Source organism: Solea solea, chromosome 5 (assembly GCF_958295425.1).
Source record: "Solea solea chromosome 5, fSolSol10.1, whole genome shotgun sequence".
Lineage (NCBI taxonomy): Eukaryota > Metazoa > Chordata > Actinopteri > Pleuronectiformes > Soleidae > Solea > Solea solea.
Genome location: NC_081138.1, coordinates 9,922,468 through 10,066,646, shown reverse-complemented (window position 1 = coordinate 10,066,646; position 144,179 = coordinate 9,922,468). Strand labels below are relative to the sequence as shown.

Here is a 144,179-nt window from a genome sequence, read left to right as displayed (position 1 = left end):
TTTTGAACATGAGCAAAAAAGCAGAGTAGATGAAGTACAGGAGCTATTAAAGTTCAGGAGTTTAACTGAATTAAAATGATATAATTCAAATTTAAAAGATTGCAAGAACCGAAGACCACTGATTAATTCTGATTTCATGAATGAATAATTTATTATGATATTTTATTATTTTGTGTATAACACAAAATCAACATGATATATTTTTCAAAGTATTTATTTACAAACACACTTTACATTATACACACAATAACACTATACACTTCTACAAGAACCGAAGATCACTAATAAATTATGATTTCATGAATAAAACTGTCAGGTGACACGTGAAAAATGAATGAACGTCACAAATCAGACATCATTCATTTCCTTCTTCGTTTCTCTCAGTCCACACAGCCCCGTAGCTGATCTACAGCTGTCACGTGACAAATGAACGAGGACCTGAGGAGGACGGACGCACAGTTGAGTCAGTCCTGAACTAATCATTTCTGTTTCCTTTCCTGCTGTGCTTATGCAGCTGCCATGTGGCGAAGGAAGGTACTGCATGAACATGAACGAACGAACCAGTCAGTTGAGTGAATCCTGAACTAATCATTTCTATTTCCTGTTCTGCTGACTGAACTTATGCAGCTTTCTGCCATGTGGCGAAGGAAGGTACTGCATGAAAATGAACGAATCACTCACTGAGATGACTCATTACTCCCGAGTCATATAAAAGATTAGTTCATTTTGAATGAATCGTTCACGAACGACACATCACTAGTACTGTAGTGCTGCGAAAGACCGTGTGAACAGAAGTGTGTAAGGATGTAGTACAATGCCTGTGTATTTGCAGGTAAACTAGTATATGGATAATACGTGGATTGTCGGAGGGTCGGGCCATTTTCCCACTGTATTTTTTAGCTTGAATGAAGTTGATCTCCATTGATGTCAAATACACCGGGGACATGTCCTCAGCACTATTTATAATAAACAATTGTGTCCCCACCACTTTTAAAAAGTTACCCCTGGCTTCGCCCTGTCCAGGCATAGTTCACATCTTTTGGGTCATATCGCATCTGCTCACACTCCATCTCACCTGCTGGACAAGACGTCTTCGTGAGAAGGGTGCCGGAATCCCACTTCGGCCGGCATGTGCCGGCCCTCACTTTCATTGCGCCACAGGGTTTTGTGTGTGCCCTCTGACTCACACGCGCATTAGACTCCTTGGTCCGTGTTTCAAGACTTTTCAAACTACACTCAAGCTTATGGTTATTGTCCCTGACACTTTTAAAAACAAACTGACAACCTTGTTGATATCCATGTAAAATTAGTTGCGAGATTACTTTTCATGTGAAGGTATCATCTCAGCTAAAAATATTTTCTCTATCGTCAACCTTGAAATATGATAACTTTAAAACATCCCTTTCCTTCTGTTTCTCAGAGGATTGGGAAAAGGACAGGTGTGTGCGTGACAGGACGAGGGAGCGGGGGAATTAGGGAGGGGCTTGTGAGACTCTCTCTGTATTAAATTGTTATTCTTCCACCCATAACTTTGGCATGTAACTCCTCCCACAGTTTTGAGATAACCCCCACACTTCCTATATCAAAACGTGCAGTTTGATCGGGAATGGGTGGCTATTACTTTCCTAAGCGTTTTGAGTAATAATGGCGACAAAAATCTGCAAATAATTTCCACATACACATGAATGGGAGGTGGATTTCACCAAAATACCACTTTTTCTAAATACTTCTAACTTTTAAAGGTTCAATCCACCCAAATGATACTCCTTTACCAGCACAAGTCCTGCACCCGACGACATCGGCAGCAAGAACAGCAGGCACACTCAAAATGTCGCCACGGAATTTTCTAGTTTAATTTTGAGCTTTTCATTTTAGGCTTCAGTCAGTCCCTGACAGTATGCATATCACAGCTCGACTACAAGCATGGCATATCATATAAAAACGGTAAGCTAACTTGTCTGTGTTAGGTTGCTCCATCCGTTTTGAGTATATGAACACATCAGAATTGGCATATTCAATGTTTTAGTCTTATAATAATTCATTTTATAACTGCAGGCGCACCCACCCGCAAAGACAGCAGCATCCCCCAGTCTATTTGTGTCTCAGCCATGAAGCTGAGCTCCTATGTTCAGTCTCGCTCTGTGTGAGGACATGCACAGAGCCAAATAATCTAAATATTTCTCAACAGTTCTTGTGCTGATATCAGTAGTTGACAGTATATTTTCGTAAATCATTTGCTATGATAATGTGCAGATGCACGTAATGCAAAACGATATAGAATGATATAATCATGATTAAGATAGTGGAACGTATAATAGTGAACTTCATATTCCAATTAAAACAATAGTTTGGGAAAACTGGAGTAGTGCTGAGAGCTGTACACTACTACAGTGATTAGATAAGTGGCAAAGAACTGTCATAAACTTGTAATATAGAAGACTGTATATTATTATATCATTAACAACTACTGTCAATGAGCTCACACAACACTTCTATGTGTGTGTGTCTGACACTCCGCCGACAGTAAATACAGTTAGATGGATCTCACTCCTTTTTTGATCATGTCAGTGAGGCTAATGCTACCATAATAAGTAGCTTGTTTCCAGAGCCAACTAACATAAGCAATGTTATGCACAAATGTATTTTTATTTGCCTATTCTGTAAAAAACAACTAAAATTTAACGGTTAATTTAGATTGGCCAATTTACCTAAGCCCCATATTGCATGTTTTTGGACTGTGGGAGGAAGCCAGAGAACCTAACCACTTCTTCATAAATATAATGTGAAATATTAAACTCCAGTTTATATTTAAATAAATAATTTGATCAAACCATTGCATATACAGTAATTAATATAAATTATAATGTTTGCTACATTGATGGGAAAAAATCCCCAATAACTTCAGCAGTGTACTGACACTGATGATTATTTAGAAATGGGTTTCAGTGCCACTGATGAATGCACAATATTCACTATGTTTCTCACAGCTGCACATTAGCCCTCTGAGGGCTAACGCCCAGCCAATTAGGTTTGTAATCTGACTCATATTTGTGTTCCCTGCCCTGGGAATGACACAGCTCTCAATTTGTTTATCAATTTGGTGGTTTTTGAGGTTGAAATGATGCTTTCATATTGTCACTGAGCCGAGGAAAATAGCTGGCCAATAATTGTCCCTCTCCTCTTAGTTATTTGCACTGATGACTCAAGAGAATAGCTGAACAGCAGAGGACTGATTTTTCTTTTGCTTCAATCACTGCACAGCAAAGTAGCTTTTTAGAAATAATTTAGAGTTCTGCCTAATAAAGAAGGCTTAGAAGTAAAACCTGAAATGATTACTTGTACACTTTGGGAAATAAGAAAGCCTCACTTGGTGAAGTGGTTAGAACTCTTGCCTTTGCAGCAAGTAGCCCCGGTTGGAACAAGGGCCTTTCTGCATGGACTTTGCATGTTCTCCCTGTGCGTGTGTGTGTGTGTGTGTGTGTGTGTTTTCTCCATCCAGATTCTCTGGCTTCTTCCTGCAGTCCAAAAACATGCAATATGGGGATTAGGTAAATTGGTCGCTCTAAATTGAGAGTGGATGGTTGTTTGTCTCTATATGTGGCCCTGTGATGGACTGGCGATCTGTCCAGGGTGTACCCCACCTATCACCCTGTCAGCTGAGATTTGCACAGCACCCCCGCGACCCTCCAGTGGAGGATAAAGCGGTAGATGATGGAAGAAAACCTCACTGGGAATTTTGATCATCTTCCTTTTTTTCTTTTTTTACACAGATCGGTCAAGTATGTTTTAAACACACAATATTTAATTTTCTGAGTCTGTCAATCAAAAACTGTAACAAAATACAGAGCTTGGTGACATAGTGTAAGAGCAGAGAGACTAGCTTTCACCACCAGTGCAGTTAGTGTCTCATATTTTCAACAGAGAGTGGAATTTAAGATAGAAGTCTCCAAATCAAACAGACCAACTTTAAGAAGAAAAATAAAATTAGTAAACAAACAGAATGAAACAGTTTCTTCATGAACTGGAGTTGAATTGTGAGATTTCATTGATATCTACAAGCTAGCGGCAATATTTTCCTTTTCATGTATTCCATCGTATTGCCACTACCTGTGGCAAAAAAGCCACAAACACAATGGCAGTGATCAACTTCTAACAGATGAAAATACACCAAATTAATTCACATCTCCACCCATGGCTGATAAAGTATCAGAAGTATCATCATGTATAAAATAATAAGTCCAAGAATGATATACAGAGGATTATCATGGATAAAGAATGTAATTAGGATTGTTGCCCTGCACACAGCAAGTTCAGATACTGTAAATATGGCAACAGATTATGTTTATAATGACTTTCTTTGACAGGATAATTTACTGTACATGGAGAGAAGATTGAGATTTTGGTTTGAGGATGAAGCTGCCTGCATTCATAAGAAATTAATTTTAGATGGCAACATGTTCTCACTTTCCTAAGGCAGCAGAATGCCTCCCATTATTATGCTAAATTGAATCTTGTACACAATATGACATTAATGAAATTGCTTTTCCATCTTACAACAGGGCAGCTTGTATAATTAAAACAATATACAAGTTTATCAGGTGGTCTCTCTTGCATGAACATGTGCATCATTACCAAACAGGGGATTCAGAGTCTCCATCCTGACGTACTCCTCCATGCTTTATACTGCTTCCATTAAGTTAGGACTGCATAGTCACTGGGGGGCTAATACTCAACAATGAACACAGCATTGGCCCTGGAAGGGAGTACAACAACCCACGATATACGACTCTATATGGATTTATACTTAATATAATAAACCTACATTCTACTGAAGAAGCCATTTGACATGTCCTGTTCACATCACACATAATAAGTTGGACTATAAAGATGTCTCATTAACTATTTTAATCTCCATTACTGACATCAATAGTATCTACTGATATCTTCCCAATACAATGCTTTTACAAAATTGCACCATTTTTTTGCTTTTTTAGGTTCTTTTATCCTAAAATGCACTGCAGCATAGCAGACATGCAGTCATACATATGTGCTTATTGAAGCATTTATGGGATAGTTAGGGATTTTTGATTGTATCGGAATCTGATCCAGTAAATAAACATAAATTTCATCCCCTCACAGCACAACTCAAGAACAAGTTTAGTTAATATTGTCAAAAAACATACATACATTCCTTCCTGTAGTACAGTGTTATTTTCTTTTAAATTGCACCATTTTACCACTGGGCCAAACTATCAAATATCATGAAATGGAAGAGTTACAGGTAAAGTAACAAGTGCAAGTGCTGCAAATAGTAAAAACAACCTAACCTAAAAACATCTTGATTCATTATGGAGAAAGTTAAATACAATAAATTAATTAGAGTTTCCTATTCCCAATAAATGCAGTGCATATGCATTTTAGTAGATTGCTAAAAATACATGTGCAGATTTGCCAGGTAATTGACTACTGATGGCAAAGGCTCAATCTCCTCTGGATTTGAGCCTTGACTTTGGAACAGCTTGTAAGGAGTCGGCCAACATCTCTGAGTTTTGTGGAGGGTTTTAAATAATGGTTCAAGACTCAGTTGTTGACTTCAAGACTAAATCATTGACCACAGACCAAATTTTTGTTGGTCAAAAGCACAGCCCTAAAATAACAATGTGCCACACTTCACTTTGTAACCAACATGACCATGGAAGCTCATATGATATTGATAAATGGAAATTAGACAAACGAATGACTGATTCACAGACCTGTCGGATCGTGGGACCCAAGGTCATCTTCTCCAGCTGCACAGACAGGAGGACGCAAACACCAACTATATACTACACAGATTTCCTTTTATGCCTCAGAGTCAACTGTGACTGGCTTCTGAGTAGTTGTCCATTTTGACTCTCTCTTTGCAAAGAGTAAACCAAGCTTCAACAATGCAACTTTGATCCAACTGTATTTCTTCATCAGACAACTTACAACAGATTTTGCCACAACAGGCGTCAGACTGAAACTATTCTATACTTGCCCCAGGTGTACAGGTGTGTTCAAGGAGGACACCGTTTTCACATCAAATACACACTCAGGGACTGTTGGAGTTATTTAAAATATACTCAGCTTCAGTGTTCAAAATGGAAGTGACAACATCTTTCATAAACTTAGTTTTCACACATGACTCTTTTAGGAACGCCAAACATTATTGGGATCTACATAACATAACAATAGGTATGACTAGCAACCATGTCAAGGCAGATGTCACTCCTTCAGCAGCTTATTATGAAAAAGTATTTTAGGAGAGTCACAAGAGGTAGCCACATGTCATCTTAGTTACTTTGATAATTTAAACTCAGTTATGGGAATAATTTTGCACAAACTGAGGCGCTCTGAATACTCAGCTTACATTTTCTTTGTGTCTCATGTGCTTTCACCAGGCTTCATAGTAAAAGGAAAATCTGCTGCAGTGACACAGCATCCACAGACGCCCATTCATCTGGCCTTTTGTTTGTCCTGGTGAAAGTCCCCGTTATTGGTTCACAGCCCCAGTCACTTGTTACTGTAGCGTTTGCTGTGTGAAACTGTGAAGCGTGACAGCCCATCTGGACTGGGCACAAATCAAAGAACCCATAATGCAAAAGACAGATGTTGTCCTGTCTGCCCACATGTTTTTCTATGCTGATGCTGACAAATATTTGATTCCATTCACACATTTAGTCTGTGGTGGCACGAAATAATGTTTCTAGACAAGGTTACAAATTACAATGTAATTAGCACATTTCACACAGTACACTCAGCACCCATAATGTTGATTTCTACAATTTTTCCTTCTAGGATACAACAATGAAGTTGCCAGCTGGCTGGCAGCAGCACGCCTGTCTGTTGACTTACCTTAGCACAAAGACTGGAAGCAAGTGGAAACATCTAGCTCTGTCCAGACTTAACAAAATCCACCAACCAGCACCTCTTTATCGAACATGCTGTAACACATTTGTTTTTATCCATAATACCAAATGCTACAATTTAGTTTTATGCAGATCTATGTACCAAATGGGTCAGGGCCTGTAACTTCCTGGAGTCACAGCTGTACCACTTAAAAAGAAAATTTACATTAATTATGAAAATTATTTTCCAAACTGTAGCATGTCATTTAATTCTCATTGTAAAAGTGCATATTGCACCGAGTACAGCACAATTTGTGATGCATGCCAGCGCATAATCAGTACAGAGCAAAAACATGGAATCTGTAAAGTAGAAACAATAAAAAAGATCAACCAAATAGAGAGCTGTGGTCTCAAGTCTCCCTTCCAAAAGAACCAGACTCCTGTAGTTGTTGGAAATTAACCCACGTTTTTAGGATTGTTAAGTAGTTTTAAGTGATCTACAGTTCGGCACTGTTCGGCTTGATTTCTGTCCACACGCCACAGCAGCAGTGGTCTGTGATGCCGCTCGTGATGGCCAGCGCTGTCCCTAAAATACACCAGACTCCTCTGTTAAATATAGAGATTTCCCTGGTTTCCTGGAACCTCATCTGAGCAGGTACTAAAAGTAGTACCTGGTACCAGGTACTATGCTAGTGGAAATGCTACTTAACCCTTGTATAATGTTAAGGTTCAATTTGACCCATTTCGATTTTTGTGTTGACCAAAGTATGGGTTATCCTTTCTTTTTCTTCATGAAATTTTGTGACTTTTCCTCATCTAGGATCATGAACAGGTGTGTAAAATCTGGACACTTTGATGTGTAGTGGAATGTATGTGCAGAGTACATACATACAAAGATGATGTTGCGGGTCATTTTGACCCAGACACTTTTATGTGGGTAAGTAGCTGTACAGATCCAAAATAAACATGCCTCTTTGATGTACTTTATTTTGACTGCCAGAGACCCAGGTGTGTGTGGAGGAGGGACTTTCTCTCTTCTTGCCCTTGTCACTTTGCTCATGCCATCTCTTTGACAAACACACCAAAAATTAGCTCCAGAAGGTTTACAGCTAAAGAAGCTTTATCAACGATTTTTGAACTAGGATAGTGATGCAGAGGAAGAGATTTCAGAGACCGAGATCAATGTAATTGATGATCCAGATTGTCAATTTTCCGACGATGAGGAGGATTCAGAGCCGAGCCTGCCGTTGTGTCTCAATTGGATGAAAGCCAAGGAATGCAGCAATCATCATCCACAGAGGGAACATGGGCATCTAAAGATGGTAATATAAAATGGTCAACATCACAACACCAAAGCCGAGGTAGACTGTCATCTTCCAATGTCATCAAAATGACTCCCAGTCCTACACACGAGTTGATGATATTCAATCAGCATTTCAGCTCTTCATATCCCCCCCAATAGAGAAAATGATACTGGAAATGACCAACTTGGAGGGGAGGCGTGTATTTCAAGAGAAATGGAGGAGTTGACAATCTGGACAAAGTCACAGCAACATACAGCTGCCAGCGCAAGACTGCCCGTTGACCCTTGGTGATTTTCTACAACATTGTTGATGTGTCTGCTTACAATGCCTATGTCCTGTGGACTGAAATCAACCAGCAATGGAATGCCGGCAAATTGTACCGACATTGGATTTTCCTGGAAGAACTCGGCAAAGCACTTGTCACTCCCAAGACCCAGAGGCGAGCCAGGCCAGCTCGATCCCCAGCAGCTGCAGCTGTCATTGAAAAGGTCAAGGTCAGGTGATCCAACCAATCTGCAATGGATCCAGTGGACAAGGGTGTAAAGAAACGGAAAAGATGCCAGGTCTGCCCCTCCCGAGATGACAGTAAAACAAGTTCAAGTGTGAAATGCAAGAATTACATCTGCAGAAAGCACACAGTTACATTCTGTCCATTATGTGGAGCGCATTGAAAATGTTGAACATTGAAAATGTGAGAAAAAGGGGCAAGTTAAATAAAAATAAATGCAGAGGGAAAAACTTGAACAAAATAGTTCTTAAATATAGTGTTGAAATTAAAAATGTATTGTTATGTCTCTTTTAGAAATGTTTTTATAATCTAAAATAAAGTTGATATTGGTTTAACCTGTTTTTTGTCTGTTTTGAGTGGATTTACACAGTACGGGTCAAAATGACCCGCAACATAACCAATGTAATCTGGTCAGCCAAGTGTTGTAAAGCCTCAGTAACACAGGCCTGAGGTGGGATGTAAACACCAGCCAGAATAAACAAGAAGAACTCCTGTGGTAAATAAAACGACTCGCAGTTTATGAAAAAAGGGCTGCATGATTTGTTCAACACTGTGACATCTGTACACCAAACTTTGTTAATGTAAAAGCCGATTCCACCTCCCCTCCTCTTCCCTGAGAGCTCCGTTACGCGGTCCGCTCTGAGATGTTGAAAGTCCGGCAGATGTAATCCTGTGTCTGGGATGTATTCACTGAGCCAGGTTTCAGTAAAACACAGGGCAGCAGAGCTGTGAAAGTCTAAGTTTCTACTGGTAAGAAGCAGCAATTCATCCATTTTATTGTTTAGGGAGCGGATATTCACCAGATGTATTGACGAGAATGCTGTTCGAAAACCCCGCTGTCTGAGCTTTAAGAGTGCGCCGGCTCATTTGCCCCGTCTGCATCTCCTGAACATCCTATATAAGAGAGCTGCTGCTCCTCCAACTGTTCTGTAAATACATCAGAATCGTTGGGAAACAGCGAAAAGGTGTGACTGGTTGAATGTTCAGTATTGGATGATGTAAGGACAACTTAAAACGTGACAAATAAACAAAAAAAACAGTAAAACAGTACTGCGGAGCGAAGCACAGAGGCGGCCATCTGTGGCGCCATCTTGATCATCAATGAGTATTGATGATGATGAAGTATGTTCTTCTGACTACAGATTTACCAGTGTTTCTTTCCTATAATTCCACTTAAATACCATATGGAACGAAGGAATATGTCAACTTGTAGTGGCATTGTCTCAGACAAAATTGTGATCTTTTATTTCTACACTAGCTGACCTGTACAACTTCTACTCCAAGCGTCATTGATGAAGGCCACCATGTGACCCTGGGTTTAAAGGTCTGTTGTATTCCAACTACATCTCCAATAAACATCCAGGTTTTGGAGCCACAACTATAATACCACCTGATCCACCTCTGATCTTGTTATGTCTTAATTAAGTACTGCACCTTTAAGGCTAATGAGTGTTAAGCCCTCCCCAGCTCCGTTCTGTCTCGGTTGTTGATGCACTGTTTTTACATGTACAGAAACCAGTAAAAAGTTTTTGAGTTACTGAACCAGCCCCCGTCTTGTTTGGTGTACGGAATTTCATAATTACATTAATTTCAGGAAAAACATAATAGATCTGATTAATGCCCCTCGCTCCCCCACTCTCATGAGGACCAGGTCATCGATTTTTCCTGGTCTCTTGTTGCTGCTGAGCACTGCGTCATAACACATGAGAACAAATTCAAAAGGAAAGGTGCGCACATACTCTTGTAAAGCCACAGGCCTGAGGGAAAAATGGATGTTGGATGTTATCTCCCTCAGTCATGGAGCTCTCTGAGACAGAGTCAGGTTTTTATTCTACTGTAACCATAAAGGGTGGCGCTATAGCTCCAATCAAGTCTCCAATCTTGCCTTAAGACTAGTAACTAACTTAAGACATTTCGTCAGGAAAACTATTTCATATGTGTTTCGTGTTCTCAAGAACGACCTGGTTTTATTAATTAACACCAATAGGATGCAATCTGGCATACAGAACAACATTCACCCAGTGACCTGTATAAGCGAGTGTTCCTCAGAAGTGGCTCAATAAACATAGCAACAACACAGTGACTGTGCTACAATATGTATTTATTTTCCTAACAATAAACTGCAGTAAAATAAGTACAATAATACAAACAGAAATCAACTTTGCTTCCAAGTGATTTTCTACCATGAAGTTAATGATGTATGGCACCAAGTGAAGTAATGATCTCATCTGGGCTAATTAGTCTCCTTGTGCTTGCCTAACAGTTAGTCAGTGAATCCTCCCATTGATTGCTGCAGAGACAACCACAGATGTTCACATGCAGGGTGTGCATTGTACTGTACAGTCAGTCAACACTGGAATTTGTATTCTGGTCTCATCTTTAGATTATTAAATTGAACATAAACACATTTACTCAGACTTGAAGATTTAATGAGATTTTTGACACCATCATCTGACTTGTTTAGGGTGTAATCACAAAGGCTTTTCCTCTGTTCCCCCATATCAGATGAAGAAAACTTTCCTTTCTAAACTCTAATACCAAAACGAGTGAATTAGAATCTGGATAACAGAAATGGCATGTTTGGAGGAAGATATGGGCAAATCAGTCAATAACAATAATCGCTTTGAATATGTATCTTTGTCTGCACATCAAGAAACTACAATTAAGTTTCTTTGACTTTCAAAAATTTACATAATTATCTGACATTTACACATGATGGTTATTGACTGATGACATCAAACAGCTTTTTGTAACACTCAAAGTACATGTCTTTTGCCAAAAACATAATCGCACACTGGCCTCCCACCAGCAAACACAACCGGTAGTCCTTAGACATAACTATTAAATAAATTAAGTTTGATTTCTCACCACTGATAAAGTCTGATTCATGACCTGGAGGAATTAAGTTCCTCAATCCTTTATTTCTTTTGCAGGCCAAAAGTAGTCAAGGCAATATCATGGTTGTGTCATATCCCATCAACAATTCAGACCACTGTGTATTAATTATCTGTTTTTACTTTGAAATACAACCACTCAAATTGTCAGTACCAGAGAAGGAACATCCTTGGATTGTCAAGGCAATTTATTTTCAAAGACTCATGAAAGAGTAACATTGTTATTTCCCCTTCACAGTTGTGGGTAAAAGCTTGTGCTTTTACCCACAAGCCATCACTGCACTGAACACAAACAAACACTGACACACACACACACACTGACTGACACGCACACACACCACCCAAGGACATTGTGCATATACTGTAACAACACTGTACATACTACCTATTTATCTATTTTATATCCTTTGCACTGAACATTGTTCCTGTACTTTTTTACGTACTTGACACTTGGTTGCTGCTATAATTTCGTTGTACATGTGCAATGACAATTAAAGGTTTCTGATTTCTGATTCTGATTTTATGGAACGCCTGTTATACAACTATGAATCAGGATTTCTTTGGAACGAGTGCATACATAGAAAAAAAACCTGTGATTTGAGTGGCATAGAGTTATGTCATGGTCAAATGACTTATTGAGACATTTAAAAAAGCACAGATATAATCAAAAGGTATGGTTAGTGAAGGGAGTGTGCTGAAAGACACTGTTCAGGTAGCACATTTTATTTCTGGCAACTTGTACAATGACAACATTGCTTTATGATTAAGTTGTGAGAGATAGTGAGATAAAATGTTCCTTGCTGTCAGAAGCCACAGGAAAAGCTTACTTTTCATCAAAGTGACACTGTAAATATGGCATTCTAATGGAGTCTTTTATATGTAATGATAGCCCAGTTTTAACTGCCTATTCTCAACCCGTGCAAAATACACTGCACGCGTATCATTTTATAAAGAAAGTACACCATACTAATAATCTGGAGCAAATAGATTCAGTTCAATTCTGCTTATCATTTTATAAAGAAAGTACACCATACTAATAATCTGGAGCAAATACAGTAGATTCAGTTCAATTCAATTAAAATTTATTTGTATAGCGCCAAATCATAGCATACAGTACATTATCTCAAGGCACTGTAGAGCAGAGAAACCCAACAATTCACACAATGAGCAAGCACAAGGCATCAGTGGAGAGAAAAAACTCAGAGTGTGCAGTCATCTGCCTCGACCGGTTGGGGTGAAAGGAAAAATGGGAGACAGAGGAGAGGAGGGGGACAGAAAGGGGGGGAGAGAAAGGACAAGAGGGAGATGAGGTAGATAGAGAAGAAAGAGACCAGGTGCAGATACACAACAATTGTAAGTTTATACAGGACAGTTCTGAATCAGTGATTACATGTTGATAGGACTACAATGTCATTTATATAAGCAGCAGTGGAGAGTGTTAATAAAAAAATACACTGATATCAACTTTAATTATAGCATAATAATAATGGTGATAATATGTATGATAATAATAATAATACTAGTAGCCTCGAAACTGGATCTGGATCCTGCAACCTGCAAGATGAGGAAACAGAGAGAGAGAGAGAGAGAGGAAAGGAAGGAAAGACACAAACCAGGTAGAGAGAGAACAAGGTTAGCGACATATATTAAAGTCACTGAAGGGTTCTAACAGACTTGTTGGAACACCCTGATAATAAGGAGTTACAGTAATCTAATCTAGATGTAACAAAAGCATGAACTAGTTTTTCAGCGTCCTGTAAAGACAGAATGTTTCTAATTTTCATAATGTTTCGCAGGTGGAAGAAGGCTGTTCTGGAAATGAGTTTTATGTGTGAATCAAATGAGATGTCCTGGTCAGAATAACTCCAAGGTTCCTCACAGTGGATCCAGGACTTGAGTTGAACAACCTGATTTATTTCATCCGGCCTCATTGATAAATATAGCTGTGTGTCATCTGCATAACAATGAAAGTGTATGTTGTGCTTTCTGTTGTTTGTAATGAGGCATTATCATTAATATTAACAAACTGAAATCTATCAGATAAGTATGATTTAAACCAGCAGTGGGCAGTACCTGTGATCGCAAGAGTCTGCTCCAGTCTCTGCAATAGAATATCATGATCAATGACTATTTAGTTAAACTTTACTTAACTACTTAGTGCTGCATTTGACACCATTGATCACTTAGTTCAATTTACTTAGTAAATAGACTAGACCATTATCTGAGGCCAGGGGGAAGGTTGTTACTTTAAATACTGTGTAGATGTTTCTAAGTATAACAAATAACAAATATTTGTGAGGCCATGGATATCATACAATGTTCCTTGTTATTTTACATTGGTGGTATCAAGCCTGTAGTTAATCACATAATCAATCAATGTCACCTTTGAATTGTATTTTGCAGCTGGTGGTCAGTTATAAAAGCACAATTGAGTGCAGAGCCTGGAAACTCGTCCTGATATTGAGATCCCACAAAACCTGACGGAAAGAGTTTACAGAAATGCATTGAAATTGTTTTCAGGTTCTTTCATACCAGCTGGGCAAAAGTATGCATGGACTATCATTTAAACTGTATATGACTGTAAAGAAAACAAGAAGTGGTAACACAAAAAACAAAAAAAGATCAGTGCATCCCTCATGGAGACGCCATGAAATCATGAAATCCTTGTGGTGAAAATCCTCTAAGCATGTCTCCTTGGCCTGCGTCTGCATCTTACTTAGATAACTGCTCTCTATGATCTAAAAAACAGCCCGTCTTCATCACATGGACTCCACAAATCGTTTTCTTTTGTGTTCTCCATTTACATAATTTGGCAACTGTACTGTTATGGCCTAAGTGCTTGTCTGGTGCATCTATGTGGGTGTGTCTGTGTAGGTGTATCTTTTCTGTCTCCAGATTGACTCTCCACCCCCTGCATACAGGAGTCTTGGGTTAGTGATCAGTGGAGGTGACAGCTGATACTCCTTCCTGTGGAAAGGAGGGTGTTTTAGCAGGGCATTTACCTTGCTGTGTGGTGTTCTAGTTTGTATGTTTTCTCCTTCCAGTTGTTGTGGGTAGTAACCTGGTTCCTTTGTTCCTTTTGTTTGGAGAACAGCGCTTTAAGTTTTTTTAACATCAACATTAACAGTATTTACTTTCAAATAAAGTAACAACTTTTGTTTTGAATTCTTAACTGCCTCTGTTGCCCTTCTTCTTCCCTCCGGTGTCATTTATTTTTATTTTTTAAAGCCAGGGACATAACATATACATTCATGTAGCAAATCTACGACATACCAAAGGTGTTCTATAGGATTCAAAGCGAGGCTGACATTCTCTCATATTCATGAATCCAGTTGTAGATTTGTGCGTTTGTGCACATTTAAATCAAGATGGAGCAAATGCACAGAGAGTGTAGCCAGAAAGTCTAATTAGATATTGAGTGCACTATAATGTTTGGGTTGTTCTCCCTGATGGCAAACCACCAAACCAGTCAGAGTTTTTTGTAAGCAGGATTAAGCTCTGTGCCAGAGCCAGAGGTGTGCCAAAAAGAAATACTATAACATGCAATTCAAGGATTAAGCCTCTATAGAAAAATAACCCTAAATGGGCATGCATGCAACACAAACTAAAAAAAAACAATCTTTATAAGTCAACTTTAAATGATAGAAATAAATGTTCCTAGAAATGACGACAGACTCTTTGTTGCTTTGGACAAAATCAGTTACACTTTCATACAAATGTGTAGTTAGCACATTCGGCTGTATTGTTCAAAGTTGTGTTTTTTCCAGACATGATACCACCATGACTGATGTTAAAGAAGATTATCCGTATCTCAGAGACTGGGATGACAATTTCTTTGTGTTGCATTATACCTCAAACATTCACCATCTACCCTTTACAGTTTATCTTGTCAGAAAGCCCCTCAGGTACATACTGCATCTGTACTTAAAAATAATTAGCATTTACTTCTATGACATCTAAGATGCAGAGACTAATTGAAACCCAAGTAAACTTGGTAACTAACTTGCCATTCACATTACTGTCAAACACTATAGCATTGCCACTCAATTTCAAAAGTCAGAGGGTCAACGCTGGCGCAACTTGCTGCCACTGCTCTCTGTGACTTGCTGCCGCTGCTCTCCGGCTTTTTTAATTGACTTTTAACTGTCTATTGCCCTGCTGATATATTGATGCTGATATCACGTTATATCACTATCAGTTAAACTATCAAATAAGCTCTGTTTGTGGTGCTATCTGCTTACCTGTTTGATGCCATGACTCTCACCGATTTCTCCGTCCATACCCTGCTACACCTGCCTCTCCTGCCTCTCTGCCTGGCGCTGCTGTGTGAGCCAGAATGTGGATCAACAAGTCGGCTATACTCATGTGGACTGCCGTGCTTTTCCTGACAAGTTCCTTGTTGGCCCTGCTCCAATATTCAGCTGCTGGGCTTCTCAAACTTCGCTTCAATCCGAATGCCCCAGCAGTTCTACAATCGATGCTGCACCCTGGCCCGGAAAATGCTCGCTTCTCACCAGTGACCGCAAGTATGACTTTTTTAGTCTTACAGAGACTTGGCAACAATCAAATGACTTTTCACAGTTGAACAAAGCAACTCCCCCCAGGTTTGTTTACAGCTGTCAACCTTGTCCTACCTGGAAAGTCTCGCCTGTCTCTGTGCCACTGTACCAGTCATTTGAGTAACTTGTCATTTATTGAATGGTCCATCCCCTATCACTGTAGCCACTGTTTATCGTCCACCTAAGCCCAATTCAGAATTCATTAATGAAATTGCTGCTTTCCTCACACTTATTTCATCCCTTTCCCCTAATCTTATTCTCCTTGGTGACTTTAACATCCATATTCATAATGGCAATAACTACCTTACAAAAGACTTTATATCATGCCTTGATAGTTTGGACCAGCAGCAGTTTATTAATTTTCCTACCCATTAAAAAGGCCATACCCTAGATCTACTTTGCTGCTCTGGTGTCACTCCCACTTCCCATCTCCGATGATCAAACGCAACTGCCCTGTACAAATTGAAACACCTCTACAGAAAAACTGGTCTCACCATCAACAAATAAATGTTTAATACCCATTTCCTTTTCTATAAAGATTCTCTTTCCACTGCAAAATCCAGCTATTATACAGCTTTAATCAGGTCAGACACTGGCAACTCTCAAGCACTCCTCTCACTGGTTTATAAAACACTACACCCACCCACCTGACTCTCTCCCACCTCACTTTTACTCCTTTTTACACATTTTTTAATACTAAAATTGACCATATCCATCAGCAGTTACCCCGAGATCTCAACCCTCAAACCCTTCCGTGACTTTCAAATCTCTTCCTCTCATCCTTTCTCTGACTTAACCCTCCCCTCTGCTCCTGAAATAATCAACCTTGTCCGCAAATCCAAATCATCAACTTGTCAACTTGATCTCTCCCCACTATACTGGTTAAAGCTTGCATTCACTCCCTGACTCCTCCTATAACTGCAATTATCCATTCCACTCTCATCTCTGGTACTGTTCTGTCACCCCTAAAATCAGCTGCAATAACCCCCATTCTCAAGAAACCTGGTGCTGACCCCAGCAACTTCAACAATCTCCGCCCAATCTCCAACCTCCCCTTCCTTTAAAAAATTCTTGAAAAAACAGTTGCCTCCCAGATTCATGACCACCTCTCCCACAATAGTCTCTATGAACAATTGCAATCAGGTTTCTGTCCCCTTCATAGCACAGAAACAGCTCTTGTTAAAATAACCAATGACCTCCTCATGGCTGTGGACTCTGGACTTCTAACAATCCTCATCCTCCTAGACCTGAGTGTGGCTTTTGACACCATTTCCCACACCATCCTCATCAACCGACTAGCCTCCCTTGGATTATCTGATACATCCCTGGACTGGTTTAAATCATATCTTGCTGGCCATACTCAAAACATTCAGATCCCACTCTTCCCACCTCTCCTCTGGTGTTCCCCAAGGTTCTGTCCTTGGACCCCTTCTGTACATTATTTACCTTCTCCCTCTTGGCTGTATTTTTCGTAAATATAACATTCAGTTCCACTGCTATGCAGATGACACCCAACTCTACCTATCTACCAAACCCACTACATCCCTCTCTACCACCTCCCTATGCGACTGTCTTCAGGTAACTTTCTCAAGCTCAACAGTGACTAAGCTGAACTCCTTATAGGCACGAAATCCATTCTCTCTAAAATAAATGACTTTCCCATCTCCATCAACAATTCATCTGTGTCCCCCTCTCCCCAGGTTAAGAGTCTGGGTGTCATCCTAGATAGCACTGTATCATTCCAGTCTCACATAAATAACGTCACTCGGTCAGCATATTTCCATTCACGTAACATCTCTCGTTTGCGCCCATCTCTCTCCCCCAATAGTGCGGAAATTCTGGTTCCATCCCGTCTGGACTATTGCAACTCTCTCTCCTTTGGTTTACCTTACAAATCCATCCATAAACGGCAACTGTTCCAAAACTGTGCTGCCCATATCATTACCAGAACCCCCTCCGTCAGTCACGTAACACTTGTCCTGCAGCAACTCCACTGGCTCCAAATACCCCATAATCTACAAGATCCTCCTCCTTACATTTAAGGCCATCAACAATCTTGCCCCTCAGTATCTCACCAAGCTCCTCCATATCAAGACATCTAACCATTCTCTCTGGTCCTTTTCCTCCATCCAGCTCATCCTCCAACCTGCTCGTCTGGTAACCATGGGGTCAAGAGCTTTCAGTCACTCAGCCCCCCACCTCTGGAACTCCCTGCCTCACTACATCCAACACCTGAAATCTCACCTGAAAACCAATCTTTCAGACAGGCCTACTCCCTTTAATTTCAGTTGCTTCGACTGGAATGACCCCACACTTTCACTTGTTTTTATTATTAGTAGTATTTTTATGTAGTCTTATTAGTATTATTATGTTGTTTTTTTGCCTGCTTTTATGACTGCTTGTTTGATGGACTGAATATACTGCAATAAAAAAAATATATAATTGTTGTAGGTGCAATATATTAGGAGAGAGTGTGGATCTCCGAGTAAAGTTCAGAAAAACATCTTGAAGACATCTCTAAACTCCATAACATGGACTCCTACTGTTCCTGTTACTAAAATGTGACTGTATTTGAGATTTAATATCCTCTTGTGAGCAGGTGCAGTCTGTTCAAGGGCTATGTTACAGAGGCAGACTCTGTTATAGTGGAATCAATAGGAAATACATATTTTTAGACATCTCAGGTGCTCTTATCTTTTCAGGTCTCTTTGAGCAGCTCAAAGGTGCAACAAACCATAGCTGATGGAAGTCAGCCATGAAAGTATTTTCTAAGGTTGACTCAGGTCCCTGCTCTTGTTATCACAGGATTTCCGATCCAACAGTAATTAAATGCAACTTTAATACTCATTTTAGTCTTTACAGCTCATAGTCTGCACAATTTTCCATTTGTATAGCTATCACATTGCATGGTCTTGTCAATAATGAACAAATAACTGAATTATCATCTGGTGAATTTCATCAGACTGTGAAATCTGTGACACATTAGTTGAAAAAGGAAGTTTAAGATTGGGTGCACAGGCATGAAAGATTATGAGCAATGGAATGTGATAAACTAAATCACAAACAGTAAACCAGAGTAAATCCATCAAAATCAGTGACTAAAATTAACAAAATTACAAGAGTATCCCACAGCAGTGTCTCAAGAGGATATTTTCTAATTAATATTTAAATCTAATTTCAGCCATGTTATTTAAATTTCTTTGATTGGATTTTAATCATTACCTTTTTCTTGTTTTGTTCTTTTAATAATATTTCAATCCAAAGCAATCTTTAGGGAATATAATTCAAGAACGCTATGTTACTTTTAATACGTTTTATGTAGTTTCAATTCTGGTCAAATGTTGCTAGCCTCTCTGTTGATGTTAGCTTGTGTTGAGTTTACTATAATAGGATTTGGATGAATTTCTAAAATGTTGAATACGGACACTAAACATGAAGATATATTAAAGTAAACAAAGAAACCGAGGAGGAGATACCAGCCCAGACAATAGCAGTGCCTTTTCTAGACACTGCCTCAACAATTTGTCGCAGCTCATGTGGAAACTGAATTTTTTAATGAATGTTTTCATAAATTCCTAAATGTTTTTATAAAACCATTAAGTGACATTAATATTGTGCAAAACCTTGAGTTGTGAAGCTAATTATCTATTTACTGAGTGAGTCAAGGTTTAAATTTACTCTGATGTGAGACTATTCACATGTGACACATATTCAAGATGTCCTTGTAACAGTCTCACAGCAGACAGACATAAATAGGTCTTTAGTTCCTTTCAGACTGAGTAGAAACTTTATTGGCTTATTCATTTTGTCTCAAACTAAGTGAAGGTAAATCTCGTAAATTTACGAGAATAAAGTCATAGTGTACTGCCGACGTCAGAGACGCCATGCTCGCAGAACTCCTTCTGTATCCAAAATCTTAATTATCAGTCGGATTGTTTCTTGAGAAACCACAAAACCCCTCTGAGTGGCCCGCTGATGCATCCACCGATAACCCTGCAGTCGACCAGTTGCAGCTATTATCCTATCCTATCCTAATGGCTATTATCCTATACTATCCACTAAAGCAGTGATTTCCTGAAAGTCTGCCTGGTTCTTTCTGTGGAAAAGATGCATTTTCTTGCATATTATTTTTAAAGTCCTGATACATATGACAATGTGTCTCATTTTAACAGCTCCTCTTCTAAAACAACAGGTTAGAATATTACGACTTTATTCCCGTAAATTTACGAGAATAAAGTCGTAAATTAAGACTTTATTCTCGAAGTCTGTGAATTTCGTTTTCTCAATGTGGCACTAATACTCTGTCGTACATACTCAGTCAGATTATTCTGCTTTTTGTTCCTGTTTTACTAATCCTGTAACCACTTTCCCTCAATCTACCACCGAGACCAAGAAGGGACTAAGACTACAGTATATTGAGACCGAGACAAGACCAAGATGGGTGAGTTGGCTGACATCTTCTCACGGCCTCTTCTCCTGTCACTCACATGCACTTTTGTGGGGGGCGTGTGAAAGGGGGGCGGGAGGGGTGACAGCCGTTAACGGTGACAAAAATTTCAAATGAGTCGTTATTGGTTGTATCTAAAGCAATACGATTTTCGCAAAATCACGTTAATCCAAAAATGCACAGGCAATGTACTGATATCCCCACAGTTGTGGTCTTGACCGGTCTTAAAATAAAATCCGAGACCAAGACAAGACCGAGTAAAATTGCAGTCGATTCCGAGACGAGACCAAGACTTTCAAAAAGACTTTTGAAAGTCTCGGTCTCGAGTACTACAACTACTTTTGGCACCATTTTGTAATGAACATTTTGTAATGGAATCAATTCAATGCTATGCTCAGACTGTAAAACATTCCAAAGCAACAAACAAATCTCAAACTCGGCAGGCAGAAAAAGGCAAGCCAAAAAACAGGCAATGGTCAAAACCACTCACGAGGAAAACACTGGATGTTTCAGCACCAAACAAAGACGTTTTGGTAAAGAAAGAGGAAGCACCACAGACTAGAAGACAACAAGGCACAGGTGAAACACATTAGAGAGGAGGAGATAATCACAGAATCAGGAAACTTGTTTAAAGTTAAAAGAAACAAGACGAGGGTTACCAAAATAAAACAGGAAGCACCAAGAAAGCACTAACATCTATCAGCCATGTGGGCTACCTGAGAGGATGTGACTGTGTTTGTGTTATTCGCATAGCTCTCGAACCGATGGTCCGATTGATTTCAAACTTGACATGTGTCTTGCTACGGGCACGAGTAATTGCAGTTTGACATTGTTTGAATAAGTAATGCAAAATATATCAGTAAAAGAAGCACACATTGGTTTTCACCGCTCTCGCTGCTCTACTGCAGCCACTCCCCCTCTCACTGTGAGTGAGACAAGGCTAAGGCAGATGACGAACGCAGGCCCCCAACCACAGACTGTTCACCCCACTCCCCTCCGGGAGGCATTACGGGTCTCTCCGCACCCATACTAGCAGCTTCAGAGGAAGCTTCTTTCCTGCAGCTGTCACATTACTGAACCCTAGCTCTGCATCCAGGCGACAACAAACCAAATGTACATGCAACCATGTAGTTCAATTTTCCATATTTATTGTATTCCATTATGTCAGTATCAGTATTTGCTTTCTACCATACACAAATAAAAATGTCACTAAACTTTTGCTGTGTTATTAAAAAAAATGAGCACTCAAACACACCAAACCAACAGTTACTAAAAACCCACAGAAAAACAGATTTTGCATGGGCACTGCACTAGTTAAGTATGAGTTCTGGGATATCGATGGGTAAGGACAGTACATTTAGGTTGCATTGTTTTCTCAGGGGTCAGTGAAGAAAAAAAACTAAGAAAAACAAAGGGTGTGTTGCACATTATTCACCATGCATACTAGAACAAATTGAAAATGAATGCTACTGTTGTTTTGCTGATCTGGTTTGTTCTCAGGGGTCTCATGACTGAAAATTCCACCTGCAAAAAACAAGTGTTTTCAGGAGGCGTGTCTGATGTCAACAACACTGTACCTGACAACATGTTAAGTGTGACTTGGCACATGCGTTTTGTTATGTTTTGTTGAAATAGTGAGCGTTGTGGTCAGGCAGAATATATGGTATAATAAAATATAATTGCAAATATATTGTATATTTTTAATTGTATCGTTTTTTTCAATTGTCTGGTATCACAGTATGTTGTGTTTTCATTCCTTGCATTTAGGTCCACACCACTAAGCAGCTATATAAAATGTTTTGATGTCTGTCACTGAATCTGACAGTGATGCACATTAAACTGTTTCCACAGTGTCTCTTGTGAATGCTGCCCCCGAGTCAAAGAGAAACAATTAACTGATCTTATTTTTGAGTATTTAGACAGGGCAGCAATTGTGACTCATTGTGATTTAATTACTGAACTCACGGTAAAGAGCAGAGTCAAATAAAAACATGGTATTCCATTATCCACAACAGGGGGGTGGATAAGTGGCTTTATTATCACACATTCCTTTTTGTTGTTGTCAAATGGTGTTTTAATAGTTAGCCTAAATTAAATACTTAATGTTGGTGAAATATTTTAGCAGAAATCACAATGACAATGAATACAAAAGCTAGTCCTTTGTGATGCCATCACTCATATTTGTTGTCATAACATATATACAATGAATAACGTTTTTTTTAAAACCTGTTTTAAGGTTTTCGTTATATCAAAGTATTGATTTATTTGGAATGTAAAGTTAATCTTAATTCCTGCCTTATTTAATCAGCTGATGACAGTTGATGAGATTAAACATGAAAGATTTTCTTGTTAACTGAAACCAAGGCAAAAACTGCAAACCTCTTGTCTTCAAGCTGCAGGCTATGTAACGTCTAACAGATGGTGAAGTAAACAAACCAGCTTGAGCAGAGAGCAGACGAAATTGCCACTATCAGAGTGATAAATGTCTAAATGTCACTACCTGCAAAAAGGAGACAAGAATTTCTTACGTGAAACACATACAATTTTATTTTTCTTTCTTGCAGAGATTTTGATATAGCAGAAGGACAGCGCTGACAGTACAGATGCAGCAATTATCCTCACACCTTTAGGTCAAAGTGTTTTCAAGAATGATATTTTCAAACAATAATAATATAATAACAATTAGACAGCTCTTCTCCTCTTTGAATCCCTTCTTGGAAGAGCCAAATTACTATCTGACCATTTTCTCCAATGTGAGAACTGTTAATTATAGAAATCAGATTTTATTTTTACAGATGTGTTTATTCCTTTCGGGCCAAAAGAAAATGAATCTTCCACTCTGTGTTAGCAGATTAAGGCCTTTAGGGTGTGAATGAGGAAGGTTTATCAATCTCCCAGAAGGGACCACTCCTCAGAGTATGAAAATCTAATCAATAGAAACGCCTAAATTATGAACAGATATAAATTAAATTAATAAAATGTCAATGCAGCAAAATTAAAAAAGAAAAGAAAAGAAAAAACTAGAAATAAATGCACAGTGACTGTAAAAGACCAACATTTACCTCTTTAATTGGTAGGGTTTCTTTGCCCATGCTCCACTCACCCGTTAGTGCACTAAGGGGTGTCTTTGCACCTGCAGGGTCACAGCTGGGGGTTTCTGAAAAAAGTGACTGTGAGGGAGGAGAAAACTAAATATAATGAGACAAACATTAAAGATTTCCTACTTAATCTTGGTTAAAGTCCAGCATGAAAGATGCATTTGATGGATGTTTCATGCTGTTTATGGGCTTTAAATATGAAAAAGAGAGGGCAGTCACACTGTGATAGCGATAGAGATTCAATGGCAATTCCTTTTCAGTATGAGTTTTAACTGACTGAGGCCTTGTTTAGACTGCAGCCCAAATCAGATTTTTAATCATATTCACATTGTATTTATAGCTTGATTGTGTTGGCAGTCTGGACAGCTAAAAAACACATGAGATCCAAACACATATGGAGGTAGTTTCAAATGCGATTCTGATCAGATATTTACAGATCCATTTCAATCTGAACATGAACATGTCCCTCAAAGAGGATTTCAAAATGTCTTCTGTGTCACTTGCAGCACAACTCCAATGACAACAACAGCAGTCATGTAGACCCTGAGAGACGGAAGTTCATTGAAGGCAACCGATAACGTAATAGCGGCCAATAATGTAATAACGGCCAATAATGTAATAAATTTAATTTAATAAAACCAATAACGTAATAAATTGCCAATAATGTAATAAAGTTGTTGAGCCAATAACGTAATAACTTTTTTGGCTGGTTATTACGTTATTGGCCTTGCATTAAAAAATCCTTTGATAATGTAATAACTGAGCCAATAATGTAATAACTGACTTTATTTTATTTTCAATTTCTGGGGAGTAAGTGTCACACTCTTGCAACAGATGCTTAAATACCCGACGTTATAGATACCCCTCCACAGGAGGCCTAAAGGAGCAATTAAGTCAATTTGGATTTATATGTCACTCTTAGGGTTCCGTTACAGTGCTCCGTGTATCCAACTCCGTGACCATACAGACGCTTTGACGGGGTAGTGCACTGCAGTTTTCAGTATGGTATTGCAATTCACCACTAGAGTGCTAGGGGCTGCGGGAATGAGTCGTTAATTGATCGATGACAGCACCGCAGTCTCTATTGGTCTCAGTTGCCTCGATGGATGATAACATTTTTTGGAGGCACACGTCGAGCTACAGAGAGTTGTGTAATGTTTGTCTGATGCATATGGTCTAGATATGCTGCTCCTAAATTGATTTAATGCACTCATTCACCCACATATGCACAACCATCAGGTTCTTGAATTAAAGAAATCTGTAAATTCCCAAGATATTTTTAACTTTGTGTAACTCCAGAGGTTTTTGCAGTGTCTTATGTGCTGATGTGTACGTTTTTGTGTAGTTTGCTCATAAAAAAAATAAGTATAGTGGATGGCATAGTCACATAAACACATGTCATTATCACTAGTCATACTGGGCACCTATCTCTTTCTTAGGGTCAGTCTTTTTAACAGTTGTCTGCTCATTTGGGTCTTTAGCCATTACAATTCTTACAGATATTGTTGTATAAATAGACAGTTGCTCATAATGGTGTATGTATGTAACATGAAATCATGTCTCAGTGACGATCTTGTATTGTCAAATGCATTGAACACATTTTTTCATGGAAAAACATTTTTAATTTTTAATTAAACCTTTTTTGAATCTCAAAATGCCTCAAAGGGGTTTTACCGAGGTCTACAGAACTCTAAGTGATTTATTCTGAACAAACTGCAAACACTGAAACTGTCATTGTCATTACAAAAAATGAACCAGCACTCATTTACAAATGTAAAAAAGGAGAAAAAAGCTTGAGGAGAGTAAATTTGAATAGTGCAAAGTTATCAAAATGGAACTTAGGCTGGAGGTCTCAAATGAAAAGTAGCTCTCACTCATTTACTAATGTAAATAAAACAAAACATTCAAATAAAATGTACTACTTACTACGTCGTGTGCCACCAAAAAATTTTATCATCCATCGAGGCAACTGAGACTAATGGAGACCGCAGTGCTGTCATTGGTCAACGCACTACCCCATCAAAGCGTCTGTGTGGTCACTGAGTTGGATACACGGAGTACTATAACAGATTTATATATATATATATATATATATACACTGTATATAAATATATATATATATATATATATATATATTAATATGGATTTATATGTCACTCTTAGGGTTCTAAGAGTGACATATAAATAATTTATTCATTTATTTATTTTTATTTAATTATATGTTTATTTCGGTCATGACAGTTAGATCACTCATCACACATCATCGTAGTGTAGTTCACACAATACACATAACCGAAAGGGAAAGCGGGAGAAGCAAAAGCTTATCTAGTCCCGCCCCCATTATCCACAGAATACATATTTTCATCATACAATACATAATTATTCTTTTCTTATGACATTTTGACAAAAACATGTTTCAGCATCAGGTAGCACTCAGAGATGTAGTCTAGCTCTAGACAGTCAATCAGACTCCATGTGTGTCTGTACATGTGTCCATAATATTCCGTTGTGAGTGACAGTCTCAACTTGTTGTCTGGCATGTTCAACTTCCCAAAAGTCACAAAATGATCCAATCAATAGAGGTCAATTCATCAGGTTAACTATAAATTGGATGGTGTGAGAGCCCGTTTCTTATTTTTTTATTTTTTTTTTCCCTTTAGTCATCCATCTCATCTGTAGAATTCGCCTCGCTTTGCTTCTCCATTCTTTTCACATGCTCGAGGGTTGTGGAGACGTCGGAGCGCAGCACAACCATGGCCCTTTGTGTTATTGCGCTTTCCACCTTCACATTGATCAGCTCATTGCCGATCTTTGTCAGTTTACGATATTGCATGAACATACCACATCCCAGGGAGATCATTCCAATTGTCATGAATGTGAATATGTACACATCCTCGACATCCTCTACATCCAGTGCGGCAAGGCACACGACTTTCCACTTATCCCATCCATCCCGAATGTAGCCAGCCATGAAGGTCCCATCTGGGCAACGAGGTTCACCAGAACCTGCACTTCTTGTTGAGAACACTTTGTCGATCGCATTCAGTGACCAGCTTAGCAGTTCCATCTTGGATCAATTGATTCTCCGTCAAGCATCTGTTGCAAGATGCAATATTAAGGCTAAGTGTGACCCTTACTCTCCAGAAATTGAAAATAAAATAAATCGATACCTCAGTTATTACATTATTGGCTCAGTTATTACATTATCAAAGGATTTTTTTAATGCAAGGCCAATAACGTAATAACCAGCCAATAACGTAATGAGTTATTACGTTATTGGCAAAAAGTTATTACGTTATTGGCTCAACAGCTTTATTACATTATTGGCAATTTATTACGTTATTGGTTTTATTACATTTAAATTATTACTTTATCGGTTGATACAGCACGTTTTATGATCAACATAGTAGAAGACTATAGTTTTTAAAAAAAATGGGATAAAAGCACCCCTCCGGAAGCTAAGGTGTTCTGGACATAATTCAACAAAGAGATTGAAAAACTTTTAGCATAGCTACAACAACATTTGCACAGTACTGTACATTAAAAACTAATAGATAGATGGACATGAAATTTTTTACAGGTATTTAAGAGGAAATACATTTAATGACTTTAGTAATCTGCTGATATTTCATCTGCTTTCATTGTCACAGTCAGACACCTGAGAAGCTAGTGACACTGCAGTGAACCATGGCTCGTTCTTCATGTTTGTTGCAGTTAGCAAATGTTAGCATGCTTATCATAGTCCCAGCTAAATGTTAGCATGTTAGCATTTAGGATATATCTGTACCCAAGAACAGTACACCTTCAGAGACATGTGTCCTCTTACAGAAACTGATTATTTATGTCCTTGTGTATACTTTCCATGTTTTAGTCCACAATTGAAGGTCATTTCCACAACCTAATGTGCCTTTTGCACATAAAAAATTCTGAAAGGTCATAGTAGGAAAATCACTAGTGTAAAGATTTTCTTCCAAAACTCCCAATGTTTGTGTCAATCAGAGTAAGCAGCATTAAAAACTATACATATGGAGAATCAATTTTTTAAATTGTTTTACGAATAGTTTCCTGTCATTTCCATACCAATTCAATAAACCTGGATGCCACTGAGGCAGGACCGTTTTGGTGTAAAAAAATACTCTACTTTAGTCAGTGTGTTGCATGCAAATTAATTTCAATTGCTAATTAGTTTGACGTGAAATATGCAAGCTTGTCTGTCAGTGTGAATACTGTTCTGCAGTATGTAGTACAAACATATGACACACCAGCAGGAGCATTTAATTGTCTTTCTCATTCTAATCTCTTCCTGTTTGATCATGATCACCCAGTAAACAACAAACAGGATGTAATGTTTTAACACAGCCAAGATGCCTTTTGTTATTTAGCGTCTGAATCAAAAAATTGATTGACAGGTTGGGTCGCAGAGGGGCAATTATTGTCTTAACCTAATTTCCTTGTTATTGTTTGTAGTAGCTCTGCGATCACAAAAGGTTGCTTGTCTGAAAGAAGCCAGTGACAACCAAGAAAACAATAACATTTATTTATTGATTCATAGGTTATACATTTCATGATATAATAGCGCTGTATTATTATTGGCAAAGATACTATAATCCAATTGCATTTCTATACATAAATACAAAATCTGAGGTAGAGCCTCACAGATTGATGACATTGAAAATAAATAGATGCATTTCACATATGATATATATCTTCTTTTCTTTTTTTACAGCACAGGTATTTTTAAAACATATTTGTTATATACAATATCTACTCTCTATTTTCAAATCAAAGGGTGACATGAGCTGTTAGAGGCACATATCTATATCCATAGGCAGCAGTACCTCACATTGAACACAGAAATATGACATTACTCAAGTAATTAGAAATTTAACCTATGCAGGCATAGGTCACACAATAAAGTGCCCAAAAGACACAACTGACATAACAATAGGAATACTGGTACCATATGAGACAGACAATAAGCTATTGTGTAGTTTTATTTTTGAAGTACATACATTATTCTACCATTAGAGGACATCTATAAGGCCAATGGTTACCTGAAGATGTTTTGTAACATATTGGCAAACATCAAGGAACACTACATGGAAATGAATGGCAGTATCTCAACCTCCTATACGAAGATCACACATTCCTTTTTTTCTATTTTCACTAAGACCATAATTCAAATCATCTTTCTTTGGTTACCTATACTGTCCAAAGTTGACTTGCAGGCAAAGCAAATTGACAGTTTCTTTGTTTTTCTTCTCCCTCTTTTGAAAGAAGGGCAACAGCAACTCTCAGTTTCTTATTATTATGTAGAACAAAAATCTCCCTAAAGCAAACATGCATGGAATTATACTATTGAGAGAGAAAGGACAAGGTACTATACATGGACATTGAGTAACAGCAACACAAACTGCACATGCAAGCTTGTCAGTGTTATATTTTAGAAGCAATGTGGTTTTAACTGAACCCTAATTAATTTTTCCTCAAAACAAAAGCAGAGAAGCCTTGTAAAAATAGTAACAAAGGGATAGAAAACACAAAATCATTGCTTTTTAGTTGAAGCCCTAAAGTTTACCATGAAATTTAATCTCAGGGCATAAAAGGATTTATCATTCAAGTCTTACTGCAAAGAGTTCCACAACATCCAACACATGATTTAAAATGCCAACCTGCCCATTTGACCAATGCTGCTCTCACATGAGCAGTGTTAAAAGTTTGTTTTACCCAGTTCATATTCACAAATGATGTTCTAAGGTCCTCATGTCCATCAGAAAAGATAAAGAGGAGCATCAGACAGAGGCATCCTGGGGAAAAGAAAAGTCCTGTAAATCTCATCTGCTTCTTTCAGCAATCTACTCTGAAACTGGCCATGCAAACATCTGATTGACGGTTATATGGAGTTCAGTTAAACTAATACAGAGACAACGCACACACAAGCACACACAAACATACATTAGTATCATATTTGAACAAATAGAGCTAAACACACTAAGACTAAACAAAAGCAACACTGTGGAGCAAGCAAGCTTTTCAATAACAGGGCATTTGTGCTCATCAATTGATTATCTTTTTTTTCTGAACCATACAACCTCTAAAAAGCACACCTCTGCTATGTTTCATGTCGAGAATATGAAGGAACATGGCTTCGAGAAATAGTTCATTTTATTTTATTGCATCCATACCTGCAGCCTCCATAAAAAAGCTTAAGCCCCTCAACAATTAAATGCCTGTGGTGTTAAAAGCACAATAAAGCCAAACAAGACTTTCATCAACATGAAAATGAACAGATTGCCAAAAATTGTAAAGGTCTAATTGCCTCTGAGTGGAAACATGGTGTTACTCTGAAGATGATTGGTTGACAGCCCACCAAGTAAAGGCTGGTGGTGGCTGCCTGTTATGTCACATTTAAAAAGGCTGCAAACTAGCCAGTCGGCACACCTGCAGAGCTGCAGTGAACTGTTCCTTCAGGCTACTATGGTGTTACATCTGGAGATTACTTTTATGCCCCCAAGACTCTGCGAGTAGCTAAGTGTGCTGATGTTGACTTAACAGCACAACTTAAAGGGAAATATGTTCTATTGACCCCCGGCACCTCCAACTCAGCACAAGCCAGTGCATTGTTAGTGTGCAGATAAATAGAAGCGTTGCCTCAGGAGCCACATCTAGTTTAAACCTTTGCCAAATCAATGCGGATGGTGATCCACTGTGACAGTCCCCAAGGAGCAGTCAAAAGAAGGGCAACATTACAGTTATTCGACTGATTCTGAAAGATCAAATTGTGAGTGAGGCGACCAGAAAGTTCAGAAAGTTGTTTTGAATATGTAAATCAAGCTGATTCATCTATTGATGTCAAGAAATCCCATTTAAATATCCAGATGATTACAAGGTATTACTTTTTTTTTTCTTAAATAACCATTTCATAAGCATGGTGAAAATTATTCTTGATTTATCACTGCACACAGTTGTCAGAATAGGTTAAGTCACTCACACATCCAAGCAACAGCAAGCAAAAAGTCAAGAGATGTTGCAGTGAGGTGATCAGAAAATAGAGTGGTTTTTAATTCTGATCTTTTGCAACAAACTTCAAAGCTGTGTCCTGTATATTTTAGCATTAAGATGGCTCTTCTCTCTGTTTCCTATGCACTGAATACTTTTATTCCAGCAACTACTGCGGTAGTTGGAATCAAATATACCTGAGACCCTGTTTTTATGAGGACACACTGAGAAGCAAGAGGCATATATGTCATAAATGGCAAAGAGGTCTCCGGAGCTCTACCACAAACAACAAGAGACAAAGTACACTTCCAGGAAAGGAGCCAGACAGTTTCTACTCTAATCTTCAACTACTCACACGTACCAGCTGCTCCTAACATTATGAGAACACAACACAACACACATGTGTACTAACTGTAGATCTTTTCTGAGTGGTTCACACTTTAGTACAAGATATTACACTGCTAGCAAGACATACATGGGGTTTATAGCACACACACATACACTCTCATTATCTATCCTGCTAACTATGTCCTCTGCTGGAAGCAATAGGCTATATATTATTTATTCATCTTACATAATATATGTATACTGTATACTGTATATAACTTAAAGAGATTAAATGGCTACACTGTCATCTACTAAAGGAAAGATAGGCTACTCTACATTTCCTACATTAGAAATGTGCTTCATTTATATTCAAGGATAATAAAATGAGAATACACCCAGAGAAAAAAGCAAGGTTTCTCAGGTTTAAGGGGAAAAATAGACACAAGCTATTATATGTATTGAAATTAGTAATACGGATGTTTTTGCAACTTGACTGTGACATAGGAAGCACAAATTGCAGATACTTGTAATATTTTGTCAAACCAAGAGTGACTGAGTTGTAGCTATAATGTGAATGTTTGTACTGCATGTGCTACTGCAAGTTAGGAACAGAATGTGATACAGTGCGCAGTGGGTTTTTTTCTCTTCTTTTTTCATGGCAGTTGATTTTTTTTTTTTTTTTGTCAATGGATCTGTACACAGATGGAACAAAATTCAAATCTTTGCCAAGCTTGTTCAACTATTTCGCTCTCCCTCAATTTTCTTAGTTTTCTTGTCAGCTCTCAGCAACACCATTAATTATCTCTACACACAAATATGATGGTGCGCGCACACACTCACGCACGCACACGCGCTCACACACACACACACACACACAAACAAACAAACATACATAAACTCCATCAGGAGCGGCTATGTTGAGTCTAATATTGCAAGTGCAGTCTGAGCTGTGTCATTTTATGACACCATTTTTCTCTTGGAATAAAGATCCCTGGGAAGGGCTCTAGAGTAATCAGTGGTCATGTGTGGGAGGAAATGATAGCCCATTAAGTACGAAGCAGCAGCGGAGGAGTAAACTCCACCTTGGCAGCCACTCTCCACTCCCGGAGAGAAGAGAGGGAGTGGAGAGGAGGGTGAGAAGAGGGGATAAATCTCCACAACCACAATACAGGGAGGAAGACAAGAAGCAAAAAAGGGGTGAAGAGGGGAGAAAGAGAGAGAAAGAGGGAGGAGAAGAAGAGCAGTTGGCTCCCTCACGGCATCCCTTGCAGGAGTTGAAAGTCGTGGGTGTTACAGTGGTGGGGCAGCTGCTACTGGTAAGAGCTGAGCTGGAAGTCCTTTGGAGGCAGTTTGAGGCCCAGGGAGCTGGTTCCCAGAGGGTCAGTCATGTTCTTGTAGCGTTCTCCACGGTGCTTCATCAGGAAAGGACCCCAGTCCGGCTGAGGGGAGCAGACAAGCTTCAGACGCTGCAAAAAGAGAGGTGACACACAGCAAGGTTTACACAGTGGATTGTGAGTGGATACATCAGGTGAAAACTGTGAGGGATAGGGCACAGGTATAAAGTCACTTTACAGCCAGAGTATGTATGTTTAGATTTGGTAGTGGTGACTGTTATTCTACCACAGTATATTTTTTCCAAAATGCCACCAGGAATAATTAAAGCCACACATTTGAGAATAACCTTCCTCTGGTATATTAGATGGTTTGTTGTCTCACGTTTGAAAGCAAAACTCTTTGTGTGAGCCCATTGTGTGATCATTTAAATCTAACATTAAACAGTAAATTTGAGCCTTTTCACTTTTTTCATCTTGCTAGTGTGCCTGTGTAAATATATGTTTAACGGTCAATTTAAAAAGTGTCTGCTCCATTTCTTTCTGTAATGAAATGTAATGAAATGCATCAAGGTGGATATGATGTAAAATAAGTTTGCAGTGTTACATTTTCCATATATTTCCCATATGTAAAAGTAAACACCATGATAATTGTGCATTTATTGCATCACAAATGAGAATATAACGTTGGAAAATAGTCTGTGACTGAAGCTGTTGTGGGAACAGAGACATTAGGACACAAAGCCACAATCCTCATCATCCATTAATCTGTGCAGGCTATTTAAAAAGGACCCGTCGCACTTGCAAAAAAATGTCCAAATACGAATACTCACCCAGCAGTCTGCCTCTCCCTGCTAATGAGTGAAGGATGATACTATTGATTTCTCAGAAACTGTGTGTGCTGAGGACTGAGTGTGTGTACATGGGAGACAAAAACAAAACATACATGAAAACGTCCCTTCATGGCTTCGTCTCAATTATTACCTCAGACATGGAGCCAGGGGCGAGATACATTTTAACAGCGAACATGATGGGGATCCAGATGACAGAGCAGATCACCATGAGCCAGCCCATAACCATGGACCAGGTCGGGTAGGTGTAGTCCTCATATGTCATCCCCTTCCACTGGTACAGACTCAGTCCCAGGATGCCCTGCGTATGTCAAAGAAATGTTCTTTAAATGAAATGCATACTGCTGGAGTGTCCTTGAGCAAGTCATTCCAGTGATGGTCTCATGCTGCTCAGTGGCCATGAGGCTGTGGTTTTACAAGTCTGCACTCCTGGGATTAAGACTGACAATAGTTGTGTTTGCAGATTTTCACAAGATATTTTAGGGAATATAAGTGGTTTCAAGTGGTTCACTTGAAATAATGACTTCTAATGTGCAAAACAATCCGTATTGCTAGAGAACAAAATAGATCAGGGATCTCTGAAATATTCAAACAATAACATTTTTGTAAGTTACGTGACAGGAAATAATTGTCATGCTGCAGAAAATAACCTCAACAAGCAACAATTCTAAAAAATCTACTTTCATGGATAATTCTTTAAATTTTATGAGAAGACGAAAAGGAACTGATCCTCGGGTGACGCCGGCAGATAAGACTTCTCTCCGGGTCATCCAGGGGTCACAGGTGATTTTGCTGGTATCAAATGTTTGACCTACGCATGCACAAGAGGGAAAATCCAGTGCTTAAAGCTGAAAGATGAAATAGAACTGCATACATGTTTCCCATAGTTTCTGAAAACTTGCATGTAACTCTTGACCACTCAAGTCACTTGAGTGCAATGCAAGTTACCATTTGCTTTTGCCATTCATATACTCACACATGCTGCTGGCACAGCCACCAGGAACAAGTGTCTTGCCCAAGAACACACTGGCTCACAAACTAGAGAAGCCAGGTTTCAAACTGCCACCCTTCTAGGTAGAAACCATTCATTTTACATTCTAAGCCACAGTCGCCCCAATATGACCTTCAGGAAAGTCTCTCTAGAGTCCATCCAAAACTAGAGAAATGCAAAATATGTAATTTATTACTAAATGATCAGTATGACTACAAAAGCAAAATCTTTTATTTTTCTATGGCCAGAATGTCCATCATCAGTGCACTGTAGCCAAACTCGATTTCCTGAATGAAGACTGTAGAGCACATTTATTCCCATTTAGCAGCACAGATGCCAGGACATGTAGATGAAGCTGGTAGATGGATTATAATAAGACCTTTCTTCTGAATTAAAAACTATTTCAAAGCTTCCTCTTACTCTAAATAAAAAAAGAAAAAGAAAATATAGAAGGCGAGGATAGACAGAAAACTATTAGCTTGGCGTTGTGCCTCAATGAGCTCTGAATGAGGAAATCTGATGTCCCTCGAGAGCAGCAGGATTTTCCATTTGTCATCGTCACCTCTGCTCTGGAGCCACAGTGGTTTTCCATTACAAACACTAACATTAATGCTAACATCCAGTCCCCGGCAGTGACATGCTGATAAACACTGTGCTTTAGGTTTTACAGCTTGTGTTGCAAAGCAAGTCACAAACAAGTGTGAGTGTGTGTGTGTGTGTGTGTGTGTGCGTGACGCAACAGTATATGGCACAAACAACTTGAGACTTGGTGACATATGACAAGGATTGGAAGGAAGAAATAATTTTCTCTTTCAGCGTAAAAGGAGCAATTTCTCCCCTGTTCCTTTCAATGGTAAATCAATGAACTTGAAAGGCGACAGTGAAAATGGAAACATTTTAGACTGTGCCTGTGTGTGTGTGTGTGTGTGTGTGTGTGTGTGTGTGTGTGTGTGTGTGTGCATGTAAGAGAGTGAGAGGAGCAAAAACAAACACACCGTCAGAATAGTTGGAGTCACAAAGGCCCAGCAGATTCTCCAGAATCGGTTTGGCTGGAAACCAATCATCATTTCAATGTCCTCACAAAATCTCTGTAGACCTAAAAAGAAAACCAAAAAAGAGGAGAAATAAAATAAAGGGTGAGGAATGGCAGAAAGCTAGAAAGAAAGACACATAGTGTGTGTGACCTGGGTTTAACAAGGTCCCTTTAAAAAAGGCATGGGGATATTCAATTCAGCCATATGAGAATGTGTGTGAGAAATAGGCCTACAGGAGTGAGACAGTGAGGGAATATCACTTTCTGTTGTCTCTCAGAAAAGGCGAGGGAGCAGATGGCTTCATTCCTCTGCCTTTATTGATGGATAACAGTGAATGACATGAGGAGGCAAAGTCACAAAATCATTTCAATATGTCACCTGTACTGATGCTCTGACAAACTGAAGCAGAGCCACTGACCGTTCCCCTCAGTAACAGCCTCTTAACACTCAACACCTGAGCTCTGAGGCTGCGTCTGTGTGTGACACTTACACGGTACAACAGAGACACCTAGTGGTCACGGCTGGATCAGCATTTTCTTCACAGCACAGAAAAGAATCTGAGGACTTCTGGATGACAAAGTGAGGTCATTGTGGTGGTCATTTTGTGCTTAACATGTCACATGTTCCTTTAATGTGCCAATGATCATTTATAATTTGTATGTTAGCGTTTTGGCCAAAAACAGTATTTAAATCCACTAGGCGCACTAAACCCAAAACATTAAAGGGCACTCAACTGCTTGTACATGTTGAAAGCATGTCTGTTGCTAATTTCTTCTTTGTTTTGTTGTACCACACTTTTACCACTGGGTGTCAGTATGAAATCACATTTAAGCAGGAAGTAATGTTGTCATGTCAGGTGTTTACTGTTGTACATGGTGAACGTCTGTGTTTGGTGCATCCTGTCCTGTTTATATAACCTACTGCATCATCAATCCTGTAATAAAAGCAAATCAAACTGGGGTAAGCGGTGTGGATTTTGTTTGACATTGGCATGTTGTCTACATTATACATACGTATCAAAAAGTTCACTGACATCCAACAAAGTATCGAGCAATGGGAAGCTGCTATAGGCTGCATAACATATTTCCTAAATTACAGCTTTTTTGACTTGGAAAAATGATTAATTATGCAACTCTATTTTAAATGTGAAATATGAAATCCCTCTTTGATGAAGACCAACATACTGCACTGCTTGTCTGATTGTGTGCTGTAGGAATACATTAATAGGCCTGTATGCACTATTCAATGTTTTTTTAAATTCTTGGAATATATACATATATATATATATATATATATATACATATACATATATATATACATATATATGTATGGTTACAGGGAAAAAAATGTCAGTGGTGCTGGGTGTGATCACAGGTGGAAAGCTCTTAAATTTAAACCAAAGGAACTTGTTTTAAGTTGCTCAGTTACATTTTTATTTTAATGACCTCATGACCTTCCCTTGTCACCTTGAGTTCTCCTGCGTGAACAAAATGATCTGTGTGTTTTTCCTTTTTCATATTATGGGATGTAGTTACATTACAATGTGACTTTCAGCCTCTAGAAGCTCACTACAAGAGCTGCACTCACCATAAAGGTAGGAAATCCCCACCAGCTCGAATATAGCAATGATGACCAAGGAGTAGGAGGCTGCGAATGTGTCCACCAACTGCAGCATGTACATCCCACTCTGTCACGGACACACACACACAACAAAACAAAAACAATTACACAAATGCTTCATTGCCTTATCTTACATTGGTACTCCTCTCCTCACTCACTTTTTTCAGCATGGTTGTTACTTGTACACTTGTGCTTCGTACCAGATCATAAGAAATTACATATAAATCCCTCTTTAGGTGGAATTTTGCTGTCTGGAGGCTTAGCTTCTCTTACCCCACTCAGCAAGTCTGTCGACTCAAGGCCACGACTACAGATATCTGTCAGCTTATTCATAGAACTATTTGCAGAGCATGGAGAAAATGCTCAAGTGTCCTCTGCAGTGTGACATCTCTGTGTGTCACACTGCAGAGGACAGTATAGATGGATGTGATGTCTGTCCTACCTCTGTAATCATGGGAAATCCCAGGATGAAGAAGCAGGCACAGCAGATGAGGGTGAAGACTGGTTTATGTTTCCTCAAGTACTTGGGGTACTCATCTGACACAGAGGTTACGATGGTCTCAATGGTGGCAAACTGAGAAAAGAAACACATGTGAAGAAATGAGGAATTTCAAAAAAGCCAAGGGAAGGAAGATAAAATGTACGATTTAAAAAGTTAAGTCAAGACAACACTACATATTTGCTTTTGCCTGTAAAAGATCATTTAAGGTTATAATACAGTTCAGTGATTGCTTATCTCCTCTACAGAAATACATACAATTGTCCGGGCCAGTTAGCAGCTGCATTACAACTGCAAAACCTCCAGTCAGCAAGTTTAGCTCATTTGAATCAGAGCAGCTGCTGCTGTCAGCACTTCTGCCTCCATCTATGTTCAATCCATCCAATGAATTTTCAAAAACTAATACAGAAAGTAACTCTAAGGTTGCACAAGATTAACATTTGAAACTAATTAGTCTGAAGAGTTTAGGTTAATTTGGAGATGAACAAATGTAACAACGTGGTAAAAAATGTCTTTGAAGCCAGAGGGACAGCAGTGGATGAACACACAGACAAGTTGATGCTGAGGCTGGTGTAGTGCGTATATATATGTGCATGCAACTGAAATCCCCTGGCAACAAGCTATCTGCCACCTCTCTGCTTCTCTCCTTCTTCCTGCTCTCCCAAAACTAATTTCCTGTCAACGTCCCAAGCCTATTACCACCAAGCTGATTTCCATGACAAAGCCACCAACCTAACTCCTCGGAGCGGAAGCTGCCAAAATGAAGTAACATTGTCATTTACTGCTACTGTTGACTTGTGTCTTAATGTGCCCCTGTGCCATCTGCTCGGCTCTGAAGAAGTGCTTCACATGGAATGGCTCTTGACTTTAAAAACATCTGAGATACAAAAGTGTGTTTTCTGGAGTCACATCAGGACTTAGTCTGTTAAAGTAACTGTTACAATTAGAGTTTTATCACTTTGAGTTGTAGTGGTGGATGAATTCTCATTAAAAAAAAACTCAGTTTAAAGCTGGTGTCTTTGGTTGCTTCAGGACTGAAAATAAAACTAACCTGCTCCAATGTTATTATGGTAAATATAAGATTTCATATATACACATCCAGCACACATGGTAATATTATGCCATTATTATTATTATTACTGTTAGTAGTAGTAGTAGTATTGCATAATTATATTTGGAATTATGTCTGTAGCAACATTATACTTGTTTGTACAATGTATACCTGCATCAAAGACATCTCTTCTCTTCTTTATTTTGTAATTGCCGGGTCCATAAAATGTCAGAAAACCATCTTCAAATACTTCTTTGTTATTATCTCACTCATTCACTCATTGTCTAACCAATGACCTCTCTGCTGTGCAACAATGCTAGCCACTGCTCCAAAGTTTATTATCTCATCTTATTTGAATACTCAGTTTTCACTTTCACCATTCAAGTCCCTGCACAGCTCGAGTGCCTCAATAGTTGGTCACTGCAGCTGGTGATAGGTATTAGTTATTATGTTATTAGGTCAGTGATTGCAGTGTTTATACATGACTGAACGGTGCCACCAAACTGATTTTATTTAGACATATTTAAATCTGCTCCATTTATTTGGAGCAAACTTAAGTCAAAGTTCAAAAGCATCTTAATTTTTTTCAATACACTATCTCGAGATTGACCCTTAAAGTTAAAAAAAAATAATAATAATAATAAAAAGATCCTTAGCGATACATAGATCTTTGTGAAATAATATGGTACTGACACTACATCAAATGTGAAAGGTGTTAAAGACAGTTATCACCAACTCTGGTACTTGTCATAGCCTCTGTTAGTGCTCTTGTTTTGGTTGTAGGGCACATTTAAGATTAGTTCATGACTTCTAACTTCTACCAGCTGTTAATTTCACTGAGATACCCGCCCTGCACCAAAACAACAGACAAACACTGACTGAAGACATGGAGCAGAATATATAGCAGCTTAACACAGATCTTTTTATCAGGTGTTCGTTCAAGACTCAAGATCTGATAGAGATATATAGCTAATATCAGAGTGAAGCTGTAATCAGCTGAAACTTCATTAGATATCACTGGTTAGGGTTTCATGCTCACTTTGCTTTATTTGTACCTGTGAGGTAGATTTGTTTAGCAGTACATTAAAAGGTTATGTGTGTCTGGTAAACACATATTGGAAAACTTCCTCGACAATCTACTCCAAGGTCTTGCAGCCTTAACTTTGTAATGAACAGTAACTGAGACAGATTGGATAACAATCCTTCCTTGGGTGTATTTACACCTGTATTTACAAGTGGTCGGGCGCTATCGATTGTAATCCGATCACAAGCCGATCACAGAAAACACATTTTAGTGCCAGGTGTAAAGGAGGCTCTTGCAGATGTTGGATGAATGAGAAGTGAAATGTCTTCAACTTAACTTAAGAGAGAGCTTTGTTTTTTTTATTTCCCAAATGTATATTTTCATCTCTATACATCTGATGGGCATTTCGGCCCGTTAGGACAAAAACCTGCAGAACACCAGTAGCTTCATCAAAGGTTCATAAAAAAACCTTCCAATAACTCAAGTAGGATTTATTACATGTCAGGAGTGTAGATACTGGCAGAGGTGGAAAGAGTTCTGAAATATTCTACTCAAATACCACCATTTTGAGAACATTTTAAAATAAAAGTAAAAGTAAAAGTACTGGTCTAAAAATGTCAGTCAGTCATCATCTACCGCTTTATCCTCCACCAGAGGGACGCGGGGGGTGCTGTGCCAATCTCAGCTGACATAGGGCGATAGGCGGGGTACACCCTGGACCGTTCGCCAGTCCATCGCAGGGCCACACACACATAGAGACAAACAACCATTCACTCCTATGGTGTCCAATTTACCTATCCCCAAATTGCGTGTCTTTGGACTGTGGGAGGAAGCCGGAGAACCCGGAGAGAACCCACGCACACATGGGGAGAACATGCAAACTCCATGCAGAAAGGCCCTTGTTCCAACCTGGGATGGAACCTGGGTCTTCTCTTTGCAAGGCAAGAGTGCTAACCACTACACCACCGTGTTGCCCGGTCTAAACATGTACTCAAGTTAAAATAAAAAAACCTTTGATGAAAATTGACATCATACATGCATGCATACCTATACATGCATGATAATGACTCAGAATTTTAACAGATAATGTATGTCTGACATACATATTTCTTGTTTTTGTTTTTTTTGTGGATTATGGCACAATTAATGTTGACACTATTCTATATGAAGCTTTAATCCTGTACTTAGGTGTGTTTTTTTAAGATTCCATGACAAAGCAAATCGAAGCTGACTCTTGGATGGATTACTAGCTAGCAAGGCACACAGGTAGACCCTGAGGTCCTGCTAATTTCAGATCTATTTAGAAATATTTCATACAGACTTAATTCCTGAACGTCTGAAGGTTTTACACAATGTAATATGATGAAATAATGTTCTTTACCTTATTTTATTACCTTATTGTGAGGAAATATAAATACACAAAAAGGTAGAAATACAACATATATGCGTTGAAGAAGCATACATTACCATAGTGTCCAGGCCAAGAGTGAGGAGCATGAGGAAAAAGATAATCGCCCAAAATGGAGACAGGGGAAGTCTGGTCAGAGCCTCTGGATAAACCACAAAAGCTATGCCAGGACCTGAAACACACGTGGGCAAAACACATACACACAGAAAGACATTTATGGATTAGTTAAAGTGCACACAAACACACACACACACACACACACACACACACACAATCTCCACAACATATGAAAAGACTGAAATTGTTCAGGTATGTTTCAGTAAGAAGTGCCGCCCAGCTGCTGCTGCTGATGATGATGATGATGTTGGTTTTGTATCTCACCTTCATCTGCAACCTTCTCTATTGGCACCTTCAACTCATGTGCCATAAACCCAATGACTGAGAAGATGACAAACCCAGCAAATATACTGGTGGCACTGTTTGTGCATGTGACAATGATAGTGTCCCTGCAGGGAAAACAGGGAGAGACAAAAGAGAAAAGAGAGAAAGAGGCTAAATAACAAATATATGCTTTAGTTGCTGGTGCAAAAGGGTTGTACTTATTTACTATTAAAAAGTATAAAATTCTATTTGACTTGACATGGGACATCATTGTTATGAACATACACAGATAACAGGACCAAAAGTGCCCTCTAGTGTTGAGACGAAAAAATGCAGAGGGCTCTAAAAGACTTCTGCATTTGCAGAAAATGTACACAAGGAGGTGCACTACTACTACTACTACCACACACACACACACACACACACACACACAGATTCATGCAGGACTCGTTATTGACTTTATTCATTTGGACAACCAAACCAAACCTTAAACACAACCATTTAATGCCTAACCCCAACAAACTAACACATTTAACTAACCCCCACAAACTTAAGCAGTTCCTCTGAAATGAGATTCAGACTCACTTGGACCAGGTTTTGGTCAGTGTTTATGCTAGAAAAAGGTCCTAAAAAGGTAAGAAATACACAAATATTTCAATAGATTTGATAGTTTAGAATTTGACAGTGTTGATATAAGGAAGCTGATAGAGCCCAGACTGAGCCCAGTATCTGCCCCGCATACACTTTCACTGATATCAGTGAGAAAAAATAAGGAAACACTGAATTTCTGACTGCAGAGAGACTCATTTATTAATGATGGAAACAAATGGCACATGTCTGTATTGACAGTTTGAATTTGTCTGCCAAAAAAGCATAGTTTACCTTTTGAGTGTTTACCTGTAGCAGTTATTGTGGAACTTATTATAAGACGAGAGAGTGATGAGGCCTCCCCAAGCAGCTGAGAGGGAGAAAAAGATCTGAGTGGCTGCATCTTTCCACACCTGACAGAGGGAGAGGAGGGGGAAGAGCTGCAGTTCAAGAGCAGGGAAGAGCAAACGCTTTCTGCTGCTGTGACATGAGCAAACATCATTTACCTTGGCATCGCTGAGTTTCTCCCATTTTGGTGTGATAAAATAGAGGATGCCATCTGCGGCACCAGGGAGAGTCACTCCTCTGATTAGAAGGATGACCAGCACCACGTAGGGAAATGTGGCCGTGAAATAAACAACCTGAGCACAGAGGTGACAAGATATGGCAAATTTAGAAGGACAGGAAGAAATAAAAATAAAGCTTATGAATTAAATTAAATTAAATTAAATTAAATTAAATTAAATTAAATTAAATTAAATTAAATTAAATTAAACAACAAAGATCGTCACATTTTTATGTACATGACTTGTTACATAGATGTCCTTTTTAACCAAACCATTTAAATTGTATTCCTTTTTTATTTTACCTTAATTAAATTACACGATTTCTGCGCACAAAAGCACCCTAAATGTGACAATATGTATTTTCTTTCATTTGTACAAGCTGTTTGTTGTTCCACATTATGCAATATATCTTACTACATTTTAGGCTCAGGTGTGTCACATGTGAAGTCCAGCAGGGGGCAGCATGATACAAGAATATTATGTGAAATGTCTCTTCAGTTCAGTTCCACCAGAAACAATCTGTGTGCACAGTATTTCATTCAGAGTAAAATCCTTGATGTGACAGATGAACATAGCTGCAGCTAAACTCTCTTACTGAAGCAAAGGCAGCAAACACCTTGTTTTTTGTTGTTGTTGTTGTTTTTATCTCTGTCCTTATTCCTTGCAATAGGAAAAAATGTTTTATTATTATTATTTAAATGTATTTAGTTAAGTTGCCTGTAAACTTTAAGTGTAAGAATGTGCTTTGATTGCCCTTTAATTCACACCACAGTGCACAGTCATAAATTATAACAATTATCTTGTATAAGAGAATGTATAACTTAAAACCAAATCTGTTTGTTTCTTGTTGAGGAGCAGACCTTCTTACACACACACACACACACACAGAGAGAGAGAGAGAGAGAGAGAAAGAGAGAGAGAGAGAGAGAGAGAGAGAGAGAGAGATTACCAGAGATCTAAGTATGAGTTTGTGGTGTTTGTGTGTTTCGTTACCTTCCCTGACGACTTGATTCCTTTGGCTAAAGAAGCGTAGACGATGAGCCAGGCCAGTAAGAGGCAGCCTGCCAGAGGCCAGCGAAGGTCTCCTGGATACTCAATCCCTTTAGAGATGTGTAACACATTGTACCTGCAGGTGAGATAAAATGGGAATCTGTATGATGAAATTGTTTTTTAATTCTTTGTATTTCTGAATCAGACGTGTCTCATTTGCAACCATTGTTTCTTGGTTTTCTTTATGTTTTTATACTGAATCATGCAAGTCAGAATTTCTTTCTCGAACAAGTGACAACATTTTTCAACATCAACCAATAAAATCATTGTTGTAGTTGGGAATGCTGAGTCAGCGATTCCCAACAATTGTTTTACTGTTTTCTTTATCATCATCATTATCATTATTATCATTATTATTATTATTATTATTATTATTATTGTTGGCTATTTCAAACTGTTTTTGACAGAAATATAATATAAAAAGTATTGATTATCATATGCAGATGAAATAAACAGGTTCACTTTCCAATGATAATGTATCTAGAATGTAACAGTTTGTGTTTTTCAATGGAAATAAAAAAATACACTTGTTTCAAGAACAGTTTTGGGAAGAATTGTAAAATATAATGTTGGTTATTTGTTGTTGTTTTTTTTAGTAGATCACCAGACAATTGTAATATAATATGGGTCTATGAAACCCTTTCAAAGAAATTGTCATTATAAGAAAGCCTGTTTTTAGCATCTGTAAATCGTTTGCCACGTCCTAATTTTCATGACAAAAAAACTCAGAAATCAAATACCAATTAAATCACACAAATCACATTTTCTATTTGTGTATTTCCTGATGTTCATGTTGACTTATTTTATTGTTGATATTTCTTATTGTTTGCTGTAACATTTGGCATTTCACCCTGTTGTAGGACAACTAAAGAATGATCTCAAATGTAAACTCTACTTAACAATACTGTTTTTCTTATCAACCAGCTGAAAGGTTCACTCACTTAAAGTACTCCTCGCTGGGGCTGACGTAGGTCTTGTTGCTGTCCAGTGTCATGTTTAACAGTTTTGTGAGATTTCCCACAGTGTTTGCGGACAGACAAAAAGAGGAGTTCTTGATGGAGGTGATGTTTCTGTCCCGCAGGATGCACGAGTCTGTTCCAATCAGAAACCAGCACACGTCAACTGAGGGAGACTGACAGAGGCAGTGCAGCTGTGGGCCACAGTTTACTGTCGGCTCAGCTTTTCACAATGAAAGTAAAGTGGGAGTGAACAGATGGATCTGATTTAGAGAAATGAGGATTGATGGCCGGCTGCTGCAACTGTAATGTGTGCAGAGCCTCAGTACCCTGCAGCTGCATTACACACAGGTTTGTTTTTATTATTCTTTTATATTCACAGCCAGACATAAAAAAAACATTTGAGGAAAAACCTGGAAATTGAGAAAAACCTGTTTTGCTTTTTACTGCACGTGTCATGCAGAAAACTCAGAAAAAAAGACACTTTGTTTTTTTAGTATCGCTTAGATTTGTTAACCTGTTTGTTTTACTGTGTTAAGATGCAGCAACTTTTCAACCCATGAATATTTAAGACAAAATACTTAAATCAGTCAATATGTTTTGTATTTCATGTGAATGCAAAAATAACCCTGTCACTCAGAGAGAGAGAAAGAAACAAACACAAAGTGACAAAACATGGCCTTTGACAGAAAAAGCATTGAAATAAATAGACGTGTGCCATGTCCACCTCTCTATAAGTGTACACATAATAATATTTTAAAATGTGCATGATTCGTAGGTTACTTTTTCCTATAATCAAAGCTTCTGTTTCATTATACTCTCTATTCATAAAAACGAAAGAGAGAGAGTGGGAGAGAGACAACAGTGTTGAACGGGCCTGCAGTTCGCGTGGCTGCCAGCAAGGGTCAGTCTCGGGCTCACTGCAGCACTGCAGCAGCTTAGTACAGTAAATTTGTCAAGCAAGCACTTTTTGTGCTGAAGTCACAAAATCGCTAAAGGCAAATTTAACAATAAATGAACAGAAATTTCGATATTTAATCGACGCAGGTCGGTAATAAAACGCCGTCCTCCTGCACGAGTATTTACTAAGTGTCAAAAACGGGAGTTAATCCACAATTGTATGAACATCAAACTGCTTCAGCTGTATACTGCTGCTTTATGTGTTTTTTGAAAAAGTGTAATTATCATTAGATAAAAGATTGATCTAAATGTGTCATGTGTGTTTTAAAATGTGAGGCCCTTGTTCATCACACATGACTGGCCTCCGTCTCTAACACGGAGGAAATGGATAAATGAAGAGTTGTGAAAGTGAAGGTGCTGAGAGTGAAAACACCGCAGAGATCACAGGTCAGGATTCATTATACTGCAGGACACCTCCGCTGAGGCACTCATGACGCATTGCGCATTGTGAAGAGAGAGGTGCTTTTGGTGCATGTGTGTGTCACTGTGTGTGTGTGTGTGTGTGCAGGTGTGTGTGTGTGTGTGTGTGTCTTACCTAACAGCAGCATGTCTTTGTCCTTACATTCCACCGTGTTCCACTCATTCCTACAGTTAGCCCATGGCAGTGAGCCCTTCAACGAAGCGAACAGGTAGTACAGTGTCCAGCACATTATAATATTATAGTATATGGCTATCAAGACAGATATTATCAACATGGCAATCCCGCAACCTAAAATAAATAAATGAGACGAAATATATACATTACTCTTAAGAAAAAATTGACAACTCGTCAAGATAAGAAATAGGAAAAAATAATAATAATAAAAATGTTTCCTTCAGCCGGTTAGTTGTGGCAGTTTACCTTGTAGAGCCGGGATGCATTTCCACACTGACACGGGGCCCTGGCTGGCAAACTGGCCCAGGGAAACCTCCAGTAAAAAGATTGGGATCCCGGCGATTCCCAGCATTGTCAGGTAGGGAATCAAAAAAGCTCCTGTAAGGATATGAAACACCGGGCTACAGTGTGCAGTATTAACCAGAAAAGCCTGAAAACTAACATGAACACTGCATTACACAACAATTCTGTTCACGTCATTACGCCTCGTCCACGTGTGGATCATTGTGCTGATTAATGACTAATAATCAATTATCTGCAAGTGGCATCACTGAGTACCAATAATGATAATCATAAACATAATACAAACTTTCAGTTTATTTCCCACTCGTTTCTTCGTATTGGTAAAACTAATCTCTCTTTAAAAAAAACAAAAAAAAACATATTTATTAAAGTAAAATAAAGTAAAAGCCAACAGGATAAGAAGAAAACATGAGAAATAATTCAAATCCAGGCGTAAAAAGGGCCACTTTTTTTTGGTTTGTTTCTCAGTCAGAACTCTTACCTCCACCATTTTGGAAGGCAAGATAAGGGAACCTCCACACGTTCCCCAGTCCCACCGCATAGCCAACCATGGATAGAATAAAGTCAAGTTTATTTGTCCAGTTTCCTCTGGCCTTATTCTCATCCCCACCATCATCATCATCCACGTCAGCCTGAGATGAAAAAGATAATAATTTAATTCTCAAAAATGAAAATAGAAAAGCCACAGTCTGGTCATAATTAAATGCAAAGGTTCATTTATTGGAAAAACAACAGGCTGATAAAAGTTGATAGTGATTAAGTCAACAGGATGCAGCAGGAAGAAAAACATGTCTCATAAGCAAACGTTATCATTTTTAATTGCAGTCACGCAGCAGCATGCAGCACGACCGGATTTATGCTTCATATTCATTTTGCTTGATGTTACATAAAAGTTGTCTGACTCTTCATTACAGTTCAGCAGCTCTTCATTTAAAAGTCTGCACCATTTAAAGGCCCATTATCACCACACCGTTTCATTACAGATATTAAATATAAAAATTAAAAAAATATATGAATAGCTACTGTCACAGATGTGTAATTACATTTAACAGCATGTGTGTGTGTCGCAGTCTCGCGTAACACCTGGGATTCTGGCCCATACCAAGTGCATCTGCTGGAAATGGGTAACACCGAAAGTCCCGCGAGAGTATGGTTCAATCCTCTATCAATGAGCGTGTCGTAACTGCGAGCTCATCAAAAACGTAATAAAAACATTTAAGAAAAACAAGCAAACTAAACTGATTCAGCCTACATCTAAAAATGAGAGACACTTTTCATTCAGGACAGCCTGATCATTCCGGACTCTAGAAAAAAGGCAGTTTTGCTTCCTCACACATGTCGCTGACATAAGCAGATTTAAAGTTTTGATGGCAGACTGCATGATAGTGGTGCAGAGGTTTCAGGACAAAGAGGCTTCGCAGCGCAGGGACAGTCCAAGCCAGAAGTCTGTTCTAACAAACGAAGATCAGACGGTTTTTACGCATGTGCGTTAACAACTGATTCCTGCAGAGAACACGGACAAAGAGCCGCTGACATGTGTCCGTGTAGTCAGCAAAGATTCGCTGTATCCTTTCAGACAGTGAGTCGTTTTCATGTTTTTAATTTTGCCTTCATTAACCACATCACACACGTTTACTGTGCCACTGTTAATACAGCGCAACATCATCTACGTGACTAGTTAATGTAGATAAATCCATTTTCATTACTTTGACAAAATCCGATAATAACAATAATAATAAGAAATACTGCAAAAAGCATTACAGACTTGCTTTAACGTCCCCAGACATAAAGAGTCGGTTTGCGTAAACTGATTCTCTCAGAATCCAGGGATTCCGCTCAGGGGTCTTCACATTTTAAGCACAGAGGAGCAGCGTGAGGAAAACCTCATCTAACCCACTACACGTTGTAGCTCACTCAGAGTGAATGGAGCTGCCACTCTCAGTGTGGAGGCAGCAGCAGGTAAATCCACTCAGCGACACTAAACATCCACACCCGCGCTTCACTCAGCTGACTTACCCCCGCGACGATGCCGGGCTGAACAGACGTGTTACCATCTGTCCCCAGAATGATTGTGGTCTGGCTCATCGCCGTCCAGTTGCCCGCGGTGTTGTTCTGCTCTGCGGTGGCCCGCAGCGGGTCACCGTACAGCGCGGACCCGCCGCCGCGAGCCGAACCGGCGGAATCCTTCCTTAAGGCCGAGTTGACGGCCACGGATCCGGGGACAGCTGGCGGCGGAGTGCTTTTAAACGTCCCGTACGCTTTATTGCTGTCCACATCTCCCGGTTTGTTTTCCGTGGAACAAAAAGTTTTGCTCTCGTTGCAGGGAGGAGGCGGCTGCGGTGCCGGGTGATGGTGCGTGGCGGGCGGCGCGCACGCAGCAGCAGCAGCAGCAGCAGCGGAGTTGTTGTCCGGTTTGTTTGTTGTAATTCCCGCAGCTGCGTCAGGCTGCTGCGCCGGGATGAAGCTGACAGGCGCGTTGGCCGGTTGTTTGGTCATATCTCTGTGATCAGAGAAATCCTGGAACATGGGAGTGAGAGATCAATGGAAGAGGAGGCAGAGGAGGAATAGAAGGTGTGAAGAGGAGGAGGCTGCAGCTGATTATCCTCACCAACACTGAAAATTATCTTTCTGTAACGTTTTTCTGCAGCATCTTCAGGCTCTGGCTGCTCTATAGTTTCAGCTCAGTCTACCGGGTGTAGTGGTGTGTGTGTGTGTGTGTGTGTGTGTTTGAGGGAGGGGGTTGTTTTGCTTCTCCAGTTCTCGTTTTCTGCAAGATTCTTTAATTTTACGCCCCATTTCCCCTCATGTCATTCAGCCACACACATCCACTGATTTTTATGGGCAATAGACAAGCTGCTGCGGGTCTCTCGGTGGCTCTGCTCTCCCCGGCAGGCATGAACGAGATCACCGGCGTTTCAGCAGTGAGCGGACCCGCGGCTGCGTGATTACACGTGTGTCTGTAAAAATGTGGCTTTGAATGGGGGCGGGTAAAGAAACCAGACTAGAACTCGATTCTTAAAAAAATATTTGAGCAGGAAAAACACTCTTGGTTGATTAATACTTAATTCTGTTGCTAGTGAGAAAATAACCAGGCTAGTGTAAACAGCCTCATTGCACCTACTCTGATTGTTCTGTTTACATAAAAAAACACGAATCAATTAAATTCAACTAAGTAAAACCAACCTTTATTTTTCCTACATTTGAATTCTTCAAATGCCAGAGTATATTGTTTTATAGAAGGATTAAAATAAACATCTGTGTGTGGACAATAGTATATCAAGAAAGTTCAAGTATGGAGGAACATTTGCATTTAAGTTCCATGCACAGCGCAACTATACTGAACATGAGCATGAACTGAAAACACAAAACTAAAAAAAAAAGTCTCAAGACAATAAGCTGACAGAAAACAAGCTTTGAATAGATGATTCTGCAGGTGGAAAAGCAAAGAAAGAGTTTGCAGACACTCACCATGTTTCCAAAGCTCTGCAGGCAGACTTGAAACAGCTGTAAAAAAGACGAAGAGTGGACTGGAGGCGGACTGAACGTTGTATCCGCGCAAAGCACTAAGTGCAAAGCTTTTCTATAGGTCCGTGCATGGGAAAGAGTTTGCGTCAGTGCAGAGGAAGGTGCCCTTCGCGTGACATTTTCTTGATAATAGGAGTTTGATAAATCATTGGCCTTGGATTCGGATTTTTAAAGGGACAACCCGAGCCAACAAAACGACGGGGTGCGTGCGTGCATGAACTGCGTGCGTCCGTTCTGGTTCCGCACGGTGCATGCGTGAGCGCTGGACTGACTCTTTCAAGCTGATTAATACACTTGTCTCGAGGGACACACACACACACACACACACACAGGGACGCATCCCACAACATACAGCTCCTATGGGATGAAGATTTCCACGTTAGAGCTATTATTGGTGCGAAACCTAACAAGCAACATCAAGAGTCCATTCAGGTGTGAATAATATTTGCACTGTGCTGAGTGGTGCCTCTGTGGTACAGTCACAGTACAGTTACAGTAAACGCTCCTGGGCACGAGACTGGTTAAGATTTTTACAGAAAAATGAAACAAAATGAAACTAAAGCGTTTATTCGGATTGTTGTAGGTCACAAACTATGCTGATATAGTTACAGATTATTTATATAAATGTTATTACAGATGGGACATGTCCACCCTGACTACGCCCATGCAGACTTTTGATTCAGGAAGTTGTAGACTATAAGTAAAAGTGACGGTCAAAGATTTTGTGCTAAAAATGGCCTTAACTATAAATAGTTTTTCCACTTGACGGGTTTTACGCACGGCGCACTCCAGGATCCATAGGTTACGTTTCTTTGTGCGTCATCGATAGCAGCAATGATGAAGTTAGAAAAAAAGTAGGCGAGGTCTGTGTATAGCTACTCGTTTGTTCAAGTCTTACGCAAGAAGGAGGTATAGTTTTTTTTTTTTTATTAAATCACGTGTGTCAGGAGGAATAGGAGCCAATAACCACTGGAGCCTGGACTGAAAGCTGTGACAGCGGAGGGTGAAAAAAGATGGCATATACTGTAGATTGTGAAACACTGCATTGCGCAAATACCAATCCAAGTCCCAATTTAATCCGATAATTCAAACACAATTCCTGAGGATGTAAATCGTAAAAAACAGGGCAGAAAACAAGTGTCTCAGAATATGAAATGAACATTTGTTTTTATCATTAAAGGCCTTCGGAGACCGTCACGCAGCGAGATGAGCGGGGGCGACACACAAGCGTGGATTAAACGAGACACAGACTCAAGGAAATTTAGTATAAAATGATACATGTGACACAACAGCAGAATATTCTAATCTTGCAGTCCAATATAAATGCTGAACAAAAACAATGAGCTTCAACTGTGTTATTTTCCTCAAACATGATCAGCTGCAGAAGTTTATTTCTTTTAGCTCGCTCTTTTCTTTGGACATTGGCTTTTTAAATGATGTTGGCCACAACTATTCAGTCATTTGATACAAGGCAGGATAATAGCCTACGAAGAAATATGCAGCATTATAATTTAAATATATTTTTAAGCTCATTCTTTAGACATTTTATAAATTAAATATATTACAAATTTAAACACACTAATCTGTACGTTCTTATTACAAGCATGTGCAGCTTTGACACACAGCGACAGGAGTCCCACTCCCGTGAAAACATGGACGTGTCCACTTTAACACGTGCGTGTGGACGTGCGCTCCAGATAAGAGTGTGCGGGGAGGGCGTCTCCCGCTCCGCGCCGCCTTCACTTTAATTACATTGTCAACAGAGAATAATTGTAATTGATTTCTGCTCCTCTGTCAGACTCCGCTGATCAGACACACGGACACTAGTGCGCGCACACGCACACGCACACAGACACACTCTGGATCATAGCAACACTTGTCATTTAGTCTCATCAAGATTTCTTTCTGAAAAAAAAAATGTTTCAAACAAAGTAGGACTAGGACGCGGTTTGCGCAGGTTTACGCAGCAAATCAAAGGCCACGTGTGTGTGAGGAATGTGTAGGCAGTCAACCATTTCCACGAAGATGGTGGTCATTTTGTTTTCCTCGAGCTGCCTCACAAAGCTCTGTGTCTTGGTGGAAATAAGTTGACTGTCAGTTCAAGGCTTGTATCGGCCCCAGACAAATCTCCCTATCAAAAGAGCTGTGCTCCACCAACCGTCTAACGGTGGTGGAGGAGGAGAAGGAGAAGGGTGAGTCTCCGGGTGTCTCCTCGTGCTCGTTAATTACGCGAGCGTGTGTAATTAATTGATCACTCCCACTGTCGCCTGAGTGATAAGAAGCTGCATCCATCTGAGCCGCCTGGAAAGCAGTGATTCAGCAGAGGTCAACCAGAGGCCCAAGGCTCCCATCATCATCATCATCATCAGACCTATTTACACGCCCAAAAGGACACCTGTAATACCTCCGCGTTTCTGCACACGTTGCTCATCTAAAAGCACGTGTCTGAAGTATTTCAACTTTTCACAAGTTAAATAAAAAAACAGTTTTCCTAAAGCACTATCAAGAGTTTTTAGAAGTCAAGAGATATGTATTACCAAAGTATCCTAAACAGGGACATCTCAAACATTACAAAACCAACTGCTAATTATTCATATATTATTTTCTTAATTTCAAGTCAAACAAAATGACATCATCGTCCTTTAATTGTTTGAAACCTGGTCCAATCGAAGCAAATGGAACTGAAAACATTGGACTGTGGTTAAAGAGTTGAGAAGACACAGTCCAGTGAATTGTTTCCTTTCAGACTGAACACACACAAACACACACACTTTGCACTTCATTCAGTGGGGACCAGCCAAAATGTCCTCCTTACATGATTTGTGGTCCTCACAAAGTGACAAATACAAGAACACACAGACAGTTTCCTTTCCTATCACACATATCACATATGACAGACTGCACCTCCTTTTCTTCCTCCTCACATCTACCTCACAGTCCAGGATTCATCATCTCAGAGAATGAAGGAAAAAAAACATTTCATTGTTGGCAGAATTGCTCATTGAAGTATGTAAAGAGGCATCAGCCTTTTTAAGACTTAAATTCATTCCATTTTGTCCCACTAAACTCATGGAAGATGGACGATGCCCCAAACTCAAATTAGGACAATTAGGAGGAGAATGTGGATGGAAATTAAGGAAAATACTTGGATCTTGTGTCTTTTTAATTTAATTGGACATTTCAATGGGAACACACTGTAATAGCACATGATGAGATGCAGCTTTGCAGGACTGAAAACTGGGCTAAACTGGATTTCAATTTGTTGTCACCTACAAATCACTAAAATAAGAGCCCACGGCAGTTTGATCATGTGATGTTAAAGTAAATGCACAGAAAAGGAGGAAACCCCATTCTTTCTATTTTTTATTACAAGACACATACAGAAATGATAACATTTGATATCACACAACTTGAGAATTCATGAATGTTCAATTAAAATGTACTACATTTGCTGAATGTTGTTTGATGTGATGAGGATGTCACTGCAGGCTGTACGTTTGCTTCCTGTCTCGGAGTTCAAAGGTGACCAGCAGTGAGCGAGGATCTTTCTTGTTCTTACGCACGGTGATCTTTCCATGGAGCTCCTCCCCTAATAAAAAAAACAAGGAGAGAAACACAAATATCAATGTCACTGCATGTTTGTTTGTTTTACACGGGAAACAGCCAGTCACCTTTCTGGGCAGTTCCTCTTCCTGGCTTTCAAGGTGTGAACCAAAAGCAGAGCTGAGCATTTCCCAGTTAAAGCTCAGCCAAACAAATGTACATTCAAGATGGATTTGAGTCAATATTTTGGACAATGACAATACAATAATTACAATATTGTACAATCTGATTAACTTAATAAAAGTTAAGTTATTTATAAAACAATAAAATACAAGAATGTAGAGTGCAGACTGCAAATAAGACCACGGTGATGAACATGGCTCGAATCAACGATTGTCTTTGATGAAAGAACATGTCAAACACAATAGTGTAATGACAAACTATGGAACATGTAAAGTTATACATGTTCCATAATCTGCCTCACACATCTTCATCTATGTGGTTTCTTTTTTAGGTTCCCTCAGGAGAAAATAAAACTCTTCTTTATGTGATTTAGCCCCAACAGACAGCCACACTACATCATTAACATAATTCCTATGCCTCCATATCAGACTTCAAAAACATCAAAAAGGCAGAAAACAATTTCACTGAGTCAGACATTGATTAGTGTGTTCATAAAAAATGGGAAATGAATAACTGCACATAAAACGAAATCTTTCTGACGCCCTGCAGCAGTACAGTGCTGCTGAGCTCAGGCCTCTGCAGCATGATCGCAGATGCACTGGCGCTTATAGAAATGATGATGTGTGGAAAAGGAATGTGGTTTAATGCATGTTAAGAAGCAAGACTGTAGTGCGTGTGTGCATGTGCGTGAACACACCCGCTGAAATCTCCAGATGGCAGCAGCGAGGAGGCGCGTTTACAGTACGATGCACTAGCGATTGGGAGGTCGGGCAAAGATACTGATGATTATGATGCATAATCACTCTGATTATCTTTATGTTTGACTGCTGGAGGTAAATGAATGTTTATCCAAATGGCAAACAAGTCCCCCCTCCTCTCTGTGTGCCACACACTCGTCATTGCTGGAGGTGAGAGGAGGACAAGGAGGGAAAATGCTGACTGGCGCTTTTCTTTGGCTAAACATCCACCATTACTACTGCTGTCACATTTCACTTGCTACCATGGCAACGGCTGGTGCCGTACTCTGGGTCTGTCACTCCACTGCAGGCAGGACAGACACGGCCACTGCCTTTATGCTGTGTGTGCACAGAGTGAGCAGAATATACAAGAGAAAAAAAGCACATCAAAAAAACATTTCAAACAGTGTTTAAATCCTCGAAATATATACAATGTCATCAAGCTTAACGGCATTTAAAGCCAACAACTAATCATGACGACACTAAGACAGGCAGGTTGCTCCAAGGGCTTCACTCAATCTACTTCAGTTCTTATTCTGAGGCCCTATCCATATGGAAACATAATGGAAGGGAAACAATCTTTTTGCATATGTACTAACATATGCAAGTGGGAGAGAGAGAGAGAGAGAGAGAGAGAGAGAGAGATTGTGAACACACCGTGCAGAGTCACAGTCAAGAATGAGTTAAGGATGCACAGTGAAATTGTGTGGAACAATTTGTGTTGTTCATTCAAGTAAAAATAGTGATCTAGTAATATGCAAAACAATCTTCAAACACAAGGATGACGACCTAGAAAGGGACTACGTCATCATGGTTTCCCTGAAGTAGCACATTCATTGTCTACGTGAAAACACAAGGGCGGCATTTTAAGATTTTCCCACTCTGGGACCCGTTTTCAAAAAAATACCATTTCAGTTTGTGTGGATAGAATACGATAATAAAAAAACCTATGCAGATTCTTACCATCCACATCTGATGGAGCTTCAGAGGATACGATAACAATAACAGGATAAACTGGCCAAATAGTGTGTGTGCAAGAGGAATCAAAGGTGCAAACTCTGCCAAAGGGAATAATGGAACAAAAGAAAAGAAAGAAGTAAATACGTATGTAAATAACAGATTTCGGGTTTTGAGTTAGAGTTTTAGTATCTAAATCTAGTGTAGACTACTGAACAAAAATCACCCGAACTTTTAGTTTGGCCACCACCTGAAACCTAGAACAGGTGTTGGTTGAATTAAATATTAGAACATTAGAACATTGATGAAATATGAGTTTGCTGTCAGACACTAACAGACAACTACTACCAGCGAAAAGCCACAGAGATAACACAAACCAGACATGTTTTAGTGTTTTTCCTGTTACAGCTCAGGTGCCTCGTGTCTGTGGTGTTGACCATTGGCTCAGCTGCTGTTCCCTACAGCAGAGCGTATTCACACACTTAATCTGATTGTCTTTAAGTTCCTGATAACAAGCTACAATTTTTTCCTGCCCTGCAACGTTTCTATCTGTTGGCTACAGTTTACTTGATGCCCCTGGAGGTCACATTACTTCACAGTGTATAATCTCAGCACTGATTAGTGTCTTTTAACCTGAGGTTTAATATATTTTAGTGACCGTGAAGTAGTTCTCTGGCTCTACAGACTCAGGACCTGTCCACACGGAAACAAGTGTAGGTGAATCTGCTAAGTCTCACCTTCAGGCCTCTCCACCGACTCTATTCTATGAGGTTTGACTCTATTCCATTTAAAATTACATCACAACATCATTTCTTTTCAGTGACGGGCATGACAATTATATTCTCATCCTGCATAACATGTGGATATCAAGTGTTTCTTTCAATGTCCATAAAGATACAGACCAAAAAATGACATCTACTCAATGGTCTCTACTTTGCTTTCACTTACTTTGTAGGAAATGACACAAGGGGCCACACTTTTTATATTAGCTGTAATCTGGTAACAGCAGCAGAGCCTGGTGCTCATGAGAGGCAGCAGATCGCTGTAGTCAAACTCATGTTGGCAAAGTCCAAAAAAAAGGTCAAAGGAATAATTGCTTAACCTTTTGTAACATTTTCTCAAAATATAACTGACAGAGAGAGAGAGAGAGGTCTCGGACAAAAGGAGAAAATAACCTTGCAGCAAACTAATCCCTAATGTTTCAGATCAAAGTATCGTAACCTACAAACAACCAGAGGCAGAGTATCCGTTCAGTCGTGATGCAACTATAGATGCTCTGATGTAATCAGTCAAGACCAGACTCCCCATGGAAAAGGGCCTCTGTGCCTTCAGTAAACTGGCCACAGATTCGGGAAGAAAGAGCTAACCATGTGTGTAAATGAGCCGAGGAATGGAGCAAGGCTTTCACTACAGTGTCGTACATCAACATGCCAGTGTCATTAAGCACAACCAAGCCCACAGAAACAGCCTATCTCAGCCCACCACAGCCTTGCTCCATGAAATTAGGGTGGAAATACTCGGCTCGCGTTAGTGATTCATTTAAACTGCTGTTATTTACATTTTAACCATTTGGCTCACAATCGCAGCGGTTCCAAAAAGCACGAGCGGACAAAGCTGCAGTACTTTGGTACTCGAGCTCATCTTTACAGTTTTAACAGATTTACAGAAAATATCCACTTTGGAAGGACTGGCTTAAACTAACTCCAAATCATTTTTAAAATAGTGGCACATTTTTATTTTTATGAATAAATAAGTACAGAGACATCCTCAAAGACAAAAAACAAAGAGGGACTCCATAGTCCCCCTATAACAGCTGACTTCCACATTTGACCCCTTCCTGATGCTGCACTGATTCTAATAGCCAAATTTCAGACCCATGACTTTGACATCCTTCTTATTGTCCCAATCTTCCCTTATTTAATGTGTTTTTGCTCCACAGGACCTGAGAGCACAACTAAGAAATAGAGGTGATGGGTTGGATATTGCAAGCACCAGTCCGCCAGCACAAATCTAAGCCACTGTTTGAGTTACAGCCCCGGGTAACTCAAAGCTGCTGCTGCTGGACAGTTCAAGGACCTTCAGAGTTCAGATGGGGGGTGGGGGCAGTGAGAGGAGGTGGTGTTTCAACTGAGCCTGGACAGACGACAGCAGGAGAAAGATTTAGAACAAGTACAGCGTCTGAGCAGAAGAGATGGGTCATGGAAGTGGGCTGGAACAAAGACCTTCTGAATATCTAATGAAAGTCCAAACAAGAATGAACACCCATGTTTTGGCTGCTTTAAGAGACGTTCTGCACAGGTAACTCAGGCATCGCCTCGCTCTGAGGACCACTGGACAAAAAGTGTGACCTCCTTTTTTCCAATAAACATTAAGTAGGTAATATTGTGGGAAAAAAGGACCCTCCTCTTCAATACATGAGCTTCACAAACAAAGCAGAGCATGACAAATGATTCGCTATTTAATTTATTATGCTGCCATGCAGGAGGATGTTTTGTTCCAGCTTGCTGCATACGTTTTCTCTCTTTTCCCCAGGCACCTCCCCCCAGAAGTGAAGCCACAGAGTTAATTACTGCTGCACACATACAAACACATCAAATAGGATTAGGTATTTGTCACAGTAAATCACCTCAGATAGAGTCAGTATTAAAACAAACCACTGGTACTTCTACAACGTTAACACCCAGAAAGAGAGGCTGTATGTGAGAGTTTTGTTTTCTGCAAGGTGACTTTAATTTTATCTTAAAACAAGAGGGGGACTATAGAACTTAAGTATGTGAGAACACTTGTGAATTTGAGTGTGTGAAGGAGTGGTGTGTGTTGTAAAGTGCATCACAGGAGCATAGCAGGCAGCCGGTGAATGTTGTTAAAAAGTCAATTTTTGGTTTACAGCCACTGGAAGAGGCTGGGGACCATCAGGGTGGCAGAGTACAGTGAGCACATTAATAACCTGCAGCTCTCTGTCTCTCTCTCACTTACTCTTTCTCTTTTTATCTTTTCTTCTTACTTTTTGAACTTTCTGTTCAAACTGTTCAGTTCACATGTTCAACAAGACACAGCTACAATAGCAGACATTTATGCATATCATTATGTTATCAGTTTAAGTAGGGATGGACAATATTATTGGCCAATATTGGCTTTAAAATTCATTATTGGATATAGGCAAACACCAATATCAGACTGCCACCTCACTGACTTATATGCTAGTACCCTCACCAACCTATTTTTTTTTTACGTTTGTTCATTTGTACAATGAAGAAAAAATACATCTGCTGCAACATGAACATGTAAAATACGATTGTTAATTTCTCAACAGAAGAGATTAAATGACCTCTGTAGGTGGGCACAGGGAAAAACCTATAAATCATTATTGCCATTGGCCCAAGCACTCCCACTATATCGGCATGTACAGGCCTTGCGTACTTGAATAGTCTATGGTTGCACCTCTGAAACAGAGCTAAAATGCTCATTTATGTGCAGATTGTTTACATCGGAAAATGCAGTAAAAAAATTCAAATGTAGATTCAGATTAAAATGTTCCGTAGCTCATAGCACATGTGAACATGTATGTGTGCGTCACTGTGCCAGTTATGCCTAGAGGCCATAACTGGGGGCTTTGTACTGCTTTGCTGAGAAACAAGAAAAGACAGATAGGATAATGGGGTGTTAAGATCCAAACTTCTTAAAAAAGATAATCCCAGTGATCCAGTCTTGGTTAGGGTTAGAATCAAAAATCAGCCCTACAGGATTCATCTTCACAGGAGCATACATGTGATCAGTAAATTCCAAAGGAATCTGGATATTAGATTTATAAACACATTCTTGTCTTTACATGGAAACTTTGGCTTGATGTTGACACAGATGAGAAGTTCAGCAGGTGGTGACGATCAAAGATGCCATTTCAACATCGGAGGCGAGGAATCATAAGTATAGTTTTTTTTTTTTTTTTTAAATCTGATACAAAGGCACATACATGTTACATACATGTATTTATACAAAGCTTCCCTCAAAAAAGGAAAAACACAGCTTGAAAATGTATTACTGTGGTATGTGTGTGAATAAATTTAACATTTCACCCGAATTTAAAGGAATAACACAATTCTTTTTAATATGTCAATATCCCTCCTTTGTTGTCATGGTGGTGATTACAGTGAAAACACACTAATAGAATATCAGCCACAGGTATTTGACTGGGCTTCAGTGCTTTGTGATATGATAATGCAAAGGGATACAATTCCTTATTTTCATCACACTCCTGAGCTCCATCCTGCACCTGCATTCATCATGTTTCTCTGCTCTTTCATTGTGGTGTTTAATTTAATTTGCCACTTGTCACACAAACATGCATGCAAGGTGTCCTGCACCAGATCGTCAAAAGGAATCTTTCTTTGTTTCGCCTCTGCGGTTTCCTATACCTGTGTGTGCTGTTAGTATAATGTCGCCCTGAGCTCTCCGTTTCTGCTGTGTTTATCCGACTCAGCGGAGCACAAATCCTGAGATAGGATTTGGGCAGCGTCAGAGGTTTTGACATTCTTATCATCTTGACTGTTGCCAGGGCAGCGAGAGCATGGCTAGGGGTTTGCCAGACATCAAGCTCCTCCACTCCTCTGCAGGTCATTTATTACAGTAGCCTCCATCTGATATGCAGTAAGCAAGAGGACAGCCAGCACCAAGGCTCATCCATCCCCACATCAGCAGGCATATCCATGATTTCCTTTATGATAATTCAAACAACTGGTTGTGTTTGAGGCAGTAATAGGATCATTCACACAACATACAGTCTATACTAACTGATCACATAAGATGCAAGTACTGGTTGTTGTGTTTTATTTCATTTGGGTTGCTGTAAGAACATGGTGGTGCAACTATTGACCATGATTGAAAATGAACACACTATCCAAAGCTTCAAAAATATAATGATTTTTATTAAAGTATCTACACATTTCTACTAACATACTTATGGAGAGTATATCACACACAATTTTGTGCTTGCACCCCTAACATTTTTCCGTCAGGAGCACCAGTTCTAGTAACAAAAATGTTTTTGTCTTGAGCTATGTAAAATCTTTTAATTTTTGATTAGTTTTTTTGTAGTGTCACTGCTGTTTGGTCTCATTACTAGGGTTACAAAGATATTCATGCTCAAGTTACCTCACACAAGTAATGTTTGCAGGAGTTTCAACATGTAGAAAGTTATTTCTGAGAACATATATACAGCTGTGCCTGTGCTAGTTAAAAACACTTGTATCTGCTGATACAGTGATTCTATAAATAATTCATTGGTCATTTACAAAACACTCTTCTTGTTAATGTGTCATGATTCAGAGGCCTGTGACTCACTATCAGATGAAGTTTTACATGCTGTCTCTGATGGCTGAATGTGATTTGTTTTGATCCTTTGCTGTCTCTGTAGGTGACAGATAACGGGTGTCAGCAAGCCTGACTACATCTCCACCACAGACAGATTACCTGCCACAGCTCACTATAAAGCACCGCTGCCGCCCGCAGGAGGAAAATAAAACCATGTGCAAATGTGAAGCTGAATGAAATACAAAAACTGAACTTATGTACACATGTAAATGGCAGTTGACTTGAGAATGATCAAAAGAAAGCCAGATGTTGTCCTAAATATCCAATCTACAGTGCTCTGCAGAGTGTTCTGTGTGATCACTGACCTGCTTGGACAGAAATGGGCTTCTCCAGCAGGAAAACTGTCTGTTTCCAATGTGTCTTTGTGACTTGGGGACCTGTGGAGAACATCACCTGGTGCGATAATAATATAAAAAGGAAGAAAAACAAGAGTAAGATGGTCAGCAAAAACAACTTCTGGGTGATTAGGGGCATACAGCTTGTTTATAATCAGTTTAAACTATTAAAAACCATGTTGTCCATACAAAACAGTAAAGGTAAGGGTACAGTCCACTGTTACAAAATGATGTGTTATATATACATATACAGTATATCCCACTTATCTTCAGTGTATTTATGTTACATTGTTACAGCCGTAGCTCCCAGCAGAGCTGGTAATTTTCTGGACCATTCATAGCATGCACTGTGAATCTCAGGTACAATAGGAAGTGCAATCAAAAGGTGTCTGTGTTGCTCATAGAGCCTGGCATCGGCTTTTCCAACTGGCTGGCTCTGCTGGCTAAGTGCTTATATCAGCAGTTGACTAGGACGCCTGTCGATTGCCAGAGAACGCCTCAGGGAGGAGGAACATGGTAAAATGTGAACATAATTGAGTTTCCGTTAAATGGTTTGGCTGTTGCTGCCACTGCTTACCTTGTTGCTGCAGCCTTTGTCAAAGAAAATGTCAAAGTAGCCGACAACTGCCTGAAATGAAATATGAGAGGTGTGTTAGAATGTGACAGTACAATAAACCCCTGGATTTGTTTGACTACACTGCAACTCTGACATGCAGAGTTGAGAGAGAAGCGGGAGGCGGAACAAGTCGCAGGGTTTTAATGAGCAAAATAAACTCAATGAGCTGCTGTGATCAGGAATACAGTAGAAAACATTATTCTGCTGTTTCGCTGAGATGTTACCTTTTTACTAGCCATGCTCAGAATGCTCATTGGGTTTCATATAAGCCCTGAGCTCCACTTCATTCAAACCAACTCCCTCTCAAAACCAACTTGGTGTCTCATTTAGGCTGAGTCAACAACACGTCACATGTGCTCGCTCCCACCTCATCTGGGAAACTTGTCACCGGACAAAAGAAATAAATTATGAGGCAGCCGCCTACAACATGGAGGCAATTTAGCTGACAATCATAAAAGAAATACAGCCTGCACATGAAATTAGCAAAGGTGGCTTTTGGTGACTGTGTTGTATGTTGCTGACTGTGTTGTGTGTTGGTGACTGTGTTGTGTGTTGTGTGTTGCTGACGGTGTATTGTGTTGGTGACGGTGTAGTGTGTAGTGTGTTGGTGACTGTGTAGTGTGTTGGTGACTGTGTAGTGTGTTGGTGACTGTGTTGTGTGTTGGTGACTGTGTTGTGTGTTAGTGACTGTGTTGTCTAGAGAGACTAGACCTATTTCTAATTTCAAACCTACATCTACTGAAATGGTTTTCAATTGAAAATGGATTTTGAATTGAATCGTGAGATTATGAAAGATTCACACCTCTGATGTATGCAAAAAATAAATAGTAGTCCTCTGGTTTCCACTGCAAAGTCAATTGGGAAATACTAATATACTGAATGAGCTCTGGAGGGTGTCTCCAGTGGTTGCAAAAAAAACAACTCAGATAGGAAAATTAGCCTACTCACTCAATTAATAACAAACATTTTCCGGAGATCTGCCTTATTTGTTAGTTTCAAGTCCTCTTCAAGAGAACATGGTGTCAATTTTGTTACAACCAAAACCAAAAATGAAAAAAAGAAAGCATTTTTTAAGTGTCAGCAATGAGATAGAACAACTTCCTTCCCTTCAGAGTAAAAGCCTCCATGTAAAATGTTGTCCTCCTGTCTGCTGGTAAGGAAAGCCATGGACACGAGTGAAAACCAATTCACATATCTAAAACAAACAGAAAGTCAAGGAAAGTCTGAGAGCCTGTAGGTGACCGTTGTCAGATATGTGAGGTAACCCACAACCCCCCCCCAGGGCTTGCTTTCCTCCAATCCAATGCCCACCCCCACTAGAGGAAAAGAGGCACTCTATCAATCTCAGGAGCGCACTTGTAGTGGCAATGATGCAGAACTAATAGCTTTTAATCCTGACACAGCTGACAACTTGGAGGCCAGCTCTCCAAGACAAAGAAGAGTACAATCAATGGAAGACGGGGAAAGAGGAAAATAGAGGAATAGATGAGAGGAGGGGAAGAAAAAAAAGAGGTAAGAACATGAAAACACACAGAAAAGGTTGAAAGACATGGAAGGTTAGTGGGTCAAACCGGGGAGGAAGCGATACATTTTTTTCTTTCTTATTTGTATGTGCAGAGCTCTGTACTATTTATTTACATCTTGAGAGAGACTTTTTTCTTCTAAAGATAATGAGCACTGCACACACTTACACACGTGCAGGCTTGGTAATCATTACAGCGTCAGAAGTTGTGTTCAACACACTCCCTTAACAGGGGCTTCAATCAGACTTCATTGACTCAGACAGGCAGGGGCGGAATCGCTCACTCACAGCTAAACCACAAGAAAAGAACCCAAAGAGGATAAAAGAGCATGTCACCCCAATGCAATTATGGCTTTTAATGAACGTTACAGAGACACTCAGTGCCGAGGTAATTAGGAAATTAGTTGTAATTACTCGTCAGGAAGAGAGGATTCACCTCTCGCAGCTATAGAGGCAGAGATCATCCTCGTAGAGTGCCACTGAAGACAACAAGCAAGATTGATTGTCACTTTGAGTTCTGCATTTGCCACTTTCACACTATAGTGAGATGGAACAATTAAAATTCAGGCCACTGGAAAAAAAAATAAATAAAAAACAAAAAACTGTCCCATTAAAATCACACTTGAAAAAAAAGAAAGAAAAAGTAATGAAACTTATACATAAAACACAAAAGATGTGAAAGTTTTTAGCAATAAAGAACTTGATGATGAATAAAAAATGGTAGAGCATGATCCGTACTGCAACTCCACAAGGAGACTAAAACTATTTTTTATTAGGATGATTATTTCGAAAATTTTACCCAATTAAAGGGTATGTTGTCGATTTACACATATAGCAGACATATATAATATAGCTTTGGTAAAGTTATGGTCTCAATGCATCGTGGCCCTCAACAATATGCATATCTTTAGCTGCTATATGTTCTACTTCCTTTCCCACTTTTTACTTGCTAACTTGGTCTGTGGTTTACTGTTAAGCAGGTGTACACTCCAACCTCTGATTACAAAGGCCTATGAGAAAAATGTTCTTATTTTAATGGTAATATGAGAAATAGTGAGTGATGCAATCTTGAGTGTAATATCAGCCCCACTTATAAAATAAGGATAAACCTTAAAATTTTAAATCTTAATAATAAATCTTAAAAAAGAGAGATTAGTGCCTCTGTATCCCATCAGCTGGAGGACAAAGTGAAAGACTAGGAAAATAAATGGAAACTTAAATAACAGACACATATATACACACACCAAAAAAGGACATAAGAATGAGAGCTTTTAATTTTCATCAGCGTTTAGCCTTGGGCCTCAACTCTGTCTGCGATAAGTGATGACAGTGGGCTTCTTGACGGCCCATGGAGGAGGCTCCGCAACACTGCAGCTCTCTGGCCCCCATTCTCCAGGAAGAGCAGTGGGAAAATTAATAATTATCATCATGGATAACACCAACAGGGAGCAATTCATCATCGCTTCCCTTTCGCCTGGCTGTGTGTCAGCAAGCCGCGTGTCCGGGCCAGATACTATTATACGACTGGGGGGGTGGGGGGAATGGGAGGGGCAGTGAGGGGGAGAAAGGGTGTGGGTGGGAGGGAAGAGTGTCTAATGCACTTTTGATGGGGTTTATCCAGGCGTAGACACTTCAAGCACGACCACATCACTGGCGGGTTGGTGTGAATGCCCCTCTTCTTCCACCTCCTGCGTCCCTCCTCCCTGCCTATTCACCCGACCGCTACTTCTCTGATGAGGTGGAGCATGCATCAGCCTCAGCTGCAACACACCTCCCATCAGTGTTCCTCATTCATTCATAACATAAGCCTCTCAGACAAACAACTGTACTGAAACAGTCGGAGACGGTCCAGAGGTCCAGAACCAAGCTGTGCAAAAGTAACTGTTATTAGCAGCATCACCGATCTTTGTTCAGGAAATTGAATGGAATCGAATAGAAAAAATGGACTTTAAGGGATATTTCAGGTGTGGTTGTATGAGGTATTGACACACCGTCAGCATCAAATTTGCTAGCATGCTGCAACGCACACCACCGTCACTGAGACCCAGCTTGGGCCATGAACCCTCGCCCTCACTGTAAACATGGCTGCCAGCAAAAAGATTAAACTGAAGTTTGTAAACTGCTCAATCTCCTGCACTAAAACCATCTAATACTAACAAGCTGAAGGGATAGAGGCAGACACAGTTCATTCAATAAATTGATTTCCAACCTGTAACTGTATAATGGGACGAGGGCAGTGGTCCAATTAAACAACTTCGTCAAGCACAATCGGAGCTCAGCTTAAATGTGCATGGACATGTACTGAGTGGGAATGTGTATCCATTTCTCAGGCTAATGTTCAGCAACAGCTGCAGACTGAGCAAAGACAGTGCTGACATGGCTATTAGAAAAGGGCCTTGATTCATGGAGGCTGCCATCTTCTGCCACAATGTTTCTACAGCAACTTAAACCAGCCAGAATGTGTTTTTTAGGTTTTCAAACAGAAGCTTTCTATGAAAATGAAAAACAGCTCAACCCACATAAACTAGATGCATAAACCAAAAGGAAGAGCGAGTGGGAGGGAAATGGTGGAGAAGGAAAATTTAAAATGGAGAGAACTTTATGGTATGTGAAGGTTACCATTTTTCTTCGATTTTTGTCGGAAGGGGAGGTGAGAGGTGCTAACAAATCCATGACAGTTGAACAGACTACAGCAAATATAAGTATGCATATGTACTGTCTAAAATCTGTGAACACATTTGATGTGTAAAATCAGTGCACTTCCCCTATCACTTCTTTGTTAACAGTAAACTGGAAATAGCCTGACAAACAAAAATCACAGCTGTACTGATACACTGTAGAAAGTGGAATTGTCCCTCAACAACTGGCTTCTTAACATGCTCAAAATCATCCTTGAAGTTGACGAGTGTCTACCCTGACAGTTCAGAAGGCCACTCTCACCTCCAGCCCCCAGTATAATTTAAATTTGATGGAAAGTAGGGTAGAGATGGATTGCAGAGACATTTTCCTCTGCAGCGCTACAGTAGCAATGTCAGCAGCAGTGAGACAGAGCTGTTAAAATTAATTACAGACAGAAACTTATTCTCTCCTGTCATCAGCATACATCATTTCCAACCTTAAGAAGTGGCTGAGGCATATTTGTAACCTCTTTTACAGTTCAGGTAAATGGGTCATAGAACTGTGAGGAATAAAAAGGCAAGGATGTGGATGCCATGATAGAGGTTCTGATCCAAGTTTGAAAGAAATTTTCAACATATGCTGATCTGTGTCTTCACACAATCTGTGGCATGATCTTTGCTTTGTCAACTCTGAGACCACAAGAGTGCCCTCACTAATCATGTATAGTAATTTTAATTTACCACAGGTGGACTCCAGTCAAGGTACAGAACGATCTCAAAGATGATGAAGAGAACTGGGAGAGACAAAGTGTCTGAATACATATTTCAAAGTGATGTGAGTCTTCATGCACTTTGTCATTCTGAATGTACAGTATATATCCTACAGTATTCTGCATGTGACTTCACAGTTTGCAGAGGCAGACATGACATATACAAGGCACAGCGCATGCGAAATGTAAAAGGGAGGCAAAGGGGAGGAGGGATAAAATAAAGCAAGAGGATTTGTCTTGTGCGTGAACGGCACAGACGCAGGGGTTGTGCTGTTCATTTAATGCAAGGTTAGGCAAGCTGAGCTGATGAATGGACTGTCGACAAGAGAACAAAAGCAGGCGCTCTATCACTGGACTAGAGAAGCAGCAGCTCTTTGCCACCAATCCCCAAGCACTGGTCCAGTAGCAGTTTACCCTTCACACATGTTAATCTTAACTACTACTGAGGAGCTGCCTGCAGCCAATGCTGACTTCAGATTAGTATCTTAATAGTAACTTCAACCTACTCCTGCATGTAAACAACCCATCTCAAAATCCCAAAAGAAACAGGGAGGATGTGTACAAATTATACTTTACACACAAAAAAGCAGACCTGAAGATTTAAAGATAAATCCAGCATGAGATACAGACATACACATATGTGCTTTTGCATAAATATGAAGTCGATCAAAGGCGTAAAACAGCAAGAAAGTAGTTATATTCATACAAAGCAAAACACACACACACACACACAAACACAAACACACAACTGGACTCACACCCTTGGAATAGAAAACTGGGAGCTGGTTGCTTTCAATTACAGAGCAGAGAAGACAGGAAAAATGAGAGGATGTTTACAAATCCCATTAAATGAATCCACCGGCCTTACCCAGGGAGCACAGGCCAGATAATAACCACCTATTGATTATCCATTAAACCAATACACCAGACAGTGCAGTAACACTGCAGCAACGCACAGAGCCACCACAAAGGCCCCTTTTACAGATCACATCACTTCTCGAAGAGCAGTGAGTTAGTGCTTACAGTTGTATGGCTGTTCTAGCATTGGCAGCTCGCTGCTGGTAGAGAGAAATGCAGCAGACTTGCTAGAGAGGGGAAGGGTTGGAGCGATTTTGACTGTGGCTCTCAGCACCTCACCAAATAAACTCATAAACCATGCATCATGCTTTAGGGCCTTTAGTTGAGCCTTAGTGAGGACACACACTTCAGTTCTGTGCTGAGAAATACTGTGTTGACCTACACACCAGCAGTCAAAGGTACAAACCAGATTTCAGATGAGTCATGATAGGTCTTAGCACAGCACAGCACAGCACTTATTTTTAACAGTACGTTTAACTGATTGAGATTTCTCTAGTCTTATTCTGGACAAGGAGACAATGATATGGAAAATGTTTCTGAAAGTCATAAACATACAGTGTAGTGAAATACTTTTAAGGGTACAGTGGGTAGAAATTTGTGACATCTAATGGGCGAGACTGCAATTTGTACCAAATGGAGGACTTGTCTTTTCACCCCTCCCCTTCCAAAGTGCATCAGTGAACAACAGTTGCCTTTGCATACCAGAAAGAACATTAATCTACAACATCTTCATTTATGTAATAAGCTTTTGCTTTGAAATGCAAAACACATGCTCTGGCCAGTTTGTGTGTTCATGCTGCTGCACGTACACAAACAAAGCTTCTTCTAACCAAAATAAATTATACACATATATTAATCTATTTATGGATAGTATATTCAATTTTGGCAAACAAACACTCCTGAATGTTTTAATATTTTGATGTGCACATTAATTGTTAACTATTGGAGAGCACATGTTTCTTAAAGGGTGGTGCTGTTATGTTGTTATGGCTATTAATTTAGTGCTTACACTGCTTTAGTGTGAAAGGTTAGTTGTTACAGGTTAGGCACGTGTGTTTTAGTGTGTGAGAGAACGACAGGGCAAACAGGCAGTGAACATTCACCATGTTTGACATGTAATTCAAAGTCACATTATCCCCAATGCTCTGGTTCGATTTGAGACTATTAATAAATACCTAAGAGACATTTTCTCAAATACAGAAACATAATCCGTCAACATGACCTGACTGATGTCTTTGCTGTTTGTTCTTTCTTGTTTTCTTGGCACTATGTCTGATGACTGATGATAACAGTGGATGTTTAGACTTTAGTATTAGATCAGTTTTGCTTTGGCCTTAAATACACTTACACTAAATATTGATACTTGAAATTTTGCAACATACATAATAACATAATAATCCAAAATTGTATTCATGCAGTAAAGAGTTAGTGTCACAAAGGTATGAAATACTCAAAAGGTACAAATACTTTTAAAATAATTGTATTTTTAATGTCATTAATGCTTAAACTTAATCAAAATGTTTGGTTTTCTTGTGTGTGTGTGTGTGTGTTTTACTTACAGTGCAATCTGTAGTGTTTGTTATCCTCAAGCAGAAATCAGATGCAAACTCCAGCTCAGAAAGGGAAACTCTGTTACAGTCAATTGTCTGTTGAGATACAAACACACACAAATCATAGGATCTACAACTTAAATGAACTCTGATTAAACACAAAATGACAAGCAATAAACTGTGGCGTGTTATCATTACTGACCAATGTATACAACATCCGCTTAGAATATACAAATCCTCAATAGAAAAAGAAAATTGTGTTGTAAAATATATGCAATAAGGATGAACTTTGCTAAATTATGTTGCTTTTGAAAAGTAAGCTTCCCAGTTTGCTATAAAAAGTAAAACATAAATCACATCTCCTTTGTGATTATAATAATAATAATAATTCATTTTACTTATAAAGCACTTTGAGATTAAATTTTTTTTAAAATCTCAAATTGCTAAAGAAGCAGAATGAGGACACTAATGCATTTCACTTTAAATAATTGACAATTCTTTGAACTATTACAGAACTGAATTATTATGATTTGTTGAACTGTGAATTCCTTTTCATATAAATGCATGTATTATGAACACAGACCCTTTCATAGACCCTACGGCAGTGCCAAACAAAACTTATGTGATAGCCACTGGCTCAGTAAGAAACAAAATAACCAAAGAAATTACCAAAATGAATTCTAGTAAAACCTACAAAATACTTATGTCGTGGCCAAGTGTTACTAAGGCGTGGGAAAGAGATACTTATGTTGTGGCCAAGTGTTACTAAGGCATGGGAAAGAGATACTTATGTCGTGGCCAAGTGTTACTAAGGCGTGGGAAAGAGATACTTATGTCGTGGCCAAGTGTTACTAAGGCGTGGGAACGAGATACTTATGTCGAGGCCACGTGTTACTAAGGTGTGGTAACAACTTAGTTATCTTGTTGCCAAGTGTTACTAAGGCATGGGAACGAGATACTTATGTCGTGGCCATGCGTTACTAAGGTGTGGGAATGAGTTACTTATGTCGTGGCCAAGTGTTATTAAGGTTCGGGAACGTGATCCTTATGACGTGACCAAGTGTTACTAAGGTGTGGAAATTAGTTACTTATGTTGTGGCCAAGTGTTATTAAGGTTTGGGAACTTGATACTTATGTCGTGGCCAAGTGTTACTAAGACGTGGGAAAGAGTTACTTATTTTGTTGCCAAGTGTTACTAAGGTGTGGGAACGAGATACTAATGTCGTGGCCACGCGTTACTAAGGCGTGGGAACAAGTTACTTATTTTGTTGGCAAGTGTTACTAAGGCATGGGAACGAGATAGTTATGTCATGACCACGCGTTACTAAGGTGTGGGAACGAGTTATTTGAGGTTGAAACTCGGATTGAAATTTCAGATGTGGCTGGATGGTTGTCTGTTTTCGAGTGATGTTGAACGAAGTTTAAGAAGAATAAAGGTAATTGTACATTTTTATTCAAGTATGAAGCGAGTATGAAGTGCTTAAGCTGCAGCTTTTTCCATTCAAAACACATTAAAAAGCTGAGCATATCTTATAGTAATCATTGTGGGTGTGGGACACAAATCTGGTATTATACTATATATATATATATATATATATATATTTGAGCTTGCGATGGAATCATTTGAGTCTGTTGACAAAGATGACCTGATGGATGTGCTGGATGCACATAACTGCCACTCCCTTGCCTCTGAAGACACAATCACTGGACTAGTGTCACAGATAGGACACAAAACCCTAATCCAGATTCCACTGTATGTTACTGAATGCTGGAGGGCCATTTTGAAAACTTTGACAAATTTGTATCCACAGAGGCTTGTTGAGATAATGGAGGAACGTGTACCAACACCAATCATATTAAGGGTCTTCTGAAATTCCCAGAAGAGATGACTGCACTTCAGAACACTGTGGCAAGACATTTGAAGAGGTACATAAGGGAATTAGACAACACCATGTTAAAATCTTTCCTCCGCTTCTGCAGAGGGGCAGATGTCTGTTTGGACCCCCATCACAGTTCAGTTCATAGAGACCTTAGGCACATACATGTGGATAGTACTTGATGTTACCTAATTACCAAAACTCCCAAGATCTACGTAATGATTATGATTGTGTGCTAAGAAGCTCCAATTGGGTTATGGAATATCTAAATCATTGAAGCAAACTTGGGCAGATTCTGTTGTACACACAGAATTGTTATTGTTGATTGTTGGCTATGATTTTGCCTGATATCCAGTATCAGAAATTGTGTTATTGTTATTGTGTTATCTGCCACTTTTGAGGGAACCACAACAGTTGCCTCCTTTGTTTGTAATATTACTGTTTTGAGTTCACGTTCTGACTCTAAAAGTTAATTTAGAGAGTACAATTTAGTTCTGGGTTAGGGCTTAACCTGACATCAAGTCTTATTTCAGAAAATACAGAACTTTATTAACTAGACTTACATTTTCAGTGTTACCTCATATTCTGACAAAGCGGTTTATGCGGTTTTATAGCAGCTGCTCCTCCATAAATGATTTAGGAAATATGTTTATCCCGTTCCCATGCCTTAGTAACGTGTGGCTATGACATAAGTAACTTGTTGCCGATTCAACCTACTGAATCAGCCTTAAAGCTGTTGGCAGGGTTCCTGTCAAATTCACAATGACCGATGGTACCAAACACACCAAGCTTAATATTATGCAGCTGAGTTCTGTGATAAGAAGCTGAAATCTCATCCAGAAGGAAAACTTGTTTAGGAGCCTTGATGATGCTACTGGAGCTGAAACAATTATTCGCTTAATCGATTATTAAAAAATTACTAAATGAATCGTCAACTATTTTGATAATCAATTAATCGGTTTGAAGCTTTGAAGATTTCTGATTGTTTCAGCCTCTTAAATGTGAATATCTTGTGGTTTCTTTGCTCCATACAACAAATAAATCATTAAAAACTGAATGAGTTTTGGTTTGTGAACAAAACAAGACATTCAAGAACATCGTCATTTCCAGGTTTGACAAACACTGATCATAATTATTTAACGTTTTCTGACATTTTATGGACCAAACAAATCGTGAAATTAATCAACAGATTAATCGATTGTGAAAATAATCATTAGTTGCAGCTCTAGATGTTACAGAGCTGCCTGAAATGGTAAAAAAAAGTGCCTCAGACAACTGTCGCAGAATCCCTGAAAAGATGTCTCAGAATTCGAGATCAAATTCAAAAATTGTGACAGTAACTGCAAAAAGTTTCCATACCCCCTAAAAGCAAAATTAATTTTCTAAAGTGTATAATTATAACTCTTAACAAGGCAGGTTTAAAGCTGCCTTAATCGGTTGCATTGCTCATGTTCAACATCTGTTCAAGCCTATCTGTTTTCACTAAGAATAAAAGCTCATCTGTTATGCAGGAAAGTATAATTCCATGAAGGGGTTCTCAATTTTACGGAATAGCAGCTAGCCTTAATGGAATGTTATTGGATCGTATCAGCGGGAGGCAATAGATTAGAGTCCATGTAATTCGGGCAGAGGGGCTGTCTATTTGTCACTGGAGGGGAGAAACTATCGATTAGAAGATTCAAATTCCATTATGTCAAATTCTCCCCTCATTCATCACATCCACAGATGGGTGGAGGACATGCTACTTAGCAAACACATGATAGAATGGGAAACAAGAGAGGAGAGTGTTCTTATACACAAAGATTCACAGCAGGTATGTTTTTAGATGTGAGACTGTGTATGTGTGTGGGTATCTTTGTGAGCACCAAAAAAACTTGTATACCTGAGAAGTGAGAATATTTTAGGAAAGTCAGGACATTTTGGTTGGTCCTTACACCTCTAAAAAAGACTTGTTCAGGGCTAAGACCTGGTGTTAGGGTTAGAATTAGGTTTAGGTTAGGGTTAGACACTTAGTTGTGATGGTTAAGGTCAGGGTAAGGGGCTAGGGAATGCATTATATCAATGAATGTCATACAAATGTGTGTGTGTGTGTGTGTTTGCTTTATCTTTGGGCAATGTGTGACTGCTCTATCCGCAGGAGGCTGGGAGTAATGAAGTTTCCTTAAGAGGAACTTAAACAAGGATTAGATAGATCAATCACCCAGTGCGTGCATGCATGCGTGCATTCACACACAGACACAAACCCTCAGGCCTATCTCTCTCTCGACAACTCATTCTCTTCCTTTCTGTGCATTAGCAGTAAACTAAATTTTTTGAGGTGGGCAAAAAGGATTTGGCATAGTGGTTTTCCAATCTGCTGGATATATATATATAAATTGATAAAGACATCTATATCATATGTCAAACATACACATAAAATATTATCAGTTCTCAACAAAACCAGGCAAAATTCACTCAACCTGAGCCTTTTTTTCTGTTTGAAGAAAACACATTTGAAAAAACAGTTTTACCTCAAATTATAATAACGTACAAAGTAATGTCAAATAACAGAGTCATGTCTCCATTTTGCATTTTTCAGAAACACCAAACAATATATTGGCCAATGCAATGTTAAATTACAACATGACTTTAAAGTAATAACACTTGAGGTTGATTGTTAAATTAACATATATGCACGTTTACCTGAATGACTGCTGGTTCAGAGATGAGGGTTTCTGCTTTCACCACTTCTACCACAGCCTCGGGCACCACAGCCTTTTTCATACATGCCATGTTGAAGCCATATACATCATCCCAGAATGCAATGTGGTCTTGGTGCTTCTGTGCATCACCCACTGCTGCCAGACTTATATTACACACGTCTGGATAAACTGTGGAGAAACCAGGGGAGCAGGGAGTCAAAATTTAAACTTCCACACATCAAGTAAAACCAAAAATTTGCTTATAATGCACTGATCCTACATGTTGCTCAAAGTTGAATGTAAGCAGAATTAAAACAACCAAACATGTGTTTCTTTTGATACATTTACATCATTGTACCACAAAATGCAAGAGTCAGTGTGATAAACTATGTAAAGCTGCCACCTTTGTGTGATACTGCAAAGGAATTCATTTTTGCAAAAACTAAGTAGCATTAATCAAAGAAACATGCTTAATGTTCACTCATTTTAAAGGGTTATAACCATTCAACAAATTTAATCAAAAGGCATTGTGGGTGTGGAGCTTCACATCAATTTCCAGATGCTGCTGTAATGACTGTATCCATCACATGCACAAAACGATAGCCTTATGATCACGTTGTCCTACTTTGATACTTCACAATTTGAACATCATATGGCAACAACTGTGAATACCTGGACACGTCACCACTGATTCCCGGGGTGGCTGCTTGTCTTATCGTAACTATCGGTTCATAAAGTTACTGATAAATGTGATGAATACATAGATTAGAGTGAAAGAATCTTGAGTTATAAAACTACTTTTAACACGTTGTTATTGTTCCTAATAATATGATCATGAGTCTGCAGGTTTTCTGGCCTGACTTTATTTTAATATTTTATGATTATTATGTTAACCATAAATTGTAATTATAACGATAAATTAGCTTTATTTGTAAACTACCTATACAAAAACAGTTATTGATTATTAGCATAAAGTATATCAGTGAATGGATAATCAAGCAAAAAGCATCCAAGAAAACAACATAATTCCTGTATAAAATAATAGACACTGTCAATTGAATGAACCATTAAATTGATCATTTTAACCTGTAATGATATCATTATGCTTTTCAGTTTACTGTATTCACTAACGTTGGTTGGTTTTGACATTAATTTACAAATGCATGGTTTAAAGCCCGAAGAAAATGTGCAATCGGTCATTATGAAATCCGCTTGCGCACGTCAATAGCGTACTCCCATCATGCCTTTCGCTGTTCATGGAAGCGCTGAGCAAATCAAGAGTGCGGCCGGCTCATTCACATAGCCGAGAGGCATTATGGGAGTAACACTACTGCGCATGCTCTATGGGCTGCACAACCCGGAAATAAACCAAGAAGTCAGAAATGGCATATGTGCTGGGTGAGCAACTCCATAGGAATGAATGGGCCAAAGGGGCGGTGCTTCATCCAGTTCTTATCATACATCTGTGGTGTGTGCATATCTGTGTCCGTGTGGCTGCATGAGTGACAGTTTAAGAGGAGCCAAATGTATCAAAGAACTATTTACTTTTAACCATATTAAATATTAATCATTAGAAAAAATAAATATTGTGGTGATCAGAGTAAATATTAGGGATGTCCCAATACAACTATTTATTATTAACCAATGGGTCACATACATTTTACCTTCATCATAACAATTTTATATCATAAGATTTTTTGCCATGTTAATTTCATACAGTCTATGGTTAATTTCATCAGGAGGAAAGTACCAAGTGCTAATGGGGGTGTTTTCAGAGCACCCGTGTTTCACAGGTAACAGCGTGTCTTCAGAGAACACCCCCCTTGTTTTCACTATTTTGGATTAGCCCAACCCACACAGGGTGAGTGAGTCGTCCCGCATGTAAACCCGGAGCCCGGCCCTGCAGACATACTTAGCTCCGTGTGTGGAGCTTCAGGACACATTTAAAACACAGAAAGCTCTTGGCATGGCTGCTTTTTGGGGTATTATTAACAAACGGGGGCTGTTGAAAGTCGACAGGTGGCACTGGTTTATGAATAATATAATGTTTTAGCAGCTTGCCTCAGGATGAGTTAGCGTGGTGCAAACGGCTAACTCGCACTCACTGTATGGCTTTGTGACCTCTGGTTTCAGAGGTTAAAGAAAAATATTGAACCTCTGAAATAGCAGTAGCACATACACTCTGTTGTTGTGATCATGAGGGCTCTATATGCATCCAACATGCAGCGCCAACGTGATCCCAGTGGGCTCTGCTGGGTAGAAGTGCTGGAGTGTGCTTGTATTGGAGAGCTTATATCGGAGATTTTAGAGGCAGTACGATGTAATCCGATACTCGTTTTTGGCTGATATTGGATCGACATCCGATATCAATATCGGATCGGAACATCCCTAGTAAATATTGTAGTGGTGGCTATATATCACAGTTATGGGTGCTCAGAAGTGTAAAAATATAATGAAACTTTAGGTCAGAGCAATGAGCTAAGGAGGTTTCTAAGACCTTGTTTAGACTGCAGCCAAACAGCCTCTCAATAGCATATTGAGAACTAGCTTGATTTTTTGGCAGTCTCGACAGCTAAGCTGATTTAAACCACATACTAAGGTGGTTTTGAATGTGATTCTGATCGGATTTTTACAGATTTGGGCCACACAGTGGGTGTAGTGGTTAGCACTGTTGCCTTTGCAGCAAGAAGACCCAGGTTTGAGCCCCAGTTGGAACAAGGGCCTTTCCGCAATGGAGTTTGCATGTTCCTCCTTGTGTGTGCGTGGGTTTTCTCTGGGTTCTCCGGTTTCCTCCCACAGTCTAAAAACATGCAATATGGAGATTAGGTAAATAAGGTAAGATAAGGTCACTCTAAATTGACTGTGTGAGCGAATGGTTGAATGGCTGTTTGTCTCTATATGTGGCCCTGCTATGGACTGGCAAACTGTCCAGGGTGTACCCCGCCTATCGCCCTATGTCAGCTGAGATTGGCAGAGCACCCCCCGCAACCCTCCTGTGTAGGATAAAGTTGTAGAAAACGGATGTTTCAATCTGAATTTCTTGGTCACTCAGATAGAATTTCATAGTGTCTCTTGCAGTGTGACTCGAACAATGACGTAGATCTGGAGACTGAAGATAATAAAATAGATACTTTACTTTGTTAAATGATGGGGAAGTCTGTGACAGTGGCCAGAACAGTTTAAGTCAGTTTTACAGGATTTCACAACTGACAGCATCATCTCTACCACCTTAGACAAACTGCAAGACATCTCCCAGGCTATATTCTGGTCTTAAGTTTTTTTTACTCAACCTGAGCCTTGTCTTTTTTAAAGACAGATCAGATGATGTAACCAGTACCTGTGTTCAAGAGATTTAAGACAAAACAGGGGAAGCTCATATTCATATTCATATTACATAACTCTGTCTAGTGAATAAACATTATCCATGTCTTAAAATTAGCATTAAACATGAGCCTTAATGTCTTGTCATTGTGTTTTCATTTCTTTGTATGGTTAATATGCTTAGTGATTAAGCGAGAGCCAAGACACTTGCAGCCATTGTTATCCCTGTTGTGAAGACACATTAGCCAGCACAGAGGCCTAAGGGCAAAACTACATTTTAGAGACATTCATATTCTATAAAAATGTATGTTTTAAAATCTCAACAGATATTCATCAGTCAAGACAGAGGTGTCAGAAAAACCTGCAGTTTACTGTCAAACCTTCCTAAAGTGACATCCTGAAAAATTCCACTACAAAAGTCATGGAACGTTGTTGGCCAGAGCACTTGAGTTGCCCATTCACATGGCTAAATATAAAATAGTTTTGTTTTTTTTAAATATATAAACTGTGCAGCAGCCACTCACAACACAAATAGTACAAAAGAAACACCTTGTGCTTAGATGCAGCAACAGCAGATGGATATAGCAATCTAACATTTAACATTTGTGAGCATCAACAACAAATAACCGAAGAATGTTATTTTCTTCTGTCTGCTTTTATGAGCAACACAATATAAGAAATATTTACAGAACAATTAGGGTAAACAAATAAGTCATAACAGACCATGTTAAGTTAGACATGGTATTTGTGGTAGGAAACCTTGAGGTTATTTACATAACCCCGGTTCTTTGAGTAATATGAGTGAGATGTCTCACTATGGGAAGCAAGGCCTGCTGCGACCTCAGAAGCACTTATCTCATAACGCATATACATATATATGTATATATGTATATATATATATATATATATATTTATATATAAGAACAACACAAAACATGCAAAGCCCCCCCAAATTCTGATCCGTTACAGACTTTGATAATGTGACTTGCTAATTGCCCCAGTGTGAGAGACTTCAATATGTTCAAAATGATAAATGGGAAATGGACAACATTTAACAGCTCACATTATGTTACTGTGATGATGTGATGATAAAAAATGTGCCTTTATGTTAGAGGATGAGTTCCCCAACAGGACGGATTCAACGGTGATGACTTTAGCACACGGCTTAACGACAATGTCAACCGCAAAATACAATTGAGGAAAAGTCTGCAAAAATGAATGCAGCCTAAAAAGCCATCAGGGCCGGATGAAATTCTTGGTACAGGGGAATGCATCACAACGCACAGGACCCAGTCTTGGTGAGATGACGGAGGAGCCTGGCCAGGAGACACCCCCACAGCCCAGATCCTCCAAGTGCTAAGCTCCCCAGCTCCCAGCAAAGTAGTTCAGCAGCAGCGTATCAAGTGGCCCCGCAAGCCAGCACAGAGTGTGGCACTAATTCCATGAGGATGCATCCTGAATCATCGAATCAACAGCAAAAGGGGATGTGGACAGACGGCTCCAGACCATGACCACCATCATTGTCACCTTTGGTGCAGAGATGTTCTTTGTGGAAGAGGCTAAGACCAGCAGACTCAACTTCACTATGAACCAAAGGGCAGAGAAAATCCACCAACTGTGGAAAGAGCTTTGCACTATGGCAAGAGAGTTCAAGGCAGCAACTGAGGAGGAGAGACCACCACTGGCTGAGCTTCACAACATCATCAGGAAAAAACTGATGACCTTGCGCAAAGCGGAATGGCACAGTAGACGGAGAGTAGAGAGAGCCAGGAAGCGAACTGCATTAATATCTGATCCTTTCGGATTCATCAAACAGCTACTGGTACAGAAGCCCAGCTGCAGTCTTGACTGCTCTAAGGAAGAAGTACACCACTTCCTGCACAACAACCTGAGGAACCCTGACTCTGCCGACTCCTTTCCACCAAGCTGGAGCAGTTGAGAACCATCTAGCTTCTCAGCGTCAAGGGGAAGATCATCTTCAGCATCCTTTCCAGAAGGTTAACAGGCTTCCTCCTCCAGAATGCCTATATTGACAGATCATTCCAGAAAGGAGGTATCCCGGGTGTACCAGGATGCCTAGAACACACTGGAGTAGTGACCCAGCTGATCAGGGAGGCACGAGGGGAAAGGAGACCTTGTTGTGCTTTGGCTCGACCTCGCCAAATGCTATATGGCTCCCCCACAAGCTGGTTGAGACTACCCTGGACCAACACCATGTACTCAGGAAGAGCAAGGACCTCATCCTGAATTACTGAACTTCAGGCTCAAGGTCACATCTGGGAGTGTTACATCTGATTGGCACCAGCTTGAAAAGGGGATTTTAACAGTTATAATCAGTCAGCCTCTTCACCCTTGCCATGAACATGGTAGTCAAGGCAGCTGAAACGGAATGCAGAGGCCCTCTGTCCAAGTCTATGCATTTGGCAGCCCCCCATTAGAGCCTTCATGGATGACCTCACTGTCACCACAAAATCAGTGCCTGTAAAAGCTCATTTACTGGGCAAGAATAAACTTCAAACCAGCTAAATCCAGGGCAATGCTGACGAAGAAGGGAAAGGTGACAGACAAGTTTCGCATCCTGTTGGATGGCAGGGTAATCCCATCTATCATCGAGAAACGGTCAAGAGCCTGGGAAAGGTCTTTGACTGCATACTCAGGGATACATCAGCAATCCAAACAACCATCAAGGAGATTGAATCGTGGCTGTTGATGACAAATCTCGCTTAGCCGTGAGATTCAAGACGTGGATTTACCAGCATGGAGTCCTACCCCAGGTACTCTGGCCTTTGTTGGTGTACGAGGTGGCCCTGTCGACAGTGGAAACTAGTGTTGTAGTACTTGAGATCGGTCTTGGTCTTGATACCACTTTTTGAAGGTCTCGGTCTCGTCTCGGAATCGACTGCATTTTTACTCGGTCTTGTCTCGGTCTCGGACAAAGCGAACTCGGGATTTCACAACTGTGGGGATATCAATAAATTGCCTGTGCATTTGGATGTATTTTTGGTGTTAATATCATTACTGTGATTTTGCGTAAATCATATTGCTTCGGGTACAACCAATAACCTCTCCGTGAACCATCACCTTATCGTGGTGGAGAGGTTTGAGTGTCCCTGTGATTCTGAGAGCTGTGTTGTCTGGAGCCTAGTGCTCCTGGTAGGGTTTCCCAAGGCAAATTGGTCTCAGGGGAGGGGCCTGACGAAGAATGGTTCAAAGACCTCATGAAACAACGACAGAGGAAGAGAGTGACCCTGCCTGGAGGAAGCCCGGGGCCCCCGCCTGGAGCCAGGCCCAGACGGAGGACCCGTGAGTGAACGCCTGGTGGCCGGGTCTACCACGGGGCCCGAACAAGTCCACGGAGCCCGAACAAGTCCCGTGGCCTCTTCATCGTCCTCCTGTGGACCAACCACTTGCAGTGAGACCGACTGGGGTCGGGTGCGCTGCCATATGGGTGGCAGTGAAGGTCGGGGGTCTCGACGTACTGGACCTGGGCGGCAGAAGCTGGCTCTGGGGATGTGGAACGTCACCTCGCTGTGGGGGAAAGAGCCGGAGCTTGTGCGGGAGATGGAGCGCTACCAATTAGATCTGGTGGGGCTTACCTCCACACACAGCCTTGGCTCTGGAACCACATTCCTGGAAGTTTTTCTTCTCTGGAGTTGCCCAGGGTGTAAGGCGCCGGGCGGGTGTGGGGATACTCACAAGCCCCTGGCTGAGCGCCGCTGTGTTGGAGTTTACCCCAGTGGACGAGAGGGTCGCCTCCCTGCGCCTTAGGGTTGCGGGGGGGGGAAAGCCCTGACTGCTGTTTGTGCCTATGCACTGAACAGCAGCTCGGAGTATCCGGCCTTCTTCTCCCTAGATGGAGTCCTGCAAGGGGATCCGTCGGGGGACTCCATAGTTCTGCTGGGAGATTTCAACGCGCACATGGGCAGCGATGGGGAAACCTGGAGAGGCGTGATTGGGAGGAACGGCCTACCTAATCTAAATCAGAGTGGTCGTTTATTGTTGAATTTCTGTGCAAGTCATGGACTATCCATAACAAACACCATGTTCGGGAATAAGGACGCTCATAAGTGTACTTGGTACCAGAGTGTCCTTGGCCGAAGGTGGATGATCGATTTTGTGATCGTTTCATCGGATCTGAGGCTGCATGTTCTGGACACTCGGGTGAAGAGAGGGGCAGAGCTGTCAACTGATCACCATCTGGTGGTGAGTTGGGTCAGAGGATGGGGGAGGACTCTGGATAGACCTGGTAAACCCAAACGTGTAGTGCGGATGAACTAGGAACGTCTGGATGATGCCCCTGTCCGTGAGGCCTTCAACTCTCACCTCCGGCGGAGCTTTTCATGTATCCCTGTGGAGGCTGGGGACATTGAACCTGAATGGGCAGTGTTCAAAGACTCCATTGTGAAAGCTGTAGTGAAGAGCTGTGGCTCCAGGGATTTAGGTGCTTCAAGGGGTGGTAACCCTCGAACATCGTGGTGGACACCGGTGGTTAGGGAAGCTGTCCGACTGAAGAAGGAGTGTTTCCGGGATATGTTATCCCGGAGGACTCCTGAGGAAGTTGCAAGGTATCGATGGGCCCGAAGGGCGGCAGCCTCTGCTGTGGCAGACTCAAAGCAGCGGGTATGGGAGAAGTTCGGAGAGGACATGGAGAAGGACTATCGGTCGGCACAAAGGTGTTTCTGGAAAACCATTCGGGGCCTCAGGAGGGGAAAGCGGGGGACCATCCAAGCTGTGTACAGTAAGGATGGGACACTGTTGACCTCGACTGAGGAGGTTACCGGACGGTGGAGGGAACACTTTGAGGAACTCCTGAATCCGACATCTGCGCCCTCTGTGGTGGAGGCAGAGAGGGAAGCTGATGGGGGATCATCGCCAATCTACCTGAGGGAGGTCACTGAGGTGGTTAAACATCTCCGCAGTGGCAAGGCCCCAAGGGTTGATGAGATCCGCCCAGAAATGCTGAAGGCTCTGGGTGTGGAGGGGCTGTCTTGGATGACACGTCTCTTCAACATTGCGTGGAGGTCGGGGTCAGTACCGAAGGAGTGGCAAACTGGGGTGGTGGTCCCCCTTTTCAAAAAGGGTGACCTGAGAGTGTGCCAATTACCGAGGCTTCACACTTCTCAGCCTCCCTGGTAAGGTTTACTCCAAGGTACTGGAAAGGAGGGTTCGACTGGTAGTCGAACCTCGGATTCAAGAGGAACAATGCGGATTCCGTCCTGGTCGTGGAACAACGGACCAGCTCTTTACTCTTGCAGGGATCCTGGAGGGGGCCCGATAGTATGCCCATCCGGTCTACATGTGTTTTGTGTACTTGGAGAAGGCGTATGATCGGGTTCCCAGGGAGATACTGTGGGAGGTGCTGCGGGAGTATGGGGTGAGGGGGGCACTACTTAGGGCCATCCAATCCCTATACGCCCAAAGTATGAGCTGTGTCTGGGTTCTCGGCACTAAATCAGGTCTGTTCTCTGTGGGTGTTGGCCTTCGCCAGGGCTGCGCTTTATCACCAATCCTGTTTGTGATTTTCACGGACAGGATATCGAGGCGTAGTCGTGGGGGAGAGGGGTTGTGGTTTAGCGGGCTGGAGATCTCGTCGTTGCTTTTTGCAGATGATGTGGTCCTCAGGGCTTCGTCGGCCTGTGACCTTCAGCGCTCACTGGATCGGTTCGTGGCCGAGTGTGAAGCGGTCGGGATGAAGATCAGCACCTCTAAGTCTGAGGCCATGGCTCTTAGCAGGAAACCGGTGGATTGCCTTCTCCGGGTAGGGAATGACTCCTTGCCCCAGGTGAAGGAGTTCAAGTATCTTGGGGTCTTGTTCACGAGTGAGGGGACGAGGGAGTGGGAGATGGGCCGGAGAATCGGAGCGGCTGGTGAGGTACTGCATTCGCTTTACCGCACGGTTGTGATGAAAAGAGAGCTGAGCCGGAAGGCAAAGCTCTCGATCTACCGGTCAATTTTCCTTCCTACCCTCACCTATGGTCATGAAGGTGAAGGTTAACCTTCATGACCGAAAGAACGAGATCGCGGGTACAAGCGGCCGAAATGGGATTCCTCAGGAGAGTGGCTGGCTTCTCCCTTAGAGATAGGGTGAGAAGCTCGGTGTAGAACCGCTGCTCCTTCACGTTTAAAGGAGCCAGTTGAGGTGGTTGGGCATCTGGTGAGGATGCCTCCTGGGCGCCTCCCAAGGGAGGTGTATCAGGCACGTCCAGCTGGGAGGAGGCCTCGGGGTAGACCTAGGACAAGGTGGAGAGATTACATCTCCACTCTGGCCTGGAAACGCCTCTGGATCCCTCAGTCGGAGCTGGTCAATGTGGCTCAGGAAAGGGAAGTTTGGGGTCCCTTGCTGAAACTGCTGCCCCTGCGACCCGGCCCCGGATAAGCGGAGGATGATGATGATGATGATGATGATGACAACCAATAACTTGACTCATTTATCATTTGAAATTTTTGTCACCGTTAACAGCTGTCGCCCCTCTCGCCCCCTTTCACACCCCCCCACAAAAGTGCATGTGAGTGACAGGAGAAGAGGCTGTGAGAAGATGTCAGCCAACTCATCAATAATAATATTTGGTAACCAGAGCCACAAAGACTTTTTGTGCATAAATACCTCCAAAAGAAAACACAGCGCAACGTGTAAATTCTGCAAAGCGACGCTCGCGGTCTTGGTCTTGTCTCGGTCTCGATCCCTCAAAGTCTTGGTCTAGTCTCAGTCTCGACCCCTCAAAGTCTTGGTCTTGTCTTGGTCTCGATACACTGTGGTCTTGGTCTTGACTTGGTCTTGGTTTAGGTGGTCTTGACTACAACACTAGTGGAAACCCTGGAGAAGAAGATCAGCAGCTACCTCCGCAGGTGGCTGGGCTTGCCTCGCAGCCTCTGCAGCACAGCACTGTAAGGGAAGACCAATAAGCTCCATCTCCCAATCAGCAGCCTTGACGAGGAGTTCAGAGACTCTCAGACGAGAGAGGCTATGCTCTATCGGGATTCTAAGGACTCAAGAGTTGCATCAGCAGGCATCATGGTGTGTACAGGCAGGATGTGGAAAGCTAAAGAAGGTCTGGAGGTAGCCGAGTCCCAGCTGACACACAGTGCTTTGGTGGGCACAGTGGGAATGGGGCATGCAGGGTTAGGCGTTTTTCCTCAGCCCCACTATGAGAAAGCACATGGGCAGGAGAGATGGGTCGAAGAGGACCGGGCCAGCAGGATGGTGGGCATAAAGCAGCAGGGAGCATACGGGGGCTGCGAAGAGGAAAGCCATAAAGAACACCACAGAGGCTGCAGAGAGCGCCTCCAGATGGCTTTGGATCTGGAGGAGTGAGCAGTGGATTAGTGCTGCTGGGACACAAGTCAGGGTCTGATCAACCCTGGCTGGGTCACCTGAGTGAGGTCGTCTGATGTTGAAAGACCCAAAACTTCCAATGATCTCAGGAACATCACTGATGTGTGCCAGGGCATCCTAAGATGTATCTTTCATTCAGTTTTTTTGAACTAAAGATGTGGGGTCATTTAAAAACATAATCAATTTGCTCTTTTGGGCAAAATGCTGTATTTATGCATTAATTAAAATGAATGAATAGCATATTCTTACATGACTTTATTTAACCTCTGATTACATGAAACCTCTCTGGGTTGGTGGCTCATTCTGTCACTTTTTTTAAATACTGCTGTCATAGGTTGCCAATTGGTGTGTTCCATGAACCATGGGTAATTTCCTTTGGACAGAAACTTATGGAAAAGGGCCATAAGGTTCTTGGCTGTGAAAGGCCCCTTACACAATTGACAATTTGACAGTGGGACAGTCCTAAACCCTCAGTGACTTATCGTGAATGTGCCTCAGTCTGAGTTGGTGAGGGTGAACATTGGGACCTGGCCAAACTCCACACAGAACTGAGACTTGAAGCAAGAGCCCTCTTGCTGTGAGGCGACAGTTATACTACACCACTGTGCCAACCAGACCTCACACATAGTCAGCAAAGCACTTTTGACAGGAGAAAGCAAACCTTTGTACAGCCAATTTAAATTCTATAAAAATAAAAGCCTTCCAATGAGCACATTCTATTTATTTTGCTCAGTATGCATGTTAACACACAGTCTAAAGTAACCTTCAACTAGTCAGATCATAAAATATGTGAATAGATGGTGATAACTCAGTGATGGGCAAATCATGGCCTCTCATTATTAGCTGAAGCCTGCTTGTGACCCTGTGCGTGTCACAATACCTAATGACTGTGCCCACACACACATTTACACACGCAAACAGCAGATTTGTCACTTCATTTTACTCTGATTACTGAAGCGAGTGAGTAATTATGAGGGCCAGGTGAGAGGAGGGGGGAGAGCTACTGATTGGGCAGAATTGGGACAGGCTCGTCTGTGAAACTGAAAACGTGAAAAAAGGGGAGTGGATGGAGAGGGAGAAGAAAAAAAAAGGAAAGGTGGGGGGTGTACACGGGCGTCCCCAGATTCATGGCTTTGACATCTGCGTCCTTCTCGAATCGCTGGTCACAGCCTGTTTGTCATGCCACCCCCTCTACTCCACCTACACCCTCTTCTCTTGCGCTCTCTATTTCCCTATTGGTCGGCTGTGAAAGAGGAAAAGACGATGTGGGAGGGGGCATGGGACAAAACAGATCCCTTTTCCCTGGATGCTGTGCTGTGCCAGGCAGTGTAGGGACACATTTGAGGATGAAGGGGAGGTTAATGTAGTGGGGAGAATGAGGGAGCTGCTGTAACTCTCTTTAAATGTAGCTTAAACACACATACAGAAGCACTGCTGCAGGGCTGATACACTAATAATTCAGTCAGCAGAGCCAGGTGCACACACATTTAAAATTCTGAAAAACAATAAAAATGGAATGGGAAAGTGACTTATTCCTGTGTTAGGATCAACATTACGTAAACAAAAAAGTGTGTACTTTAATGTGGCTGTAGTGAAGGTCAGCTTCACATTAACAGTGGAGGACTTTACCTCTGAACCTCAACAACAATATGGAGGATTCTCCACTCACACTACTGACATGCTTGGCAGCATTATGCTCAATTAGACTGAAATGAACTGACATTATATAATCATCAGCTTTTCAACAAAACAACAATCAAAAAATCACTTTAACAAAACTACAAATTAGAGTAAAAGAATTTTACAATATAACAGAAAGTTGCTACAACAATGTTATGAAAACCAGAAATGCAATGAACAAATCAGAACCAAAAGACAGTTTTATTACATTAAGAGTTGCCTACTAACATTTACTAACATGATATAGCACATACTGTAATTTCTTCAATTTCTAGTTCTTTAAGCCATAACTGAAAGACCTCATGTTTGAAAAAGCAAAGCGCTTATAAAGGTGGCTTGATTTAAATAGTAATTGTGTTGGTAAAAATAAAACACAATTAAACTGCTAACTGCAGAGGTTTGTGGATGAATGAACATTAGAAATTTCAAAAATACCTTATAATATCAATTCAAGAAAGCAATCATGTAGAGGCAGATCATTTGTAAGGGGAACAAATGTATGTGTTCCCGGTTAGAGCTGGCTGTGTCGGGAGCATCAGGCTTAAAGGCTTGTGATGAAACATATGGCTTTCCTCTGACCTGTCACTTTCCCACTCGCTCAGGTTGCACCTCCCTCGCTAACAGACCATTCTCTCTATATGTGAATGTGACCTTTCTCTCATGTCCCAAGGAGCCACTAAAAGCAGCATGGTGGAACTGTTCTGTAGTTGGATCGCATTTGGCACAAGTCATAAAGTATGGTCAGTGGCAGGAATGGGACACCAAAGACTAAAATACACACACAGAGTTTCCCAGAGACACAGAGCCAAAACCCTGAAGAAAAGTCTTAGATGTCTCAGTGCACCACAGCGTTTCTATATTTTGACTTCTGATTTTTCTTTCTCTCTCTCTCTCTCTCTCTCCATGTTTAATTGTGATTCATTATTGTTATTACTAATAATACTTTTTTATCTTGCCATTTCTTCATCTGTTAAATGATTACAACTCTAAATTTTTATTTCATTGAATGTTATCCATTTGGTATTTATGGGTGGTGGGTGTGAGGGGATGGAGGGATACAGAGCAGTGTTCTAAAGACAAATTTGTGAACTTGATCTTTATTTGTCTTTCTCTTTTCTGGTTATATGACACATGAAATTAAACAAGGTGAGAGGAGAACAACAACATGTCAAACGCGGCAAGTTTCTCCTGTACTATATGCATGCCTCTCCTCTTTGCCCATCATTCAGAGCAGCCATACAGGAGACTTGTTGTCTTACAAACAGCTGTCAGTGTGTCAGTTTGAGACAAGCTGTTGAGCCTGCCCACTGACTGAACCATCCCCAGTCAGCGGTTTGTTACTCCATCACTCCTCCTACCAACTTTCAAGTCTTGTGAAAAGAACCAAAAAACTACACATTTCTGTAAATTTCTTGCCTCTTTAAACTGTGAGGAATTACCATCAAAGATCGTAAGTCACCCTCTTTAGAACCTTTATGAATCAACATTCCAAAACAACATACTATGAGTGGCTGACGACATAATTGTTGATCTACATCATTTTTGAATTCTGATTATGAACTACACGTGATACAAGTGTATGGTGAAAGGATTTCTCTCTTTGCTGTGATTATTCTGTGCGATTAATTACATTAATTACACAATTAATTGAATTGTGTAGTCAATTATAATGTGTATAGTTCTATGTGAATTTATTTTTTATGCTTTGTAGGACATTGTAAATCGAGCTGCTACAGCAAAAAGATGCAGTAGAGATTTTAGAGAATTGTAGTAACAGTGGAGACACTCAAAACAATTGAGCTGCAAAGAATGGTGGTGTGTCAAAAAGGCTTGTATAAAAAGGTGTGTTTTTAATTGTGATATAATAGCTGTTAGAGAAGTACATTGTTGCAAACGTAGGATGGCTTTTAATGTTTCCAACTAAAGTACAGTATTTGCAGTAGCGTACTGTGGGGTTTCAGTCAGGGCCTTCAGTAAAAAAAAAAGAAAAACACGCACAAACACAACCACATACAAAACACACTATTATGCACTATATTCACGAGACACATCGCTGGGCCTGGGGCGTTCTGTCACTATGCATCAAACTTTGATTGGCTGACGACACACGTCAGTCAAAGTTATAAACAAATAGGAAATGGCAGCTTCAAAGAAAGGCCAGCAATACTACTAGAGCAGGTCCACGGAGCTATGATGCGTTTAATGACAAATGGAAATCCAGCTCAGCTTCACAAAAAATAACCATATATTTTCTGGAAATATAATCATAACATATTGAAAAAGTAATTGAATTCAGACACGTTCAGACACACATTCATGTGATTATTAAAAAAAAATTAAAAAATACTTTTTTGATATTGTCAGGGCCAGCAGAGACGGCCCTGCTGGCTTTGACAGCCCACCACTGAGTATTTGACATATGAATAACCTGTTTTTGTATACCAGGTTTAATATGTAATATGTAATATGTGCATTGTTCATGATGCTTTTATGCCTTAAAATTAGAATGAATTTGACATACCTGAGCCTCCATCAGCCAAGTACAGATCTCTGGCATACAGGACAGAGTCCAACATAGACTCAAAGAGCAAGAAGTAACCCTGGAAGACAAGAAATACTCAGTCATTATACAAAACAGTAGGGAAAGGATTTACTGAACAAGTACCCTTTTGTTCAGAACCATTTGGTATCACAGACAGGTAAATGTGAGTAACAAATAGATGCCAACAGAACAGCGAGAGAATTAAATTAAATCCAACATCACCAATGTGAAAATCTGAATAAGCAATGAATGTGAATAGAGTGATGAGTCTGCATGTTCTGCAACGCAGCATCCAAAGGTTTGACCCTGGGCTGACCTTGTGTTCTGCTCCAGCAGACAACACATTAACCGTGGTATTATTTCATTAATGCTGAAATTGAGTTTTGTCCACATCTTGTTGGCTTCGACCTGAGTGGCAGATACTGCTGACAAATGGCTTTTTCTACCTGTCACCACTTTAGCCAATCTGGTAAGCTCTAGCTTCAATGCTGGCCAGTTTCACACATTATTTGTGAGCACATCATTTGGGTCACTCTCATATTGGGTCATATGAGAGGGCCCAATCACTACATCGACATTTTAATGTAACTTCTGACCCATATCAATCACAAGCTGGAAGACTGATTGGCTTCTCCTGAAAATCAACATCAATGTTTTTGAGTATAAGAAAGAAGGTACACATTTGAGATCTAAAAGTGCAGAAAAAACTAACAATCTTGTGAGGTGTTTTATACTTTGGTTAGGTTTTGGGACGTGGCTCGCCATCTCTGTATTAAGATAACTGGAACCATTGAAGCAGGATCTAGGCAGCTCTACTGTGAAACAACAGATACAAATATGTAAGACAAACTCAATAGTGAAACAGAAAAAGGTGAGAGAGCAAAATGGCCTGGTTTATATTTAATTATCTGTTTCAAAGAAGAGGAGGCCAGAACAAGAGATAAAGAGTAAATGAGGGGAGTGTGTGTGTGTTTTGTCTGCATGTTTGTATGATGAAGAGAAAGTGGTAAAGAAGAGATAGGTGAAGTTGGATGGATGTAGAGAGAAAGCCATGGATAGCCGAATTGTAATTCAGTGAGATAAGAGCCTTATTCAAATAAAGGCAACATTTTATCAGAGAGAGGACAGGAGAGCCAGCAGCAGACAAACAGGAGAACAGTGCTGATTTATAACTATGACTACAAAATCATTACCATCTCTGTCATATGTCCAAGCTGATAATGACAACAGTGATGATGAAGCTGATATCCCCAACTCACCCTCCGCAAAGGGAAACCTTCTCTCTGTTTATCAACGATGAACTGGTCCTAAACAAAAGTCAGATTAGCAGACCGTCTGCTGCTGTTGACTGCCTTGGTCAGTCGAAGTCCTTAGCGACAGAGAAGGTCATTTTTAAAACCCTCACACAGAGTACACCAACCTCGTAATTTAGAGCCCAATTTCACAGGACACTGACTCACTTGAAGGAAGGAGGATATGGGAGTGAACGAGATGCTCCAAAGCAGAGTCACGCCTAACTTTTATCATCAACTATGCTCCAGGATTACTGCCTTCTATATAGCACCAGTTCCATGAACCAGATTTCATGGAACAAAACTACACATTTACAATATTATTATCAATATTATTATCGGACCAGATCCAAAGAAGGACAACTTAAGTTTAGTGACGAATCTGGAGTCTAAACTTTCAACTTACATGTCTACATGTTGTTTCACATGTCTCTGATTTCAAGACTGTATAATATTCAAAATGTTAAAATATCTATGGGTTAGGGTTATCCCTGATGCACCACAATGTACTTAATATTTATATTATGCATTGGGTCATAAAACAATTCTCAGGTATTACGAAACCATCTTTACAAAAATGAAAGAAAAAGGTTTATTCAAGCTCTGTGTAATTTGACAGAAACAGTAAAATGTTTAAGAAGAACTACATCAATCTGTACTTGAAAACTGTTAAGAGAGTTGGTTCTCAACAGCGAACCACAGATATATAACAAGAGTGACGTGGTCGCGCTGCTTGTTGTTTTTCTGAGTGCATCCACGTTGCATCAAGCCAAAAATATCACAACCTTTTGAAATGCAGCTGGTGCTTTCAGTGCATCTTTTGATATGCAAGCCAACATGTATGTAAACTGGTCTTTGTTCACTGAGAAATGAACTCTGAACCTCCATCATCGAGATGAAGCTACTGAATCAGTTGGAGAGAGGATGCACACAGTCAGTTCTTTTTCTTCATACATGCATCAAGTAATAAAACTGCTGTGAGGGAATTGCAGTACTGATAATCCATTGTCTTAGTTTTGATTATTTTTCTTAGATTTTTGTATCAATGAGGCAAGACTTTTATCGATTTGTACATAAAGAGATATGTGACAGGAGTGTGACCCTCCAGGGCCTGGATTAAAAACACCTCTGGCTTCTTCCACATGTTTTTGATGCATTTTTGGTCACTGCATGTGAATTGAATTTGAATTGAATTGAAGGACCCTAAAAAGAAAATGACTGATTGTCTAGAGTTGTTCAGAGTAAACTTTTAGAGTTGTAAAACTAAAAAGGCAACAGCGTTAGGTCAGAGGTCAGTTGATCTAGTGGTCATGCTAATTTTTCAAAATCGTAGGCTTTGTTGCAAGGCAAATTATATCATCTACATTAAGTACCTTTCCTAGCTTACAATTTCTTCCTGTTTATATTACTTTCCAGGCCGAATTTGTCATTAGTAAATGTACTGCTCTGCATCACAATCTCATGTTGATGCATCTTCTATCACTGAAATGTTACTGATCAATACAGGTTAATTCAAAGAAGTCTGAGGGATTCAATTGGTTAAAAAAAAAAAAAACAAACAAAAAAAAAAACTTAGTTTAAAATTCAAAGTTGAAAACTATACCAAGTAAACAAGGACTTTATCTACCTAACTTATTTTGTCTGACTCAAACACAAATCAATAAAGATAAGCTAAAGAAAAACAAGCCCGAATCCTAACAAAATCTTATTTCCTTTTTGTACCATTTCTGCCAATCGATCCTACTGTCTGCAGGCTCAGTGACACAGACAGGTGGAGGCGTTTCTGTGAGGAAACAGCTTAGTTTACTGTCAGGCAGCCCGGCTCGAGCGGGCGATACTCTGCAGTATAGTCACTGTGCATTTCCATAAAAAGAGACTAATGAAAACCTAATGAGAATGGGTTGGAGCAGCTTATACACATTAACAAAATTTGCATATAAAACACATTCCCCTGAGTGAGCTCCCACAGATACTCAGCTACATATACAACGATACGCACACAAATGCACACAAAAGGAAAAAAAAAGGCAAATACCCTTTTACAGCTGTTTTACTTTGGACAAGAACTTGCCCTGTTATAATATAAGCATTTTTGGTTTTATCATCTCTACACAAAGACAGCCCCCCCAGGGACCATGTGGCTGTCAGTTATCAATATCATGAAGCATTTTGGTAAAAAAGTCTTCATCAGCACTTTCCTCTATCCTCCAGTACATCCTCCCTCATTCTGCAGTTAACACACGTCTTCATCAATTACTGCAGATCATCATCACTTCCAGTCCAGGGAGGGCCAAGGCAAAATAAAGGAGATGGTGGTGTACCATGTTTCGCTTCGCTGAATACTGAAGGAAGCCGAGCTACGTCAACAAGACTCCTGTATATTTAGTCCACAGATTACAAAAATTAGCATAAACATATCACACACGTCCCTGTAATAGATTTTAGAGTGTTAATGCTTGGTGAGTGTATATTGTGCAGATTTCAATATCAACCTCATTTACATTGAAACGCAAAGAGATAATTTGCAGCAGAGCTACAAGGCTATTAGAAACAGAGGCTCCTCTGATATCAAGTACAAGATAAGCTGCAGCAGCACTTTACAATGATTTGCATGACCTGAAAATACAATTTCATTAATGTAGGTATATATGCATGCATGCATGCATAAATGGATGTAAATGCTTGTGAGACACGGAAGATTTTAATGAAAGTAGCAAAATTTTCACTTGGGTAAAGTCTATTAATAAGTCACACAAGATTCAACCAATATGGGGTTTGTAAGATGTACATGTACATGTACATGATCTTCCTTTATTATAATTTCACGGTTCCAAACAGACTACAAACATCATAGATGTAGACAGATTAGCTGCAAAAATGGTTGGGTGCAGAAATCGAACCAGGCGACTTTACTTTAACTTTACCAAATTTGAAACCAACAGCTCTCCTTGATATATATTTGTCGTTGGAAATACAAAACTGTCCAGGACACGCGGACAGACAGAGTACGGATGATTAAATGCTGCTGCAACACAACAAAAAAGGGTGAAATGGGAAAGCAGTCACAACATAACCAGTAGTGGTATAGATAACAGTGCAGGTAGGATACATACTGAGAATTACTGCTAATAACTGTAAGTTCTGACAAACTAACCCTGGTATGTATGTAGTCACTTTTCTTTTTAGCACAAATTGTTTTTAATCTGCCTCAGTTTGAACCGACCAAGAGTTTGTTAACATTCCCATCTACTCCTGTCATACAAACACAACTCATCTAAAATTCACTTTATGTTCTAAACACTCCTTTATATCAGAAGATCACAGCTGGTAGCTTTAATGAGGAAGGAAGCTCCATCGTGTCAACAGTAGATGTCATGACCAGAAAAACTGATGTTTAATTTGGTCACAGATCTTTTCCTGACATACGAGTTTACAGTTTGGAATTTGAGAAAGGCACCTTTACTTGAAAACTCATTTAGTTTTGAGGTCAAAGTCAACGACAGCAGCATAAAACCAAAACAATGTTTTCCTTTGTGAAATAAAAAGTTATAGCTGTGAATGCAGGTAAACCATAAATAACACACTCCATAGTGTACTTGTCCAGGCATTCACGGGCCATTATTAAATTCATCATTTTGAGGGAATGAGGAAAGAGGCAATTTCTCTCCACAAAAAACAAAGTGAACTGTGTGATTTAGGATTATGTGTCTGGGTTTATGAGGATGGTCTGTTTGAGGACACATCAGGTCACTCTATTATGATGGTTTTGGCCACATTGGAATGTAACATATACATTATACAATATATCAGTTATAGGGCTGCAAAGATTATTAAAGTAATCAATTATTAATTGATTACTAATTTAATCATCAACTACTAAAATTTCAGGTTCTAAAATGTGTGGACAAATGACACTTCGAGAACGTCATCATGTGAAGGTTTGGGAAACACCAATCAACACTTTAACATTTTCTGACATATTATGGACCAAACAAGTACTCGATTCATCAAGAAAAAAAATTAATCAATTATGAAAATAATCATTAGTTGCAGCCCTAACAATTTATGACAATAAGTGTATGTGTCACAAGTTTACGCATGCAACTACAATTATCTTTGCATTTTCTCAATTAATCAATTAGCTGTTTGGTCCATACAATGTCTGTAAATGTTGAAAAATGTTAAACGGTGTTTTGGATTTGATTAATCCAAATACCAAATGTAATCAGTTTTAATGATTTATTTGTTATGTGAAGCAAAGAAACTGGAAAATATTCAGGAAGGTGAAAACTGCGACTAAATTTTCATTTAAAAACACTCTAAAACACTCATTACATGTCATTTAATGACACTCAAATCAACTGTATAGTGTAGCTTTAAATGAAAACCTGTTAAAATGAAAACGATGACGATGCCAATGAGGCTAATTTGAAATGTATACCCAATTATGTGAGCATTCTGGGTATTTTAGGTGAAAACTTGTCAATGGATGTCACAGGATCTATTGTAACACAAGAATTAAGAATTGTCTAGGAAGTTCCTTTTACACAGGCAGAATGCTAAAAAAGACTTCCTGAAGTGTTTGAGGCAATGAATCCTCATTAGAACATAGACACAGCTGTGCCTTTGGGTTTGTGTGTATATGTGTGTGCACATTCATCAGTTTTCCTTCACTGATGCTTCATTCAGTCTCTGTGAGTGTGTGTATGAGAGAGAGAGGGGGGAGGGAGGGAGGGAGGGAGGGAGAGAGAGAGAGAGAGAGAAAGAGAGAGAGAGAGAGAGAGACTGACAGTCTGTCAAACTAAAGGACAGGATGACTGATGACTACCACTGTCTTCTGAGGCAGGTGAAGCTGCCAGCACTGATAATGAGGCTAAAGAGGAAAGAATGTTACCACTACTACTTTGACTTCAAAACTACCACATACAATGTTGCTTGTGTGTGAAGCTGTGGACTCTGTGTGTACTATGTGTACTATGGACCAGGGGTCACGTTAACCGAATATTTTCCGTCATTGACCTTTTTTTTAAAACGGTGACGGAAAAATCTGAGGGCCATCCGTCATTTTGACAGATTGCAATTCACACCCCTGACCACTTGGTGGTGAAGAGCATTTTACAGTAATTGGCTCTTGTAGAAGAAGAAAAGTAGAAAAGAAGAAAAATGTCACGGCAGTTGAGTATCAGAAGTTTCTTTAAAACCCTAAAGAAACTTTAGGGTTTTTATGGTGAAAAAGAGGGATAGATGCAGATGAAGGACAAACTCAGCCCTTGGCCTCAGCGGAGCGAGGAAGCGGCAGTAAGGAGGTTAGGCGGGAGTACAGAGTTCAGTGGGAGCGGGAGTTCTCCTGGTTGAGGAAGGAGGATAGAAAAATGTTCTGCGTCAAAATAAAGATTCCCATCGGAGCATCTGAGCATAATTTCTGACCTGGACAACGTACTCACAGACGCTACGGGTATGTCTGTGCGTCTGTGCTACAGGCACCAGTCTGTGACCACTACGGGTCACAGACTGGTGCAGCTGATCCACTGGTGCAGAAAGAGCGCATGCTGCGGGATTTCCTACCACGCGCAACTACGCGCAAGCAGACACACGATTCAAGTCCATGTGGACCAGGAGGAAGGTGTGAGACTGTGCGTTTAGGCCACAGGTGAACTGTTCATATTTCACTGCAATATGAACAATGCAATTGAATATGTCATTATTATCATTTAAAGTGACCAGTATTATAGATTATGACAGACAGAAAATGACAGACAACAAAAAAGTCTAGCGCAACCTCTGCTATGGACATATGTTTTGTAGTTGAACTGTCCACCTTAAGTTAGTAAAAGCCAACTCTCCCCTGATGGTCTACTCTCATGTCTGGGTATTTCTATGACTGTGCCATTAAACACTATCCAGCTAGCAGGCCCATCACCTGTGATTGATCTTGGAGTGACAATCTTTATTTAGTCTTTGGGGAACTTGGCTCTCCTCCTCCTGTCTGCCTGCAAGACTCTTATCTGCTCTGGACTGTTTGTTTTTCAATGTGCTGAAAGAGACGACCGATCAATGTTGTGAGTTATGAAATGACAGTGGTTCTGCTAAAGGCAGTCTCTCAAACACATAGCAGACAATCATATGCCCCCTTTTCCTCCTCCACTAACACCACAGATGCACCACATTCATCACCCATTTCTGTGTACTCGCCCTGTTACCACATCTGTCTGCTCGATCCAACAACTCTGACAGCTGAACATCAGTGATACAATCCTGTGTCATTCATAACAGCCTTTAATTGTCAGATTCATTACTTTTAAGGTTATCTCTATAAAGATGCATTATGGATGGTTACAGCTCTTTCCAAAATGCCACAACTTTGTATTATTTGTGACATCTGTTGTTTAAGATGGCATTTCATTTGGTTATACAGACATCCAAAATATAAAATATTTCAAACCATAATGCGAAAGTGGAAAACTGCATCAGTAAAGATGCCTGTTAGATTGAGGAAAATGTAATTACAGAAATACTTCATCTACTTTATTTCATGTGTTACAGAGTGGTGGATCAGTTAAATGACAGTTATGCCTTCATTAGCTCAGTAAGTGTCTTTCAAATTAAGTAGAACTGCAACTTACAGCAAAAGACATTATTAAGGAATCCGTGAATTATTTTCTTGATTAATAGATGTACTGTTGTACAAATGCAGAACATTGTGTAAAATGTTCAATAGTGTTCTCTAAATGTCTGCAAATATTTTGTTTTGTCCACAGACTAAAGGCATTAAGTTGACTGTCACAGAGAAGCAAAGAAACCAAAAAGGTGAAACTACCTCTGTGAGATGTACTAATTTGACAAATTTCAGATCAATTAAGATTTTCAATGACAGCATACTCACTGGTCTATTATTCCACACTTAATAAGTTAATTTACTAACTAACCAGAGAGTAACTCTTGTTTTCCTATTGATTTTATTTAATCAATCATATATTCTGAAAAATATAAGAAATTCAGCATCTTATGCATAAAAGCAATGTTGATTGTAAATCTATTCTTAATTCAGAATTCCCTCTGTGCATTCCCTACCATTGCTTTGACCCACTTAAGCCGCTCTCTAGTGGCCTCGCTTAACAAGCCTCCTCCTGTGAGCATTGGAGTGTATTTTAGGTAGGGTCAATCAAGAACATCAACAACCTTGATCAATGTCGCAAGATACAGCATTATGATGTTACTTCTATGATATGCCAGATTTACACTCACTGTGACTTCTGCTCACTTCGCGTTTCCTGTGTCTGAGCACTTTAAATCTGAACTATGAAGCTGCGGTGGGAGATGATACTTTTACTTTTAGATGATGAGTTTTCATGCACTTGTAGCATCAACTATGGTAGAAATGTCTGAGACACTCATGAACATGAGGCTTGTATCAGTGAGATAGAATTACACACATTGAGGAAGGATAGTATTCAAATACTGTGTTTTAATGAGAGTGTGACAAACAATATTCGTTGTGGCTAAATTGTTGAAAATTATTATTTCCAGCAACTTGGTTTCATTGATGAGTTGGGGGAAATAAAACATGTTTTGGAGAACTAAAAGTGAATTATTGTTCTTTAAAATGCATTCAAACTGGATTATGAGTCTTTATTATGTAATGTTTACCATTTATTTTAGAAACTTGGTGGTTAACGTGCCTCCACACACTAATTTCAATAAGCAAATTAACATTACTTTATCATTTCAGAAAGTATTTGTATGATTTATTTTTTTTAATTCACAAAAACAAAAAATACTTAAAACACTGATTAAGCTCTAAAGGCATTATGTAAAATAAATTGAATAGATGCACAATAGAGCCATGGCACTTCTATCTTTTCTTGTAACTGTTATTTTTTCCATTTTGTACAGGCCGATCAGAGGGCAGTGTTTGAAGCCCTGGCCATTTTGAGAAATGCCTGCCATCTCTGCCATGATGAGATGTGACTGGAGGATTCTTAGATTTATTAGCACTCTGTGAGGCGGTGCCATTAGAGATTACGCCTCCTATCCTTCACCATTCCACTGGCACGTCACCCACCGAATTTCAATTTCCCTGGTGAGAGGATGGGAAGGCTCTGACTGGCGACCCCTGTTCATGACCCTGGGGTTTCACAATGGATTGGGGAGGTGGAGGGGGGACAGATACGGGATGCTCATGAATTAAGGATGACTTCAGCAGTGCGTTCAACTTTGGCCGTCCTGCCTGTATCGCCACAGAGAATCTCCCTGATAAATGGGCATCAAGGGGAAAGAAGACTGCTGGTTTGTTATTCACAGGAGCTCATGGTCGACTATAGCCATGTTTAAAACATGCATCACTTCTGGCACCTTGGACTCTGCACACTCATTGGCTGGTAAAGAACCAATCTAAGCCTCTACATTTTGAATATATGCATATATGCGATCCACTCCAAAATAAGCTTCCAAGCAATGTTCACACCACACATATATAATCATGGCTAGGAGTGATTAACTAAAGAATCAGACATACTGATGTCTAGTTCAGTCTCAATCAACAAGTTTATTTGCTAGTGCACCTCTCTGTGTATGAACAACCCAGTATAGTGCTCAAATGCACTGGGTTTTGTTCCCTGTAGGCCTGTACCCAATTAATACATTTGTCAAAGTGAGGTAGCCCTTGCACTTTGACCTACACAGTATGCAAGAGCATTGGCAGTATTGTGTCAGAAAATGTCATGGTGCCATGATGGACAAAGCCACTTCCAAGTGGAAGGGAATTTGGCTCATAACCAGAGGGATACCCGTTCAATTGACAGGTGAAGGGTGGGGGTGCTCCTTAAGTAACATACCCAAACCCCATTGCTTCCCCCATGGCTGCCCACTGCTCCTCTGGGATGGAAGGTTAAATGCAGAGTACATATTTCCCCACAGAGATTAATATGGAGTACTATATGGAGTAAAATTACTGTCACTTAACTGCCTGTCTGCCACTGCATCAAGAAATGCAACCTGAAACTGTATTATGTAAAGAGGAGGCCATGTACCAATTCTATGCAGAGACTCATCTAAGATGGACAAGACACTGGAAACACGTTCTGTGGTCAGACGAGACAAAGTTTCATCTTGTCTTTGTGTGAGAATGAACATCAGACTCGACATGCCAAAGATAGGTAAAACAACATGCAGACTGTTAATGCAAAGTGCAAAACCCAACCATGTGCAATGTTATGGTCAAGCATCAGTGCCCACTGCCCACAGTATACCATTGATTTAGAGCTTATATTGGAATTTTCCAGAAATGTCATGTCTACTTTAGCAGAATTGTTTTTGGTGACTCTGTGTGTCTGTCTGTCAATCTGCCTGTGTGTCTATCTGTGCTTCTGCACTTGCCAATATGACCAACAGAGGCCGCCAGAGGCTTGTTGCGTGAATGGGGTGAAGTCTGCCATCTCTGATGGCCTTGTTGTATATGAACCTGGCTTCTTAGACAGAGTGTGTGTGCTTGACTGGCTTGTCTGAAGCACAGATCTATCTCCTTGAGACCTGAAAATGTATAGTCCATTATAAAGATGAGAAACAGACAATGGGAATGGAAATCACCTAGGGAGCATTTTGGAATAAGAAACCAATCCTCAGCATTCAAGAGAATGTTGTAAATTCATTTTTAACTCGAACATTTCACATTGAAGACATTTTTAAGATGCTTCAACCTGATAAGGATTACCACAAATTGCTGCTATAAGTGTATTTCTCGATATGTACTGACCATCCATTCTGAGATGATGATGTCCACCTTCTCTACAGGGAGGTTGATGTCTTCAATGCGACCTTTAATCAGAGTGATCTTGTCCTCCAATTGGTTGGATCTATGGGAAACATAAAAGTGTCAGTTTATGTGGATTATCATGTCACATGTGTTTTCAGGTGTGACAGTATGGATTGAGTTCACTGATGAGGAGCTCACAAAGCTAGTTTGGAAAGACATTGTTTTGTGTTAAAATGCTGGATAACACAGAAGAAACTTAGCATTAATGTCAAGTCTGGTCACCTGCTGATTTCAGGCCTCAAACTATTAGTGCAGCTGGTAGACAGCTTGGTCTCTCTACTGTGTAAGGCTGTGTTGATAACATATACTGGGGTTTGCCAGAGCTTTTTCCACTGAAAACAGCCGCCTACTGCTTTACAAAGGGTTGACAATTACAGTGACTGTGAACCAAAACAGGTACAAGCAGCGAAAAGAAACAAAAACAAGCTGAATACAGTCCATAGAGTTGCAGTGTCAGGTGATAGTGCTCTATGGCTTCATCACAATGAGGTCTCCTATTCACATGACAGACTCATTTGACCACTAATAAAGATAAAAAAAATGACAGATGTAGCTTTAAGTCACTTAAGATGGCAAGACATGTGAACTGACAAGATATGCAGTTGTTACTAACACTATGATGAGCTTAACCAAACTGTACAATCAGTTTCCCTGTCATTTTCGGCAATTTATAAATGTGTCAAGATCTGTTAATTAGCATATGCACTGCTCCATGAATTCCCAGTCTTTTCTGAGCCAAGCAGGGAGGGTAGAGTGTAAAGCCTAACTTCAGGCCTGCAGGGTTGTCCATCCCAGGTAGGGACTGAGATCAGTGGTGCTGTTAAAATGATCCTTCCTTCCTTCCTTCCTTCCTTCCTTCCTTCCTTTCCAACTGGCCACTGTGGGTATCAATCTCTGTGAATATTCCATTATCATGACAGCTAATGTTACTGAGGACAGAACAATTACTCACAGCGACCCAGAGAGCATTTCTGTCGCAGCGATTCTTATCTTGAACTGTCTTTCCCCTCACTGCTGCACCACTACTGCTGCTATCACCCTCTCCCAGTGTCCAACACCCCCCACCCCCCACACTCACAACCTCTCCACCTTTCACAGGAGGGAAACACTGTAATCTCATTATTGGGGTAATTTAGAGGACAATGTCAAGACTCTGGGGAGAGAGTCAGTATCTGTGCGGCTTTGTATGGCTCAGTATGTGCGTGCGTGTGTGCGTGCGTGTGTGTGTGTGAGGGCAGAGAAAGATTCCTTGTAGGAAAGTCTTTAGCCCCTTTTCCACCTATAGTCCCAGCTCGCCACGGCACAGCACGGTTTAGGTTGATTTTCCACGACAAAATAGTACCTACTCCACGTGGGCGGAGTCATCACTGCACAGTAGGGGTGGAACGGTTCACAAAAGCCACGGTTTGGTTCATTTCGTAGTATTGAGGTCACGGTTTCCGGTTCGGTTGTTTTTTTTAATATTTTTTTTACACTCATACCATACCATGTATCAGATCTATAGTGTAATAATTAGATTTATATACCATGCAATCTTGCAAAAACTGAAATAATGAGGGAGCTTAATTAGGGATTAAGAACATCATTGTAAGAATCCAGAGATTTTTAAACAGTAAGAGGGGAGACACTGCTGCAATTACATGTTTATATATTTATTCTAGTTTTCCATTCGATTCTGTCACTGCTTGTGTCAGTGCTTCAGAAAGACGCTCACTTGTGTGGCTTTCATAAAGCGGGCGGGTCTGCAAAACGGAGCTTTTCATCTCCCACTCTTAATGTAATGAGCAGTCACAGCTAGAAAACTTTAAGTGGCCCTGGAGGTCCATCCATCTGTAGTAAGAGCCACATAAGCTGTGTCGGACAATTCTTTGACAATTCGTCGTTGTGTCTCTTCATAAAGTTCAGAAATAACTGTGTTGCTAAAGCGACGGCGAGATGGAATATTTACTGCGGCTCAAGTACTTTAATCATATGCTGAAATCCTGCATCCTCCACCACGGTATATGGCTGCATTTCTTTTGCTATAAACACCCCCGCTGCTTTACTGTTTAAAACTTTTTCTTACCCTTACCTCTCTCTTCCTTGTGCTGTCAAGCGTCACACTGGGGTGATGTCTCTGTAGATGCGCTAGCATATTTGAAGTGCTGCCGCTAGCATAAGTAACACGTGTTGTGCAGTGCTTACATGCAGTTACACTTTGTCCATCATCTTTTTACTGCTATCATCGTACACTACGCTGCGCGTCATAATCCGAACGGTACACACGTGTCCCGAACCATGACAAGCGTACCGAACGGGACAGATTTTTTGAATGAACCGTTCCACCCCTACTGCACAGCTAACACACGACACACAAAGGAGTGACCAGTGACTTGTAAAGCAGTTGCTTTCAGTGTCGCTGAATCATTAGAATCCGTTTATTAAAATATTTTTTCAGTACCTCCACGACCGGAGCACAGACTCTGTCTGACACAGTCACTGGACTGAAATACAGCAGCAGGGTTTGTGATGCCGCTCATGATCATCAGTGCTGTCGCTAAATACACCAGACTCCTCTGTTAAAGATTGAGGTTTTAGACATTTCCCTGATAATTGTTGGAGATTAACCAACCTTTATAGGATTGTGAAGTCTTTTTAACTGATCTACAGTACGGCATTGTTCGGCTTGATTCTTGTGTGGGACATCGCGCTAAAGAATCTTCTTATGACGGCACTCTGACCAATCAGTGGCCGGCAGTCTGGCGACGTCATGCATAGTATCACCTCAGCTCGCTTGGAACCTCGCAAAAGCAGGTACTAAAACTACCAGGTACCAGGTACTATGCTAGTGGAAACGCAAAGTAGCCGTGCCATGCTGAAGCGAGGTGAGTCGAGCCGGTCGAAACACGGCATTTGTAAACATTTTCAACATTTTGCTTGTTGACAATTCAATTTCTTTCTCTCATATTTTACATGTATGTACTGAACATTCTATTTGGGATGAAATCAAAAGGTTTCAAAAGGTTTAAAAATCTAAATAAATAGTTTTCTATAGAAACATTGCATATTTGTTTAATTATGATATAATTATATTTATATACAATTATAATTATTTAAATTTCATTTAAATCATGTTACTGGAATGAATAATTACACAACTAATAAAAACATTTAAAAGATACTTTTACTTGACCATTTGGGATTGTACTGTAAACAGTAAAGAGCATTCTATTTCATTCCACGACATTTAGTGAGCATGCTCAAACTGAACATTTGTCTATTTTCAGTTCCTATCACCATGAACACTTAAATTTCACTCAGCCAAATAAAATATCATTTTTGTTCCACTTTGTTGTCAACATTCAGTGCATTCTACTGGATAATCCATCAATTGCAGTCATAGAAAAAAAAAACTATTACACACTATCCATTAAGGAAGCGACTGTGAAGGAAAAAAAAGGCACATCCAGCTTTTCATTTCAACTTTGGCAACGGCGTGGAGACAGGAGATAGATGCTCCTGCCCAACCAACAGGAGTCACTTTAATTACAGTCCTGATATTAAAATCGCTCATAGCCACACACACACACACACACTCAAGAGATGTAAGAGCTATAAAATCATAAGCCAAAACAACACTAGATTTGGACTTAAGAGTGGAGTTTCTCTATGCAAGTCTGTGTTTGTGCTAGTGTGTAGTGCAGAGGAGGAGGTAAGAGTTACAACACTTCTCTTTAGCTGTATCTTTACCGCTGGCGAACCTGTGATGCAGCCTGCATGCCAACACACACTCCAACAGGGAGTCAGTGGGCTGTAAAATTAAAACGTCCTTTTCCTTCAGCAAACCCTGTTGTTTTGCTTATACGACACTCTCTTACATAACTGTAATAATAGCAGTCATAATGGCCCCTAACTCAAAAATACATTACAGAGGCAGGGGAGGGATGGAGGACATGGCTGCAGGTACACGTGGAGACAGCAGAGGCTCTGGTGGAGGTAAATGGACTCCACTGTGAAGAACCAGCTACTGGAAAACTGGAAGGACCTCAAACTGTGCTGATGATTTTAATAAAAAGTACCAATGGGGGGGGGCATCTATGTGTTAATCAGTAAATCAGTAAGTGAGTGAGTGTGTGAATGAGTGATCAGACAGTAAAGAAAGGGAAGGCGAGGGGTGAATGAGTCGGTCAGACTGCAGGTGTAAATTATGTGCATTATGGCCATGCAGCTGACAGCAGCTCTATTGAAGTCAACCAGCTGCAACAAATAAAAGGTGCCTCGAGGTCACACAGACCTCTACTCCCAGAATATCTGCTGCACACAAAGGGAAGAAGAGCCGTCTACCCCAACATCGGTGATGTGAATAAAAAGGGTCACATGACAGATGGCAACAGTCAAGCTACCAATATTGCTAGTAACGGAATCTGCTTGCTGGAGTTAACTGCCAACTGCCAAACACGCGGTAAGTAGTCATCTTTCCAAGCTGAGAAGTCACAAAAACTGTAGGATTTACAAGTCTCACCTGACTATGTCCATGGCTTGATAGATGATTTCTGATTGGTCCACAGCAATAACCATTTTGGCCCCAGCTCTAGCAGCAAACATGGACAGAATGCCAGTCCCACAGCCTACATCCAGCACCACCTTCAGGACAGGAGGGGAAAGACAGTTAGGAAAACTAAAACTTGGTTTATACTCTCGACAGTGTGTCCAGTATGAGTGCAGGCATGTCAATATTGATCATCAAAGCCTGCATATAAGGCACTTGGTCTCACACCATAAAGACTATCAGACATTTATTTTACTACTTTAATGTAGCCTATCAGATGTGTCAAAAACACACAAATGTGTAAATATAAGGTTATGTTTGGAAGAAAAAAAACAACAACATCCACTTATTTTTCTGGGGGAAAAAACATTTTTTATCCTCAGCTGTGACGGCACATTTCTACTGACCACACCAGCACCTGAGAAATGTGGAATACAGACTTTTTATAGCAGACATTATCTTGTTGACTTCTTACTTGTCCACAGACTAGTTCTTTGTACAACAGCAATTGGAGCATATTGACACACACCGATTTTGCACCATAAAAACTTATGTACTTGCTCATAGGACATGAGGCATCTGCACAGGTCCCCGCCTCACACGGTTATAAACAAGGCTTATACAAGGCTGGTTTGTCTGTGGATGTGCAATACTATAAGGAGAAAGTGCTAACTAAACTATGAACCTAGAAAAGGTCTGCCTATTACACATTTTTACACAAGCCTATCAGCTCCACATAACTGTGTGTGTTTCTCAGCATAGCAGTGTTTAGATCTCGTGTCACCTGCAGAAATTCCCACGCTCCACACAGGAAGTGATTTGTTCTATGTCAAGACAGATGGAGGCAACATCAACATTGTGCTCATAAAGTGAGGTATTGCTGGAGTTTGACTGAAAACACAAATAAGGGCCCACGAAAGATGAATTTGACTACTCAAAAACCCCTGGCTTTCAGCATTTTGACAGGATAAACTCTTCCCCTCCTACACTGATGCAGCAAACAAATAATGTTACATTATGCGTGTTCACGAAGCCCAAACAGAGGCACAAACAACAAAAAAATCATTTAAATTTGTATACAGCAGCTTTAAAGAATAATAATTAAGAATAAAACTTGTCAGTGTTGTGTTTGATTGTACAGTGTGGTTAGATGTTGTCTTCACATTGCATTTAAATGTCAGTGTCGGAAAATCTGTTCATGAAAACACCCAGAAGATGCAGCTTGGACACATCATCAGTGATGAACCCAGTGTTTCAGGGTCTCAGATCATCATTCACCCTCACCTGGTGACCTAGTCGGGGTTGATCAGACCCTGGCTTGTGTCCAAGCAGCGCACTACTCCATGCTTCGCCCCTCCTGATCCACAACCACCGAGAAGCTTTTTATGCCACTTCCCTGATGTTTCTGGTGGCTTTTCTCTCTGGCAACCCTCTTATGCCAAGGAGCCTTAACACTTGGTGCAGAGATTGCCCTGGAAACCCCCTGCAGCCCACCTCGATCAGCTCACAGCGGGCCCTCCAACAGTTGGCTCTGCAGGCCTCTACCTGCTCGAGATATTTGGCCCTCTTAAGTTTATGGGCCTCCTCTATCAGGCCCAACAGCACCACCTGCTTCAAACATTCTGATGTTAAAACCAAATCTGGCCTGAGAGTATTGCTGTTCGATTTTGCCCAAAAATAAAATCCCAATTTTCTTCTCTCAAAACCTGATTCGGATTGTTTGTGTAATGACAAAAGGCAAAGAAATTAATTAAACTATGCTATTTTTCATTGAACATTTTGCAAATAATTTCCCCATTGGGATGAGTGCGCAAACCTTGCTCTTTATTGAACAAAAAAAATCCCCAAGGGATTAATATAGAGAAAAATTAATGAACTTTTGCCATCTGGCTTTGCTCCATGCTGTCTTCTTGTGGACCTCTTGTAAACATGTAAACAAAATAGAAAAATACCTTTGGGATTAAGGGAAATATCTCACTTTCACATTTGACTTAAGGTTTCTCCATCTTCTTTAATAAATGAATAAAGTGCAAAACTTTAACTTTTTGTAAAATAAATACATCTTGAAAAAATATAATTTCCATCCCTGAGACAATCAACACTTACAAATGCAAATGTTTGCATTATATGCCTGATGAAAAAACAAAAACATCTTTTGTAATTAAACGAAACTGGTTCTTTGCATGCTAAATAACAAAATTACCCTCATAGATTGTAGCAGGGGTCCAGAACACGAAGCAAATGTCGGAAGCCAGCATTTTCTACTGTGTATATCGGGACCATGTCTACTGGTGATTATACGACTGATTCCGTAACATTTTTTCACTTCCTTTCGGTCTTGTCATATGGTACACTACGTGAAAACGAAACCGGCAGAGTTACTTGCTTCGGCGTTGGTGGTGGTGTAGCCGCATCTGCTTTCTCTTGTGTGATCCGCTCTGCAACATACTGCTGCCATTCTGGTGCCATACTGGTGCCATACTGGTACGTGGTTTTTCTGGAGGTGTTGAAATAAGTTAGCCATGCTGTGGTTTTTAACTGCCACGCACTTAAGACAGACTTTACAATGCGGCCTTGCTCTTCTTTTTTGCAACAAAATCAAACACCAAAATGTTTGTTTACAATCTGTTGGGAGAGTGCGCGATGGAGGACAGAGTGGTGTTTTGCATGCTGGTTTCCAGTGCAGATGGTGTCAGCAATTACCTTTAGCACCTGATCATGTGTACCTCCCCTCTCCCAGGGCTTTAGGGCAGCAGCTTAGGATATGATCCAAAGAGCCTCTTGCCAGGTGTTTCTAGGCCCCAGCAATACAGGTTGGATGGGCTTGGGAGTACATCATGCACTGCCTGGATCAGAAACTTGAGTCTTGCTGGTTCTGACTTCCAAAGTTCTGTCCAGGTGATCTTCCGGGTAGATGCATGGTCCCATTTGGTCCAGGCCCCTTGCTGGCGCATGGCCACTGTCCTACTGCAGCGCTCCTCTTCCACCTCTGCACGGATTTCGCCATGAATTAGCTGTCGCCTCTCTCTCCCCTGAGCTTTGTCGTAGCATGGTCTTGTGTGGCTACCAAGCCTAGCTCGCCTAACTTCCACGGAGTCGGACCAAGATGCCATGTCTCAGTCTTGCTTCAGCCTGTGTGACCGCCTCCTTTGCCTTCCACTTCCTTCCCGTTCTGACTGCGATGCCTGCAGAGGAGACGCCGGTTTCAGAGGAGTCTCTATAGAATAGCACCGCCCTGGCTCTGGTGACCTCCAGGACCTCTGGAAACTCCTCTGTCAGACCGGTAAAGGGAAGCTTTGTTGGCTTGTTGGTGTGTCCATAAAGGGCAATGCTTCTAAGGCTTTTAGGCAGGCCCAGCTATCTACGAAGCCCTCGACGGTGGTTATCGGGACTTTGATAGCCAGGTTTTCAGTTCTACTTGTCCAGACTGGACTGCTGCTGTGTCTCTCAGGGTGGCGTCAAAGATCTTACCTAGACTTCTTATGGTTTCTCGGACACCGATAGGATTGTGGCTCCATACAAGAGGAAGCGATACTTGTTCTCCACTCTCCCCTTCCTCAAGACCAGAGACCTGGATTTGGCTGGCTTGAATGCCATTCTTACCCATGTCATGAGCCTTTCCAGTCCCCAAAGGAGCCAGCGGCATCCTGTCACTGATGTGGCTGTGACCATAAGTAGGGATGTCCCGATACAACTTTTTCACTCCCGATACGATACCAATATTGCAGCCTTGGGTATTGGGTATTGGCTGATACCGATATCGATCCGATACAATATCAGCACGAATCATACATACTTTAATTACTTATTTTGTAGAGTGGAATGTTAGAACAGGCTTGATCAAGTGATATTACTTGAACAGAGAACAATAGCCAGCAAAAGTTGGTAAGAGTAAAACTGACCCATTTATTATTAACCAATGGGTCACGTAAATTTTAACCTTCAACATAAGAAGTGCTAATGGGGGTGTTTTCAGAGCATCCGTGTTTCACAGGTAACAGCGTGTCATCAGAGAACACCCCCCTTGTTTTCACTATTTTGGATTAGCCCAACCCACACAGGAGACCGGCCCCGCAGACGTACTTAGCTCCGTGTGTGGAGCGTCAGGACACATTTAAAACACAGAAAGCTCTTTGCATGTCTGGTTTTTGGGGTATAATTAACAACCGGAGGCTGTTGAAAGTCGGCAGGTGGCGCTGGTTTATGAAATAATGTTGTTTTAGCAGTTCGCCTCAGGATGAGCTAACGTGGTGCTAACGGCTAGCACAGGCTCGCTGGGTGGCTTCGTAGCCTCTGATTTCAGAGGTTAAAGAAAAATGTTTAATCTCTGAAATAGCAGTAGCACACACACGCTGTTGTTGTGATCATGTGGGCTCTACATGCATCCAAAGCAGAGCCCACGTGATCACAACGGGCGCTGCTGGATAGAAGTGCTGGAGCGGAATGCACTGCTTGCATCGGAGCGTTTATATCGGAGATTTTAGAGGAAGTCCGATATAATCCAATACTCGTTTTCTGGCTGATATTGGACTAATATCCAATATCAGTATCGGATTGGGACATCCATAACCATAAGATAGGGCCATGAAGGCTCGTGTCGGGGGTTGGTGAGCACCAGATTTGAACAGAGGGCCCCTACATTCTACCTCTGCTCTCTTGACAAGCATGTTCATCGCATGGGCGAACAACGTCACTGATATGGTGTAACCAGTGACGGTGCCTTTTTCTAGGAGATGCCACACAGATGTTGTAGAATAAGAATGACAATACAAATTCAAAAGCACAATCTGTTTTAGAGTCCGATGGGGCATGTTTTTGAAGGACTGTTCTTACTTTAACTTGAACATGACATTTAGGTGCATTGGCTTCCACAAGGTTTAAGATGTATAAATGAATGGTCTGTTTGATCTGCATGCTGAGCTTGTGTTTTTAAGACCTCAACACCTTCAACTGCTCCAAGTGTCATGTTCTCCATGTAACTTTTCACTCTAACCACTGTTACTGTTGACTAACTTTTTAATCACTTCTCACTTCTATTTCAGGTTCCCATAGGTCACAGTATATTCCTCTTCACCCTCGACTAATTTTAAATGACCCCAGCACAGTCGCAGTGACTGTAAACCCATCTATATGTAACAATGTATTTGTGCTGTGTCTTATTTAGGAAAACTTCAGTGAGCACCCTACTGTCTTTATGGGTTCACAGAGGGTTATCAACACACTGCTGACAAAACACAGCACACACCTCTCTTTGCTCTTTTCTCCATCTTTCTGTTCCGCTCAGGCACATTATGTCTTCCTCCTCCTCATCCACCTCAACAGTACTGAAACAAGAATATCCTGTTTTGCTCTTCATCGACTCCTGTAGTTCACACTTCCCTCTCTGGCGAATGCTTCGCTCTGACAGGGATAATGTACGTTCCCATCAACACAACCTGCCTCCCTCCTCTATAGCCTTATCCCCGCACTAAGCAGCAGCCACCCATATAATGGATGGCCATGATACAGGCCACTGCTTCCTGCAACTAACGCCAATGGAGAAGAGAGGGGTGGTGGCATGGGGGAGTTGGAAGAGGTGTTATGGCTTTGGTGGTGGATTGCGTGTGTCTGTTATCAGTTCTCTGCAGCTGACATTGGAGGTGCTAATAAACTCAGTGTTTTAAATCAGACACCACAGTAATTTCATGTTCATGAGCATTGCAGTATAATCTACTAGCGGATCTGCCATCACACATACATTAATACTAGATAAGACCGGCAGTTATTTGCCATTTTTTAATCGGCCAATAATTACAAATGTCAGCATTTTTGTTCTAAGAAATTTTATAAATATTGCCAAGTCACTACAACTTTATATTTTTAGCCAAATGATTTTTGTTTTTTGATGATTTGTTTCATGTATTTATTAGTTAATAGTTACAAGTTACATTATTTCTATTGAAAATACTGTATATCAGTCCACTGTAGTGCAGACACAAAACAAAATTTGCAAAACATATGTGACAAAAAAAAAAAAAATCAATTATTGGCCATCAGTTGCCCTGATTTCTAAAAATCAGCATTGCATCAGCCATAGAAAAACCCAGAATGGTGAAACTCTACTTAATACACACATGCACGTTTGTTTAGCTAGCTCACCTTGTCTTTGAACACTTCATGGTTGTGGTACATGAAGTCCCGGTAACGTTCTGTGCGCACTTTATCCTGTTGAGAGAACATTCAAGAATAAGAACATTTCACATAAACAACTCTCCCGAAATAAAAGCAGGGACTATAATTCTAACATTTTACAAGATCATTTACTTTCCACAAGTTGTACAGCTGTTTATTATCAGGATGCTCATGTGGTAATGTACATTTTTATCATTCTCCTTGGAAAAAAAAAATGTAGTCCCGGTTGGGTAAACTGATTATGGAGAGGTTCAGGCAACTCCATACCATAACAAATTGAACAGTATACAATAAGGTATTCTGGTGATATGCTATAAAATATTTACCAATATATAGGCAATGGATAGATGCAATAGTCTGTACTGGTTACTTAATTCCTGGCTACACTTAACATTATATGAGTTTGAACTTTTAAATTATTATTCTTATTCTTGTTTATGCCCTTAGTTTTTACTAAGGGCATATTGCCACAATTTACCTTTGTGACAATACAAAGGTACATTTCGTTGTGCTGTACAATGATAATTAAATGCTTGAATTAAGTGCTTAAATCTTATGTGGGAATCTTGGAAATTTATTGGATAAATTCAACTATAGGGTATTTTCCTTGTGGAGGTAAGGTCAGGACTCACAAATTAACCTGCCATTCAAAAGCACAGGACCTCCTCTCTGGTGGAAGTGCAACAGATTCAATTAATTTGACAGGGGCATGCCTTAGTGCAAGAACTGAGGGACTGAGGGAACTTTATTCCACACATCCACAATTCTGGGCTGAGTATATTATTAACATATAGTTTCTGCCTGGATTTGAATTGAATTCTCATATGTTAAAATGTACTTTTCCACTACATTCAAACCATTGTCAAATAGTTGTTTATATCAGTTTCACGGAGAGAAGCCTTTTACGTCATGACTGATGGAGGCAAAGTGTAAGCACAAAAGCTACATAGCACTAGTAAACCTAGACAGCAAGGAGCAGCTGGACTAGTGCTGAAAATGCCAAGAACAACCAATGAAAAGTTTCAGTAATGGATTCCACTGTTGAAAAAAAATAAACCTGGACTTTCAGAAGGGCTGCACAACCTCATTTTAATTCCGACCACAAGTCTCTCGGTTAATGTAACCTGATTGCCCAATACTGAAAAGGCATGCTCCACCAATACAAGGCAGAATAAATCAAGCACTCCCTTAAATTACAGACACGATGCCTGTATGTGCCAATCACAGCTGCTGCTGTTTCTGCACCAAGCAGCTCCACGTTTCCTGGATGTAGTCTGGAAGAGTTTTGTTACATTACAGAGAGATATACAGATAACACATAACAGACTGATTTAGAATGATCAAATGTCTTACAGGGCAGGGAGTGAAGAGCTCTATCCATCTCTCTCTTATCACTAAAATGGATGAATAATCTTGAGAAATAACCTTCATCTCAATATTTATAAATTAAAAAAAACATGGTAATTATATTGGCCATAATGACAGGATGAATGCTTATTGCAACTGGGTAGCAAGAGGTGGCAGTGCGAGAGATAAATCACATCACAACACTGGCAGAGATTTGGTAATTACTAAGAATTCCTCAGAGAGGCAATAGAAGTTCTGCACTGGAGCTTCAAGGGCCAAAACCATTTTTATTACCTTCAAATGGTAAAAAAAAAGCCGTTCAAAAAAGTGAGGGACCTTTTAAGTGACATACATCTGCAATAACATGTCACTCTATAATACGGTCTCTCAAACACAACATTTCTTGTAAGAGTTGACCACATTTTACTGCAAAGCTTCCTCCCCCAATACATGCTCTTGATCCCTCCTGAGGTGGCGATGGAACTCACAGACTGATGCACACACACGACGCAAAACAGTGCTTAGAACCAATCAGGACGGCCTACAGGACAGTGTCAAAGCACTGCAGTAAGTAGATGCGCACAAACACACACACATCTAATGTGCTCAGCTTGCTGTGCTGACACTTTTGGGTTTCAGGGCTTAAGGAGGGTACAAATTAATTTCCTCATTTCAAGTACTCCTTTGCAGCGGCGATGCCAGTGTTTCACATGAGAGCTCAGCACTTACTGCTGATGTGTTGCTTTTGAGAGAATGTCCTATACTCAGTATCAGTGAGTGAATAAAGATAATTAATTTAATTTGTGTGCAACATTGAAATCTTTGAGTAGACGTACGCTGACAAAGATGACTACATGACTGACTGAAAACTGAACTGCAGGCCTGGTCATTTTGTGTGTTTTATGTGTGCTGAACTCGAACCTTCAGCATCTCCTCATGGATGCCGTAATGGCCGTAAGAGCTGAAGTAGGCCTCATCTTCGTCTTCTCGGAGCTCGGCTACAGTGCCCAGGTTTCCAGGTTTTCTGGTTTCTGTATTCAGCACCAAACCTTGAGCCAGCAGCCTAAAAGAGCAAAGGAAAGAGCTGCATTTAACATCTCGTATTAGGACGTGGCACAAAAACTGTGGGCAGAGTGCGGAAAGCACACACAACCTTCATGCAGGACATAGCAGTAAATGGAGGAGATGGGAAGCATTCATCTTTCTAACTGACTTCCAAACCTCCTACCCCCCCCAACCTCACTCAGTAATTTTCCCTTATTGCCCCCACCTTCCTACCTCCCCTCCTCACTCTCACCTCCATGCTGCAGTGGAATTTTCCCTTCCCCTTTTTTTTTTTATCTTTCCCCTTCCTCCAAACTTCTTTCTCAAGGTATTCTAGCTGATGAATCTGCAATACTGAGTCCACTGTGGCCCCCTGCTGGCCAACAGATCATGGTGCATAAGTTAAACAACATGATAAGGAAACTGAGTTCTCAAGAATCTCAAACAAAAATAAATTAACCAAGACTTTTCACTTTCACACAGTAGTTATGAAAATGAAAAAAGTGTCACTGACTTAAGTTTGTGTAGGTCGTCCATGGCTCTGGAGAGCGCCTCCTCTGAAAGACGGGCTCTCTCCTCAGCAGCCTGTGCCCTCTGCAGCAGTGTATTATGGGATCCATCACCAGACAGTGGACACAGAGGCACACTTGACACCTCAGTGCCACAGAGCTCGTCGGGATCTGGTGGAAACAAAAAAACGTATTTTATCCAGGTAAAATCTACAAAAAAATCTGCTGAAATTCAACCAACAACCATGGTCCAATATCCACTACACACTCATGGATCTCTACACACTCTGCATCTACACACAAGCAAATCCTGCTCCTTCACTGAATATATTGAAAATATTTCTTCTGTTGTTTGAAGCAGCAATATCAGTTGGCTTGACCACAAAATCACAAAGAAGCTTACCGATCACGATTCAATCACAGGGAGCAATATGCCTACTTAAATAACTCAACAAAACAAAGGAGGGTTACAGACCCTCCTACCACAGTCTCCTAAAATCCTGTGGGAAACACTGTAGCAGCATAACTAAGAGATAGTTCAGGTTTCCCTGAGCCAGCTCTAACTATAAGCGTTATCAAATAGGAAGGTTTTAAGTCTAACTTTAAATACAAAGAGAGTGTCCGCCTCCCAAACTGTCATTGGAAGCTGGTTCCACAGGAGAGGAGCATGGTAACTGAAGGCTCTGCCTCCCATTCTGCTCTTACAGACTCTGGGAACCACAAGTAAACCTGTATTTGGGACATACGTGATCTGTTAGGGTGATAAGGTGAAATTGATTCTTTCAGGGATGAAGGGGCCTGATCATTAAGTGCTTTGTAAGTGAGGAGGAGGATTTTAAATTGAATTCAAAACTGTACGGGGAGCCAGTGTAGAGAAGCTAATACTGCAGTTATATAGTCTCTCTTTCTAGTTCCTGTCAGAACTCATGCTGCAGCATTTTGAATTAACTAAAGGGTTCTAACATCCTGATAATAAGGAGTTACAGTAGTGGAAGAAGGCTGTTCTGGAAATTAGTTTTATGTGTGAATAAAATGACATATCCTGGTCAAAAATAACTCCAAGGTTCCTCACAGTGAAACTGGAAGCAATGGTAATATCATCTAAAGTGGCAATATGGTTGGAAAGTTTTTCTCTGAGGTGTTTAGGGCCGAGTATAATGACCACCGTTTTTTCTGAGTTTAAAAGTAGAAAGTTACAGGTCATCCAGGACCAGCACTTGATGTTTCTGAGACATTCCTGGAGTTGAACAATCCGATTTATTTCTTCCGGCTTTATTGACACATATAGCTGTGTCATCTGCATAACAATGAAAGTGTGTGGTGTGCTTTCTAATAATGTTCCCTAAAGGAAGCATATACAAGGTAAAAAGTATAGGCCCAAGCTCTGAGCCCTGTGGAACTCCACAACTAACTTTTGTTTGCAATGAGGCTTTATCATTAACATTAACAAACTGGAGTCTATCAGATAAGTATGATTTAAACCAGCGGAGGGCAGTACCTGTGATAACAAGTCTGCTCCAGTCTCTGCAACAGAATATCATGATCAATGGTGTCAACTCAGCACTAAGATCTAACAGGACAAAGTAAAGAGACTAGACAATTATCTGAGGCCAAAAGAAGGTCATTAGTAACTTTAACTAGTGCTGTTTCTGTGCTTTGGTGTAATCTAAAACCTGACTGGAAAGCTTCAAATATTCACATAATTGATTTACAACTGCCTTTTCCAAGATTTTAGAAAAGAAGGGAAGATTTGATATAGGTCGGTAATTAGCTTTTTTGAGAAGGGATTTAATATCTGCTACTTTAAAAGCTTGGGGCACATATCCAGTTAATAAGGATAGATTAATTTTATTTAATATAGAGCTGTTATTAACAAATCAAGGAGCACAAAACACAAGTGTATTTTCAAACAAAAAGTGTTGTTTGAAAATATTGACACAAATTTGATTCCATAGCTTTTCGAGCAGTCACCAACTAAAAACCCCATAGAGACTGTGTCTTTCCCCTGACCCAATGAATTAAATCATCCAATAATAAACAAAAGAGGAGTTGGACTAATAATAAAATAGATTCCAAGAATACCACTTTTCAAATGTGTGTTATGAAATATAAGATCACTCTCCTCAAAATCTGTTTTAATTAATGATCTCATTACCCCCGACTATTAATCACGTCTTTCTCCCCCTCTGTCTGTCTGTCTGTCTGTCTATCTCTCCGTCCCTCTCTCGTGTGTGTGTCTCTCTCTCCCCCTGTGTCTCTCTCCCCTCATGCGGCTATACATGTCATCACTGGTCACATTGGGCAGAGGTCTAGAGAAAATTACGGTGTCCGACATTGATGTAGCATAGCTACACCAGGGCTGCCAACGCAAATGACGCTTTTCTCACGCATTTCTAGGAATTCAGCCAAGCACCCGCCCTAGTTACCTCTGATTGGCTGATCAACCGGGAACACCATTAGATATGTATGTCAGTGTTGACACGTTCTGCCCATGTGCAAAACGGATTGAGTTTCTGGTACAGGTCGGGTAGTGAAACGCACCACATGAACGTTCCAACCACCAACCGGTATTATTACAGCATACTTTTTCTTTTGTTTTAGGCGTGTTCGATTAATCGTTTTTAAATCATAATCGTATTTATTTAGTTAGGACGATGTCTAAACGTGAAAATCATAAAAAAGGATTTTTCACTTTAACTAGGGTATTTACTGTACAACCCCCGTTCATTTCGTCGCAAAAAAGAAGAGCAAGTCCGTTGCGTGGAAGTGGTATGGCTTTGACACTTTGGAGGAAAAGCAAAATACTAAGTCCGTGGCAGTTAAAATCCACAGCACACAAGAGAATGCGGATGCGGCTACGCCACCACCAACTCCGAAGCAAGTAACTCTGCTGGTTTCGTTTTCACATGGTGTACCATATGACAAGAACAAAAGGAGGTGGAAAAATATTACGGAATCAGTCGTGTTTCACATCGCAATAGACATGGTCCCGATATACACAGTAGAAAAGGCTGGCTTCCGACATTTGCTTCATGTGCTGGACCCCTGCTACAAGCTACCAGGGTCATTTTATTATTTAGCATGCAAAGAACCAGTTTCGTTTAATTAGAAAAGGTGTTTTTGTTTTTTCATCAGGCATAAATAATGCAAACATTTGCATTTGTAAGTGTTGATTTTTGTCTCAGGGATACAAATGATAGTTTTTCAAGCTTTATATATTTTACAAAAAAATTTAAGTTTTGCACTTTATTCAATAATTTTTGTTTAATCAAGAAGATGGAAAAACCTTAAATGTTAAATGTGAAAGTGAGGTTTTTCCCCCATAATCCCAAAGGGATTGTTCTTTTTTGTTGACATGTTTACAAGAGGTCTACAAGAAGATAGCATGGAGCAAAGCCAGAAGGCAAAAGTCCCTTGAGGGATTTTTGCATACTCTTCCCAATGAAAAAAAGAAAAAAAATAATATTTGAATTCATTTCTTTGCCTTTTGTCATTCCACATAAAAATCGTAATCATAATCGGAAATTGGGCTTACTTTTGGGCGAAATCGAACAGCCCTACTTTGCGCTTGGTGGTTAAGGGAGCAGACTTGTGTCCGGAAGGTCACAGAATCGAATCCTCCAGCATGTTCTTTGTTTTGCCTCTGTGTACTGTAAGGCCTACATTATTTACAGTATTGTTATTTTATTATTGTATAAAGCATTACGAGTATTAAGCATTAATAATACATAAAGCATATTGTATAAAGCATTAATGAGTGCTTAAAACTAATTATAGTGTTCTAAGAAGATTATAATGCATTATAAGCTTGGGATGCTTTTCTCACAAGTTGGCAACCCTGCCTACACACAGACTCAACATTAACCTTTGTGAGTTCGGACTGGCGTATTCGGGTATCATTGCTGCCTACATGAATTGTAACTTTACTGAATTTTCGGTTATTTTTAGCCAGCAGTTTCAGATAAGACTCTATCTCACCTGCTCTGGCCCCGGGAAAACACTTGACTGTGGTCGCTGGCGTCGCTATATTCATATTCTTCAGAATACAGTGACTAATCATCATAGTTTGCTTCTCAGTCTGTGTTGCTGAGTGGGGAAAACTTATTAGAGATGTGAACTAGTGGGTGGTGAGCAGGACTTTTAGGCTTAGTACAACGCCTCTTATTACGCCTCAAATATGCACGGGATCTGCTGAGGGAGCCGGCTACAGGGGATTTTTTGAAGTTTTGAAGTCAGTTCAGAGTGAGATTTCATCGGGAAGGGCAGGGGTAGGTGAGGGGTGTTGTGGGGGGTGGTGGTGGTTATGATTGTGTGCTGTAGGCGTTGTGCTAAGAGGTTATAATGTCCAGTTTGTTATGTATTGTTCTGTTCTCAGCTCACAAAATAGTATCTGTGCTCCAGTTTCTGTGATGAGAATTAGCACATCCAGAGAGGTGTGGTTTCTCCTTTTGGCCACAAGGTGGACATCTGCTCCAAGCAAACACGTGTATGAGAACAGTTTCCCCCAGGTTCCATAGTGATAGCGGGGATTTTTGCAAAAACTTTGTGTGAAAACACAAAAGACTAAAAACTTCTGTGTCACCAAACTAACTAAAGTTTAGTAACTTTACCTGTCTGCAGCAGAGGGTCGTCCTGTAGGACTGGCCGCAGGAAGTCTTCACTCTCCCATGGGAAGGGAACATCCAACAGCCCCGTCAGACAGGATGCATCACATTTCTGTAAATGCATATTTGTCAAGTAATTTTAAGAATTCTGTCTGAAAACATCATATCTGACAGAGACCAGCAACTGTACTTACTGTTGATCGTATGAAGTTGATCATTTTTAAGTATCCATAGTCATCTAAACCTAAAAACACACAAAACAAGGGGTGAGTCTTTTCAACAACACCAAACTAACACTTTTGTGTGAGGCAGAGAAGGTAAATGCCTACTTACGGTGTTTTCTCATCACATCTACAAGACTGATCTGATGTTCAGTTATACAGTGCTGCAATGTGGCAGGAACAGAGCTCAGTATTCTGAAAAAAACAGGGTGGAAAAATAAGTCATAAAACTGTCTAAAATATTAACACATTGTGATATGACACAAATACATGCAGCAGTTATTGTGGTTTGACCGGAAATTAGATTTTATTTTGTTTTTGAATGACTAGAGAAAATAAAGTGCTTCAGAGGTGCAACAATTTACACCACACTCATTTAAATTTTCATCTTAGATGGCTGACAGGTATTAATGAATTTTACTTTCACACACTCTTATGAGGGAAAAGTTGAAAACATTTATCAAATTCATTAGCAAAAATGTATGATGCCATGTTTTAGATTCACTCTCAAGACGTTCAATCATTTTACAAGCTGACTAGATCTACTTAGTTACTTAAATGATTAAAGTGGACAACAAGGCTGGAAACAAATTCTCTAATATAAGTACTTCAGATGGAGTTTTACAATTCAGACAACTGTAGTGCATCCAAAACTGCACATTGTTGATTTATGAAGTTTTACACCCCTCTTTGCCAGCTGATGAATTTGTGGGTGGAAATGTTTTTCATAGAGGATATGTGGCAGGGAATGTTGCATAAGTGAAGAGAAGAATGGATTGTATATATTATACTGCTAATACAATTGTGGATTCAAATGTTCAGCTGTGAATTAGGAAAGCTTTTGGCAAGGCAGCTATTTTCTAATCTGAAGACATAAAACCTTGGGGTGAGTAGAAATTTTAAACTCGCTCACTGTGTGCAGTGCAGCCAGAAACATATATCAGAACTGGAAGTGATTTGCAGCAGGAGTGACTACAATTTCATTACTCAACTCAACATTAAAATGTTAATTACCTACTACAAAAGGCATTTACAGGCAGTTATGTTTACCACAAGGAGAGCTTCTGAGTTATGAGTATTTTATCCCACAGTCCCAAAGTTTAGATTTCTCTTCTTAAATTCATGATACAGAAAGTAACAGCACAATAAAAACTGAAGTTAGGTTTATTACTTAGGACTGATTATTGCAGAGGTTAATGATGCACAATACTGGACTTTTTGCTGATATATCGGGAGTGCTTTGGCCGTAAACTGGTACCAATACCAATATAGGCTGCAGGCACGGAAGCCAAGGAGGAGGCATTTTGTATGGAGGAATGGGCCAAAATACCACCTGCCAGACTTCAGGGACTTGTCTGTGGCTATAGGAGGCCTCTACAGGCTGTTCTTGCAGAAAAAGGAGGCTCTACTAAATATTAATGGAATCATTTCTTTGGGGTGCCCAAATTTATGCACATTCCTATTTTTGTTTAAATGCACATAACAATGTTTCTGTTGGACCAACAGAAATTATTTCACTACGGAGATGTTTCTGTTTCCATAAGGTATACCATATGCTAAAATGAAGTTGCTGCTTCAAAAGCTCAGCAAGTGACAAACTGATGCAGTGATTTTCCTAAGGGCTGCATATCACTGTATATCTATATACATTTTTCCCTGCACCCAATTGCAGAGGACATTTAGTTCTCCTGTAGTAAAATTGACATAATATTTTGCCTACTCACCCCACAGCAGATATATACATTTTCTTCATTAAACCAAATAAACATAAAAAAAAATAGTAGTTGTTGAAGGCGCCATCATAAAATTCAAGGAGGTAGCAGCCTATTATTAAGCCTACTCTTGTAGTCATTAGTCATCAGCAGATCCTTGTGTTTGCCAATGTGAGGTAAGTCATTTTAAAGCCAATATATGCCAATAGTGATAATATTGTGCATCCCTCATAGAGGTTGTTTACAACACCACATGTCATTTGTAATTAGATATGCCCACACTTACAGATACAAGAGTACTTCTGAGCAAAGTAGTACAAAGTGCTGTCTACAGTAGAAAAAAAAGCTAAATCAAAAGGTAGATCTTGGTGTGTTTGCTGATATCCGATAATCCCCTTTAATATCTGCCGATAATATCATGCATACCTGGAAGAGGTTGTGTTTACAACAAACATGTCATTTGTCTCGGGCTGCCTACTCTTACAGATACAACTGCTTCTTCTTGGCAAACTAGTACAAAGTGCTTTCTAAGGTAAAAAAATAAATAAATAAATAAATGCTACGTCCCAGGAGGTGTAACTCAATCATAAAACAATCAAATGAATAGATATATTAACAAACATTCACATGTATCCATACTGTATCACTTCTGATACATACACATATATAGAATATAGTCTCAATAAAAGCAACAGTTAACGCAAGAGAAATAAAGTTTGCCAGTTAAAATCAGTTTCTTCCACGGCTCACCTGTCACAGAACAGACAGCTAACTGACTGACTGTCCTCCTCCGTCCACTGCCACTGCCCTTCATCCCCGTCAACATCTTCCTCATCATCACCGTCAGAGAGCTCGGGCATCTCCTCTGTAGCTCCGTCACCGACTGTCAAAATAAAGCGTCATTACAGACACGCGTTACAGCCACAGTGTTGAACTAAGCTAACTAACGGCTCGGATGAAGTGCACTCTTTAGCAACAAAGCAACGCATTAACGCGACAAAACACCAAACAATGAACGGACAACTTCTGCAAAAATACATCACCATACAAAATAAGTGCTAATATATTAAATATCGAGAGTTTTAGGTTGTATATTGGATATTAACAACACTAACTTGAACATGTGTACTGTGCCATGATGCCGCTTCAGATGCAGTGAACTTCCTGCTGACGTTTAGTGACGTAAAGAAGGGGTATGGAGGTGGGCGGGGCTTCGTGCAGACTGGATTAGGAATAAAAACACAAGCGGGACGTTCCTAATGTACACCACAAGATGTCGCATTTGGTTTAGTTTCTGCTGGTTGTAGTATTACAGGTGAAATTAATTGTTTTGTTCAGTACAGTTTCTTTTGGAACTATTAGACCAGGGGTCTCTGCCCTTCTATTGATTTCATGCGGCACAACACTTAATGTTTGTTTATGATATTTACAGATTACTTTTGCATCATAAATATGTTTTCTTCCATTGTAAATCATAGAGTATATTGTTACGTGTCAAAACAAAACATTTATTTTGAAATTATGTCAAATATCGCCAACTCAACAGTTGTTTTTTCCCCATACAGTTGGACATTTCTTCACTTGACTGGATCCCTACTGACCAGTCTTGAAGATAACCTGGTGCTCAGCTCTTAAAAGTCTGAAGGAATATACCAGTGCCGTTTAGATCTTTATTCTTAGAATATAATTACCGTAATTTATCTTTTAAATTCTTGGTCAGTGGACATTTTCACCCAAAAAAATTGGAGTTTAAGTGAAATGATGTCTCCGTTTTACAAAAGTGGAGTCAGACACAAAAACAGGAAACCATGAAGCAGTCTGGCCAGAATTAATTTGATAATTTTCACTTGTGCTTTTTGTATTATGACATTTCATGTCTTAAAACAAACATTATCTGTTTTAGATATGAAGTGTTAGAAAGTATTAAAACCTATGGTGTGACAGGACCAGTATCAGCAATTTATCAACACCAAGAGTATTATTTAGAAAATGTGATGTTTGACTTCAGCCAAATGTGTACAACTACATTTAGTCACAAGGGGGGGCTGTTAGTTCAGTACAGACAAGGCAAATCAATAGTAATCTCTCCAACAAACTAAGTTGTTTTTCAACTACAGTGACAAAGTATCTTATCCTATTGACACAAGGACCAATAATGGAAAAAAATAAAATAAAGCACAATTTATTTTTTAATTCAAACCCTTATTTATCACTGAAGTTTGTTAAGGTAGCCCTTGTTAACAAGGCATAGTGTACGGTTACAATAATTCCATACAAATTAAAATCAAAGAAATACAGCATATCATAAAAACGGGATAAAACAGTAGTAGAGCAAGAAAAAACTTTTTATATCTTTATGTTTCAAGATGAAGAACCCAGATAAAACAAAGAGGAATTAAGATTTGGAACATTAATTGTAAACGATAAGCTTAAGAAATATAAAGACACAATAAAGTTTTTCCTGAGTCACAAATTAAATGAAACCATAATCTTTAATATATGATATCGTTTACGAAAATACTATGCAATAAACTGTATATAATACATTCAATATTAATGTGCGTATAATGTAGACATTTTGTTTTCATTCTTAAATTAGCTTTTATGGAAACATTTTCCTCATTTTAAAAACAATATTTTAATTAAGTGTTGAAGAAAAAAAGGATTATGTTCAGGCAACGTTTCAGAGTGTCGTCACAGAGCACAAATGGTGAACATCAAAAAAACCTGATGAAAATATTAACCAATATTACACCAAGACAAACAAAAAAGGAGGAAATCTGAATAATCTGGTTTTCAAGTTTCACATGTTCTACCCATTGAAGAATCTAGCAGACAGACACACAACAGTGATCTATGTTCACAGAGACACACTTTTGAATATATTTATTTCTTTGATATAAAAACTAAGTATACATACTTGTTGTAAATAGTTCTTATTTGCTCCGTTATTGTGTAATCTACAAGCTGACATAGATGAAAACCACTTGTTTGTGTCATGTGTCTAATGTAAATAGTTTAACATCCATAGTCATTAGATTTGGTATTAAGGAGTCAAACATAGGTCAGTGCCAAGTCACGGAACATTTCTACAACATAGGTCATCAGTGTGAATGGATAATATTCTTTGCACCCGTTATTTCTCTGTGCTCTTTCCCAGAATGGCGATGTCTTTATTCTCTAGGATCTCTGTCTTCTGCTCAGGTTGACGCAGCGTATTTGACACCATCGCCTTTGCCACTGCTTGTATTGGAATGGACATGGAAGTAGAAGACACAGCAGAAACAGCACCAAAGAATTTCCTGGTCAGCCACTCAGCAGGCCGACTCTCCTTTCTGTCCACCAACAAAACCCTATTGTGGAAAAACACAGAGGTTTTGATTATTCTCCGATTATATCAGGTTGTTAATTTAAAACAACCAATTGATACATCAATTGATGGGTTGATAGATAAGCTTTGATGCTTCTTTGCACTCAGGTGATTACAAATGATTCCCAATAAGTAATACTAGAACCAGGAACTTGTGAATAGCCGTGCAATCAGTACAATCAACACTTTGTATCATGTAAAAGGGTATGATCACATGTTTTGTATGGTCAGCACCACTTTGAAAATGTAGACTTTGTTATCTTTTTGAGTTCGGAACATCAAAATTTCATACCACACTACTATGGTCCATGATTTTAAACAAAAGCAACATGGTGTGACAAAGTGTACTATTTAAATGTCTTACTGACTTTTTCATAAAGTACAACTATGGATGTCTGTTTTCAAAAATGCCCACAATGAAGTCAATGAGATCACTCACCCTGGTCTGTAAATGGCGTATCTCTCAAAAGCCAGTGCTTCAATATCTGCTTCCACTTGGCCCTGAAAGAAAATTGTTGTTGACCTTTACATGACGTCGTATTCTTGTATTTGTTACATCTTTAAGAACTTTTCTGGCATAAACACTGACCTTGTCAGGACCAGTAGTTCTCATGAAGAGCAAAACCTACTCCAAATGAGGCAGAACCTCATTTCTGAGGAACTGGTTAAGTTTAGGGCTAAGATATGTGTTATGGTTAAGTCAAGGTTATGCATTAACTGGTTATGGTTAGGGATAAGGCTTTGTTTTGCGATCTTCTGTGTGTGTAACACAGTATTGAAAGGAAACAAAATACCTTGACTTTCAGGTAGAGAAAGTTGCTATTTTTATCAGCTCCTCTGGACGACTCCAGGTGAAACTGCATGCAGCCTCCAGCCTTCGAAAGTTCAGCTGATTTTAGAACATAATCGTGATCAACCCGGATGAATCCATCCTATAATCATAAAGAGAACATAATTATAGAATATCTCACTTTGACAACACTTTAGCAACAGCTCACCTGTAGTGGTAAAAGTTATTTACTTTCATATTACATTTAACAAAAGTAGCACGTTTGAATATTACATCGTGATTATTATATAATATTGAATAACTTGTCTTGAAAGTCTTGAAAGAACAGTAATCAATATTGGATGTTTTTTCTCTCCTCACTTTTTACCACTATGTTGTTGGGGTGATTGTAGCTCAGTCAAGTCGTCTTTCAACTTGAAGGTTGTGGGTTCAATTCCTGATGTGTTCTTGGGCAAGACACTTAACCCCATGTGTGGGAATGGGTATGTGCGATAGAAGACGGCGCTGTTCATATGTCAAAACTGTAGTGTAAAGCAGCTTTGAGTGGTCATCAAGACCAAAAAAGCACTGTATAAAACTCATTTACCATATCAACACTTTGGAATTATGGACTGAGAATAAAATCTGTAGTAAAAATTAGGGATGCACCGAAATTAAAATTGTTGGCCTAAACCCCGAAAGAAATGATTATGCAAATTCTGTACCAATGTGTTTTTACTCTAATTTTGTTGTTATGGCTGGGACTGTGTGTACTTACCTTACTAAAGTCAAGGCATTGCAATTGTATAGATTAATATGCATGCTTCAAAGAATAAATCAATTGAAAATATTTAGGAGGATCTCATCGAAGATATCAGACAACGAGGGTGCAAGCCTTTTTTTTCTGTCTCCAAGCAGCCTGGATCATTTCTCTACGCACTGCTTTAACCCCACATCCAAGTAATGATGTTTATGACGAGGATTGAGTACAGCAGCGATGAAGTGCAGGGGATCCAAGTAGATCTTTGTAAAACGTGTTGACAGACTTTTAAGAGCGCACTTAAGTGGTCCATCTCAACCTTTGTGTAGCAGACACATTAGTGCTTCAAGTGAATAACAGATGCATCAGTTGAGCTGATCTCTTTAGTTAACGGTTCAAAAGGGGTGAGAAGAGAGAGAATGTTCTCCATTAAGACCCACTGGTGTGAATGTCGCATGGAGTTCATAAGTTTCGCTTTTGCACAAGAGACTTTCCAGCATTTAATAGGTGCTGTTCCACCATGTACTCACATCTTGTTGGAACAGTTTTATTGGTGTTCCAAACTGATCTTGGACACACTCTAAGCAGGAATAGACAGGCGTGTGGAGTGTTGGTCATGTTTTTTCAGCCGAAATGTTTTGGTGGCCAAATTTTCGGTGCATCTGTAGTAAAAAATAGCTTTTTCATGAGAGGGCACTTTTTTGTTGACTGTGTGTATGACTCAAAGTGAACATGATGTCGGAGAATAATACCAATACTGATATTTAGATCAAGGATTTTTTTTAAGTTTTACATAAGTACGATTAATACTTGCTATAAATGATTTTAGAGAATTCTGAAGACATTAATTTAAGTGCAGGACATCTCAAAGGTAATGACAGTGCTCATGTACAAACTGAGGATAGGCCCATTCCATACATGTAGTTTCCTGTTAGTTATAAGCCTTCACATGCACTAATATTGGTATTTAAGACAGGTCAATATAGGCAAATACATTGGCCTAGTAATTGTAGTGGTGTTCTAGTAGAAATTGTGTTTCTTGGAAATTAAATCAAATTGCTTAGTAACTACAACTGAATAGTAAAACCCATCAAAAAGATATACAGTGTTGCAGAAACATGCACTACCTCTTGCTCGAGGTGCCCACATTTGAATTTGTTTTACTCACAGTCCCTGCTTTTGCGCGGGTTGTTCCCAGACAGCAGTAGCCAACATCATGGCCCTGGAAGGCTGCAGCATAGTCATCAAGCTTCTCAAAGTCCACCACCTCTTGTACCTAGACGAACAAAAACAATATAGTTTCAACATGAAAAATCAATGACAAAGAAGTCTTTTCTTTAAGAAGTTAGTAGAAGGCCGGAGAGTCAGCTCACTTACCAGGTTTTCATATTGTTTATCCTCAAAGGTGAGCCGTCTCCTTCCAATGAGTGTGATCTTGGAGAACATGTTGCGCTGCAGCAGCTCTTTAACTAACATCTGTCCCGTTTCCCCGGAAGCACCAAGAATGAAACAGCTTTTTTTCTGCTGCTTGAAGTCTTCTTCCAAGGTCTTCATGTCCTCAGCCATGCTGTGTGCAACAACACATTGACCACGAAGGCAATATTACATTTAAGCCAACTGTCACATCTGTGTCTGTGAAATGTCTCAGTCATTAAGGGGTGTCAATACAGAAAACAGGACTTAATTAGGTCCAGTGGAAGAAGTTTCTCCATGGTTTTCACTACAGAACAACGTTACATGTTAAATATATGTAAACACAGCGAATACGTTTCCTAAATGGAAATAGTGTTTCTTGTGTCCAGAGCTCACAGTCACTTACCTGATGTATGTGACCGAATCAGAGTCGTCGAAATAATTCAGAACCGCTGCAATGACAACAACCAGGAGAGTGAAGATCCCAGTGGCTTTCCCCAGGCGGCGAAGTAGCTGCCTCATAACAGACACTGCTAACAGCAACGACTACATTGCTGGAGCACTTCCTGGTTGCTTCACGATTCCAGATACGACGCTTCCTGCTTCTCTGACACCGAAGACAAACTAGGACATTTCACTGTCGCACGTGGAGCTTGACACGCGGCAAATGTTTACTGCAAGACGGTTTAGTCCAGTATACGTATTTTTTTTCTTTCTGAACGATACGTTTGCAAAACTATCAGAAAAGAGGGAGACGCTACCGCGAGCCCCCTCATATTTGTCTGGGGTGACGACGCTTATAGTCCGCGCATGCGCACTTAATTTTGAATGCTTCATATATTGAGAAGAGTGTAGCTGCAGGAGGTTTAAGAGCGTAGAATTAGGCCCCTCAGATCAATTACAGATTGTTTGTGTTTTTTATTTCACTTGCGTCAACGAACGATAGACAATCACTAAACAAGTACTTAGTGAGTTAAGTTTAATTTGTTTAAAATAAGATATATATGTTGGAGAGTCATGTACATGCAGCATGCGATTGTGTAACATTATTGATAAGATAAAACTCACGCACATATAGGGAGAACTTATAGATTCTCTATTTTGGTGAGGTTTGATTGGTAATGATTGCCTAACATTCAACTCCTAACAACCAAGTTGAATTACAAGTAGCCTACAGCAAATAATATGTGGGTGGAATAAACCAAAATCCATAGGTAGCATCCTAGAACTGCGGGCTTGAAACTTGCTGCAATTGCTCCGCTCATGCACTAAGTGGCGCTGTCGTGAAAAAAATTCAGGGGTTTAATTCTGCGAGCGTAAAACTGCGGGTTTAAAACGAAGGGGCTTAATTCTGCGGGCATAAACCTACGGCCTGCGGGCCGGCAGTTATAAAATACAGCATTCATTGAATGTCATCTGTATACCTTGGTTCAACAAGTGACTATTTTCTTTTCTGTCACCTTGAATCAGTCTGGCCATACTCCTCTGACATCAAGAAGACATTTTCAGCCAGATATTTGGGGGTATTTTCGGCTTTTAGACCATTCTTTGTAAACCCCTCAAACTCAAATTACCTGGGGGCCCTGAAGTGCAGGGAAATAGGAAAACACAACAACATTAACTTAAATACAACATCATCACAACAACATTAAGTAAAACCCAACAATATTAACTAAAACCCAACAATATTAACTAAAACACAACAACATTAAATGAAACACAATGACTCTAAATGAAACACAATGACATTAACTAAAACATAACATTAACTGACCCTGCGGTCGTGCAACAAATGCCGGGTAAAACTCACGGATGAGCCGCTGTTGGAGGTGGAGCCCGAGTTAAATCAGTTGAATATCCAACTTTAAACTAATTTCATTAAAACCGGCACTCTACTTACACTCTACTTACAGTTAAAAGTCTAGTTACAATCCTTGTTTGTGGTGTTTTAGTTAATGTAGCGTTTTGGTTAATGTTGTTGTATTTCAGTTAATGTTGTGTTTTCCTATTTGTGTTGGTGATTTGCTTTTTTTGAAAAAAAGACATCAAAATAATAATATTTATTATAAAATTTCACATAACTCCGAAATAAAAGTGTTTGTTTTGATATGGAATGATAAATAGTTCACAAAATAAGAACATTTCTGATGCATAATGAAAAACATACAGAAATAACTGATTGTAAATTTCTATTCAGAGTTAGGCCACATGTGCCCAGGGCCGTGAGTTTGAGAGCTCTTGTGCATGAAAATCCCAGGAGATCAGCAGTTTATGAAATTCTCAACAACCATGTTTGTTCAAAGTCACTTAAATCACCTCTCCTTGCCACTCTGAAGTTCAGCCGCTCATCTTGATCATGACAAATCAAATCCAATAAAATGAACTTTATTGTTCCAAATATTGGAAATATTTCTTAGGCAAAAGTGCTACAACAGCTGCACAACATATAAGCAAAAAAACAGCACATACGAACATACTCTACACAAAATATACAATACACAATAACAAGAAACATACAGGATGACAAGACTTTAATATACAGTATATTACACCTTCCCTAAACACATAAACACTAAGTCTGTAATTATTTGTAAGTGCAATGTGCAGAATGAAGTGCTAGACCAGAAGTTAGGCTAGAGTGACTGTGTTTATGTTTACATGCCTGAATGCATTGCGCTGCCATGACTGATTAGATATTTCTGTTAATAAGCAGAACAGGAGGGCCACATGGTTGGTGTAGTGGTTAGCACTCTGGCCTTTGCAGCAAGAAGACCCGCCTTTCTGCATAGAGTTTGCGTGTTCTCCCTGTGTGTTTGTCATCTGTGAGTGGTCCTGCGATGGACTGGCAAGATGATGGATAAGCACAACATGTGTGTGCCTAATAAAGTGGCTGGTTAGTCTATACCATAGAGCAGTGGTCACCAAGGTGCCCACGGGCTCACTTCACCTCACTAAAAACTGTGATAATCATTAGGAGTAAGCACTGGAATTAATGTGTATGCAATTGAATGCATAATATTCATCATCTAAATGGTAAACTGGTAAAATGTTAATATGGCAGCCCTGCATATTATTCTCTACCCTTCAGGTAGCTCTTGGCCTCAGAAAGGTTGGTGACCCCTGCCATGGAGGCTGTATTCTCTCTGTTTGTGGCTGCATTTTTCTATCTGATATTGAGCAGCAATTTAAAAAGTAAAGGACTGATTTCAATGAAATTTCCTGGTGATGTAAGTTTTGACGAGAAATTGTTAATTTTGTAGTGATAGAGATCTGGATTGAGGTTTTTTTTAATTGTTAAATTTGTGAGATAAGAGATTGTACTAACAGTATGAGAAACTGCAAGCTTGACAGATGTTTGCACTAAGCGCGTCCTTGAGGTTTCATTCTGTCCTCATACTGCTTTGTCATTTGCTATGACCCAGCCCATTCTTATTTCCACTGCTTGATTATAATTCATTCATTCATCATTCATCTTCTACCGCTTTATCCTCCAAATGAGGGTCGAAGGGGGCACTGGTGCCTGCTTGATTATCCATATAAATTGTGGATAATCTGCTATTACTGGTATAATTTACGTACGTTTAGAATTTTTTGGTGTTGTTGTTCAGTTCAAAGTAAAACTAAAAATGCAGGCATCAGTGACAGATAAACTATATAAGTGGAAGAGAAAAGGCTATCCAGATCAGTGTGTGTTTTCTTACAATTATGAAAACTGTTAACATATTAGGCACTGTATAATTAAAAGCTTTAACTCGTTTTAAAATGAATTGGCTCTTTTCTTTTTTAAGTTGAAATGTTGTCCTGGAAGGCACTTAATGCACAATTTTGTCAGGAAATCCAGCATGGACCTGGAGTGCAAACCAAAATGTCTTTCCCATTTGTCAGACCTTCAGGGGTTTTCATAAGCCAAAACCTCCACACAAAGAAATCAAGTCCAGTCACATGCAATGAATTCATCAACACCCCATGTTTTTAACACCCCTACCACTTCCAACACAAGGCATCGACCCAATCTAATAGAATATGATGGAGCCAAGGATGATCCTTTAAAGATGTCAGCAGTAAAAGACAGGAAGAAAAGAGGCCGAGGTTGAGAGAAGAGGCCTTAAACTGGCACTCTGCTGAAATGAAATGTCGCCTCTTTGTTCCATAGCCGCAGGTGCTAATTGGGCCTAGCGGTGGGGAGGAAAGCTGCCGCTGGGCTCCTGTCTGTCGCACCTGTTGAGTCATTGTCTCTCACATTGATCAGGCAGGAAGTTGCAGTAAGAAGCCTTATGCCTCGGTGGGTGCGTGGCAGAAACGTGGTTCAATTTCCTTTTAGAGCTCCGCTGCTGGAGGTGGAAATGCCAATGGTGGTCAGTGGTCAATTACATTTGAGCATTGATTACCTTGTACTAAAGGACAGATGGATCATAAAGTTGTTTTTATTGGTTTGTTCATATTCTATACAGTTCATTCTTTATAGTCTTCCTACATTTACTCAACATGGCATCACATGTTTGATGTCTCTGTCACTGTTGTCCTGAATCTTAGTCAAACAGGATTAGCTTTTAAATCAGTAGATTAGGAAATCATTTCTCACACAGGACATATTGGCTCTGCATGTACTATGACCTAATAATGGACTTATGTAGTTCTTTGAAGTTGATACCAATTGTCATTCCTAACTGTACTTAGATCTTAAATTGATGCAAGTGAAAAACTAACATTGGTAATGCCTTTCAGTAATTGTGTGTATTATGGCATTTGGAAGTGTTGATCGTTGTATTAGATTGCAAATACTCATATCTAATATCAGGAGTATAGTTCATTACATGTATTTGTATGTGTCACATGTTTGTGAAGTGCACAGATTTTTTTTGTGTAAAACATAAGAGTAAACATTTGTACTGACATCTTCAAAAATGTCTGCTGGCTATCAAGTGAAATATAATACCTTTAGTAGATTCCTATTGAACTGTCCTCTGCATGTTACTAAAATATTACAATTTCAGGATTTACTTCTGAGTTACCACTGATCAGATAGTATTCATATCATTTATATTTAACTAAATATATGTCCATCCATCCATCTTCTTCTACCACTTTGTCCTCCACATGAGGGTCGCAGGGGGTGCTGTGTCAATCTCAGATGACATAGAGCATTAGGTGGGGTACACCTTGGACAGTTTGTCAGTCCATCACAGGGCCACAACCACCCACTCTCACACTCCCACCTATGGTCAATTTAGAGTGACCATTTTACCTAATCCCCACATTGCATGTTTTTTGACTCTGGTGAAAAAAACCCATGCACACACGGGGAAATCATGCAAACTCCATGCAGAAAGGCCCTTGTTCCCACCGGGTCGCAAACCCGGTGGTATATATATATATATATATATATATATATATATATATATGGGTTAGGGTTAGGGTTACAATTCTAAGGTTCTGCCATATTTAAGATCAGCTTTGGTTCCCATAAGATTTAAGATTTAAGTGTACAACATACAAGTACACACACACACACACACACACACACACACACACACAGCTTAAGGTTTAGGACCCTGTACCCTCAGACTGTTGAATGTGATGCTAATGATGGTAATTAATGGAGCCTGACAGCACAATCTGCTGCCCATTGTCTCCCAATAAACAGCTTTACAGTCCACATGAGCCACTGAGGGGACGGGAGGTTTAAGCCGAGACAGTGAGAGCAGGAGACAGGCTGGACAGGGTGGAGGGTCAGACCTCAGGGGACAACACTGATCATGAAGTGGGGATTAGCTCAATTAGGGAGGCACTGTCTGATCAACATGCAGGGTTTGATATGAACCTATGTATGTGTACCCCCCCCCCCCCCTCTCTCTCTCTCTCCCTCTCTCTCGCTCTCTCTCTCGCTTCCTCTACATCCTACATCATTTGAGCAGACTGTTGCCATTGTTTGTTGTGAGGTCTTCTGATGCAGCTGGTGTGAGCAATAAGGCGAGATGATGCCCTTTGCCTCTCTGTGACCTTCTGCTCCAATATCCATTTGTTGTCATATGTTTCAGTGGTTATTAAAATCCAAATGATAACATGAACAAACACATGAATTTTTCAGTGTGTATAAAGTCAGCTACATAACAGTCATTTCCGTGAGTATAAAGCTGATTGTTTACTTTTACAAAGTATAATACATCTTTTTTTCTGTCTTTCTTTTTGTAAAGCCATACACTGTTTTATTGTTTTGGGGAAGTTATTATTGTTTCCTGTAATAAGTCACCAACTGTTGTATCTTAATTAAATTACAGTGGACATTTTGATAGATTTAAAATAATAATAATAATACATCATAGTTATATAGCGCTTTTTTGGACACTCAAAGACACTTTACAAAACACAAAACAAAGGACAGGACTGAAGTAAAACAATGGTAAAAAGACAATTAGGTGTAAGCAGTTTTAAACAGGTGGGTTTTGAGCAGTGATTTAAATGTCTGTAATGAGTCTGAGTTCCTGATGGGTTGTGGGAGTGAGTTCCAGAGAGTGGGGGTGGCTGCAGCTAAATGTTTATATCTTCATGATTTGGCTGCATTTAACAAAAAAAACATGGGATTATTAATTATTAATTAGAGCATAACATATGAATAAATAAATATAAATATATATAAATATGATGAATCTATATAGATGCCAGATCCTCTTATGAGCTGTGAAAAAAGCAGTAGAATACTGTTACTCTGCAGGAAACAGAAGTCCACAGTCTTGGCTTTGTTATAGGCTCAGACTTGAGGCTCAGACTTTGACAAGATGTTTGTGGCAAAGCAGAGTGTCATTTGTGCTCAGAGGAGCTTTCCTGCTCAAAGAGCTGCTGCTAAGCAGCTATGAGACCTGCTCTTCCTCCGCTGAAGAACAATGTGCTCATTAAAGGAGCAAACAGATTATCATTGTTTTTCAATAGATCGTCTTAAAAAGAGTCTGGAAGACCTGGCAGCTCCCAGCAGACTGCACATGGACATCTGGACAACTTCTAGTGTACATTTGTGTACAGTTACTTAATAACAGACGAGATTATTCTGAGGTATAAAAACAGTTTCAGGTGTTTGTACAATTTATGCTTTCTACAGCTATGAAACCCAAGGCAGCAAACACACTCCTTTCTGTTTTATCCAACTAAGGTCACTTATCCTGCTCTAAGTCAGGTGCTTTGTTTTGTACATCATTGATTACTTTGCCGTAACGGTAACATCATTTTAAGGTGCTTTTAAGGTTTGCTGTAATAACACAATTTTTAATGAGATTGATATAGGGTGTGTTGTATTTTTTTCATGTAGTTGTTTTTTATTGTTTTTATTGTGTTATGAGAGCGTTCATATGCACAGCGTAAGTCCAAGACAAATTTGAATGAGATTAATGAGTGGAGAAAAAACTGTTTTTATATGCGATCTTTATGACTAAAGCATTTGTCAGATAGTCGAACATTTCAAACAAGTTCCTAAATCAACACCTTTCCATAGCAAGGAAGTCAGTGTTTTTGACGATTTCTGTAACTTTATAAAAACTGAAAACCTTACATTCACACCCAATCTACATTATGAAATCATCAAAAAGTATTTTAAAATATGTGCTGTTATTCTTGTATTTAAAACTAGACTGTATCTTTGTGATGGACAGCATTTCGCTTCTGATTTTTTGATCTATAAACAAAACTGGTGCCATATTATTCAAGGTCTAAGGTTATTGAATTACATTTTTTTTTTTTTTTTTTTTTAAATAAAAATAAAATCATGGAACAAAGTCAGTAGAATTTGCTTCAAAACCAATGACCACTATTTTCTCGCACAGAGAGGAGGTTGTTCTTTATTTTGCAATAAGACAGCCATATACAAATTAAGACAAATTGTAGATCCTCGCATCATCAGGTACTTTGACCAACAAGTCTGAAACTAAACCCAGGGTTCTTTTATTTAGAATTATGTAGTTGTATCTGTTGTCACTGTGTCTGTACGCATCTGCTGACTCTTATTACAGACTACGCCATCGTGTACTTTGATCAGCAACTCTGAAACCAAAGTCATGCTTTTTTTCTTCACAAATATGTCCTTGTGTCACATCAACTAAAAGTTGTTTTCCCCTAACCAAGTGAGCCTTTGTCCAAATGCAGAGCTGAAAACCCTTTTCAAAAGGACGCATAGTGGCCCCTTTTTTATCAGCACAGCTTTGTTAAATCAGTCACCATGGTTGGAAGTTATGGTAACATTTGTCCAAGTTTCCAAGACTTTTTGGTGAAAAAAATATTTCATAACAAAGGCTATATTCAGTTTATATGTGTTTTTGATAAAATCCTCGTTGCTAATGAAAGGTAAGGAGTTCTCATCATTTGTTTTTTATCAGTATTTAGTTTTCTCTTACTAATTTCTCACTGAGAAAATGAAAAGAACAGATGATTTGTTACAACAAGATTTTCCCAGGAGCAAATCAAACTTGAGACAGTTAAATCTGTATGGTCTTGTATAGGGCAATAAAAGCATAATACACCAAAGCCTCTTAGCAGATATTTGTATTTGGCTTTGAGTTTTCACTATTAAATCTATTTGCTGTTTTAAATCTCCCCTTTGTGGTCGGATAATTGAAGCTTAATGACTCCTTTGAACCACTGTCATCCCCAGCAGAATGGCTTCAGGAATGTCAGCCAACTAACCTTTAGTCTCTTTCCCACATCCAGCAACAGTAAAGGGCATGTAATACCCAACTTTCAATTCCTGCCCACCTCCATTACTCATAATCAGTTAATCGTTGTATTCATCACACATGCAAACATGGAACGTTTGTTGTGATACAATTTTTACTTATTTTGCAGAGATTGAAATAAGAAAAATGCTGCACCTTTAACCAAGTTATCTTTAAGGACTCTGAAAATAGATGCACCTTAACAATGACTTAAAATGTATAATATAACAATAATGTTGTTTTTTGTCATGTATAAAATGTGGCTCAATGACACCCCAGAGCCAAAGTTATCATAGGTCCCCCTCAAATATGATAATAACAAAGTTACTACACTTTATCTGTGGTTTACCGTTCAATTGTAAGTAACTGAACTTGCTTCCCATGACTGCCTTTGGTTTGCGAGCTGAAATATCTGTAAAATGCATCTTCTCTTGATTCAAAAAGACTTAAAAAAAAAAGCTCTGCCACTTTATATAAATTCCTACAAACTGTTTGATTATCTAACCAATTACTCAGTTGTGTAGTTTGAGGGCTGCAATTACATGGTGAAGTATCATCATAGAAACGATGTCCAAAACCACAAGGATCCCTACTGTAACAAAATACAAGTACCCTTTTGATGACAACAACTGTTTTTTGTGATCGACTCGAGTGAAACACAAAATTGATCATCCTGGAGGTTGCCCAGGGAGTAAAAATATGCCTTTTGAAAGTTTTATCACATGATAATCATATGCACACCTTCTTTGTAAATGTTTGCTTAGTGTGAGTGGAAGGCCACAGTGGAAAAATGAAGAATGTACTTTATGTACTATATTTACATGCACAGTTTCACTGAGCTAAGGCTGTAGTCATGTATATATACATGCGAAGGAGGAAATGAATGTATTGGTGTCTGACTCCTCTGAAGGTGGTGCTGTATCTCTCTATAAGCTAGTTTGTATTGAATCAGTTTCCTGTTGACCTTTACATCACAGAAAAACAAACAGCAAATGGATGTTGAAATGTGTCGTGCTGTGGTTCTGTATGTTTCGTACCTGCTGTACATGTTACTCATGATACAAATTATATTGAGCATGGCTCTTGTGGTTTCTGTGTTGTCCAAAGAAAGACGCCGCTGCCGTATGTTTTCCGGCAAAATTACTGCAGTTTATACGTCTACATGTATATGTCTCCTTCTACTTCAGATCAAGTCTGACTAAGCATATACATGCAGGAGTAATCGGACCATGAATCACATTATCCAGGTATGTTAGTCTGACTAAGACGACCACAATTTTAGTCAAACGTGTTTACATGACATTAAGAAAACCAAGTTACTGTCCTTGTCCCACTAAAATCTTTTAACATGAATGGAAACGACTCTTCTCTCTTGGCTGTTGAGTCTGTTGGATGGGACCTGCTGTCTAGCCTACAGGGAGAGTGAAAGAAGGAAGAGGGGAGATCATGTCAAATCATGATGGACCCACCACAGCACAGAGACCTCCCTGCCGATAAGCAAACACCACTACAAATGGCAGAGCTGGATAGACAATCACTCTGTGAATGGAAGCTAATTAGCTGGAGTCTAATGCCAGTTTACTAACACCTGTATTAGCGTGCTCGCTCTGTAGGGAATCAGGGTTGGTCAACAAGTGCTAATCCCTCATAAGCCTGAAGTACTCCTCCCAAGAAATGGCATTAGCATATTCTGCTTTAGCCAGCTGTTGCCAACCGAAAACCAAAAGAGACGGGCCTCCACAGAGATGAGTTGACAGAGGAGAAGGATTTAAAGGCTTTTGCTTTGGGTTACCTGTATGTTCCCGTGTTCCCCAGTAAAATTCATAGACTGACCAACTCACAGAAAAGAAGTAGAACTCTATTTCTTCATGTCCTGGAACCTCTCTCAATCTTTGTAATCTTTTCTCACATTTCACAAACCTGTCTGCTGAGGCCCTGGGAACCACGTTGTGAGCATGTGTTCACTTTCAGTCTCATTCCTCATTCCTTTGCGTTTGCTCTCTCCATCCTCTCCCACTGCTTGGGTGGTGGAGTGATTACCAAGTAGCAGTGTGTGTATCAAGGAAAGTGCGAGGCTGATTGTGTGTATAAGGGATTAGCAAGCTTTAGCATTAACATTATGACTGGACTGGCTACATTCCCTCACTGCTAATAATTTGAGGGGAGGAGCCAGCGGCTGGTCCATTAGCTCAGTCTGTTTGCTTAGGATGGCCGACTCTGATCCCCTAATTTCTCTCACCAATTCCAAGAGGATCTCTGTTCTTTGTGAGAGGGGGATGAGAAGATAAAGGATGGGACTGAGGGGGACATTGATTCAGAGATCACCGTCCTTGGGACATTCTGTACACTTACTAAACTAATCAGAGTGTGTAAACACAGCAAGACATGTTGAGGGCTGGCGGCTAAAAGACTGGGGTCTCCAGGGTTGATTAGGAAGAGCTTTTGATGGACCACACTCGGTGCCTGGGCTCTCTGATCTGGGACTAGCTTGACTCATTCGTCACTCTGCCCTGGCTGATTGTGAGTGGTATAAACCGATACTGATATATACAGGCTATTTTCCCACAAAACTAATTCTAGGTCACATCACATAATCTCCTGTCGTGGAATTAAAACATATTGCCTACTTTTATTGTGAATATATTCTATATTTTTAATTCATGGAGTTTCATATTTGTAAAACCTTCCTAAAGGCCATAAAAAGCTCGGAAAAATCTTATTTCCCAGAGTGAAGTCACAGCTGTGTACGAGCATGCCACAGCCCATGTGGTGTCTCGGGAACGCGCTACTATCAGGGAACCGTACGATATGAATATAAACATATAAACTGGTCAATTAAATAAACCATTAAGTTGAATGAAACCGAAATCACTGAAAATGTTGATTCTGCACAGAGAGTTGTATAACTTTCAAATACAAGTAATGAATGATATATTATTTTCATTTGTATGCACAGCAGATCAATTATTTATTTCCATTTTTCCAAAAACAGTTGTCTGGGATTACAGGCACCGAACAAAGTCCTCACTCTGAAAGGCTTTCCTGAATTTCCCCGCAAAGCTTTCTAATTTGAGCCTTGCTTCCCTGGATATGTGGCTCTGAAGCTGTTCCCCAAGCTGTCTTATCTTGCTGATAAGACAAAATGATATAACAAAATAATTAAGTAAATAATGACACTCACATACATTACGGGATATAAACTGTTGTGAAAATTGGATTAATAGTTCCCTAAACTATCTGGCTTACCTCGAGTCAAACTGAGTTCCACATTTGTACATGTCATGAAGATTAAGATTTAAGATTGTATAAGATAGTGACCATGTGTTAAAAGGAGACATACTGTATGTAGTCATCAGTTTCAGTGTCTGATATCTAACCTCAGGCAAAAGTACATCCATGATCAATGCCACTGGATCTGCATACCTCTTGTCTGTCTGTGTACTTTCTACAGTCCATCGATAACGCCCAACTACCCAGGAAGTTAAAAACCTGGTGCCTCCAGTTCGGCCTCCTGCCCCGGGTGTTGTGGCCCCTTGCAGTCTACGAGGTCCCCATCTCGACAGTAGATAAACTGGAAAGAGGAATTATAGCTGTTTAATCCAATGTTTAATCCACAATCAAGTAGTAATCAACTGGATTGCATTTGCCTATAAGACTTTCCCTGTCCTATAATATATGCAGGCTAACTGAAATGAATCAAATCAAATGACACTGTTGACTGTGAACAGTCAACAGAACTTTTTATTTCTAAACATATTCATCATCAAATCTTTTATCTTAACAATTGTAAATTCAAATTAGTAAGCAACTTCTCAGAGTCATTTAAAGATTAAAAAAGAGATAAAAAAAAATAAATAAGGAGCATGTAGTTTATCTTACACATTTCTTGGTTGAAAATGAGATGTCTCAATGGGAAAACCTGTATAAATACTACTACTAAATATAACTAGTTAGCAAACTAAACTTAATTGATTTAATGTATACCAATAATGACTATTCATACAGTGTTCAATATCAAAATGTGTTCATTTTTACCTTTTCCTTCATCATTGTGTACGAATAGCACGTTTTCTGTTGTTTTCAACATAAACATCACCACATTACGCAGTCTCTTCTGTGACCCAAAAAGTGTCAAGTAGGCATGTCTTGACCTGTGAGAGGTGTGTCCTTACCTGGGGGTGTGTCCTGTACTGTGTCTGCAGTCTGCAGTCAGACCCTTTTCTTTTGGCATATGCGCTGAGTGAGCAGCTTCATAGGAACAGACAGAGCCAAAGTGGCGTTGCTCTATGGGGGTTAGGGTTAGGGTTATTATCTAAAAGATGCGCACATACTCTGTTGTGATTTATTCAATACGAATACGAATTGACAACCATGAGAATACGATTCAAAACGTTACGACTTTAAAAAACATACAAATCCACAGTTATGAACACAAATCCACAGTTGTGAAATTATGAATTTGCAGCTGTCACATAACTCTCAAAAATACGTCACAGGGGCCCCAGGCATTGTGTGAGCAGAAGATTAATCGATTCCACACACTGCACATGCATTCACAGCTAGCACCGAGCTAGCGATGAGATGAACGAGGAAGAAGGACCACGGCTTGTTCAATGTCTGACCCATCGCTCTCATTTAGGTCATGTGACCTAATGAATCACATGAAATTTAGTCCATCTAATAGTATGTCATTTTCAAAAACAATCCCGTCAACAACAGGGCTTAAAAATGTCTTTATGAAATAATGAAATGCATTTAATTTGACATTACACCAAAAAACAGAGAAGATGACATTGTAAACATTAAGTATGAGTGGATCTGAAAGTCACAGTCAAATCAGGTGTTTCTTTTGCTTCGATCATGCCAGTCATAACAGTTATGATGAGTTAATTCAGATCGAAAAATGTGCTGCCAAGAGTGCAGCCTCAGAAGTCGCTCTGCTGGCAAACTCTTGACAAATTTGATTATATCCATATATATATATATATATATATATATATATATATGTGTATATATATATATATATACATATATATATATATACACAAATATATATACATATATGTTTATATATATATATATATATATATATATATATATATACATACACATGAACATGTGCATTTATGCATAATTAGTCTTCATAGGGGCAGGATTTTGCCAGTACTCTATGGCAGCATGAATTATTATGTATTATGAGAAAAAATCTGAGTTTAGGATTTGGGAGTTATTATGGATGAAAGATTGACATGGAAATATCAATAAAAAAGCTATCTAAGAATATTAGAATATTTTTAGATCGTAACACAATGCGAATGTTGTATGTTCACTTATATTGCCTTATTTAAATTATTATGTGTACAAGTAATATACCAACAGATTATTTATTAAGTCAGGCTTACTGAAACTAGAGATAATAGTACTGCAGACATTATTACTGATGTTCAAAGCCAAGGTATTGCCAGAGAACATGAACAAGATCTTTGTGTTTACCTCAGAAGATGAAACTCACAGGAGAAAATTTGATTTTAAGCATCAAGTTGCTCTGACCACTTTAAAACAAATATGTATTTCTGGTGTCAATGTAATATTTTTCTTCTTAAAATTTATAGAGAAACAAATGATACAATATGCACTTTTTTATTTGAGTTTGTAAAAAATGTATAGATTTTTACTTCAGGCCCTGTGGCTCACATTAAATGCCATCATTATTATGTATTTAACCTTTATTTAACCAAGCAGGACAGAAAATCCATTCTTATTTACAACTGCAGTACAGTGAAGATTTTAACTGTGGACCATAGCAAATAAACAAAAGTAAAATTGGACTTGCATTATAATAACCCATCAATCATCAGTGCCTAAGCTGTCTCCCAGGTGAATACTCTCTGTCAGCACACGATGACTCAACATCCTCTTCATTTTAAGTGAACAGAAGATGAAATGTCACTGTGAATTCCCTGAAGCCTCGACCTCTTCTAATACCCCTCACTGCCAATTAGGAGGAAGTAATCTTCAATAGAAACGCACGCTAGCTGGTTTGAGCTACACATGCTACCCTGCTAACCGCTGCCAGTGGGGACAAAGGCTAATGGGCAATCAGGGGGTGACTTATGCAGCAAATAAGCCTGATCCACAGGACTCTACTGGGGATTGCTGTCCAGTGTGGACTGATTCTTATGTTTATGATCCAGTAATGGGTGCTTTGGTTGAGATCTGAGAGGGCTCCATGGGAATATAGTATCAAACTGGCCCAGGCTTCCTCAGGCTCAAAGTGGCTTTGATAGGCAAAGCAGTCAGGCACCAGAAACATGGAGGAACAGGTCCCTGCTAATAGGATGTGTCACTACTAACTTGTACAGGCGCAGTTGACCCCTTTCTTAGATAGCCTAAAAACAAGCCTGTTTATCAGAATTTAAAAAGAAAGTTTGTAAATTAGTCCACATAATGAAAACAATGTCCGCAAAGTGAAGTGATAATATTTATTAGAATTATTTTCTTTCTTTTTTCTTTTTTTTGTACCCCTTCTTGTGAACTAATGTGTCCGAACTGGACGATGGAGTGTGTCTTCTTCCTAGACTCTTTTGAAGTAAAGTGTTTGTGAACTTTGTTCAGCTGTGGTTGTGGCGTTAACACTGAAAACCCAACTAGCGTGCTTGAGAACCAAAGCAACACCAATTACATTCGCCAGGTGTCCGACCACTTGTTTCAATGGTTCCGTTTGAATTAAACACAGAACAAGTTAATAAATCATGTTTATATTTATCTCTTTGTAGTTTCAAGCCTCAGAGCATCATTTTTCGTCATCAGACGGCATTTCGCTAAGTAAAGAAGAAAGATATTTCTCGACTGTGAGGAAAACTGAAACTGAGGCAGGGAAGCACGATTATTCAAAAATACTACCGCTATCGTAATACAAAGCTAAATGCAAGTCAGTGAAATATTTCTTTAAGTATTCAACTCCAGAGGAACACACAAATTGAATGATTTAATTTAGCTGAAATATGATGAATAAATTGCCTTTTAACTTAATACAGTGCACATCAAAAACATTTGCATGTTCAAGACTGACTCTTTAGTCCAAAGGAGGAGTTTGTTGCCAAAAAAAACAGAGAACAAGACAAGAAAACATGTTAGAAATGCTATACCTTACCCCTAATAGCAGCTGCATCACACTTTCCTCTGGAGTGAGTAGAAACTCACATTTTCAACCACTTTGGTGCAGTTTTTTTTTTTAAACAAATGTAAAATATTCCTTAATTAATTTAATCACTAAAAATAAGAGATTACGGTGTCTTTTGCAAGAGAGAGTAATCAAAAAGCATCATGTTTTATTACAAATGTTTGTGCTACGTTTGTTGTTGTTATGAGGAACTTTCAATGATGTGGTGTAGTTATTAGCTTTCACTTTCAAGTGGTGAAGTTGCATCTGTTGGTAATTTATAAACAGTAATAAACCTCCCTTGTGACTTCAAATTCAAATAAATTGCATCAATTCAGTGTTTGGCATGATTCCAACTGTTAAGAGCAATCACTTGTGTTTCCATCAACACAAGCAGTATATTTACATGATTGAGAAATTGACCATAAAGATCTCTCATAGCTCATTATTGATCACTATAATCCTACAAAAGGAACAGCCGCGCTGTCAGCATTTAGTCTGTATGTGTGTATGTGAAAGAGGCGTTTAGCCTGAGTTACAGGGGTTTATGCCGTCTGTTCGTCCTGTCAGCGGATGGGTGGCTGTGAGGTGAAGAATGGTGAAGGCAGGTGGTGTGACTAAAGCAAGGACTGGACCAAATTGGGCGGATGCAGGCTTTAGCTGAGGGAGGAGGAGATGGGACAGGGGTGTCACCAGTCGACGGGGCCTGTCCGAAACAGTGCAGCACACCACACCCACCCAACTGTTCCTTTTACAGCACCCTTCTGCCTGTTTCTCCCTCTCTTCTTCTCTCACTCTCTCTATCTCTCTCCTCCTCTTTTCTTTTAGAAATGCATTGTTAACAAAACGATTTACAAACCCTGGCTGGTACATTATCCACGACCGCCTCCTGTGAGATTGATTTAAGCAAATGGATTCAGAAAGGGAGGGAGGGATGGAAATGGAATAAGTGAAAAGGGGTGTGTACCCCAATGCAGCTTTACAAAACCACCACATGGGCCACGTTGAATATTCTCTTCTCTCTTGCATTTTGAAAAGCCATACATTAAACGCTCATTATACAGCCTTTATGTGCAAGAGGAGGCTCCGTCTCTGAGAGGGCAGTGCGGCTGAGGACGGACTATGATCTCGCTGCATATGCATGCATGGAGCATCTTTAGAAGCTTTCTGACACGTACGATATCATCATATCATCGTCACCCTCCCCTTCCTGACCCAGGAAAGGGAGGGTGTGTCTGATGCAAGGCAATTTTTTACGGTGTGATTTGGATCGTCTGTAATGATTAATAAAGTTGACTTTTAAAGCAACTGGGTTTTCTCACATACTGATACGAGATGAAATTAATTCTGCATTTTCTGCAGCAATTCTTCAGTCATTACTGGTCTGAATACAAAAAGAGGGGGATAATTTAACGGACATGGAAACACTGACCAAAAAAACATGAACAAGACGGAGCCTGGCAGCTTTGCTTTAAAGTTTCACCGGTGAAAATGTGAAAAGCACAGAAATTTAAATGTTTTGGTCCTCAATGGCCTTTATTCTCAAACTCGCAAAAAGGACACACTTCAGCTATGGATGATTTTTCTTTGACTTTGACTTTTCATTTGACTTTTTAACTATATTATTTCACTCAACCCACTTTCACAACAGTCCTCACTACTTTTTGCAACAATAGGATCATTTTCTAGATGTGTGTGTGTGTGTGTGTGTGTGTGTGCGCGTGCGTGTGTGTGTGTGTGCACTTGTGCACTGAGGGGAGAGCAAAGGTTGAACTGGGCATCCCATCATGATAAATCACTGGTTAATGAGGAGACCATTGTGTCCTCACACATTGTGTCCCCTCACTCTCCTCTTCCTCCCCCTCCTCCTCCTCCTTGTGTCCCTTAGACCGCTACCTTTGGGTTGTTAAGCTGACACAGATAATGAACTGGCTGCTTTGAACTGTCCTCACAATATTGACTGGTTGCACACAGCAGATGTCTCCCTGGCAGAAAGCAACTGGTAAAAGCACATTAGGTTAACAAAGAAAGCTTTGCTTTGCAGGGGTGGAGACGGGAGAGGAGGTGGCAGCAGGGTCCGTGTGGGTGTGTTGTGAAGTGGGGGTACGGAGGGATGGGGAGGGCAGAGGGCAAACTTCAGAGTTGACAGATCTGGGGGATTATATCAAAACAACACATATGTAGATTGTATATGACGAAGAGAAGAAGTGACAAAGAGAGGGCGTGTTTTGAAAGAGAATATCTTCACAGGCCTGTGTCATGTTATGAATGAGCTCTTGATGATAATCTCTTTTTAATTTGTAGTTAAAATATTGCTTCACATTTGCAGTGTGAGTAGAAGAGCTAACAATTTGTCTTGTTTTGAACGGATACGAAACACTTTCATATCTTTAGACATCATTTTTCTGCAGCTGTATGAAAATCATTTAACCAACTCTTTAAAATGACTTGGTTGTAATGATCCACTGCAGTTAAGTCTTATGACTCACAGAAATGAATACTGGTTTAAAAGTCTGGACTATCATTTTATAACAGTAATCTA

The 144,179-nt window shown here is 39.9% G+C and overlaps 3 protein-coding genes across 4 annotated transcripts; all 3 read right to left on the bottom strand.

Moving 5' to 3' along the window:
- Nucleotides 1–31,720: 31,720 nt before the first annotated feature.
- On the bottom strand, nucleotides 31,721–50,006 carry slc6a5 (solute carrier family 6 member 5). 2 transcript variants are annotated; one of them, XM_058629604.1, is made up of 16 exons: nucleotides 49,682–50,006; nucleotides 48,230–48,730; nucleotides 46,695–46,845; nucleotides 46,157–46,288; nucleotides 45,851–46,024; nucleotides 44,341–44,491; nucleotides 43,343–43,475; nucleotides 42,290–42,424; nucleotides 42,093–42,196; nucleotides 41,196–41,320; nucleotides 40,874–40,986; nucleotides 37,275–37,406; nucleotides 36,800–36,899; nucleotides 35,174–35,274; nucleotides 33,321–33,488; nucleotides 31,721–32,471 (listed from the first exon to the last, which is right to left on the bottom strand). In XM_058629604.1, the coding sequence occupies exons 1-16, from the start codon at nucleotides 49,682–49,684 to the stop codon at nucleotides 32,316–32,318; spliced, it is 2,379 nt and encodes a 792-aa protein (XP_058485587.1). In that variant the 5' UTR covers nucleotides 49,685–50,006; the 3' UTR covers nucleotides 31,721–32,315. The 2 variants fall into 2 exon arrangements, with proteins under 2 accessions (XP_058485587.1, XP_058485586.1); XM_058629603.1 differs by lacking the exon at nucleotides 49,682–50,006 and having other exon boundaries at nucleotides 48,230–48,912.
- A 3,082-nt stretch (nucleotides 50,007–53,088) lies between these two features.
- Nucleotides 53,089–120,667, bottom strand: prmt3 (protein arginine methyltransferase 3). The gene is made up of 16 exons (XM_058630345.1): nucleotides 120,583–120,667; nucleotides 120,218–120,350; nucleotides 117,868–117,950; nucleotides 117,729–117,778; nucleotides 117,541–117,646; nucleotides 112,936–113,101; nucleotides 112,299–112,440; nucleotides 109,998–110,063; nucleotides 103,833–103,954; nucleotides 99,272–99,371; nucleotides 88,208–88,286; nucleotides 73,354–73,541; nucleotides 68,804–68,890; nucleotides 61,438–61,488; nucleotides 60,831–60,918; nucleotides 53,089–53,327 (listed from the first exon to the last, which is right to left on the bottom strand). Exons 1-16 carry the CDS (start codon nucleotides 120,602–120,604, stop codon nucleotides 53,218–53,220), a joined length of 1,593 nt encoding a protein of 530 aa, XP_058486328.1. The 5' UTR covers nucleotides 120,605–120,667; the 3' UTR covers nucleotides 53,089–53,217.
- A 1,127-nt stretch (nucleotides 120,668–121,794) lies between these two features.
- htatip2 (HIV-1 Tat interactive protein 2) lies at nucleotides 121,795–126,572 on the bottom strand. The gene is made up of 6 exons (XM_058628568.1): nucleotides 126,186–126,572; nucleotides 125,744–125,933; nucleotides 125,535–125,642; nucleotides 123,632–123,769; nucleotides 123,277–123,338; nucleotides 121,795–122,820 (listed from the first exon to the last, which is right to left on the bottom strand). The coding sequence occupies exons 1-6, from the start codon at nucleotides 126,299–126,301 to the stop codon at nucleotides 122,604–122,606; spliced, it is 831 nt and encodes a 276-aa protein (XP_058484551.1). The 5' UTR covers nucleotides 126,302–126,572; the 3' UTR covers nucleotides 121,795–122,603.
- Between the last annotated feature and the right edge of the window lie 17,607 nt (nucleotides 126,573–144,179).

What these genes read in the sequence shown, in the direction of transcription:
- slc6a5 (XM_058629603.1), bottom strand. Translation starts at nt 48,739, where the DNA reads ATGTTCCAGGATTTCTCTGATCACAGAGATATGACCAAACAACCGGCC. An exon ending in CAAAGACATGCTGCTGTTAG is followed by an intron (nt 44,492 to 45,850) that starts GTAAGACACACA and finishes TGATTGGAACAG; the next exon opens with ACTCGTGCATCCTGCGGGAC. An exon ending in CCCCTGGCTCCATGTCTGAG is followed by an intron (nt 32,472 to 33,320) that starts GTAATAATTGAG and finishes CTCTTTTTGCAG; the next exon opens with CGTCTGAAGCTTGTCTGCTC.
- prmt3 (XM_058630345.1), bottom strand. Translation starts at nt 120,604, where the DNA reads ATGGCACAGTACACATGTTCAA. An exon ending in GACGACCTACACAAACTTAA is followed by an intron (nt 112,441 to 112,935) that starts GTCAGTGACACT and finishes TTGCTCTTTTAG; the next exon opens with GCTGCTGGCTCAAGGTTTGG. An exon ending in GCCCATTTCTGTCCAAGCAG is followed by an intron (nt 53,328 to 60,830) that starts GTCAGTGATCAC and finishes TTTTTTTATTAG; the next exon opens with GGGAGGAGCTCCATGGAAAG.
- htatip2 (XM_058628568.1), bottom strand. Translation starts at nt 126,301, where the DNA reads ATGAGGCAGCTACTTCGCCGCCTGGGGAAAGCCACTGGGATCTTCACT. An exon ending in ATAAACAATATGAAAACCTG is followed by an intron (nt 125,643 to 125,743) that starts GTAAGTGAGCTG and finishes TTGTTCGTCTAG; the next exon opens with GTACAAGAGGTGGTGGACTT. An exon ending in TACGCCATTTACAGACCAGG is followed by an intron (nt 122,821 to 123,276) that starts GTGAGTGATCTC and finishes TTTCCACAATAG; the next exon opens with GGTTTTGTTGGTGGACAGAA.